At 42.9% G+C, this 144,179-nt stretch overlaps 6 protein-coding genes and 1 pseudogene across 11 annotated transcripts in view; 4 read left to right on the top strand and 3 right to left on the bottom strand.

Annotated features, from left to right (window-relative positions):
• The window catches only part of ppp1r1b (protein phosphatase 1, regulatory (inhibitor) subunit 1B), an 18,336-nt gene extending 2,014 nt beyond the window's left edge, over positions 1-16,322 (bottom strand). Inside the window, exons 1-5 of one of the 4 annotated variants that reach the window (XM_076085647.1) lie at positions 15,883-16,316; positions 4,088-4,177; positions 3,371-3,446; positions 1,962-2,099; positions 1-187 (exon numbers count right to left, since the gene is read on the bottom strand). The exon at positions 1-187 is cut by the window's left edge and continues 2,014 nt beyond it. In XM_076085647.1, the coding sequence (XP_075941762.1) occupies positions 3-187; positions 1,962-2,099; positions 3,371-3,446; positions 4,088-4,177; positions 15,883-15,996 (603 nt within the window). In that variant the 5' untranslated portion in view covers positions 15,997-16,316 and the 3' untranslated portion in view covers positions 1-2. Of the gene's footprint in view, positions 188-1,961; positions 2,100-3,370; positions 3,447-4,087; positions 4,178-15,882 lie in introns of all 4 variants that reach the window. The other 3 variants (XM_076085652.1, XM_076085656.1, XM_076085659.1) reach the window with 3 other exon arrangements.
• Positions 16,323-25,448: 9,126 nt separating this feature from the next.
• On the top strand, positions 25,449-29,086 carry LOC142944419 (neurogenic differentiation factor 2-like). The gene is made up of 2 exons (XM_076085646.1): positions 25,449-25,698; positions 28,009-29,086. Exon 2 carries the CDS (start codon positions 28,016-28,018, stop codon positions 29,084-29,086), a length of 1,071 nt encoding a protein of 356 aa, XP_075941761.1. The 5' UTR covers positions 25,449-25,698; positions 28,009-28,015.
• Positions 29,087-34,112: 5,026 nt separating this feature from the next.
• On the bottom strand, positions 34,113-68,653 carry cdk12 (cyclin dependent kinase 12). 3 transcript variants are annotated; one of them, XR_012952425.1, is made up of 16 exons: positions 66,695-68,652; positions 64,807-65,496; positions 64,172-64,351; positions 63,939-64,078; positions 63,640-63,810; positions 62,796-62,985; positions 61,808-61,864; positions 61,113-61,214; positions 60,078-60,155; positions 59,836-59,952; positions 59,613-59,744; positions 59,177-59,403; positions 58,463-58,855; positions 56,238-56,774; positions 53,107-53,211; positions 34,113-35,339 (listed from the first exon to the last, which is right to left on the bottom strand). XR_012952425.1 is itself a non-coding variant. In XM_076085602.1 (14 exons), exons 1-14 carry the CDS (start codon positions 67,861-67,863, stop codon positions 56,356-56,358), a joined length of 4,053 nt encoding a protein of 1,350 aa, XP_075941717.1. In that variant the 5' UTR covers positions 67,864-68,653; the 3' UTR covers positions 55,022-56,355. The 3 variants fall into 3 exon arrangements, 2 of the variants coding, with proteins under 2 accessions (XP_075941717.1, XP_075941716.1); XM_076085602.1 differs by lacking the exons at positions 34,113-35,339; positions 53,107-53,211 and having other exon boundaries at positions 55,022-56,774; positions 59,189-59,403; positions 66,695-68,653; XM_076085601.1 differs by lacking the exons at positions 34,113-35,339; positions 53,107-53,211 and having other exon boundaries at positions 55,022-56,774.
• A 2,161-nt stretch (positions 68,654-70,814) lies between these two features.
• Positions 70,815-84,087, top strand: fbxl20 (F-box and leucine-rich repeat protein 20). The gene is made up of 15 exons (XM_076085624.1): positions 70,815-71,140; positions 74,526-74,587; positions 75,373-75,427; positions 75,570-75,644; positions 75,808-75,902; positions 76,040-76,108; positions 76,190-76,285; positions 76,463-76,589; positions 77,363-77,437; positions 78,098-78,228; positions 78,673-78,733; positions 78,891-78,935; positions 79,022-79,078; positions 79,200-79,412; positions 80,843-84,087. Exons 1-15 carry the CDS (start codon positions 71,099-71,101, stop codon positions 80,948-80,950), a joined length of 1,311 nt encoding a protein of 436 aa, XP_075941739.1. The 5' UTR covers positions 70,815-71,098; the 3' UTR covers positions 80,951-84,087.
• A 1,549-nt stretch (positions 84,088-85,636) lies between these two features.
• Positions 85,637-108,551, top strand: LOC142944526 (SH3 and cysteine-rich domain-containing protein 2-like; annotated as a pseudogene).
• A 13,036-nt stretch (positions 108,552-121,587) lies between these two features.
• 42sp43 (P43 5S RNA-binding protein) lies at positions 121,588-124,226 on the bottom strand. The gene is made up of 9 exons (XM_076085628.1): positions 124,092-124,226; positions 123,875-123,975; positions 123,706-123,802; positions 123,469-123,557; positions 123,128-123,201; positions 122,828-122,908; positions 122,520-122,749; positions 122,160-122,213; positions 121,588-121,851 (listed from the first exon to the last, which is right to left on the bottom strand). Exons 1-9 carry the CDS (start codon positions 124,224-124,226, stop codon positions 121,588-121,590), a joined length of 1,125 nt encoding a protein of 374 aa, XP_075941743.1.
• Positions 124,227-127,377: 3,151 nt separating this feature from the next.
• Positions 127,378-143,535, top strand: LOC142944228 (disintegrin and metalloproteinase domain-containing protein 11-like). The gene is given in 25 exon segments (XM_076085610.1): positions 127,378-127,438; positions 128,179-128,369; positions 130,759-130,835; positions 131,190-131,256; positions 133,096-133,178; positions 133,329-133,392; positions 133,503-133,563; positions 134,018-134,208; positions 134,531-134,599; positions 134,797-134,963; positions 135,058-135,142; positions 135,684-135,774; positions 136,337-136,388; positions 138,103-138,202; positions 138,306-138,377; positions 138,474-138,566; positions 138,877-138,957; positions 139,047-139,097; positions 139,180-139,243; positions 139,356-139,461; positions 139,747-139,866; positions 139,995-140,163; positions 140,753-140,864; positions 143,307-143,344; positions 143,347-143,535. Coding segments are annotated over 25 exon segments (2,337 nt in total). The 3' UTR covers positions 143,419-143,535.
• The last annotated feature ends 644 nt before the right edge of the window (positions 143,536-144,179 follow it).

Below are 144,179 nucleotides of genomic sequence, written 5' to 3'. Positions count from 1 at the left end.
TCTCAGTTACTGCCCCGACTGTTCTCCACTGTTGATCCTTTGATTCTGGCCCCCTCTTCCTCCTCTTCCTCCTCCTCCTCCTCTTCCTCCTCCTCCTCCTCCTCCGGTGCTGCTTGGATCTGCTTGGCCGTCTCTCTCACGCTGGAAAACTTGACTGACTGCTCAGTGGTCGCCGTCTCTTGGTGGTCTGAGGAGACAAAGACTGATGTTGAAGGAAGCAGTAAAATTGTGACACAAAGTTTTGCCATTAATATCAATGTATCATAATTATGGAGTGTTTCTCTATTGAGTTAACAGAGATAACTGGAGGACAGGAAGACAGTAGTATTGACAGTGAGGCTGGAACAATTAGTTTATTCACTGATTAGTTGCTTGACAAAAAAAAAGGCAACTATATAGATCATTTATTAGTTGTTTAAGTCATTTTTTTACAGCAAAAATGCTTAAATTGTCCTGCTTTTTTAGTCTTCTATGATAAGAAACAGAATATCTTTGAGTTTTGGAATGTGGGTCGGACACTGATGCTATTTTATAGACTCACCGATTCATTGAATAATCGAGAAACTTACTATTAGCAGAGATTTGGTGATGAAAATAATTGTTAATTAGTTGGAGACCTAATCGATAGAAAGATCGAAAGATGAAGGTTCTATAATATATGAAAGACGTTTGTTTCTAACTGCTTATCTTGTGTTATTAAGAAGCATATAGACTGATGCATAATCAATTCAAGAATGGGCTGTAATGTATAGAAATGTGATGTAAATGTAATTCTGCAAATCTACTTCAGCATTTCAGCAGGCGTCCACAAAGGGATTTATTGAGAGAGCGTCTGGGCTGACAGAGCGATAATTCTGTTATGAAATGCCACTGTTCTCATGTGATTTAATGGAGATTTAAAAAACAATAATCATGCAGCATAAAAAAAGTTCCCCCCCAACCTGAGATTTGTTTGCTATTTTTTTCTTTTGATGGAGATGAAACTCCCACCGCTATTCTGCTTCAGCTCATAACTCAATCTCAGTCAAACGGTTTTATGCTCTAAATATAAACTAAGAAAAGAAGAGCGGAGGCGGTAGAATACAGAACAGAATGAGGGAGCACAGCCTGCTCTGTGGGCTTGTTAGTCCTGTCTGGCCTCTGACTGGTCGGTGTTGCGTGCAGGCCTTTAGTCGGCTGCAGTGCGGCCTCTGACAGATTTGGGGCATGAGACAGAGAGCTGTACGACACCGGGGCTGTCTCTCAGCGCACAGAGCTTCATCCGCGCTGCTGCTCGGCCCACAGAGGAGCTCACCTGACCCTGAACACTCCGAAAGACTTTGAGAAGAGCATCTCTGCTCTACTACGAACAAATAGGGTTTTATATTACACTTGTTATGAGCACACTATTTCACAGCATGTTATGCCTTTTACCTCTTTACTTTTATTTTTTCAGTCACCTTGCATGTTCAGTTGTTTATCATTTTTGTAAAATACAAACTTACAACTTTGGAAGATGTTGCTCTCTCACATACTGTCACAAAGACACCAAAAGAATTTGAAAATAAGTGTGCTGGAGATATTCTCACGTGAGAGGCAGAGCGTAATGTAGTGCATCTAACTTACTGAAAACACTCAACTTGGGCTCAGTGAAAAAAATCCCAAAAGACTTTGAATGAGGTTTATGGTGACACGTTATCTATCAAACGTGTTTTTGTCACTGTTTGAGGAAGATTATCTTCGAAGGAAGGAAAATACGTCCTGAGAAAAGAAAATCCCTCACACTGCTCTCGGGACTCAAGGGATACTTTCCAACTAAAGATTATCACTCTCATTTTTAGTAAACCAATTTCCCGTGATCTTTTATATGAGCAGGACATTTGTGGTTAAAACAACAACAACAACAACAACAGTGTTGTCCTTGCTGCTTCTGTGTGCAGTGTTGCTGCTGCAGCCATGTTGACAGAGAGCTTCTCTCTCACCAGCAGCTTTGGTGGGAGACGTGTCCTCTCCCTCCTCTCCCTGCCAGTGGTCCCCATCCTCCTCCCCTTCACAAGGGTCTTCCAAAGGGGGGTAGATACCTAGGTGCTGCATTTGTGCTTCGGCCATCTTCTGCACGGCTACACACAGGTAAAAACAGCACACACACACACGCACACACACACAGGGAGACAGCCACACAAACACATGGACACAGGGATAGAGGGATCTATTGTTTTGGTTTTACCACGCTTCCACACTGTCAGTTTTTATCAAGCCTCATAGTGGTTTTTGAATACATGCCAGGCAGGCAGGAAGCCAATTAAAACACATGCACTGACAGACAGACAGACAGGCAACTGCAAAAACAATATCCCACACTGATGTTTTTGAGCCTCCGTTGTTTTCTATCCCTCCTCTCACCCTGTTCTCCCATCTGTTTGTTTGCACCCTCGTCTTTCCTCGACTGCCATGCCCTCCTCAGCGCTCTCGCTTGGCAGTGCTGACTCACACTCTTCTCTCTCTCTCTCTTTACACTCTCCTCTCTTTTGTGACAGTACCTCAACTCCCCCTCTCACTTCCGCTGGGTCACCTTGACTTCTCTCCCCTCTCTCTCTCTCTCTCGCACACTCAGATACACAGTGCGGCACTGAGGCAGGTCACTTATTCTAGCATAGGTTATGTAATTAGAAATTATTCTGAGGTATAGCTCGCTCTCTCTCTTCTTCTCTCTGCGCAGGAGCTAATGAAGAACAGATTTGTGATGCAGGAACGAGGCCTCCTGGCTCATTATATCATCACTCCACATGCATCACATACCCATAAAACCCCATTAAAGGAATCTCTGCTGACAAGCTCCGTAATGCAGATGTTTGCTCCTTTAGCGGCCACATGCAACAAGCAGGAAGCCACCGGCATAAAGTCACAAAAGAAAGTACATGTTTGTGTTCATGTATTTCTATCCTGCCTATACGTGCGTGTTCATGTCTGCCTGTGTGTGTGTGTGTGTGTCACAGCTGTATACACAACTGACGGTAATCCAGGATGATCCAGACTTTCCTAGACTCACACTCAGTGTCTCACAGCTGTCACACTCTAATCTCCCTCTTTCTCCCGTTCTCTGTCAGACACAAATATACAGATCCTGTTGTGGAGTGTACAGTAAGAGCAGAAACCCACGGAAACATGCCTATGCATATCACACATGCACAGGGAATCAAATAGAGGCTTTTAGTGCATATCAACCCATCTGTCACATGCAGGTTTTTCCCCTTTGTCCGCTATCATGAAGCATGGAAAGCGAGGAGGAGATTGACTGCAGCGAAGCACGGGAAAACACAAAGGACTTAAACACAAGGATGAGTCACAACACACAACCAGCACCATGTTGTACCGATGCTGCTCACTATACCTTTGAGTGATGGAGGCTGATACACGTTTGGATTGACACGTTTTGGTTTGAGCACTCCGTTCTCTCCTACGACCCACTGTGAACAAAAAGAGAGAAACATTAAATGATTCATGCATCAAAAACAATAATTAAAAAGTGAAATGGAATAAGTCGTTTTTTTTAACCAGGCAATATCGTTTAGTTTATTTTGGATGTTGTTTTAATTTAGTTTCAAAAAAACACATTTCACTGCTTATTTTCATTTTATTATTATTTTACTATAATAACCCTGAATCACACATGTGTAAGTTGCATAATGGACCATGATTGGATGACCGTGAAAACGGCCTCTTTCAGCCACATCTTGTGGCCTTCCTCAGTAGATAACAATAGTTTTCCAGCTATTTCTAAGGTGAATAATAAACCTTTCAAGCTCAGGGAATTTAAAATGTTTAAAAGTTTGAATTAAGATCTCTTGGGTTTGAACATGGTTGACCACACAGCATGAATTTGTGATGATTAATTAACACATCAGAGGATCCAGAAGTGTTAAAAAAAGTGACATTAGAAACCAAACGCTAATTGGCAGCTGATATAATAGAGAAACACAGCATTATGTTGTTAAACAATGAAATGATGAACTCCAAAATGAGGGTGGGTGACTCTTTAGTTGTCGGGATAGAGTGGGAGGAGGACAGATGAGAATGCACTTATTATAGAAAAGTGTTCCGACTTCACCTTTACCTGATGGGTGGACTGATCATCGTCAGGAGATGATTGGTCGGCTACTCTAAACAGTGTGGCAGGGGTTGGCCTCCTGCGTCGGATCTATAAACAAACACACACACACACACACACACACACACACACACACACACACACACACTGTATTATTAATAATGCCCAGCACAAAGCCTTATCAATCAAGTGGAAATCCTTGAGAGTTCACGCTGGTGAAGCGCATGCTGGGGCCTCGCTGACTTCACTACTGATCAGGTCAGAGCACATGCCCCGGTCAGTAGAGCAGAGGAAGACTCATTATGTAACTTTGATTTCAGAGACAGATGCAGTTAAAAGGCATGTTGTGTAGAACAGAAGCTCTATTCATGCTTGTTGCTCAAGTTTCAAGTTACTCAGCATTTTAGAAGCGTTAAAGCTTTTGATACAGGGGGTTTATTTGAAGTGAATGACCTCTTCACACAACACACAAGTGTGTGTGAGTGAGCTCAGTTTACCATCATGTATAAACCCCCTAAACACAGGGACCACGCAAAAGAGGAATTTAGACTCAATGAGCCCCAGCAACCAGCCCAGACACTCCCTTCCCCTCCGCTGTCCAGTCTCCCTCTCAAACACATACAAGTTCCCTGGAGGCTGAAGCCAGATCGCTGTCGGTCTGAGAGCAGACAGACAGACGGACTGCAGGTCCGCACTTCACCTCTAGAAGAAGTCACTGTGCACAGCACCTCTCTGTCCTCATAGGAACAAACACCCGGCTGTGCCCCTCCAGCTCACCAATATCGTGCCCATTAGACTGCACTCTTATAGTTTGGCGTTTCTCTTGACAACACTTTTGATACTTAAATCCGTTTCAGTCATACCAAAACTCTTTTGAGTATTAAACACTCACCCTCTGTAGAGTTGAAAGCAATTAAAAAAGGTTTATAGCACCGACATGCTTAACAGGGTTGTGCATGAGGACTGGGATTAAAGTTGTGTAGTCAGCTGTATTTTGGAGAAAAAAAATATAAGCGTCCTGAAAGTTAGTCAACAACTATTTTGATTATTTAAGTCATTACTTTGATAGACGTCATTGTAAATGTAAAATGCATTTTGGTTTTGACTCCTTGGAACTTGTTTTGGGAAGTCTGAATTTATGTTAAGAGTGTTTTCTGACATTTTATAGACTAAATGATGCACCAATTAATCAGACGTATAGTGTACAAAAAGAAGATAATTGTTAGTTGCCACCCTATACAGGTTTGCAGCTGTGGTTTGAGCCATTTCTCTGGATGTGGTGCTATATTTCTCTATAGTGAGAACAGCTTCACCACAAAGAAGCAAACTGAAACCGTTTTACTAACCATCTGTCACGCAAACAGGAAGTGACTGTTTGATACTCAAAATTTTGGGGTGTCATACCACTTTCATCACAAGACTGAACACTCCTGAGCAGAATGTGTGAGGCCTTTGCTTCACAAAGAAAGATTTACATGCAGAAAGTTTCACCCAAATTACCACAATTCTAAAGGATTAATAGCTGACATCTATAAAAAAATACCTTTTGGAAAATGTTAGGATAAAACTAAGTGTGCTGAGAGTGAAAGCAGTGCAGCTAAGTGGACTTGGCAGGTCAGACAAGCACGGTATTGAGAAGTGTCCTCTGTGGAGGAAGCCAACCTTGGCCATGGCATGAACCCCTGCTGCTGTTTACGGCACAGAGTAAAGTAGCCTGGCTCTATTTTGCGTTAAACTGCTCCACACAGAGAGACGTGTTTGTGTTCGGTTTCCCTCCGTTTAGTTAAGCGAGGTGTGCGTCATTGCAGTGAGGCACATGTTGCCAAAGCAGAGGCTTGCTGGGCTGCGTGGCTTTCAAACGCGACAACACAGAATAATCGTGCGTGGATTTCGTCCTTATTTATGGCACCAGACACACATTTTAATCTCGTCACGCAACTTCCAGCTGTCCTGTCTCCCCTGGATCTCTCACACTATCTGTCTTTCTCCCATTCACCTCTCATTTCCATCTCACTTGATCATCTGCTTCCTCTATCCTGTTTACTTCCATATCCATCCTTTATTCCTTGACGGGGACATTTCCAAGACTTCTCTCCCCCTCTCCTTCCATCACCAGAATGCATCGCAACTGAAATCATGTTATTATCACTTTGTTTGTTTACTCGTCTGTCCTTTTCAAACCCCAACTGATCTCATCCACAGGGCTCCCCACCTCTCCCCCTGGCAAGGTGTGGCGGCCTGGGGCTCCATGCTGATGTGAACCCTGCTGCCTCGGCCTGCCTGACACCTGCTACCAGCCTTGCAGGGCAGCCTGAGGTGTCTCACACAGAGACACACAAGAGAAAGCAGACACCAGATGTTGCCATGACCAAGCCTATGCCCAAGTCCTGTAGCATTACAGACATTAAACTGGGAAACCCATGGACTGGGCCTTTATAAGCCCCCCCCCCCCCCCCCCATGCAGAGAAATGATTTGTAAGGTGTATTTATAAAAGGTTACGGTGAGGAAGGTATAAGAGACAGGCCAACAGACTCTTACAGGTCTACAGTCATTTTAATCTGTTATTTTTCAAGCAAAATGCCCCCAAAAATTCAAGTCATAGCTTCTTTATTGGGGATGTTTGCTGCTTTTTTCAGTTTCTAAATTAAATTTCAGTTTTGGACTATTGTTCAGAACAAAAAAGATCTTTGGCTGGAACTGTCAAACTATTTTCTGACATTTCATAGATTTAACAATAATATATTACTCGGGACAATAATAATCAGATACATTGATCTTGAAAATTATTTTTAGCTGCAGCCCCAATTGATTTGTTCATACAAATCTACATATAGCTTAAAAAGCGTCACTTCCCCATTTTACATTTGACTTTACCACAAATGTCTAGTTTATAGCTGCCAGACCCCTTCAGTTTTACTTCTGTTTTTGGAGGTACTATGTTGTGTGTTATGTTACATTATTCTGGTTAAAGTGATGGTAATGTTTAGGCCATTGCTCCATTTCATGGAAAATACAGCCCTGGATAAATTCACGGGGCTTGCTCCTTTTAATAGATATCTAAAGAGAAACAGTTCTCAGCTACACATTAAGTACACATTTCCAGAGCTGGGTAGATAATGTCTTAGACAACATACCTGTAAACCACTGCTTGCTGTCTCTGTCGTGAAAACTATGAAGCAAAAGCAAAAATTCCCATTTCTCATTCTGCCTGAAGTCCATTTCATGAACCCTGACAATTAAATCTATTAAGGTGTCATTGAAAGAGAATGCAGAATGAAAGCAGGAAAAGATTCAAAACTAGATTCCAATTTATTTATTCAAATAGAGATTAAAAAAAAATAGAGACGTGAGATAAATGGAAGTTAAAATGATTGTGTGGGATAATTGAGGTCACTGAGAAGCATAATCTGTCAACCAGATGATCTATTTACCTTAATGTGTGTGCTCACCTCCAGTGTGTGTGTGTGTGTGTGTGTGTGAGAGAGAGGATGCGTCTTCCTAATGTCATCATGTAATCATCCTGGTCTTGTGAAATGCCAAGTCATGACCTCCTAAACCAGGAAAAAGAATACAGTTCACCTCCATGGTACATTGTAAAACAGGGTGTATTGTAGATGAAATAACAATAAAACCCTAAAGTCAATATACATAGATGCATTTGCAGCAAGCAAATAGAGGTGTCCCTTTCTTTTATGCACACACACAACGTGCTGGTGACAGTGGTGGTGGCGGCGACGTGCTACTGTATGACTTTGGCAATGCCAGAGATGACATTAACACACATAGTGACTAGTAATTTTCCAGCCTTAAAACCAAGCCCACTCTCTCCGAGTTACATAATATGTATGTGACTTCCTCATTTACGCCAACACAGCGTGTGAGATTACTCCCGCTACGCATTATCTCTCAGCCCCTCCCTCCCTCCACTTCTCTAAGCCCCCTGCCCCCAATCCCCCAAACCCCCCTCCTCTGCTGCCAGCCATTGTTTTTGTACCAAGATCAGTCGTGCTGCTGTGGACTTGCACTGAGGGGCTCTAAGCAGGCGGCTGCCGTGGCCTTTCAGCGGTTCCACAGGTGAACGCCTGCAGGCATCCCCGAGAGGCAGCAGCACCTTGCTAGGCTTCACACAGAGATTTGGTCTCAATAAAAACATTGGCTGATGGATCATACAATAGAAAGGAAATGCATCAGTTTATCTTAAGCAGATGAGTGAATTTGAATAATGCGCAAACTGTGCATTGTCTGACAGATGGAGGCGGTAGAAAGAAACCTCTAGATTCATTGTGGCGTGGTAGACTGTTTGGCTACTCTAAATTTGTTAACTCTATGTATTTTTAATTGAATCCCCTCTTATAAAGTTATTATTAAACATCGTGCTTTTATATTCCTACTTTCATTGATTTGTTGATGATTTCTTTAAACCGGCATTAGGAGGTATGTTTTGAAACATCCCATAGTAATACAAATCTCATTATCTGAGAGTTGTATTTTTAGAAGTCTGCCAAGTGTAAATGGGCGCAAGTAGCCAGGAGGGACTCTAATACGGGACTCACCTCACCTCACTCTGTGCGGTGTGGGGTACATGAGTCATTCGCAAATGTTGACTTTGCACATGTGTGTATGTGTGCACAGGTATGTGTGTGTTGGCTCAGAATAGTCTTGCGTAGCAGCCTCGGTGCAGATCTGCTGATATGGGTCTGCTCCCCAGAGGCCGTCCTCTAAGCTGGTGCTCTCGTGGCCGGGCCTATAAAAAGCAGCAGCATTAGGACAGCATCAACTAGATCGGAGGGGTCCCTGGTGGGAGACAGAAAGGCTTTAAAACTCTGCCCCGCACTAGCGCTAACACTCGAGCATCTCGAGGGGAGCCAGCTGTGCAGACGGCCTCGACGCAAAGACAACACAGAGAGAAAAACACCTCAGATCTCCTTCCCCGTCAGCTTAAATCTCTCGTGTCCAACAGCATGGCATTAGATCGGGCCATGCTATTGAGCAGTGCGTGTCAACTCTCGCTGATAAGACAGGGAGCATCACTCAGATCCATTTGAAGCTTTTCTGAGTCTCTCCCTCCAAGCTGTAACCCAGGTCCGGATGGATAGATATAGATTTGTACAAGATTGATTTGTAGTTATGGCATCTGCCCACAGGCGCATGGCACTACATCACTCGGAAATAAGCACTTGTGTATGTGCATGGAATACAGTACAAAGGGAGGCATGTGGAATAAGTTTGTGCAAAGGAATCTAGGTCTTGTGTTGAAGTCTGTTTTGAGTGGTGTAGCTCTGATGTTCTTCCCAGTGAAGATGGATGAATTTTTGGTGGCAATGAGCTCAATAATACAATAAGGAGAAAAATGATCCCTCTCAGTATGAGCTGAGTGTTTTTTTTTCTGTTTGTACATTTTAATACAGATAAATATTTGACAAATAAAACACATGTTGTGTAGACATGCTTGTTTTGTAAGCTCAATTACAAATGGTGGAAAACAATTGCACCAAGTTCGAAAGTTGAACTATTCAAAGAATGTCAAATCTCTAAAAACATGAATGTATTTTTGGTAATAATGCAAGAGGGGTGCAATAAGTGGTAGTTAATTGGAAAATCAAACACAAATACAAAGTATCTTATCTGCCTAATGGGACTACTAGCATATTTATTTAGATTTTGTTGGTGGGAGGCTAAAAGATAACACCAAGCTCCAAGATGCAACATATCAGCATGGCTAATTGACATTATCTGCCTGTTGTTTTCCTCGTGAGCATATCCACAATGATATTTTAGGTATTCGATTTTTTTTTAGGTTCTGTGTTTTGCTCAAGGATTTGGACACACTGTTGACTTTTGTCAGGATTGAACTCAATACCAGCCCACCATGCCCCTTCCTGACAAAACTGGCAGACTAAATGTTTCCATAAGCATAACAAATACACCACCAAAGGCCCGTGATCAGATATATCATAATGACAAACAGCTCTGTCAGACACATTCAGACTATACTCAGTTATCACTACCAGACAGTGTTGCCAGTTAGCTTTAACAAGGCGTCACGGAGTAACGCACGCTTGTCGAGTTTCAAGCTGTTCAAAAGAGGGTCAAGGACTTGGAAATGCAAATTATAACCCCGACTGCAGCTCAATGAGGTCTGATGTTTGTCAGATAAGCACGGTGTGCTCGTTCCTATTTAAATGGACAGCATCTTTGAATTCCCGTAAGTGCTCCTGCACGTTGCTTCTCAATAATTCTCGTAACACTCTAGCGGTGACCTTTGGCCCCACCACCCCCATCTAACTGAATAAACAGATGGACTGGAAATAGCATCTGGAGGGGCTCTCCAATGACCTCAAAATATGAAATGTAATTACGCTGAACCCACTGGCAGAATATCACACTCAGACAACCACCTCCCTTTCTCTCATTCTCCTCAGTCTCGCTGTACCCTCCAGCATTTACGTAATTAGCTGCTGGTAGCCGTTTAGTCTGTTGTTCCAGTGACTGTTGGAAGAAACATTTACCATCACAGCACAATGGAGATAATGTGCCAATGTCTGATGAGTGACAGGAAGCCACCTGCCAGGTCGCAGTGCACACTGGAGCAACACACGGCGACCCGACACCAGGGGAGATGTCAATCAATGATTTCACAGGCATGACGGCACCTCTAACAGCCTGCAAACACTGCAGGATAATTGCGCTTTCATTGTTCATACACTCAAATTTAGCGTTGTCACATTTTACAGCTGACGAAAACCAGTTCCAGGGTTCAACGGGCAGGGACAAACTAAGGACAGAGTAGCTATAGTTACTCATCTGCAACATCACATTTACCCACAGGTGATAAATGAAAAAAAAGATTACTGTTGATGGTTGCTATGCAGCTTACAGATCCTTGCTTGGATGCAAAAAGCATGTAACTCACCTAAGTGTATATTTGTTACGTGCGTCAGGACAACACACCATGTGTGACGGGACTATTTGTGCGTGACATCATTTCTGATTTAGGCCATTCCCCCATAAACACATGGTATGACCCTGTGTAAGCTCATTAAGTTGCAGGCAGATAAACGCGGAAAAAAAAATGTCTCAACCTCTGTGACGAAAATCAGAGATTACGACAGACACAGCAGCAATAACATAATGCCATGTCTTCTCTGTGTTGATGAAACAGTGGTCGAGACCAATCCCATTTGTTTTGAGTCATGCCTCAATGCTCCCCTCAGTATGTCTAAATCAGTCTGACCATCCTGTGGCTCTTTGGTGAGAGAGAGAAGGACTCCGGGTTCTGACATTGAAAGTAACATCTTGAGGGAGGATGGCAGCTCAAAGTTGCAGTTCAGGGTCCAGATCCTGACATAGTTGCAATGAACTACTGTCTGATAACAGTTGGTGACAAGTCAGCTCCTGATCCCGTCCAGCTCTTATCTCCCACCCCCATTCCTCTCCCCGCTGTGTCACTGTTGCCTTTCTAATCCTCATCACAGATATGATCGCTGCTGTTGTTGCTAAAGCCAGGGTTAAAAAATAAAGAGAATAGAGGGGGGAAAAAAGCATGTTGATGTGCAGTTAGAGATGAATGAATGCACATTAAGCAGCTGTATCCCTTCATATCCTGACTACAGCCTGACTTTGGTTTGATTTACGATGAACCCTGAAGCGACAAGCGAGTGATTAAGTGGGATAACGACACCAACTGACAACAGAAGATTTGTTGACTATAAAGACTAAGGGGGCCGTGTTGCAGCATCGTATAGGCCTCCATCAGGTTGTGGACAGTGCCTGTGCATGCCTGTGGTGCAGCGGGCATTACGGTGCATTTTCAACTCACTGTGTACAGTGTCAGCAGGCGGCAGATCACTCCCCCCATGCTCAATATTTATGCTTTATTACCCGTTTACACATTACACACATCCATGCACAAATGAGCCCACAGAAGATGATAGATTGTTCAGTTAATATAACCATTGGGACAACATGACATTGAGAATAGAAGGTAAATGACTACATGAAATAAACAGGCCTCTGTGCACATGAGCTACAATGCGAAAACTGAGTGGAAAAGGAACTCGAAAGGAGACTTTGTGCTAAACTGCTGTAGACAGATACACAACAAGAAAATGTTTCTGTCGAGTCATTAACTAATCAAAACGCCTGGACTGTCACAAACAGGGAGCAACAAACACGTTCGCAGCCTGCAGAAGACAGAGGTCCATTCATTGTGTCCAAACTGTAATTACGATCTGTGGTTTCAAGTGATGCAGTTCATCTTATTTCAATAATTTCTTTCCTTTAGTTTTTGCCACTACAAACATCAACAAACTGCTTTGGGCATGCAACTTTGAAAGAAACAGAAATAAATGTAATAAATTTGACAAATCACGTCATTGGGCAAACTGAGTCACACCTCTACAGTGATATTTCCTGTCCTCATGCAAGGGAAAGATCACTGCACCCTCTTGCCCAGTCCTACTATGATTTGTGCCATTCAACAAGATGTTCTTCCGGGCAGTGTATGTTGACAGTCCCTCAGACTGCTAATGTTTACCCACAAACAGATGCTGCGTCAAAGGTCGTAGTTTGACGTTTAACCCGGAGCCTGAACTGGGGAGGGTTGGAGAGGGGGGTGGTGGGGAGGATGAGGGATAGGGTGCGGAGAGTGGGTGGATAAATCATGCCCTCCGTAACCCCTTTAGGTTTAATATAGATTAATATAGAGATGCCATTGAAAGGCTTTGGACTGATGCCCTTTCCTGCCCTTTGATAGTCCCTTTGATATTCTTTGTTTCCTGTCAATTCAAAGGATCAATACAAGCTAACCAGATCAGGTTGAGTCAAGAGAGGAGAAACCTAGAGAGACATCTGCTTGTTGAGTCCACTCGGAGGCAGACTTGATGGGAATCAGGGATGCAGCGACTGCACCATGACCCTAATCCCTGTCCATGGAGCATATTACCCTACATCACCTATTAAGCAAGTAGGACCAGAGACGGTATGTGATGGAGGGCAGGGATGGTAAATATACCCATGTGCTCTCTACGCAGACAATCTCACCATAGCTGTTGAAGATTACTATAAAGGAATACTTTTCAAATATTGTAAGGTATAGGAGGACATAACTACAGATATATTCAGAGATGCCAATGTAGTTGGGAAAATTTCTGAACAATGTGCTAAAGGGCTTGTTAGAAGATCTTTGATTGGGGTGCTTTCTTATATCGCGTGGAAGTGATGTGTCAGTGAAGTGAGAACATTTAATTGAGAAATAAAATTGAATTCAAGTGACATTCAGGTTGTCTTGGACAAGTCAGCTTTCAGAGGTTGGTAGAAATGTGCTCACAGTGAAGTCAGTGGATTGTCCCGAGTAACCTGGACATTGTTAATTATCCATTCCCCAACAATATGGCCTATTGCAGAAGATGCAAGTAACATATGTCTCAAAACTTGACTAAATACAACCAGGACAATCTGCATGGCCAAATACCAATAGAGTGTTTATGGTAGAATATATTCCTTCCGAGTAAACATGTGAGAAATGCTCAATAAGAATATCTTACACCTTTGAGGCATGTACAAAATAGCTGCTGCTTTCTCCCACAATGTGCAATATTTCACTGAGTGGGAGGTATGGAAACATCTCTCACATCAACACACACACATACACACAAACATGTAACAGCATCGTCATAAACAACCTATCAGACAGACAGGGCTGTCCATTAAAGTTGACCTTTTAGATGCAAACTGAGGGGGAGCTTTGGGGCGACATAGTTGTGCAGCCTGTCTCCATAGTAACAAGGCCCCGGCAGTTCATTCAATAGTGGTTTTGAGGGTTTGAATACCATCGGAAAGAACAGGAAGCAGTTACCGGTTGCGTAACAAGTTCGGAAGAATGGTATAGTCATTGCAACTCATTAGCAAAGACTGACTGATGGGCGACAGTAATTGCTGTGGGAGGGGAAGGGAATTAAATGAGTGTCGTTAACCGTACTCCTGCCCACCCACTCGTCCCTGGAGACTCCCATCAGCTCTGGGTAGATGCGATCTGCTTTGAGGCACACATAAACACACCCTACAGTTTCCCACACTCCCCTTTGGCGCATTTGTTGTTTTGTTTTAACAATCAGCATTCATCCACCTACACACACAAACAAACTCAAAATAGAGTATCATCATCCACTATCCTCAGGTTTGGTATTTTTCATACTCTCGATACATCTAGGGTGAATAAACTGGTGTCTCGAACAAAAGCACTAAGCTGACACAGTAGTACACACACACACACACAACTTGAGGGTAAAGGCCAGGGCCGGCCTGCTGGAGGAGAGCCAGCCAACGAGCCTATGTATAGCCAATCGCTGTTTGACCATAAGGTGATTGAGCAATAAGGTCCTCCCCAAAACAGACGGGAGTGAGATACATTTTTTTGAAGTATATGAAGCTCACATATGGTACATTGATATCCTGTGGTTTCTTGGAAGCAGTGATAAGGATCAGATCGTGATGGCAGGGTGAGAGATAGAGAAAATAAGAGGGGGAGGAGGAGAGCAAGTGTATAAATGTTAGTAGACGTCTTGTGAAGTGTTGCAAAACATTTCCCTTTAGCAAGTCATTTAGTCTATAATTCATTATTAGTGTCGTAAACGAGAATGTGACATGATAACTTGTTTTGTAAATAACTTTCATAAAAGCTGGTGGTGTAAAGCAAGAAAGTCACACTTGATTCAAGAAAAGCATGAAAAAAAGATTTGCTTTGGAAAAGTGCAATTACCATACTCTCTTGCAAACAAAATTCGAATACATGATAATCAGTCAGGTGAATGGTGGCAGGCCACTCGAGTTCATCAAAAGCCTCTTTATTCAATACAAGCTGTGAAACAAGGACAGTTACTGAGGGAGCTGACGCCAGAGACAGGTGAACCCAGAGATTAGGTTGTGTGTCTTTCTCTCTCTGCTTTACTTCATACAGCCTAGCACATCTGGCACATCTCTCTCTCGCTTTCCTGCCCCATCTCTCCTCGAGCTCTCGGGAGGAATGAGCCGTTGGCCTCGATCTACCTCGGCACCAAACAGTTCCTACTTTGGCCCACTTTCTCCCTGCTCTGAAATAAGCGCCACCAGCATTGGAGTCCTGTCACAAATGAACATAAACAATTTCACAAAATGATGCAGGCCATGCTGAATCAGTCATAAGACATTTCGGTGGCAAAGCGAGATAGAAGCATTCATTGTTCCAACAAAAGCTCAGATGACAGAGGTCACTAACATGCAGAGAGAGGGACAGCAGCCAAAGACAAAATAAAGTAATTATTAACACTGACAGCTGCGCCATCAACTAAATGTCAAGGGTTTGATGTTGCTGCTCTGTTTCAAAAGAGCTTCATATGCAAGATAATGACTTTTGTGTCAATGTCACATTTTAAACAGGTCAAGATGAGACAGCAAGGCACTAATCTCATGAGGAAACAGAGAGAGAGGGAAATGTCATCATAGTTTCTCAAACGTGTGGCAGACAGCAAACCTATGAGCAACTTCAGAAATGACACGGAGCAGCCAGAAAGGTTGATGCAGAGTGAAGATATCTTAAAGTGGAGACATTTGGCCAGTATGGTACAGCCCTTCGTAGTTGCACTAAGCAATGTGGAAGGCAGAGGGGAAATTAGTCAATAGGACCTTCAGCTGTTAAACCTTTAAAATGTAAATCAAACACAAAAACAAGTCAGAGCTAAAGCTAAAACAGAATCCTCAGAAACCTAAAATAGATTTTTCCCTGGGTTAAACACCAATCTGTCCACCGCCTGCTCACCATCTCCACTTGCCGAGGGTCCAGATTGGTGGGCACAGTGGTCGGCATAGCAAAATGGATCTTCTTCCTCTCCTTGGGCTCCTCCTCAACTTCGGTCGACACAGAGGGATCCATGGCTCTGGATCCTGGGTATCTAACTCCCAGTGGAGGAGAGGTCTTGCTGAAGATCACTATAACCTCCCTGGAGGAACCTCCCACTGCTGGGTAGCCCCACTCCTGAAGACTTGTCTCCTCTCTCCTGCCTCACTCCTTCACACCCTGACGCCCTCCTTCTCTTAGAAAAACACTAAACTGAACACAATCTCTCTTTATCACCTCCTGTCCTCTTTCCCTCACCAGCAGTTGAAAGTATTCTCCTCTACCTCTCCTGTTCTCTCTCTTTCTCCCCTTCCTTTACAAGCTGTGCAGCTGAAGTGAATGAAGCACGTCCTCAGACGTGGCTTTGGGGGAGAGAAGTGGGTGGGGAGGGGGTGGAGGGGAGGGGAGGGGCCAAGTTCCACAGAAGGAGGAGATATCATGAGAGAGGGGAGGGGCCAGAGCAAATAGGGGAGGAGAGGAAAGAGGATCTAACAGGAGGGTGGAGGGGCAGCGGCTGTGTTTTTTCTAGCTATCTAAGCTGAGGTTGATTTGTAATCAGAAAAAAAATAATCTCATCACATCAGCTGAGCCTCTTTTGGCCTCTATTTGTGAATGAGAGATTTATGGTGAGCGAGGGAGTGAGCAGGGAGTGCAAGGAGGGATAAACAAGAAGAGAGATGTGTGGAGTATGCAGGGGGGAATGTACGAGGGAACAGCTATAAACGCTAGATTTATTAGACTGGTTGCTGTTATACATTATACGCTATTACAAGTTATTGTCAATCAATGTCTCATCAGAGTAACAGTGAAATGCTTGGGCTGTCTTCCATCCTGTAATGAAGCAACAGAAACTGAGACAACTTGAAAACAGCTGTATTAAGCTAATGAGACACTTAATAATAATTAAACAACAGAGGAAATAGGACATTTAGACCTTTTGAAGGGAAAAATACAGACAGAAAATGATGTAGAGAGGGAAGGAAAGAGAGGGCAGATTGTTGATGGCAACGTAAAGGGAATAGAGAGAGAAGGGCATGTTCCAGTGCTATTATCAGGGCCTTGCTGTTATTTGACTCACATGGCAGAGGGATTTGGACAGTGAAGAGCGGTGGATTTGACCTCAGGGCAGAGTTGAGCTTTGGCATGGGCTGGAATGAAGGAGATAGCTGGAGCGGTGGAGGAGGAGGAGTGAGGTGGCTGGAGGGGCTTAGTGGGCAGAACAGAGAAGAAGGTCAAGGTGGATATTGTGCCCTGGGAGTGTAACAGGTGTTTACGGAGTGCAGAAACTGATTCAGACTCGGATTCAGAGTGTTTATCCTGCCGGTTTGAGCAAGCTGAACATGCCAGCATGTTATTTATTCACCGTTTAATTGTGGGGAAGGATGTGCAGGGGATGTGGGGTTTTGATTTTTAAAGTGTTTGTCTGGGTGTTTTCCTGCTTCAAATCCACTCCTGTTTAAAAACAAAGCACCACCTCTGCATGCCCGCAGGTGGCAACTCATTATATTTTCTCTGGAAGGTTGTGGCTTATGACAAGCTAGACAAAATACAGACTGTGTAAGTGGCTGCTAAATGTGTCTGAAGAAATTAAACCTTTTATTAGTCACCTGCTGACACTAGATTTTGTTTTTGCCAGAGTAGTTGCATAACTTCAGCAAGAATTGCGCACAACAAAACATGAGGAATGTGTAAAAGGCTTTGTTTAAGAAACCGGCTCACTACAAGTCCAGAATTCAATGAAACCAGTGATAAAGTAATTTTCAAATAATTACCTAATAAACTGAGAAATATACTTGTACTGTCATTGCAGCAAGGTGATAAGTTAAACATGATATACAGGTGTTAACTTTAAAGTAATCCTTTGTGTCATCTCTTTTACTGCAGAATTCCTTTTTCCAAATATTAAAAAAATATTTTATTGGTAACGCTGAACTGTGTATGGCTTCTGTGTAATGTCTGCTTTAGGCACATAGAAAACATTTCTGCATACTTCTCTATTCTGTATTGAAGAAGTTTGCTGTACAACCCCAATGAGTAAACCATGGGAGAAGAAGCCAAGACAAAACTGGAAAGAACAAGAAAATAGTCAAACACAGACTAAACAAGCAAGTGCAAGTCTGGCACAGGAGGAGCGGCTTTGATCTGAGGCTCCAATATAAAATGAGGCATTTAATCTCCGAAAATAATTACAATTCTCTGGCAAAATAAAATGTGTCTCTCAGCCTTGGTTTGCGGATTTAGTGAAGAAAGCAACTGCAAATAAATAGAAAGATGTTTACATAGAGAAAAATGGTAAATCAATTAATAACATGATTACAAAAAAGAAAATGTGGATAAAATCACAAGACGTAATCACAATTGGTCAGAAAAGAGCATGCTACTATAAACATGACGTTAACACTGTTGTTTGCAGATAAGAAAATACTTAAACCAAGTTTGATGCACATAAAATGATAGCTCATGTGAAGACATCATAATACTGTCTGGATTAGAGCACCAGGAAGCCGTTTTTGTCTTATTCTAACGACATTCTGTTCTTGGACAAATCCAACAACATGTACTCTTGGTGGCTCTCTGCTCTCAGCTCATCATCTAGAGCTCCACACGAGCGGTTGAGGTTAGGTTGGATTAACATGTGAAGCTGTTTGGCTTTGTGTTGTGTGTTTTATCAAAGCAATATGAAAACAAGTGTTGCACCACAAACAGGAGCAGCCTCCCCCTCTGCTGTATGGATTACAAGAGAGACAAATTGTCAGGTAAGCTTGTAAATCTATGAATACAAGAGCGTCAGAGCAGCCAGGCGTTGTAAATTCCTCAGGCCGTCTGTCATATTAACAAAATTACTCCACATTGCTGACACACTGACAAGTTGAGCAAATTGCTCTAATTGGAAACCAAATGGATATTCCTCACAAACTCATGTGTGCCTAAATGGATTAACACAGAAAATCACCTCAAAGAAACAACTTTTATGTTCTGTGTTACCTCAGCTGATCTTCATATTTCCAATGTCCTGAAGCTGCCACTTTATATTCATTTGTTAATGTTTAATCTGGTATTTGTTTGTTGTTATGTAACCACCGCTAGCCTCTCTACAATGTTTGTGACGTTGAATACCCCTGGGAGAGTCTGTATTTGTTTGTACCTCTAATTATGCCTGATATGTCACTTACTATATTTACAGACATTGGTTAAACCCATCTATATATGTACAGGCCCACATGTGTCTGCTTCTATTTTTATTACACTTCCTCGTGTTTATACATCTTGTGTCAGGCATGCCATTAAATCACTGTGCTGGCAGAACCAGAGGAAAAACCTCCGAAAGATGGATCACACTTGCAGCCGGAGAACTCCAAGCGTGATAATAACTCCCGCAGCAAGCAGGGACATGCTGTACAAAATGTGTGCCATGTGCACTGCACACACATACACACACACACACACACACACACACACACACACACACACTACACTGGAGACACTCCAATTCAGCTCCAAAGACAGATTAGGAAAAAGTGTGTAATTCTATCTACTCATAAACGCGGCATCTTGTGCCATGTGACAGTCGGTGGAGCAAGAGCTAACAAAAACCTCCCTGTTATGAAAGTGATTCACAGGCCTTTTAGGCGCCCTGTGATACCTGACCTGCTATAAAGACCAAATGCATTCTGGGTATGCATTCTGAATGTATTATAGCAAAAAATAAAATAAAATGAAAAAGGAAACAAGCAGCAGAAATAACAAAGGAAGATAATAATATAACAAACATTATTACTCGGGTCCACTCCCGATCCCCTCTCTTTCATGCTACCTGCCAGGTGCTCCAGCAGTAATAAGCTGATACAATCACAGGGGATTTGAGGGACAAACATCCCTGTAAAAGGTGAAATATTCCATTAATCAGGATCACAGAGAGGCTTTGTACCATCATAGCAGGTGTCCTGGTAATTCTGGTAAGGGGCAAAGAGAGGCACAGCCTGTCATTCAACACTTGACCTTGACTCCCCCCCCCCCCCCCCCCCCCTCAATCCAGTTATATAACATACCATCTCACAATGAACAGGTACTGCTCGCATGAACAGTCATGGTCATATACATCTGCACTGCCGGGCAGTTTCAATATCAGCTTTAGCTGTGTAGCAATGTGTCGGTGATGAAGGATGCATGTACACCATCTGCTGTCCGGTTAGTGTAATTACAATTTACAATACCACGTTAAGGATCACGATATTATATTATATTTTGTTCTCTGCGTTCCCATCCAGAGGTCAGACACAGCTACAGACATTTTGTTACTTCTTAAAACTCACATTTTATTGATCCTCCTGTTGTTGTGGGTTTTTATTTAACATTTTTGATTGATAATGAAGGAGGGTCTCTTCAACCACTATAGTCCCTTCTGTGGAAGTCCTGGCCCGAAATGTTAGAGAGAGAATCACAGGAAACAAAGACATAACAAAATAAATAAGAGAAACAAGAAGACTAGTTTGTAGAATCAATGTGGAACGTTAAACAGAAAGTCAAATTGTGGTTCCCAAACTAGGGTCTAAAGACCACCGGAAGACATTGTGTGGATCTAATAGGCCTTTGCAGCGGCCATTTTGACATGTCTTAGCAGGGTAAAAACAGGTGTAATTTGTAATTTAGTGTGTCACGGCGGCATCTTGTGCCATGTCACAGTCAGTAGAGCGAGAGCTATAAAACCTATCTCCACAGAGTTTCTGCCTTTCTTTGTTAGAGTACAAGAAAAATAAGAATGCATTACTTTTCAACATTTTACTTAAATTTCTGTATTTTATTTGGTACTTTTTATTTTAGCCAGTTTAATCTTAAACAGAGTTCTGGCAATTCAAAATTAAGTGACATTTTTCATTAAGTGTAAGTACTGCCAATACACTGAACTTATACCTGGTGACTGGTTGTATGGAAATAATAAAAGGGGATAATTATGAATACAGTCCAGTAGGTGGCAGCCTTTTGTTACATTTGGCTCTTAAAGAGGCTCATCCCATGTTGACTGCAGGGAAGGAGCTTTCCTAATGGGGTTTGAAATTGAAACTGAGATGCTCATTTAGGATGGAAGCAAATTTAAAACATGTCACTACTGAGGGGCATTGAATAGATGTACCAATCACTATCAAGAGGATGTGGCAGCATGCAAATCAAGACACTATGGAGATAGAGAGAAAAGCTTCTGGTACCCAAGAAGATGAAGGAAACACTTATTAGGCGTGCGATTAGTGGAAAGGTAAGGATCTTTATTTACAAACTTTTAGTTGGAGATTTTAGTGAGGCAAACCTAGGTTAAAAAAATAAAAAATAAAACACCAGACAGAAAAACAAAATGAAGAATGACAACAGAGGTATCAGTGTTTGAGTGACAATATATGTGTGGGTGGGTGTGAGCAGTAAAGTAGGGTGGGATGTTGTAGATGTAGCAGGTGGAAGACATGGTGGAGGCAGAGACAGAGGAGGACGTGGCAGTGGGGCAGTGATTTAATTAGCACCCTCTACCCCCTCCAGCCCTTCACTCATACCATCAATAATGCATGGCCCCTTGTTTCCACTGCCATAATTAATCCTCTCTTACTATAATTAAAAGCCAAAAATCCCACAAGATGGTTCAGCTTGGCCAGGCATGGGTTGGGTTGGCACGGGAACTGATGAAAAACTCCAGAGCTTCACACACACCCTGGACCGACAGATCGACAGACAGACACGTTGACAAAGAGATCAATAGTCGACCCAACTCTAACACAAGCAGAGTGAATGAGGCATGAAGGCAAGCTGGAAATACATGGAAAATGCGACATGCAGGCAAATTAGATGAATGAATTTGACAGACTAACGACATGAACCGCTCCTTGGAAATGTGCTTTGGTGTGTTTGTGAATGAGTGAGAAAGTGTGGGAAGAGCGAGGCACGCACAAATCTACCAACCCCGGTTCCACTCCCTAGAAAGAATGATGTAGTAGGAGGATGTGTACACGCACACACACATACTTACACAGGCATCTTGCTCCCAGATGAGGTTTGTCTCCACAGCAGCCAAGACAGACGAGAGGGAGAGGTGGAGCTTTCTGATGCTGCAATTAGGACCACACTGTCTGGGCGAGCAAACAAGAATGAATATTTTAGTCCGGAGATCTCCATGGGTACCTATGGTGGGGGCCTGGCACACCTACAGGCACACACACACACAGACACCCACTCACACACATACAGATACACAACTTACCACGGCTGCCAGAATTATTCACCTCCCAATCAGAGATGCCACAATTATCACATCAGTATCACTGCGTAAATGATGCCAACTGTTATGCTCAATGAACTACAAGATTTACAATATCAGTATAAATATGCATCAGTAGGAGCAGTCATATATGTAGCTGATGGTTTCTCCCCGGTGAAAATAGGTGCAACGAGCATCCAAGCTTGGCCACGTGCCAAGAAACAACACAGTTGGTAGAGCAGAGGTCATATATCTTATAAGCAACCTAAATGTATTCTCCTCTCTCTTCCTTTCTTGCTTCCCCTCTCAGACAGAGAGTACTCACCTCGCTCAGTCACCTCTTCGGGCTCTTAAGCATTTTTAAACGGCGCTTCACTTCAGATGCTCCAGGGTGCAGTCACCCTTTTCACAGCACGTCACACACAGGACTTGTACAATAGGAGCACTCCCTCTGGTGTGGGATCATTGTCGATGCTCCGTGCAGCCCTCCTCCTGCCCCGCCGTCCTCGGCCCCATCTCCACTTGATTTATCGCTCTAAAATACCACTGCACTAATTAGTCAAGTAATTAATTAATAGGCATTTGCATTTGTGCATATGCAATTAGGGGGCTGGAGAGAGGAGAGTGCAGATGGGGTCCGGGAGTCTGGTGGGGGTGGGAGGGTCTGTTGTGTGTGTGTGTGTGTGTGTGTGTGTGTGTGTGTGTGTGTGTGTGTGTGTGTGTGTGTGTGTGTGTGTGTGTGTGCTGTATTTCATATTGTGCCAGCAGAAGTTTGCACTTCTTGCAGAAAGACAAGTGAAGTGCAGGTCATCACCTCACATGTCTGAGAGTGAGAAAAGGAGGAAGGGAAAAGATGCCAAAGGTACGGAGGTGTGGCTTGATGACTTTGAAAGGCTATTGGGTGCCATTAAGGATCGAGGAAAAAGAGTGACGGATGTTTTGATATCTTAAAGGGAAAGGGCTTCAATTTAGCATTTTGATTGCAGGCATTTAGCCTATGAAAAAGCACAGCAGGTGGCCCCTACTTAAGACTAATCCAAAAACCAACAGGATGCAAAGTCATTCTAAAATATCATAATTCCAAACAAGCTCTCCTCTCATTGAAATATCAGATCAAAGCCTCCCTGATTGGATTCGCCCCAGCCCGATGCTGGCTAAAGTCACACTGTTGACATTTAGCATTTATTTTGGCAAGGTGACCTGAAGGTTGTGTTGGACTTGTTGAGAAGCATCAGCCCACCCCCTCTCCATGGCCGCAGCCCTTCCATTCCCCTCCCTCAGTGCAGCTGAGGTAGGATAGGGCACCGATTTGGCTGGGTGGTGGAGCTAGATGCCCCCTGCACCCCCTTCACACACACACACACACACACACACACACTGACACAATCACCTCACCATGGTTTGGGGTAGTGCCAGGTTACCATCCCCTCATCCCATAAGGGATGAGACGCATTAGTGAATGTGTGGCATCACGGCTCCCTAGCCACAGCTGCCACACTACTGGTGACCCCATGGATGACCCTGCAACCCCCCGAACGCTCCCTCAGTTGTGACTGCGGAGGAGATGTAGGGGTGATCTAGACCCAAGGACATGATGAGCTTCTATCAGCTATTTCTCAGCCTCCAGGTCCCTTCTCCCTAAGTCCGGTGGGTGTCTTTGTGCCAAGTTGGACTTGGTGGTCATCAAGCTCATTTCTCCCACATTAACTCCACTAATGTCTGCTAAATAGAGAAATCTCGGAGCTGGGACAGACACAATGCAGCTGAAGGGACCAGGATGCTGGTGGCGAGGAATTCTTGCATCTACACCATGTGCCAACATGCCTCCTCCTAAATCTTGGGCACCACGGCCAGCTCCTGCCAGCACCAATCCCCTGTCATCTCCAGCTAAACCCCCACCCTCCCTTCCCCGCTCCTCATTTTTCATACATCCCCAGTGGCCCTGTACACCTGGGTCTCACTCTCTCTCACCTCTCACTCTGCCTCTTTCCCTCTGTCTATGATGCTCGCCCCTGCAGGCGCCCCTCATTCAGCATTGCATGCTGGAAACACCAGCAGCTCTGGCAAACCTCGCACATTCATACACAGCTACCAGTGAACATTTGATCTTCCCACTTAACCTCATGAGCGCCAATCTACACGCACCATGCATGCAGCAGAATGTAGTATACCTTCTAATCTGATTCATTTGCAGCTTTGACAAGTGGGTCATCTGCATCCGGTGTTGTGCCCACAAGAGTCAGAACAAATCACAATGGGTTTTGGTTGTTGTTCCTCTGAATACATTGAAGCAAAATTTGATCCAATTAAGTAAATAAATAAACAATATGCCGTCTGTTCCATGGCCTTAATGCACTTACAATGCCTCCCCATCCCCCTACACCCATCCTGCTTCTGAACCAGAGATGCGATGGAGGGTAAACCCTGCAACTACACATTTTTACCCACCTTTCATTTGCCGAGGAGTTGATCGATGTATTTTTATAATAGGCTCCATGCAGAATAATTGTATTGTCTTAATATTGTCTTAACCTTTTCATGAGAAAAGAGTATTTGAAGGAGTATTTTAATTGCTTGTATAAAGCACAACTTGTTTGGCTTCGGGCTTAGCTGTATTGGCACTTAATGTACTCTTAGACACTTCATGGACGACCCTGAGTCAACTTATATGTTGACCTTATCAAAATTGATCTTGTATTTGCCTCCTTTAATACCACTTTAATCGGTGACGGCTATGAATATCTGCGCAGCTCTTCTCTAAAGTGGATTAAACACTGACGAGCGAGTTTGGCAGGTGAATGAGAAAATTCACAGGTTTGATTAAAAAATTGTCTACATCCCTTGAAGCAGCAACACAGGTCAACATTGATGATTTTTGTTGTTCCACCATTTTATTTTCTCCCTCTCTTCTGTTTTTCCCATTTTTATCTGGCTGTGTGAGCTCTAGCGCGGTGACAGATGGCGAAGCCCTCCTCCTCCTCCTCCTCCACCTCCTACCTCCTCCTCCTTCTCTCTCTCTCTTTCCTCTCTCCCTATCTCTCTCTATGTCTCTCTTCCCCCGCGGGCAAATCTCTCCGAATGCGGGCGCATGTCAATCACCGGGCTCTCATGTGATGGCTCTTGCCGGTGACGTGCCAGCCATATGGGCGCTGGCATCACAGCCTTAGCTGGTATGTAACCCCGTCCCCGGTAGCTCACGGTTGCCACACGCGCACTCACACACACACATGCGCATGCTCACTTACTCACTCACACATATACAAACACAGACACGCCAAGACGCACGTTCAATCGCAAGCTCCGGTTATTGGAGTGCGCGCGCTGGGAGAGAAGCACACTTAAACAACCCATCAGCGCCAGTGAAAGAAAGCCGCGCGCTGCCTGCACCCATACACTGATAGGGAGCGTTGGTTCGCTCGCTCGTGCGGTCCCTGAAGATGGTCTGAAACTCAAGCGCGTGTTTTTTTCCCTCCCATCCACTGTGAAGAGCTCGAGCCGAGGTAAGTTGGAACATAAACAACAACAATAGCAAAAGATAAATAAATAAATTGGAAATATAAAAATAACTCTTGGATGCTGAAATGCCCGTCCAAAATGGAGGAGAAAATGAATCTAATACACAGATGAACAGATTAATGCAAGCTGTCGTCAACGTTTTACAGATCTAATTTAAATAGCCAGTTTTGGTCTTTATCTTTATCTTTTACAGTTTGTAAGACAAAAAGCTAACGAATCCGATGGACATCTGATGTATTTAGTCGCCTTCCATGTCTATGACTTTGCTCTGGTATGTAGCCTATATCGATTAATTGTATGCCTGTTTAAATCGGGTGATGGCACACTTTTGAAATCCATTAAAAATATCAACAATTGATATACAAGGCATCACCATGTTTGTCGTTTTATTAGATTTATGAGCGCGCTTTGCTCAAATACCTCCTCACTCCCCCGCTCTACCTCGACGTGCCCTTCAACTTTTGACATCCAAATCTACCTGGTTTATAAAAGCTAAAATCAAATACCACGCTCGAGTCAAAAGGCAAGCGTCTCCGGGATCATTTACAAGGAGCAGTCCCGAGGCATGTAGCCCCTTTCAGCAGCGCACAGGCTGCAAATAGATCATATCGGACACTAATTTGATTTAGAGATCCCTGCGTCTGGACCCTGAAACCGAGGAACAAAAGACAATAAGTATGCAAGATAAGAATTCCTCTGGAAGATGTTGACATCAGTCCGGTTGCCTCAGAGGACGTCCTCAAGCTTAATGGGAGATTTATTGATGATTTTGTCGATCATTTGCACGTTCAATCTCGGAGCAAATGAAAGGGTGGGACAACGCCATTGACTGTGACAGGCAGTGTGCAGCATGATTTATCTCTGTTTGTCTAGTTTTATCTTCAACAATCTATCTCCACATTACGTTGTTTAAACCACAGTCGTTGCTGTAACTGTGGAGCTATTGCAATTTCTTTTTGCTAGATTGGATAGCCTAATTGTTTATCGCGAGTTGTGTTTTTTATATTTAACGAGGGCTAAAAGGATACAAGCGAATTCCATCTGTAAAAGGTTATCGCTGACTAAAAAGTGCTTTGAAATCGTGCACTCGTGCATACTGAATTATGTGTGAAATCTATTTCGTGTAAGCTGTATGGTCTGTTAATTAAACGTTGTTGTGTTTTTTCTTCTTCTAATTGAGCAAACCTCCTGAGCCTGAGATTTTAAAACTAGATTTTGCCCCTGGCACACCCCCCGAGATAATTAACCAACCATCACAGCCTGCCTTACTATGGGCTGCAAGTCTATCTGCTGCTGCACTATAATAAGATGGGAAGTGAAACATGTCAGGGAGGAAGCCGATGGAGGCTTATTGAATCTCTCAAAGATCACCTCGTCTCTCTGTCGCCCGTTTTTTTCTGGGAAGGGATTAAATTTACTAATCAAGTGGTAGGCTGATCAATTTATTTTTTACTTTAGATGTAGGCTATTAATTCGCATGTTTGCTTGATCGTTAATTGCTAATAGTTCATTGGTTGATATTAGTTAGACTATGTGGTTCGTTTTAACCGAGTACAATGATTTTGATGTTGTTTTTTTAGAAATATCTTTGCCGTTTTCTTCACCTGGATAATACATTATTATTATTATTATTATTATTATTATTATTACAGCTGCAATAAAACAAAGTTTGATATTTTTCAAGGTCTAAACCATAATTGTAGGCTACCTTTCATTTTGGTTATTGCTTGAATTAAGATATGTCTTCAAGCCTTGGTTTAATAATCAAAGCGTGACTTTAAACGGAGCTACAGCCTATCAATTAAATAAAATCCCCTTTGCATGCTCTGAGCAGAGGTGTGGATGAATAGTGCTGGAATGCAGCCAGGATTGTATATGGGCGTCAGGAGGAGTGAAAGTGGGGGGCCCCATGGGACCTGTAATGTGGCCCCTGCCGCTGGGACCCGCTGCGAGAGGACGCGACAGGGCACACGGATGACAGCAGGGAATTAAATAGGAATCCGTCTGGCTGTAACTCAGCGCAGATTTCTCTCTCTTTTTTTTATTTTCCACAAATGTATACTATTTGTCCTCCAGGCCAAATTAAAGACTCTGGTATATTTTATAACAAAAAGTCATTGATAATGAGTTTTAGTGAATTTACACTTTGAAATATATAGTCTATATAGCTCCAATATTTGGATTGAGCGTTTTTTTAAGAGCGTATCGTTTTTTATTGTACATTCACAATAGACACTGTGCTTGTCCCGGAATTGTGAGGCCTCATTTTCGATTTCCTTTTCTCTCTTCTCCAGAGCTACAATGTTGACGAGGCTTTTTAGTGACCCCTCGCTGCTGCCTGATGTGCAGAAATACTCGGGCTGGGCGGACAGCGAGGACGAGGATTCCAAAATCAAAGATGAGGATCACGATACCCAGGACGACACGGCGGATTCTGAGCTGAGAGAAGACAGCCGGACTCAGTCCGAGCATAACGAGGACGACGAGGACGACGAGCTGGATGAAGAGGATGACGGAGAGGATACAGAAGGCGACAGGCCCAAGAAAAGAGGCCCCAAGAAGCGCAAAATGACCCCGGCCCGTGTCGAGCGCTCTAAGGTGCGGCGGGTGAAGGCCAACACACGGGAGCGAACCCGCATGCACGACCTGAACTCTGCGCTTGACAATCTGCGTAAAGTAGTGCCCTGCTATTCCAAAACGCAAAAACTTTCCAAAATCGAGACGCTGCGGTTGGCCAAAAACTATATCTGGGCCCTGTCGGAGATATTGCGCTCTGGAAAAAGGCCCGACCTTGTGGCATACGTTCAGACGCTGTGCAAGGGACTCTCCCAGCCAACGACCAACCTGGTGGCGGGATGCCTGCAGTTGAACTCCCGTAATTTCCTAACCGAGCAGCAGTGTCAGGACGGGGGGAGGTACGGGTCCGGCTCCTTCCCAATGCATTCCTACCCATACCAGTGTGCGCGTCTCACAAGCCCCCACTGCCAGCCGGGCTCCGGCTCAAACTCGCATCCGCTGAGGACGCACGGCTACAGCTCGACTTACGACTCTATGTACGGTGGGAGCGGATCCCCGGAGTATAACAGCCCCGAGTATGAGGGGCCCATCAGCCCGCCCCTGTGCGTCAATGGCAACTTTTCCCTAAAGCACCAAGGCTCTGCGTCCCCCGAAAACGAGAAGGGGTACCACTACTCTATGCAATACTCCGGCCTTCCTGGCCCCAGACCCACCGGGCCCCCCAACCTGGTGTTTGGCTCCTCGGGGGCCCGGAGCGGCATTCACTCTGAAAACGTCCTGCCTTACCAAGACATGCACTTACACCACGAACGGGCCCCCGTGTATGATGAACTGAACGCGTTTTTTCACAATTAAAATGAGAAGCCCGACGTGCTTCGCCTGCAATCAACAATCTAACCACGGCACACTTTTTAAAGAGCGTACCCGCCAGGATTTAGGCATTCTGGAGAGATGTTTCACTCGTTGTCATTAGTGTTTTCCGTTACTTTATTCAGTCTTAACTTTTTATTTTGCGATAGTCAGAGATGTAGTGGAGGGTAATCCACCCAAACCACAATCCTATCCAGTTTTCCAAGATGAAATAAAAGAGATTTGATGAACAACTCATATCAAGGCCTGTGATGACAATATAAATGCTATTTTAAAGTGTGATTTGTGTTTGTATCGGTGGTTGTTTGCATTTTGATGACTGGAAGTTGTTTATTTACCACAACATCACTGGCTACAGCTGCACCTTGACATTGGCGTGATTTTCTAATCTTGTGAGATTAGAAATAAATCAATGAACAAGCTAATGCAAATCACATTTACTTGCCTGTATACGTGCAAGATTTGGGAGGTTGTGGTTTTTGGAAATTATGAAATATAAGGAAATGCAAAGAAAAATACTGAACCGATGAAAAAAAAAGTGCTAGTTGGGTTGTTTTAGACGAGTCTGTTCTCCAGCAAATCAATCGTTTCGCATCTATGCAAAACCCAACGAGACCAGAGAGAGGGGCAACAAGGCCCAGAAAGACACTGTATGTTTCATCAGCACTGTTACCAAACACAAACACACAAACACACACACACACACACACACACACACACACACACTTTGGAATGAACACAACGAATCTGACAATAGGGCTGGCCAACAACAACAACAAAAAGGAATAATCCAAATAAAATGAAATCAGACATTTTCTTCATTTTCATTTTTTATTCTTATTTATTCATAGCCTTATTCCTCTAATTGAGCCATTGTACTGTTTATACATTTTGGTTCAACATTGTCGTTTTAATTTTTAATGCTGTGTTGAATAGGTTATTATTATGATTACTACTTTTATCATTCTTCTTATTGCACGTATTTATTGTGTTGTTTTTTGTAATTAACGTTAATAGTCAATGGAAATGAAGGGATCCCATGTGTTGCTCGGCATTTCTTTCATGAAATTCAAGTCTTTCAACTTTGTATTCAACCAACTGTGTGGTAAAATAAAATGACAATAAATGAGACTGTGCAACTTGATTTTTTTTGTCACCTATCGAAGAGCCTTGGTATCTTACTAAACATACAACAATACATAACTTTCCAATAAGCATTTACTCTTTACACTCAATGAAATATTAATCATTCGTTTTTACATTGAATTTTAATCGGACATTTGTATTGGAAGGATATCAGGGTTAAAGAAAACATAAACCTGTAGCAGGCTTTTCAGTTATTGGGAAATATGAGGCTGAATATGCCTGGTGCCACAACCTGCAGGAGTTCCTCGCAGAGCCTCGGGGCCTCTATCTTATAAACTGGGACAGGAGGAAGAGGGCAGTGTTGTCATTCCTCTCAATTGAGTAAACTCGTGCCAATACGTTATATTTGTCCGGCAGACAGGTCAAATTTACAAAACAATCTTTAAAACGTATAATTTCAATTGCAGAACGAAAGGAGATTTGGTGTAAACGTGAATCAGTGACTGTAGAATACAGACTGATTAGAGTCTGTACATATATATAAACAGTGCAGGTTAGCGATGCCATTCAAAGTCATCAGGGTTATAATGGAGGTCTCTCTTCGCCATTAAAAAACATAAGGAAGAACTCCGTTTCAGCACCGCGGAGAGTTCCTGCAGCTGCCGTTTGATTTTAGACAATTTGAGCTTCAAATTTGTTAAAAAATACAAATATTCTATACATATAGATATAATATTGCAACATATAATGAGATTGTGATTGAGACCACAATGCTTTTGAATCCGGTGAATACAATTTAGAAGTTAGTTTGAGATTTTCCATCTGCAGAACACACAGGTTCTGCAGGTCTGTTGGTTTCACCAGGTTTCGTCAATGCGCAAGAAATCACTAGTTGACCAAAAGGAAAGGCAAACCAATGTCACATCAAGACATAACGAACACAATAAAAAGACACCCTGAGTGTTTTATTATGTTTCCCTATGCCTCATATATTCTGATGTCAGTGTTGATTTAACATAAGCCAACTTGTTGATAACAGCCTTTATTTCATTATCTTTTTATTTCTGTGGATAAATGAAATTAATTTGCGTTATTGACATGAAAGAAGGCCTTACAGCTTAGACGCCACGGACAAAATGAAAATATTCGTTATTTTATCTTTGATTTCCATCTTTCGATTATGCATTAAACATCAGATATGAATTATGAAGTCGACCCTCTTATATAGCATCAACTATTCTAACTTTAAACACACATCTCATATTTATGTCACACATTTATTTGGATGGTATATTATAAATATGAATTCATTTATCCGGGGCTCTTTAAATCAATTAAATCTGTTTATCGAATCTGTGTAAACATAACACTCAGACAACATATTAACTTACCAAAGGGAACGTTAACTATTCAACATTTATATTAAATATTACATTAGTTTCTTTCTCACATTTTTTAAAATCGTGACGACACAGATACACACACGAGAGCAGTGCAAAGGGCAGCCGTTGCCACCCCGCGAGTTTGGAGCGCTGCCCCGGGACCCATATGTTCACCAAAATGTCCTGGGTGCTGTCAGCTGTAGGGACACACGCTTAGGCAAGTGATGGTGACTAATATACATACAAATATCGATATCAATACCCGCAATATCTTAACTCTATTATTTTCCATTTTATTCAAAATAAAACAGCGTGGGCATCAGCTGTGGGTTTCGGCCCTGGAAGCCAATTGTGTAGTTTTGATTATTACAAAATGTATAAATAGCCTAAGTGTAAAGTGAAAAATACAAGACAGTAAATTTCTGGAGCAACTGACCAAACACATTGCCAATCTCTTTCCTTTTCCACAGGAATGTTAACTCCATAAGTTGGATGGTAAAAGAAGGACATTGACACAGCAAAAAGTCACTTCTTGTGACATACATTGATAGAAAATAATTAGAATTCAAAAAATGGTCAACACTACAGTGCAAGATAAAGTACATAATATAATAATTTGAACCAACAGATAAACACTTGAAATATTTAATTCAATACAAAATATGGTCTGTGGTATGTTATTTTACCACCTGCTAATCCCCCTCAACAACTTGTAAACGATTGAAAGATGAGTAAACTTGTTTTTCGAGGACATTTTACTTTTCCATAAAAAAAAATCTAATTTGAAAAGGTTGAGTCTACAACACTATATGCACCTAAACTCTGTTATGTGCTTTACAAAAAAAGAAAAATATTATCAAAGATATTTATACATCTACAACATCATCATGGCAGGAGGTTTGATAATAGTGCATGGAATTATTCTTTAAAAAAATCTAAATCAGGGCGTTGTTTTTTACTTTCATAAATCTCTGTCCATAAGGTTCAATATAAAACCACTACCTTAAATTACAACATGTTTCATTTGGCAGGCGCTTCTACCTGTGAGTGAATTCATTTAGTGGGAGAGTCCCGGGTGGGAATCAAAACCGCAGTTCTGCAGTTCAGGCTGTTTTCAAACCGACCAACCAAAGGCTCGTGGTATACTTTTGCGTTAGTTTAAGGCCTCCACATTCTTTTTGGCCTCATCAGCAAAAAAAATAAATAAAAAAAGAGTTGCTTGCATTTCTGAAGGAGCCAGCCCAAAAGAGAGGCCAGCGAGCAATGGGAGAGGGCATCTATCAAAATACTCCCCCCCCCCCCACACCTCCTCCTCGTCTTCCTCCACAGTCTGGCGAGAGTGAGAGAGAGGCAGGCTGGCAGGCTTGCGGAGGAGAGCCGTGCCAAGTCCCTTAATGTTCCCCAGCAGCAGCACCAGGAGCTCCGGAGAGGACAACCCAGTGTGTGCGCCAGTGTGCCAGTTCACCGGGCCAAAGTGGCACTGCTGGGAGGAGTCGATGTTTCTTTCCTAATTTTTGCAGCATCTGTTCATTATCCAGGACGTTTAAAAACGAGAGCGCTCATCCTGAGTAACTCTTCGCCACACGCACGCACTCACATGTACACTCAGACACACACAGCAGCGAGGCCTTTTTGTGAAGAGTTGGCCTATGCATATACTTGCCTCTAATGCTATGTTATACATGAGCTCATGGATTGAAAGAAGGTTGTGTTGCATCTTAAGAAACTGTGGTTGTTCACATGTCCTCACATGTGGTAACCTTGCAACAGAGATACTAATGGTGCGCACACACGCCACATTTTAAGAAAAATGCCATGCTTTTGATTACGTTTCTTTCAAATTGTGTTGATATTAAAGCAGCTTGCGGAATGTTTTGCAGTGTGTGTGAGGAAAAGGTTGTGACATGTCATCGCAGCATAAAAGAGTGTGTCACATTATCAAATGAACTAAAATGTTAATTACAAAGATATGCAACACATTTATTCAATGTAGAGATCATATTGTTTATTGATAATAACAAACATGAAATAATTCACAGGTGTTTTGTAATTTACAGGCAAATCACACGATTTTACACATTTCCACAAATGTATTGTTTCCCTATAGGCGAAATTATTCATCTAATACTTTACTTGCCATAATTGTGGAAATAAAAGTCTGATAGTAACTTGCATTTGCAGTCAGTCTTAAGAAGAAAAAAAAAACTTCCAATGACACTCTGTGCTGCACTCAGGATGAAAAGTGAATGAATCTCGCTGTTTAAATTATCATGTTCATGCCCACTCTTTTTCTCACTCAACTTGGTAAAGAAAAAAAAATCAAGAGTGTTTGTCCGACATAACAGTCAATAGTGCGATTATCAAAATGTCACAAGTATTATGGTGTGAATTCCAATTAACGTCTAGCTAAAATAATAACCGAGTGTTTTTCAAAATGCAGATATTAAATCATAATATGGATGTGAAATATGTGGTGAATAAAGGCCTTTAGGATTTCCATCAGAGGGGGGGGGGGGGGGGGGCAGAGGGCTAATCTGGTTAAGAGATTGTGAGTATTTGCAATCTGAAGGTGATTAAAAAACAAACCATGAAGTAATGCAGTTGAAATGGACACAGATTAGATTAAAAAAATAATAATAATACAAAACACACACACACACACACACACACACACACACACACACACACACACACACACACACACAATTTGCACATTGTTGACTTATCTGGCACCTGCACACACACACATGCACCGAAAACTAAAATGATGCACATGTGTACAGAGGAAACAATCGTGCATGCTTCGGCCAACCTCTCTGCCAGACTGTATGCCAGTGCCCCCACATTGCCAGACAAGGGAGCGGGCCTGTCACTGGCAGTCCATTCAGAGGAAATTCCACAACATCTGTTTGTTATCACACAATGGTGCACGGTGCAGCACAGGCAGTGGGGCAGAAGACGAGGCAGAAGCTAAACTGAGAGAGCGGTGATGCTGGAGGTCCTGCCAAGGGAGAAACAAGGTTTGCAGGAGGAGGAGGAAGTGAGGAGGGGAGGTAGGAGGTTGGTGGGGGGTAAAGGGGGACGACCCGGGAAGAGTGGGGAGGATGAAAAGACGGAGGTGGAGATCCGGGTGAGCGCCAGGTAGGTTTCAGGCCTTTGGCAGGTGGCCAGATTTTCCTGCGTTTGGTTGGGGCCAGATGTTGACGTGTACGTGTTTGTTCAGAGAGTTTGACTCATGAGAAAGTCTTCTTGACCTGACCGACAGCTCTCCGTCATCTTCACGGATGCCCAGTTCCAGTATGTTCTGGTCGGAGGGTCCGGCGGTGGGGCGTGGCTGGCCCCTGTTTAGGAGGTTAAGTAGGAGCGTGCACGGGGACGCAACTGGATCCAAGGGGGGGTCGTTGCTGGTCTGCACAGATGGCATGTGTGAGTGCGTGTGGGCGTGCGCGTGTGTTATGATAGGGTTGGATGATGCCCTGGTCACATGGGCAGCAGTAATTGGCCTCCATATTGACCAGTTTGCAGCGCTGGGGGGCGGGCAGTCTCCCAGCTGGACCTGTCAGATGGCATTGCATCCACCTCACTGATCACCCCCCGGACGACCTCCGCACCTCTCCCCTTTTCCTTTCATCTCTCCCTTCTCCTTCATCCCTCTCCGTCACCTTTAATCTTCTGTTGCCCGCCTCTTCTGCCATCACAGGGATGACCTGCTCTGTCCATTACCGCCGCTGTCTACTTCCCACAGCTCCTCCAAACTTAAAACAACGACTCTGGAGAAGTAACAAGAACAAACTCATAAACTCTTTTTCTTCCTGAAAAGATATGTGTTTTGGCTATCAGTGTTGGTTGATGGGGTTACTGTAAAGGAATCAATTCATTAAGCCTTGACCTGAACCAAGACTTTGTTTCTCCATGTCTTCAAGAATGTTTCAGAAACTATTTCTTCTGATACACCTGCAGTAATCTGATATATGTATATATATATATATATATATTTATATGGATTAATGTACTCTTTTTGGACTTCATTTTGAAGTCACACCGACCTTGTTGAAATAAGGGCAGATCATTCACCAAAATGTAATTTAATTCCAGGAAAATTATACAAACAAGAATTGTATAGGAAAACAAACATTTTAAGTCTAACACAACGAGTTCTTGACCCACTAAAGAGAGATCTTTTTTGCAGCGTTCGTTTAAAGCAAACCTTTGTGTATCTGACTGACTTTTAGCGTGGTATCACCCTCCCACCCGGAGCAGTAATGGTGTGTGTTTTGCTTTGAGATGCCCGACTGTGAGGAGTTAGCGAGGATTTCATCCCAGACTTGGCAGGGGAGGGTCTCTTGGTACGTAGAGAACAATCGTCTCTCCTTCGGTCCTGTCAGCCAGCAAACACAGAGAGCTGGCACACGCTCAGTGGGAAAAGATCGGGAGTGACAAGGGGGATAGACACACACACACACACACACTCGTGCCTATCCCTTCCTCACAGTACCAAAATGAGTTCTGATGGTGCCACTGGGGATTGAGGGATGACAGGCGGATTCTGCGAAGTGGATGGGAGGACCTCATGAAAATAGTCTGTAAAATGACCACAGTGTTAGCCTGCTGGTGGACTATCTGACAGACAGAAAGGGAGGGAGAGGAGGAGGGGAAAAGGAAACTAGAGGCGGATAAAGAGACTAAAAGACTGGCAGAGCAACAAAATGCTTGCCATGCTCCTCTGTCAAGGGAACGCTAAAGTGGGAATACATGTATACGTGTTTCTGTGAATGCTCAATATACAATATACACTCATATGGACCAGGGTTTTGATCCTGCAGCTCCTTATCTGTGTTTCTGAAAACATGTTGATGCATGAGTGTAATTCTGCGCTGTGTGCATGCATGCATGTGCGCCTTTACGCGTGAGCAAGAATGAGGAGGAGGTGGGAGAGGAGGGTGAAGTGTGTTTGTGTGTGTGGAGGAGGAGGAGGAGGAGGAGGAGGAGGAGGTGTGCACGTTTAAATTCTGTGACATCTGTTCATTACAACTAGAGTGTGTTTATTTTTATACAGCCAGCCACAAGCAGAGAGCTCGACTGGCACCGCTGGTTAATGTACCAGCCCTCTACAACGGCAAAGCAAATGAAATATTAACCGGCAGAAAGAATGAGGAGAGGAGCGGGGACAAAGGGAGAGAAAGAGGAAAAAATGATAAGATAATATGTGACAAAAATGCACACACACAGTGTCTCAACTCACGCACACAAAGACCCCATTCTGATATAATCACAGGAGAGGCCTAGAAAACTGCAATCAATGTGTTGCTGCAAGACAGAAAAGGGAAACATGAAAAATGTCCAAAACGGGTGATGCTTTATGGAAACAGGTTGCCATACATGAAGATTCTTCTGTGCAAATGTGCAACATCTAGTGCAAATTGAAAACAATGAAATATGTCTTCAAGAGAGAACAGAGGAAACTGCAAAGCAAGCAATATAACATAGACTAGGAAAGAACCAGATGGAGTTCAAACCACACTTAAGTATGAAGGTCACTTCCCGTTTGGGGTATTTAGCAGCCTAAACGTGTTGAGTGACTAGTTTAGGATGCCCAGATGGTCAACAGAACATTGTAGAAGGTCCTTTGTGTCCACAGCTTATGGATGCACGAGCATGTAAGATTTTCTTGTTTGATCTTGTTTTGTTTGCATTTTATCGGTCTAGCTTCAAGTGTAATGTGGATCGAGTTGTACCGATATTGGTTTGTCCTTTAACTTGACTCCTGAACATAATGTCCTCCTGGAATGTGTTTTAATGCGTTTGTGTTTTAGTATGTCTTTCACATGTGGTCCATTATGACCTGTGTGAATTGTTTTTGTATGTTTTTTTTTTCTTGGGTGACAAACTAGTTCCCTCTTAAGGGATCTATTCATTGGGACAGGATGTGTCTGGAAGTGTAAATGAGATGCTCAGAGAGACAACTGCTGACGCCACAGTGTTTGAGTTTGGTTAAGGTCACTTTGTCCGGCTTCAAAGCCACAACTCTTGACCAAGAGACCAACAGTAGCAGACTAACCCGACCCTAACATCCCTCCAATTATCCTAAGCAACCAGACCTTTGCATCAACAAGCTCCCCTCACCACCCCCACCCCCCCTCCAAACGCCCCCAGACCCACCACTGCCTGGCCCCACTCTCATGCTCCCCTGGGACGGCCTGCTCTGGAATGCCGCTCATGGGGAAGAATCTCGCTGCAGGCGCTCAATATGTCACATGTGTTTCGGAGAAAGAGAGAGAGACCGAGCGAAGTGGCAGGTATGGTACTTTTACAAGGCAATGACAGGTCGTCTGTGTCTATGTTTGTATGTGTGTGTCTGTGATTGTGTGTGACGGATTCCCAGATTAAAGGTTTAAAGGGTTCAGATTAACAGGCTCAGGACACAGTGGCCCGCTCTGAGCAAAAGGGAATTAGGATGGCATTAATGTCTCCTCTGCACCAGCACATTAGCCATTCATTACTGTGTGTTTGCACAATCAGTACCAGGCAGCCCCTCGTTCCCCTCTGTGTTATTGCATTCCCGACAATGTTACCATGTCAGGATGTTTTGTTATTCATAGACCATTAGCAGGACTATAATTCAACTATCACTTATCATCAGGCGATTGTCACCTGTGCTTAAGTAAAATTGCATGCACTTCCACGATCATCACTGTGTTTTTTATTTACACCATGCAATGGCATCAGTACCAAACTCCATAAACAAATCTAAGGTTTTCTGTGACGCATGGGAGATTTTCACATTAGTTGATCATTATCATATCAAATGTGCTGAGAACAAACACAGGCAAAGCCCAAAAGATTGTGAGCCACAGCTGGTCTCTCTACACTGCATTGAACTTGGTGTTGTGCTCTGTGGCACCAAACACGTATGCAGGTATCCCAACACACCTTGGTTAGGGGTTGGATCTCCTTTTTTTTTTTTTAAATGAGGTAGAACATTAGAGCACACCATTAAAAATAAAACGGTGTATGTGCAAATATTTGTGAGTATATACATGAACACTGGAATAGAAGAAGTCACCATTGCCAATCAAAAATACAGTGAGCCAAAGAAAAACTAAAGAGAGGATCTGTGAGAAATTCAATGGTTTTTGTTTTTTAGTATTTCAATATTGCAGAGATGTCCGTTTTCACTGTGCCCTAGATGTATTCTTCCCTCTACAATGGATGACATGTTTGTGTGTCGTCCTTGTTGACTTTTCTCCACTTCTACTAAACCAAACTAAACTAAAAATCATCTCTTTAAATATATCCTTTCCAGTGAAGCTGAAGCAAAAAACATAAATGAAAGTGTCTGTAATCTATATATTCTTACAATAACACTGCATCCAACAACAATGTCAAAAAAGGATGTGCTAATGTAAAAGCGGTTCTGTTTCCTAACAAGTTCGCCATGTATGTTTAAGAAGCGACATCCTGCCCCAGGAAGCCACAGGGTGTATTGGAAATGTGGTCTTGAATGTAACAAATGTTCAGTGCCATGGTGTGAAATACAGGCTACAATCCTTCTCAACCAATGCTGCGTTTTACAAATACACTTAGGTATCACAATGAATTTGGCATTAATAAATTGATGTATAAAAATTGCAACACCATGTTAAAGAAGATGAAAATCCTCACACAGAATAACACGGCAAATTCATTAAAGCACGTCACAACTCTCAACTGCAAACTTTTCCATATTTCCTGTGTGCCTCACTGTGCCAAGAGAGACGTGAAGACATGGATTGACACGCCATCCAATCTCCAAAGCCTTCCTCCTCATCCTAGCCAGATTAAGGGTTTACCAGGCAAGGCGAGTGCTAAAGCTGGCTAATTCTCACCCAAGCACAGAGAGCTAAGGCTACCCAGAGCCCTGTGGAGCCGCTCTCTCCTCAGAGCAGCTGTGTGGTGGAGGGAGGGACGGAGCGTCTTTACTCTGAGGAACCGGAGCGAAAGAGTAAAAAATCAAAGCATCACTCATACGGTTTCCTCCCGATGACATTGATGGCTTTTTGTCAGTTAGTGCCGACGACTAACAGTTCACACAACCAAACTATAATACACCTCTGTGTACATCATAAGCTGTCAAATATCAACCTTTATCTCCATTCCTCTTTCTGTGAATTTCATATTTAATGATTTTATTAATGTATTATTTTTAAATTGTTTTTTACTTCATAATCTGTGTGTTATTACGTTATTTATTTCTGCAACTGTTAATGCAGTTACTTATGCAATAATTTTTTTCATTGCTGAAATATTTTTCTGTTCATAATACATTTTTGTTTTCTCAATGTCATTTTTCTTCTATTATTACTTCCTGCTACAATGGAGCACATTTCAAATATCAAATAATCATAAAAGCTTCATTGAGATAAAACGAATCAACTTAAATTAAGGCAATAGAAGGGAAAGCAGTACAATTCCTACACTAAATTGAAATCCTAAGTGATAATGTGATTATCTCTTGCAGTCGCAGTGATCAGGGTCCACCTAATAACACCAATGACATGTTCAAACATGATTTGTCCAGTGATGTAGAGAGGATAAATTAATCCCACCTCCAACGGCTTTGGTATAGATTTAACCTAATGACATACAATAAGACATACTGTATAGTTGTTACAAATGGAAGTAACGTACAGTTGGAAATGAAAGAAAACATACATTCATGTTTTGTTCATGTTGCTCATGACTGATCTTGCATTTTGACTAAATGTTCCTCTACCTCACTGTTGACAGTGTTCAAGCAAAGCAAATCTGCGTCTGTCATGTCTTGGTGTCGAGCAGTGTCTGTCAAACCTTCCACGTTGTTTTTACAGGATCTTTGCTGCTGTGAGAGGCCTTTAGTATAATCAACAGGGAAATAAACAAGAAAATTAAAGACCCAACCAACCGATCAATCATTGGGGCACAGAATATATGTAATTTCTGTCATTTATTTGACAGAGATCCAAGCTATTGACCATTTACGGCAGTGCTTTACAACAATATTTACTACTTCAGTTGGACGAAGGATGGAAATTTGGCAGAACACAAAGGCAGACAATGAGGAACAGGATTTCCCAATAGTGTTCCATCACAAACACACACCCATTCAAGTTTTGGTGCACTATGGAGACCAAAAGCAAGCAAACGACATCCATCTCAGTTCCTGTATGGTAAACAAGAGGAAAGGCGACGAAAGATAGAGATAAAGACAGAGGAAGAGAGGGGCCATGGCTTTGGCGCGTGCTCTCCAGCGGGCAGAGGACAATGCGGAGCTGGCAGAGTCGGTGCCTCGTGCCAGAGGGAATAGAGTGCCACATGGTGCCCCTTATGAGCAGGGCCAGCCTGGAGGGGGATGTCGGCCACAATGCGTGTACGCATGTGTGTTTTGTGTCTGCTTTTGTGCATGCACGTGTAGGTACATGTGTTTGCATGACCATCCATACGTACCGTACCTAAAAGTATAGAGACAAGAAAGATGCAGCTTCAAGTTTTGGGTGTAATGTATGTAGATTCATGAGCGTGTTAGAGTGAAAAGATGTGAGTGCATGTGTATATGTGAATGGGGGGGGAGTTCAGAGAGGTGGGGCACAGGGTGTGTGTGTGTGTGTGTGTGTGTGTGTCTGTTTGGGGGGTGGGGGGAGTCCCAGTTCCCTTTTGCATCTTAAATTCCTCAACATCTGTTCAACCCTTCTCTGCAGCAGCGGGTTGTGATGTCTGTGTGTATGTGTGTGTGTGTGTGTGGCCACAGTGCATATGTGTGTGTTGAGTGTTTGTGTCTGTCTGCATATGTGCATGCTCTGCTGAAGGTGCTGGTTGTTACCCGCACCTTAATTAGGAGGAGACAGAGACTCATTTTCAACAATACTTGCAGGTAATGTGAAGCGCTCGCAGTGAATACAAAAAGAGAGCCATTCACCTACAAAAGCTACGTCGTCCTCTCTCCTCTCCGGACTGTGACCCAAATTACATCTCATGTTCAAAGCCTTTGATCAAAACCCTTTTACATGTTGCAGGTCACCGTGCAAGAGCTGTAATAACACTGAAGTGTTCCCCTCATCAAACACAGAGGAAAGAATAAAATCTGTGGCTGAAGCAGGGCAACATATGAACCAAGTAGGTCAACCTAAACGGCTCAGTAGTGAGTCCTAGATGGTGTTAGTACGCCTGACTGCATTTAGCGCAGTCCTGTAGCACATATTTGAAGAAGTCAACGAGAGATATGGGTTAGCATTAGCATGCCATGTGCAGATATGAATGTGGAATGAAGATTTTTGAAATGAAATATTTAAGTCCTGTGCCAACTCCTGAGCGAGAGCGACAGCAGCACAAACATATACAGCTCTGGGGCTCATCAGTGGTGAAAGCTACTGTGTGTTTTCTAAAGTATTCTACACATTTGAGTTGCTAAAAACACACAGTATTTCCATTTTATGCTTCTTTTAAACACTACTTATTATTTAATTACATTCATTTGACACGACAGCTAAAGTTGATAATTACTTAGATTAAGATTTTACATATAAAACATAACATCATTGTTATAGATTAAATGACCAGACTATATATAAATTAGGTAACATTAGTTCTATAACATTAACAAATCAGTCATAGTACCTTCTCCTGAAAAGACTTTCAAACTGTCAAACTTTAAATGCAGGAGTAGTGTTGTGACTTCTAATGAAACTAGCAATCTGGATGATTTTCATTTAAATACATAATATGTGTTAAGTTACTATTGTTGAAGGAGGTAACACAATGGTGATTGAGCCTCATGAAAGTATTGCAATATTTATATATATATGCGGTATTATGTCTGTGGCGACATTCATGGAAAAAAATGTAACATTACAGTTTTTCTCAATTGCATACACACACAAAATGCACACATTTCTGAAAACCCAAAGTTTGTGTTTCAGTGGAGCTCAACTCTGAGCACAATTCCATTCTTCTCCCTCCAATAAATTCTTAAATCAACCCAGACTGAAATCTCAAGGATTGCCACAATGCAAGTTTATTAAGTTTTGTTGAAAGTGGCAGTACCTATTTCAGAACAATGGAATTGCATTTGGAGTTTGGCAGTCTGGAGTTTTGTTGTTGATACATGAGCATTATGTTTTTTAGACATTGCGCATAGTTCCATGTTTGTGTGTTTACAGTGGAGAAAAACTGTAATGCAGCATTTTTGCTGGGAATGTCGCCACAAAACCCTGTCTGTAATACTGCAAATATATAAATATTGCCAGACTTTCATCAGTGGTCCATAGGCTCAATCACCATGGTGTTACCTCCTTCAGCGAGATAGACTCTTTACATACATCAATTTAAATTAAAATCTTCAAGTGAAGGATATAAACGCTATGTCTGTATCCGTATAGATACATGAAGCACAGAAACTGCACACTGCGACCTCTTAGACAGACACTATTCATGCTGCACCCAGTAACCCGGTGCCAGTCTTATGCCACCTTGATGGCAAGCCTGCCAAACTCATGTCACATCAGAGCAGACCCTGTGTCAACTCCTCACAGCACATATGCCAACCCGATGCCCTTCACATGCCAACCTCATGCTACATCGGTGGCAATCCTAAAACAACAATATGCCAACGGTGGACCTCCGCTTGGCCCAGAGTGCAAATCCCTTGGCGGCGGGCACTGGGAGACACTGTAAATAAGTGGAAAAGGTCAAAAGTCACTAGTGAATTAGGGTTCAAAGACAAATCTGTCATTCTGGTTTTTCTTCAGTGGATGCAATTAGCAGCAAAATCCTGCTCAGTTTAAAGCTCTAATCTCAGAGTCTGTAGGTTCCTCAGACTGCCTGTCTGCCTCTCTCTCTCTCTCTCTCTCTCTCTCTCTCTCTCTCTCTCTCTCTCTCTCTCTCTCTCTCTCTCTCTCTCTCTCTCTCTCTCTCTCTCTCTCTCTCTCTCTCTCTCTCTCTCTCTCTCTCTCTCTCTCTCTCTCTCTCTCTCTCTCTGCCTGCTGGCACTTTGGGAGCAGTGCCCCTCCAATCCCTGTACCCCCCTCCTCCCATCCTCCCATCCACCCCTACCTCCCTCCTCCTCCTCCTCTGGATGCCAGCCGACGGCCCTCACAGTGTGGCACGCCATCTGCTGCTGCCGCCCGCCCCGGCAACCCATCCACCCCTCCCCTCCTTGCTAACTCTGCCCCCCCACCCCTGCAGACAGCAGCTACCCACAATCCCCCTCTGCCTCAGCCGCGCGGTGCATAGAACAGGAGGCTTTCGCACAGATCACTTCACCCCCCGATGCCCCCGCCAGAAGTGTGTGTGTGTGGTGGAAGTGTCGGGGGCCTTGCAGACAAAGTAGTCAAGCTTTAAGTTCAGTGTGTAAATAAAAAACAACACATACTGTACATGCATGCACACATGCACACTATTAAACACAGCGTACTACTACTTAATATTTGGTTTCTTGCTGAACATGCTTTTACGTTCAGAAGTTATCTGTTTAAACACACACAACCAAGTGTTTTTTGCCAATCACTATTTTTTGGAAGAATATATATTACAGAAAAAGTGCAAAATAAGTGTTTCTTTAAGAATGAGAATTGAAAATATTGATCTGTTTCACTGCAGTTTTCCTGTTAAAAAGAAATGTCTCAATTATTTTTGTGTGTCACAGGTATGTTTAAATAGTGTTCTCTCTGTCATACACACACACATACATGCTGAACACAACTCGAGACGCCTTGCCACAGGGATAGCTGACGTGACGGTGACCCATACACGTGCTGCTGCTGTTTGGGATCTGATGGTGGCTTTGTGGCAGAGCTTTCTGATCACCACTTTGCTTTGAAAAGAGAGAGAAATAAGATGAGAGAAATCAAACTATAGCAGGAACGAGAGAGAGAGAGAGAGAGAGAGAGAGAGAGAGAGAGAGAGAGAGAGAGCACAGTCCTACATCCATCTTGTGTGGGTATGGAGCCTCATGGCTGGCACTCTATCCATCAATGAGCGCAACATTAACTCTCTGGATCAGAACCAACATCCCCAGATCTCTTTCCATCTCTCTTCCCCTCCCCACACTCTGCTAAATACACACACCAACACACAGACACACATACACCATTAGTATTCCACTGCCATCCATGACAAAACCTCAACATGCACCTCTCTCTACCTTCCCCTCGCACACACCAACATCCTGTTGTTTTCTGTATTCATCCCAAACTCTACTCCTATTGGCAATCAAATAGATATTTTTATATTTGACACGAGTTTCTCTCTCCTCTCTCTCCATCTTTAAACACCTTCATCACCTAAACAGCTAACCTCCTCAGCCCCTCTGATGTCTAGCCTGTCTCGATTCACCTCCTCTTTTCTCCTCTCCAGATCTCCTCTCCACTGAGCTGTCTGATCCGCTCCTCTCTTTGTCTCTCTCCCAGTTGGTGTTAATAATTTAACTACTGAGCTGCTGCAGAGCTGGCTCCCTTCCAGGCCTCAGATTGGCACTATCTGTCTATTTATGACACTGTGTGGCAGCACACATGTGTGGGATGTGTAAGAGTGAGAAGAGGACTGTGTTTGTGTGTGTAAGAGAGACTTTGTGTGTGTGTGTGTGTGTGTGTGTGTGTGTGTGTATTTTCCTATTAGACTTCAGCCAATAGCAAATTAGCCTCCAAAGCCACAAGACTGTCACCTAAATTGAAGTTAGAGAGAGAAATGTGTGTCACAAACCCTGATTCTTCCTCCAGATTCTTCACCGTAAAACTGGACTATCTCACTATTACTCTTACTATTCACACAACATTGTTTTTGATAGCCAATCACAATAATGTTACGGTGTTATTAGCTGAATGTCTCAGGTTATGTTTAGTGTGCGCTGTGGAGATTGGTCTGGCTATGCAAGACTATGTTTAGTGTGATGTAATAGTAGTGGGTGGGATATTTATAGTCAGACTTCCTGGTAAGCATGCTGAAAATGATTTACTCATCCTACCAACATATTTAACATACAAGGACTATCAAAGAATATACTACTGTAAGCAGCAACCACCATAGCAACATGTTAACTAATGAAAATAAATTATTTGCAATGAAAATAACCAAAGCACATGAAGAAATATGTGTGTGTGTATGATTCTTTAAATTAGGACCAATAGAAAACAGTTATATCTATTCTATTGTATCTATTAAAACAGCACAGACTGTAATTGGGTGCTTTGGACTGAAAATCATTGGTATGTTTAAAAAGCACTAATTTAAAAGGAAACAGAGAAAAATTATATGAAGTTTTTAGGAACAAACTTATTGAGAAAGTGACAGAATGAAGTACCTGTGAGATTTGACAAAAGCATACCTCTGGGGTATGCGGGGACCCAAGTTGGTAGGATGAATATTAAAACTATAAGGCTGACAAACTGTTAATTATGGTTTTACGATCTATGAGTTTCTCTTAAATACTGTGTTAAAATATGATGTAAATAATATTCTTATATGTACTCTCCCCCTCCACCAGACAGATAAAGTGGAAGGGATGGATATAAAAATGAAAAGGAACATTCCTGGTTGTACAAGAGATTTACAAAAAGCAGCAAAAATACATTAACAATAAGGTGCCTTTATATTGTAACAAACAAGATTAACAAAGATGAAGCGGCAGCTAAAATCTTTATATTCAAAACGCAGCAATCACAGATTGAGGACAAGGATAGAAAGTGAGAAGAGAGAAGGTTCAAATCTACAAGGGAAGGAAGAAACGACGGGGCATGGAATATCCAAAAATCCAAGAAGTGGAGAGAGGTTTTCATCATACCTCACAAAAAAACTTCCCTGATTTAAGGAGTAGAAGAGCAGAGGAGGTAGTGACCTCCAAGAACAAATAAGTTGTCTTATGTATATACAAATATGCAAAATCAAGTGTGCAATATGCAAACAAACAGTAGTGGCATATGTTTTTTAGAGGAAAAGGATGAATGCAATTAGAATATTTTGTGGTTGACTGCCAAAAATAAATATTTTAAATCATTTTCATCATATTCAGAGGAGTATTTCAAAACCAGCCCCCCTTCACTAAAAGATGTTTGGAAATTGCGTAGAGATGAAACTTCTTTCTAATTTTACCACAGAAATAATAGGCATCATATTTCAATAAAAAATGCATCACTTCATTCTATCAAGACTCCCCGTGATGATCTACACACAGTTCTCCGAAATCCGTTCCTGCACATTACCTGATAACACTCAACACACCACGGACTCAGTTGATCTGAAAAAAAGAGGCGACATTTCCGAAGCAAGTACGTGACACGGTGTGAATCTCGATGCCACCTCCCACACCTCTCACCCTCCTACAATCCTGCCCACAAGAGATCTCCGCTGGGTAAAATCAGTGCAAGCAGCTCACGACATTCATTTATTCATCCCTGGTATCATCAATCATCCTTCAAACCAGCAGTCCTCCTTTTGTTCCATCAGTTATGTTACCGAAGCATGAACGTAATTTGTGACAGTTTCCTCAGGGATTTTTTTTAACTTAAGCTGTAAGGATGTAAACCCAAAAAATTAGAATTGTAGAGTTTTGGATGGAATAGTCTTTGACCTTGCCTTATTGATTTTTCACATTGCTTTATATTTTTACACTTAGGATTGTTTCCATTTGGGTTTTTTTTCCACCAAATCATCTGTCAAAGTCTCAAAAATATCTGTTCTCTTGCAAAGCTGGTGTTGTGAATCAATAGGTTGATGTGCGTTAAAGCCTTCGCGTTGATAGTAAACAGACATATGCAAGGCCGCCCACCGCTCCACCTTATCAAAATTTGATATCTCATAAGGGCCTTTCACACTTGCCGGAAAACATAAACACACCTCGAATGGCTGCATGCACACAAAACCTGCACTGTCATTAATTTCAGAGATGGAGGGAGGTCAGCGTACCAGACGGTGTTTGTGGGTCTGTGTGCAAGCATGTGTGCAGGCTCGCATGGCAGTAGGTGTGTGCTCACATGTATGTGAGTGTGCACGTCAATGGGGGAGGGAAACATGCATGTTTTGCGCACGCACACACACACACATGCACACACCGGTGTTGACAGGTGGCTGTGGTAAAGAGGTGGTCCCTGAGCTGGGGTCTGACTGTCTCTGGCTGAGAGAGAGAGGAATAAAAAGCTCCCAGCAGCTGTCGCCCTAATTCCTCTAACACGGTGCTTGTGCTCTGATTAGAAAACAGATCTGGCCTCTAATTTACTCCTGACACCAACTAATGCTCTATATCTCAATTGCTCCGTCCCCGCTCGCCACTGGCCTGCCTGGCTGGACACACACACCTGCGACTCTGAGGGCTGAGAATTGTGCAGGTTTAAATGCACACACAACACTGCAACTGAGCATGACAGAGAGACATGTAGTCCTCATCTGGTATCACCTCGACATATCACACTCAGACACACTGCTATTCAGATAACAGACTCCATTGTTCTTCTCCTCAGTCTGCAAAACAACTAACCAGGCCTGAAGAGTTAAGTGTGTCGGCCTGAGCTGTCAGATTCCTGTATGTAAAACCATGGCCACAAAAAGTATCAAAACTGTTAAAGCAGTATTTCCCCATTTATTTGGTTGGAACACCTTAAAACAAAGTCTACTTTGGCTCCTTAATCAAAGCTGTGGAAGTCTAGACTAGAGTGACTTTTTACCTTTTATGGAATCCATCCAGAATTAGATATTCTTTAGAGGCCTGAGGAGAACAAATTAAATTACCACGTAATTGACAAAAAAAAAAAAAATAATTTGTTTTGCTTTCTGGCATAATCAGCTTGATCTTTGTTTGGAATGATGATAATTAAAAGCTATGACACCAAAGCTGAAACACAGACACCAGAAAGTGTATGTCAAGGTAGTCAAACTTATATAGCATGTGTGGAAATCCCAAAGATTTTAACTCTGTAAGTCTTGTGTTAGGAAAAGCACTCTGAGATGCTGTTGTGGCTGGAGGTGACACAACACCGACTGCCTTTTTTTTTTGGAGGGTTTTTAAAAACACATTCAGAGAAATAACTGTGATAATACAGCATTATTCCCAGACATCCTTACCAGCCGCGACAACATGTGGCTGGTATTGAGCATGCGTGTATGTGTGTGTGCGTCATCATGACAAATTAGGCCTTGGATACACCCACTGTAGTGGGGACTAACATCGAGGCGGTTTTGAGTACTTTGTCAGGGGTTAATATGTCTTATTGGCCTATCTTGTGAGTAGGGGTCGCAAGGAGATATTGTTTTGTTACAATGAGTTACAAGCCAAAGAGGTGGGGGATTGACAATCTAGATTTCAACTGACAACATGTAGATTGATCTATCTGGTCTTCTTTTATCAACAGCAGATTATTTCAACCCCAGAGTGTGATCCTCTTCTAATAAATTCCATCAATATTGCAGAGTAGAATACAGAGCAACATATAGTTGCATATAGAAAAGTTGAAGTGAAAGAATGGAAAGTGATGTTCAGTGCTGCCAGTTTTAATGACAGCGGAGGAGGAGACGCTGGCTGAGTGTCTGGGTGCCGTGATGGGGTTGGCCCAGCAGGGGGCAGAGGTGTGATGCCGGGAGTGGGAGGTGGCAGCTCAGTGTCACACTGCACACAGGGTGTCACCTCACCAGACAGAGAGAGAGAGAGAGAGAGAGAGACAGGGAGAGGGACAGGGAGAGCGAGAGAGAGACAGAGACAGAGACAGAGAGAGAGAGACAGGGAGTCAGGGAAAAAGGGGAGCGATCTATCTCGATCTGTGTGTTCTTGTGCTTCTACCTTTGTGAGGACTTGAGTTTTAGACCTTGAGGTTGTTGGTTTTTTTAATCTAAAGTCCAAATTAAATTTAAATTAAGTTAGGCTTAGGGGATGCATTATGTGATGTTGCGGTGAAGCTATACCTGATGATGTAACTGATAAGAAAAGAGACATTAAACCACATAAAAGACTAGCTTAATGGCGGTGAGTGTCTTTCTCTCTGGGGTTTGTAAGAGCCTACTAGTAGGCTAGGTTTCTTTGTGTAAGTGACTGCATGTGTGTGTGTGTGTGTGTGTGTGTGCGTGAAATCCTTTTTTATTTCCTCTTTCTTCTCCCTCTGTCCCATGTATCTGTCTCCTGGGACTCACTTGGCATCTCTCCCTACTTTTAATTCTCGCTCCACAAACTGCTGCTGTCTGAACACAAGCTGGCAGCACATACATGCAGACGCGCGCACGCACACACACACACACACACACACACACACACACACACACACACACACACACACACACACACACACACACACACACACACACACACACACACACACACACACACACACACATTCTGAGTTTCACGAATGCACCAGTGGACCCCTCCTTTCCTCAAATAGGCAATGAAAGACACCCCACACAGTCGCCCCACGTCCGGTTTAAATGCAACACACACGTTTCTCTTCCACATCACTGTCATCTGAAATATTGGAGAGGAACTCACAAACACATACAAGGGACATCAATGATACAGTACAAGTCGAATTCAAAGAGATAAACACAAATACACACTGGGTGATGAAAGAGAGATATTTACAGCCTCCCAGGAAATAGACACTCACTACCAGACACACACACACACACACACACACACACACACACACACACACACACATTTCATCACTGACATTAGCTGAGAGACACAGAGAGAGAGCATCTCTGCTTCTCAGAATACAAACCCAGTGTGAAATAAAACACACAAACACACAAACAGACACGATGAGCCCTTAAAACATAAACAGAAATCAAGGAAGTAAAAGGACATGAACATTCCACATTTATTTGTTTATTTAGATCCCTTCTAGCTGCTCCTTTAGTTTAGGTGTAATAACACAACTGTCAGCGGTGCTCACACAGAGAGTTGCACGCATTCAAGTTCTCCAGCAAAACATACATACACTGACAGGCAGACGAGCCCAACTTCAAAAGCTAGAAATAAATAAATTAAAGGCGAGTCTGATAGGGATGAATAAATAACAAGAGGAGAGAGAGAGATGAAAACAGGAAGGAGAGACGGAGGGTGCAGCAGTAAGAGAGGAAGCAGAGAGGGAGATGCAGTGATTTCTGGAAGGAGGCTGGAGGTTCAGGCAGGGAGAGAGAGTGAGATTGTCACACACACACTTCTAATCTTGTTCAAGTTAAACTGGCATGCAGAGATGCAAACACACTCCAGAGATAGATATCTGTGTGCAGTAGTGCGTGCAGGTGGAGAGTGCCTGCAAAACATAGCGTGAGGCCAAGCGACTTTCTTGCCTTTTGAGCTTCCTACACTCTGTGTCTTTTTTTTAATTATTTGGAGAAGGGTGTGAGTGTGAATGCAAATATGCAAATGAAACGGTTATTATTGCATTGCTCATCAAGCAGCGCGAAGCAGACATTAATAGGCTGATGAATATGCATGTGAATTTGTTAATTAAGTTAATTATTCTGCTGAAAATGCATTCGTCTTCCAAGGACATCTTCCCCAGGATTCCAACCTGCTCCGCTCATTAGTCATGCGATATTTTACACTGGGCACTGGGACAAGAGGTAGGAATGGGAGGGGCAGGAGGGGCCACCAGGGTTGATATGTCTACAATATAAGGGCATCATGGGTTTCAAGTCCACTTAAGACCAGCAGTAAGAGTCTAAGAAAGAGATAAAATGGCATTATAATGGCGCCTAATCATTCATCAGCTCTTCAAAACTGAAGGGTCAGTGAAGAGACAAAGCGCTTAACCCTGCTACAGTAGAACGTACACACTTATAGTGGCCAGACATTCGCTCCATCTCTGCTTTTCTCTTTCCTCTCCAGTAATTCCCCCTCTTCGCTGCTTTTCCTCTAATTGCTTATTAAAACCCTCTTAAATGAACTTTTTGTGCCAACTTTCCAACACATTAATTAATTGTTGTAGCCAATTAAGTGTCGCTGCGCAAATGAGCTTCAGCACAAATGGTCCTGCAGGGCCCGTCCACCCCCCCCCCCCCCTCCTCCCCTCCCTTGCACCATCACCACCCGCTCCTCCTCCTTTTCCACCACCCTCGCTGACTGCTTTCCCAGCAGCCCCTCTGCCCTTAAAGCGGCAGCATCCACACAGACAGAGAGAGAGACACAATGATCTTGCCTTGCTCATGAGGCTCTTTGAATTAAATCGGTAATGAGATGCTTAGACCTTGGAAAAGTACTTTGGTTTGCAGAAGTGCAGCATCATGCAGAGAGGGTGAAGTGTCTTTGGCTTGAGTGGAGATTTTAAAAAGGTCAGAGAAGGATTTAAAAACAAAGCTAGTGTATTTTTCCTTTTCAGCTTTTTCCCCCATTATTGATTATTGATGGAGCAAATAAAAGCAAACACTTCAGTATGGATAGAATTTATACCAAAGGAGTGAATGTGATTCAGGATTATTTTGAGTTTTATGACCTGGCACCAGTGACTTTACATAAAATCAACACACATCTGTATCATTTGGCCCATCCAAAAGCCTCCTAAAAACTCTTTGGTTGGTCTCACTGCTGTTGAGTGATAAAGAAATAACGAGTGTGTGTGACAGCAGTTTCTCACAAAACTATAAACTGAGTAGAAATGGAGATGGTGTTATGGCATCTATAAAGCATGCTGTTGCAACACTAAAGCATATATCACTGCTGGGATAAAGTCAATCAATTTTCCAAATATCACATAAATAAAGATGTAGCCATAAACGAAATGACTGACATTAAATTTGGTTTGATTGAAGACAAAGAAGGGATCTGATGAAGACAGCACAATTTGCTCAATTCCCAAGTTGCATTCATGATTAAATGTTTTTTTTCTGTTGCCCAACTCTTAAGGGTGTAAATGTCCATTCAAAAATGTGGGTTTTTATCGGTTTATTTTTTACATGTTCAGTTTACTAATTATGCTTTACATTAGCTCTTCTTTGCTGACTATACGCTGCGTGTGTGTGTGTGTGTGTGTGTGTTAGATCTGGGACTGCGGGAGTCCCTTCCTCCCCTCACTGAGTTTACACATAGTCACTGATCAAACAGCCTCAGTCATCAAACTCAACATCAAACTGTAGCATGGCTCAGAGAGACAACAGCGGCCCAGATTTACACTGCACAAAGGCGCCACACACACACACACAATACCTGGGCGTTTGGAGCGAGATAAATTAACTTGTTTTAAAGAGTCAGTAAAGAGATTTGTACTAGTGCAGATCCGATTTCTTCACTTTCAATTCAAATCTAGATTTTTATTACAGTTCCGAAGAAAAGTGATAAAAATGAGTGATTGAATTTATGGAGTGGCTCAGCTGCAGAATTCATAGCAATGTTTTGTCTGGAGAAGCCTGCATCAGTCATATCTCAAACTGAAACTGCACTTTTGAATGCTAACATGGACTCGAGTTAATAAATCTCAATCTAAATCTGAAAAGTTGAGTGTCAATCCAGCCAGAAGGCTTATATAAATATTGTTAAATGGGTAAAATATTCAATGTTTGATTTACTCAAATGTTTCCTTACACTGAATATTGAAATGGATGACTTACTTTTCCCCTCCAGAGCCAGTCAGTGTTTGCCCTCATTCGTTGTCCATCAGTCTCACCTTCTCCATCCCAAATTCACTTCTTTTTCTTGCATCCCGAGTGAGCTTTCTGCCAAATTAAAATGTAGCACCAGTTCAGACAGACAGTCGTTTTAGATAGGTTGTTAAATTGTTTGTTGTGGCAATCTGAAAAAAATGATCAAGAACCAGCCAGTGTGGCTGGTAGAGTTTACAGATTTATTTTTGCCCAAAAATTCATCAGCAGTGGCTGGTGTACAATTAAGCAGACGGATACATGTTCCTAAGTGTTCTTTACTCAGTCAGGGTCCAGGCAGATGTGTGATGTGAGAGCTGGGTCCTAACATTTGACATACATTTAAAAGGAGCTGCTATCTGTTCATGGTTGACAGACTTCACATAGTGGACAAAGGGTACGCAACAGCTGTGATTAGAGTAAAACATGTTGTCGATTTTAAATTTTTGCTCCAACAATCAGTTTGCACAGGGACAGAGGAAATTGAAGAAGTGATGCAAAAAATACAAGCGCTGCAATTTGGAATGACTATATTAAAATAGACTGTCAGTCAATTCACTATTTGTCTGGAAGCCCTCCAAAATCACTGTGGCTGAGAGTGAAGCGATGGCATCCAAAATGGAGGCTTCGCTTTGAATGCCGCCGTCGCTGCTGTGGCGGGTACGTGCTGCAGACTGGCAGCGTGGCACATTTATGGGCATTCCCCATAAGGTGCCTTTCTGATTGATGGCACAGCCTCGTGCGCCTCCCTCTCTTCACTCCTCAGTCCTGATTTATTCGTCTAGTCTCTGTGACTTGGCACTGGCATTGCCCACTATGCTCTCCTGTGGAAAATCCCTGCGGGCACATTCACTATTATTTGGAGTCCCGATGGGCGAAAGCATCAGACAGAAACATACACACCAACACACACACCCGGCACTGTCTCATCTCACTCACACTGGGCCTGTGCTAGAGGGCAGGTGAGCCTCCCACTGCCTCCACTCTGAAAGGATCTATCACCCAGAGGGCTCAGCTGCTTGGTGGGCCAGAGGGGTAAGCGGCTCTGTAAGCCTGCCAAGTGAGGAACTGGTCTGGGTATGCATGAAGCCAATCCTCACTCACACACACTCTCACTCTCACTCACTCTCACTCTCACACACACACACACACACACACACACACAGCCAGTCTTGCATGAACCTTGCAGGCCTCTCTCTTTGCCAATCTGCAGTTTATGATCCTTGTCTGCCTGTCAGGGTCTTCATGAAGAGATCAACCCAAGTGGTAACGGAAACAGCACATAAATCAGATTGATGAGAAGGGAACTGTGTGACTGGAACAATCTCATACTTCACATATTAAGCAGTGTCTGTGAAACAAGTAAAAAAAGACGACCAATTGCATATTACCAACAATGACCAAATGTTACGGCCATGTTCATGAATTTAAGTCTTAAATAGCGAAAAAACACTTACAAAACAAAATACCTAACAAAACAAACACCTGAAAAAAACTTATTGAATATTCTGTTCAAGATTTAGTTATACATATTCTTTTAGTTTAGTTTTTTAATTCAGATTATGACCTGTGTATTTTGAATTGCGTTTTAGTCTTTTTTTTACTCGTGTTACTAGTATGATCAATGACTTCCCTTCCTTGATGTGTTCCTCATAAAGAATAGCTTGTAGAATGAAAGACAAACTAAAATGAGTTTCCAGATCTAAAGAGCAGTAAGAAACATCAGAAATGTGGTTAGCTTAGCCCAACGCTGCAGCCATCAACTGTGATCAGGCTTTGCCAAGGCCCGACCGAGAGGAGTCCCAGTGGTTTGAGCTGTACGAGGGAGGGCCTACCATCTAGTGGCCACTTTAGAGAAACAATCAAGAGACGCCAGGAGAGACTATTCAACTGGTCGCATTACTTCTTTTAATAAACTAAACCAAGAAAACACATATTACAAAATATTTTTTTTTCTTTTTTACAGACACACCAAACCATTTTCTCCTCCCTTTCCTTTTCCAAAGCAAAAAAACAAACAAACAAACAAACAAAGGAAACAGAAACATGGACCATTACTTTTTTTTTTTTTTTTTTTTTAAGCGTGAAACATTTTCTTTCTGTAGAAAATAACTGCTCCAAAAAAAGAAAAAGCTTTTGTTGCACAAGTTGGCAGGGAGGCGATGACATATTAGAAGAGGCTTTCACAGCCCGCCAGGAAAAGCCGAAAAAGGTCTGTTTCTGTATACGTGTTTCTATAGCTTTATATTTCAACTAGCAGAATAGCTTGAGTATTATGGAGCAGTCCGTTGTAATGTAGTGGTCAAATCCGTATTTGAGACAGGAAAGTAGTATGCGGGCTTAGGCTTGTTAGGAGACAGAGGTTTTATGTCAAAGGAAGGATAATCTTCACGTGGACCGAGAACACATCGCAATTCAGCCGAGTTGATAACAGACATAATATGGAGTTGCCTTTGGGCAAAACAAAAAACAGTCCTGCAGATGTACACTGTTGTAGGTACCATCCAAAGCAGAAACTCAACCCACACTCCCCCGATAGGCCAAGATCCTTTTGGGGTCGCTGGGGTCCCAAAGGAGGCACGAGGCTGAAAACAGGGGAGCTAGCCGGCATGTAAGGTTCAATGGGAAACTCATGTTGCTCCAGTGTTCCGTCTCAAATACAGCCATTCACAGTATTTTAGCTTCAGCGAATCTTCCATCACACATTCACCGAACACCACCCCATCAGAGCGGACGACCGGGACTTCATCCTCCAAACACATTGACAACTTTGTTAGAAGTGGGCACTGCAGTGGGCATGACAATCATTTGTTTGGAGAAAAGAAATAATAAATCACAGCTGCTTTCTAAGTTGAGTGTCAGCTGCATGACACTCAATTTGGAAGCTAAACTTCATTCAAGTCAGGATCTTCAGTGGACAGGGGTTGCAGGTGGTGACAGTCACTTAATGGATTGTTAGAAGTCGGATCGACCTCAGGTCCAAACACTCCCTCCAACACAGCAGCTTGTTCAGGGGGCAGTGATGATCAGGACCTCAAAAGGCCCTTCATCTCTTTCTTTAAGACATTCATTTTCATAATCTTTGATTCAACTTTAGCTACCTGCTCATGGTCCAGTGAGTCATAATCTTCTGGTGTCCCCTCTGCCTTTCCCTTCATGCCAGGATTACTGCAGCCGTCTCAAGATACCTAGGCCTGTCTCACCGGGGGGGACCGAGGGTCAGCGGGCAGCTCCATGAGAAAAGCGGAGGTCCTGGTCCTTGGGGAACTGTGCTGCAGTGGTAGGAGCAGCAGTCCCCAGTCCTGCTGGGGTATCGGCTGCAGCCGTAGCTTTCGGGGGAGAGTCTGGAACCCAGGGTGGAGGGGGCTGTCCCCGGGCCAGGGCCTCCACAGCAGGAGATGGGTCCTTGCTGCGCTGAGGGTCCCCAGCTTCCGAGTCCTGCTGAGAGATGAGCTGGAGCAAGGCAGCTGCCATGGCAGGGCTGATGTCCTGGCTGGGTTGGGTCTCAGACCCAGCCTGCTGGGCATTTCCAAGGAGGAGAGCTGATGGAGGTGGCCCAGGTGGAGAAGGTGGACGCTGCTCACCAGATGGAGGCACCTGGTTGACCCCAAGCTGTTTCCTCTTTGATGTTGCACCATCTGATGGGGCCAAACAGGAAGAGAACAAAACGTTAGGCAACAAGGCATAAAATGTTTCATTTCAATGTGCTCTATTCATACAATAGCCCTAAATCTTATTTGTCCTCTTGTTTAATCTGCACTTATGCAAAGTAAAAATGTATTTGTTACAACGGCCTGACAGTTACACAATGTTGACATTCCTACCTTCACCACAAGAGGGAGAGCAGAGCACTCTAAATGTATTAACATAAAGTACATTTCAGAACCATTAGGAGGGAAAACGTATCTGCCGGTATTGTTGCAGTAAAGTTAGCTTTGTTATGGACACGGTGTAGATACGGTGCAGTAGATACCAAATCTATTCTGACCTGAATACAAAGTTGGCCTCCAAAACAAATCTACAGGCACGCACCTATTCAGATATGTTAAATCTCAACATTGAAAATAAGCTTCATTTTAACATGAATCACCGTTAAATGTGTATTAAACACAGTTTAACATTGACTGTATTCACTATATGGGTTTAAAAAATAATTGCATTAATGTATGCAAAACAGATGCAGCTGGTCTTGTTTTTCCTCCAACAACCTTCAGAAAAAAAAAAGGGGGGGAAAATGTGGTAACTAGATGAGAAAACATTAGGAAGGGCATGTACAGCTGGATGAACAGAAAGGGTGACTTATGTAGAGGAATTCTAAGTATTATAAAGGTCAGGACAAGATTACTAAACCAGGTTAGTCTCATTCTTTTCCAATCTACAGCAGTGCAAGGCAAACCAAGGCGGCAAGGGCTTCAGACGCCTCGGCAGGAGAAATAACCAGAAGAAAACAGGACTGTTACCATTCCACTGTCAGCAGCATAGTCAATAGTTTTATTCAACTTGCTAATCACATTTTTAATTAATATCTGAGTCAGAGTGAACAGTTTGAAACAAAACAAAAAAAGTGTGACAAACCAAAAGTTAAAAGAAACACATGCAGGTGAGGCCTAAAGACTCAAAACATTTATTTTCACTTGATAATTTATTAGACGTTCTTCATAAAAAGGCGGACATTACAGACTGTTTAAAGCAAATCGCCTCATGTGAAGAATCCATGACACCTGCTATATAATGAAAATGAAGTGAGAGCATGAGTGGAGATGGGAAAGATACAGAAACAAAGACTATGAAAAAGAAACAAGGAAGTGGGAGAAATGTGGAAGGAACAATACAGTGTGAACCTTTCTTTTCACTCAAATTAATAAAACTAAACTTTCTCCCGGTTTATTGAGTACACCGGTGAGCGATGACCATGTGCACCAAACCTTCGCCTGGTTACAAACGCTTGAGTGACATTTGGCGAGGTACTGCATTTTTCAATATGCGAGGTGGGGGGGAGGAAGGGGACAGTGGCGAGCGTGTGAGGAATGTCAGGGATCAAAGAAGGGGTTGGGGGATGCATGACACGACTAATGACCCAATTCATTTGGTTAATTGATCACTTTGTTGACTTCATCAGGTAGTCTAAAGTGAAATGAATTTGATAAAGAGTATACAGGAATTTTGAATAACGAAACTCAGTTCGCTTCTATTTGTTCTCTGCCCTGCTCTCCTCATTCTTGCTGTCCCCGGTGATTTTCAACTGACCTTGGTTCCCCCTTTCTTTCCACCCTCTAGAGACTAAACCCGGACTTGCCCTTGCGATCAGTAGTAGAGGCAGACGAACCGCGCATTAGTGCCTCCTCTGATTGGACGCCATTGCTCTCGTCGCCTTGCTCCTCGGTTTGTGGCTTAATGATGTGGCCCAAAATGAGAGCCAGCAGGTTGGCCTGGTCTTCCTGGCTGAGTGGCGGCTCTCCGGATGGCGGAGAGAGTTCCTGGGGTTCGGGAGGCGGCTCTGGGGGCTGGGACCTGGCTGCGGACTGGGCCTGGTCCTCTGGAGCCCCCTGGTGGTCAGAGGCTTCACTGAGGGCAGACAACGACTGGCTGAGTGTCTCTGGTTTGGAGAGGTTGAGAAGCTGAGCCACCTGGGGCAGGCTGAGGTCCGTCTGTCCCTGGAGGAGGTTAAGCAGCACCGCCAGCTCTGTCTGGTTCAACTGCTCTGCAGCAACTCCCAGGCCTGAACACATCCACGCAGCAACAATTCAAACTATGACAATGCAATACCAATAAACAAAAAGATGCATAAACATTTCTTCTGAATAATTCCAAATTACTTTTTTAATTTCCAAGCAGTGCAACAGTATGCCAGCCTACTACATTAATAAATAACTACAGTAATAATAGGACAATCATAAAACAAGGACATGTATGGGCGCTCCCTAAGTTGGGTTAACATTCCATCAATGTTACCAAAATCTGCAAATTTTCCCAGTTTGCATTTTTGCACATCTTATGTCCACGTGTGTTTCTGCTAATAGTTTTGAGAGGCAGTCGTTACCTGACAACTCACTCTCTAAGTTGGCCGAGGAGGGAGGCTTTCCTGGTGGAGGCGGTGGGACTCCAGCCGGGCTTTGGGCTTGGGGCCGGCTGTTCCCTCCGCTGGAGGTCCCTGTCGCATCCTTGCGGGGCACTTTGGGCACAGGCACATCCTCGGGCACCCCGCTCTGACGTGCACGTCGTCGCTTCTTACTCCACAGCTCGTGGCAGTCCTGGTGGTGAGGAAGACTGGAGTCGCAGTCGAGAGACAGACGCGCGAAGAAAAAAGGAAATTATTAGAGAAGAAGAACTGAATAAGATGTTTAAACAACGAAAAGTATTACGTGCGCCCTTCAAATACTTTTTCACTAGCTCTTACAATTAAGAAAACAAAACATTATTATATATCTGGTACTATACAGATGAAAAGTGGAATCGGAGGATATGGGGCTACTGACTCTGGCGGCGGCATCTTGCTGGGCTCAACGTTACTCAGAAAGTCACTGTTGAGAGCGTGCTCCGATGAGCAGCGCCGCGCAGGGTCGAGGGTCAGCATTCGGTCCAGCAAGTCCAAGGCAGCAGAAGGTAAACTGTGCAGAAGGGGAAAGATTTTTTTCAACTGTAGAAACAGACGCAGGGTTGATCTCAGCTACTTTGGGGAAGGTCAGCATGGCTACGTACAAGGCAAACTCCTCCCGCAGCCGCCGTCTGTACTGCTTCTTGGGTTTCATGGTGTTGAAGAGGGGAAGTTTAATGACGTCAGGCCAGGCTGCAGGACAGGGGCTCCCGCACAGACGGCTGAGGGAAAGGACAAGAGAAAGGCAAAGATGGGCTCAGAGATGAAGAAACGGAGACATTGGGGTGTAGAGGTTGCAGCAGAAGTTATAACTGATGGTGCTCTGCTCAGGAAAGGGCAGCCCTACCTGATGAGCTCCAGCTGTAGAAGCTCCTGGTTAGCCTGGAAGATGGGCTTCTTGGTAAAGAGCTCTCCCAGAATACACCTGAGTCATGACAGAATGGAAGTAGTACAAAATGAAGTAGTACAAAATGATACACTACCACTCACCAAGCTGAAACTAAGTTTAATAAACTGTTTTAATGTGTGAATACCAAACAGAATCTGTCAGACTGTGATTGTGTAAATACATTTTATTTGTACATTTCCAATCCTGCACATCTTATAGAAGAAAGTCTTTCCCTCAAAGACAAAGCAGTGCATAGAAATACAAACAGAGTGTAGAAGTTGTATGGAAATATATTGCTGGTGCAAAGGTTCAGAGTTAATGTTTTTATTTTTACATACTGTTTAAATTACAAACAATTTGCATAAAATAGTCTTCTGCTTTAATTCAAGTTTGACAGCAGAGCACACAGGGGACAAATAAATAAAGTGAAAACTAATGAGTGAGCCTCTCAGTGACCAAGGTGCTTCAGGATTAAAAAGTTACTCAGTGTGCTGCAAACCTCTAGTCTAGTTTACATGGCAGAAAAAATACATCCGTCCGTCAATATCTTCTGTGAAGTTTTCAACAAATCCATAAAAACTCAAATATATAAACTACAGTATCAGTGTACCATGGTGAGTGGGAGGCTTTCACCTACCAGGAGGATACTGAGTAGGAAGACGTGCACACTGGCAAAAGATCATTTGAGAATAACCTTTCCAAAAACACACACAATGTAGCTTTTTTCCGTCATGTATTGTTTTTAGAATGATTTAGTGATAGAGAGATGAAAAAATGTCATGATTTAGTGCTTATTTTCCAAAAACGGTGAAGGGTTAAAGCAACTAGACCAATATTAACGAGAGGTTGCATCACCCAACAAAACATAATCCCAAATGTACACGGGTTCATGAAGCCTACACTACATTATATAATGGAGGAGTGAGTGTATGACAGAGGAAGTTAAGAGAGTGTGAATGAGTGATGTGCTATCATGACAAAGGTCGTACTCACCCACAGCTCCATACATCAATGGCTGGAGAGTATCTCTCCTCTCCCAGCAGGAGTTCAGGGGGGCGATACCATAGTGTGATTACTTTATTAGTGTACGGCCGACTGGGGGGGGGGGGGGGGGGGGGGGAGGAAAGAGAGGGGACAATGAGACCCGGTGCACTTTCATAGAGCAAACACAAACATTTCAGCTTTCACTAACGGGGATCCATCTGAAGGACAACTGTGACAGAGAGTCATTGTAAATTAAGAGGTAACTCCATGCTCACAGTGAGGTTTTATTACTGCTTCAATCACCCATTGACACATTTAATCGTGTACTTAAATTACACAAGCAAGCAGATGAGGTCCCCATATAGATGACAAACACTCGTGTCTGAAAACTCACCTCTTCAAGAAGGCCTACCCTTAGCCTTCCACTTAGCACTTACTTAGCATCTATTGTATTCATACTAGCTTATTGCACTTATTGTTTTCATATTAGTTTGTGGCACTTATTGCATTCGTTTGTTTCTGCACTGTACGTTGGCTCTGGTTTATGCTCTTAGATGCTTGTTTGAAGAAAGGAGACGCACTTATGACTTCTGGTGACTAGTTGTTCTCTCGAAAACCGATGTTGAATACACTTATTGTAAGTCGCTTTTGATAAAAGCGTCTGCTAAATGACTGTAATGTAATGATGTAATGTAATGTCTTACCTTTCCTCTGAACTGTAAAGCCGAGCCAAACCAAAGTCAGCCAGTTTGATCTGACCTCTGTGCAAAGAAACGTAAAGAGATCAGCAGCAACACCACCAAGCATGAGAACAGACGCCCGGACAACTATAAATGACTGACAGTAACTCGGCTCATCTGACTGAGCCAGGCAGGACGTTTTTGAATAACTAGTTTGCATTCAAACAAAACAAAATTATGAAACTTGTGATTGCTGGAAATATCCAAATCCTTTGTTCCCCTCTTTTGTGTGATTCAGGTTAAATACTGATACAAGAATTAGTTCACCAACATTGTAACTGATGGAAAAACATACGCTGCACTTTGAGAAGGTAGAGTGAGTGTTCAAACTCAACAAATGTCCAGACTAAACGGATCTATTTTCAGTCAGTTGTATAGCAGCAGTGTGTCTCTTAAGTGCTCCATTTCACAGCACAACCCACAATTCAGCTACTTTTTATTAGCATCTTAGCTATTGCAGCTTGTTTAGCTTCCCCTTGCATCCCGAAATGTTTGCAGTTCTGTACTGAGCAAGCATATGTTAGACGTTGCTGTACTCCTTTCATTGCTGTAATTTGCAGCGCCAGTTAGTGGCAAAGTAATTAGCTTTGCTGCTGACACACTTTGAAATTCTTGCATTCCGACCATTAAAGTTAGCGTTTGACTGCTTTTGGTCTTTTGAGTTCACAGTATTTACAGAGTACAGCTGCATTTAAATCATCAGCAGGAATGTTTTCCAAGTTGCTGATGTGCTGCATTATAGCTGATATTGTTAAAGTCAGTTTACAAAAGGGGATCAGGTTAGTGAAACAAACAAAGTAGACTGTAGGCCATACTGAGGCATGAAAATTCCCCTGAAACCGCTTTTACTGCTAATCAACTGAATCCTAGCTGCAACTGCAAATTAACCAAAAACCAACAGTCTACATAAAGGACACTTCAATATTTCACTCCTTCTTCTACTGTTCTTTACCTGTTGTTGAGCAGTATGTTGGAGCATTTGATGTCTCTGTGCAGGAAGTTGTTCTTGTGGCAGTAGTCCAGACCCTCCATCAGCTGGCGCATGAAGCTGCGGACGTGCTCATGGGAGAACTGGACCAGGCCCGACTCCAGCAGGCCCATCAGGTCGTGGTCCATGTACTCAAACACCAGGTAAAAAGCACCTAAATACAGAGGGACGGTCTATTTAGAAACCAGAAACACAACATACACTCACGAACCCCAAGTCTCAAGGTTAGAGATGTGTATTGTATGCCAGTTAAATAAGAAAAAAAAACTATTTCCCATGCATATTTATAACTTCGTCATACTACTATACTAGATAATTAAATATTTAAGGTCTACAGCCTGATACACTGCGATTTAAAGTTGATCTGATTCCCAATCTATTAAGCTTAGATCGTCTATGATTTGATACTTTTAAATGCAGATGAATTTAAGAGTTTGAGTTTCAACTTACAGCATCTAATATATGTAGTAATTTGTCTTTTGGACACTGTCGTGGTTTTGCATCAAACAAGTATGTGGTTTTTAAAACGCATGGTATTCTCACAGTTCTGTATTTTACATAGTTTTCATCGTTATCATTTATCCTGCGATTATCACTGCAGCCCTGAGCAATGTGCACAACAGCGGTGGGAGAAAATCCACACCGTGACGGCCCTTCTTTCGGACATGCTACAGCTCACAGCTGAGGGTTTCAATAGTGACACAGATTACAGCAACACGTGGGAAAGTTCCCGTCAGTCACAGCAGTCGAGTAGCACTGTCGTTTTTTCATTTACCCAGTCCTGGCAGATAATATCTAACCCACTTACCTCTGTCCTTTTTAAAGTCAAGTGCATCCTGCTTGTCAGTGACTATCTCCTTCATGTTGACAACACTGCGGTGCTTGAGCTGCCGCAAGATCTTGATCTCTCTAATGGCTGTGATGGGGAAACCCTCCTTTTCATTGTCCAATCGCACTTTCTTCAAAGCCACCAGCTCACCTGTCATGTTCAAAAAAAAAAAAAAAAAGTATTTAGAAAAATCTGTCAATGTGAATTCTGCCTCTGCTTGTTTGAACATAAAACACATGAGTACTACAGTGACTTAAGTGCAGATAATATTCCCTTACCAGTGTCTTTGTCCTTGGCCTTGTACACTTGCCCGTAGGTGCCTTCCCCTATGATGCCAATTATATCAAACTTATCTACGCAGCGTTTGCCCCAGTCGCTCTGGGTATGTTTGCGCTCACCATAGCGCGGGCAGCAAATCCTGCAAAGCAACAAAAACAAAAAATGAGATTTTACTCAATGTGGGATTTAGGAGAAGAAGATTGGAAGTGGGTGAGTAATAGCAGAAACTGACTTTGGTCTCTTCTTGAGGACTGCCTGGGGTAGCGGTGGGGCCTGGTGGATGGGGAACTGTGGGGGTGACGAGTCACCTCCGGGTAGGGTGGGCGGTAAAGGAAGGTCAGTGAGTGATGGCCGGCTGCGGACTTCCTTCTCCTTCCTGGATGGCCTCTGAGGAGGGGTGGACTTCTTTGGACTGATGGTGCAAAACACAAAGACATTTAGAGAAACGTATAATTGATTAAAGAGACAGGAGAAGCAAATATTCAATATGTACTAAATTGTTTGTAGTATGAGACTTATAATAAACTAACACCTAACACAGGAGGCAGAAATAATACCGATGAGTGATAATGATGGAATAAAAACAAAAGAGAAAAGTGGGGACTTCAGCGGTGTATTATGATGCATGTTGTGTGGGCTATATTTTAAGAGCACAGATGAAAGTTGTACAAAATGTGACCTCCGTATAAGAGATGCGGACGCATTAACACCAGTGCTGGAAATTTACTTCTTATGTCCTGCCACTGTGGCTGGTGGATTTCAAAACCTCCAGAATCCTTTTGGCTGGTGGCTGGTGCTAATTTCCAACCCTGTTAGTGTCCAGTGTGACTGTTTCTGTCGGTCTGTATCCCTGTTGGGGGTACTCACCTGTCCTGAGCGTTTCCCAGCAGTGCGGGTGGTAAAGGCAGGAGAGGAAGAGTCGACGTCTTGTGGAGCGGGATCTGGCGGACAGGGCTGCGTGTAGGAACCGGAGCTGGCGATGGGGCCTGGGATGTGGTTGAGGGTGTAGGAGGCTGGATAGTTGCTTCTGCCTGAGGTGGCAGGGGTGGAATCTGGGTGGCTGGAGCGGGTGGCACAGGAGGAGAGGGCTGAGGAGGTGCAGGAGAGGAGGCGGAAGAGGAAGGTAGAGGTGCAGTAACCGGATCTTCACCACCAGGAGTATCCTGGGGTAACGGCACAGGTGGTGGGGGCAGAGGTTCTGCTGCTGCCGAGTCTCTTTCTGGCTGGGGAGCCGCGGCTTTAGTAGGCCGCAAGGAGGAGGAGCCTGCAGATTTACGTGGCGGTGCCGGCGGAGGAGGAGTAGAAGCACCACCACAACTAGCACGGGCAGCCGCCTCAGCAGCCTGCCGTTCCTTCTTCCTGCGGCTCAGCTCTGCTCCCAGGCTGGAGTTAAGTGGCAGGCGGGAGGAGGGAGGGGAGCGGCTGGTTGGTCGGCTGCTGTGGGAGCTGGCCCCCGCTGCAACAGAGGAAGCATGCCTCTTGCTACGGGAACGGGAGGCGGAGCGACGAGAAGACGAGTAGTGCAGAGGGGAACGACTCCTGGAGCGGCCAGAGCGGCTATATTAAAGAAATACATTTTTTATATTTTATCTTCCTGTAGTCAGAGATTATCATACAACATGTTGCATTCTTTTGAAAACTTTTTTAAAAAGGAACAGAGTGGGAAGTAAACTCACTACCCACCAGACTACATAAAATGGCTGTTGATCAAACATAATGAAAATGAAACCATGAGACCTTTTAATATGGGATGTAACAAAGTTTATATAGGCCAAAAAAGGCCAAAACAACTGTTTGTCAAAACCGAAGTAAAGGTTGAATCCTACATTTTGATAAAGTCTGAAGCAATACAGCTTGTTCCCTGTGTAATGTGCTAGTTAACGTTTGCTTTGACTCCATTCCAGTCACAGATAGACGCCACTGTTACCCACAAAATAAATACAAGGAAATGTTTGAATAACCAGACAAAGTAGTTAAGAAACTATGAATTTTTAAAAACATTCCCACACTAAATAGGGCTCCATTATTCTGCTAGTACAAATTATAATCTGTCCAATGTGCATTTAAATTCTAGCTCACACGGTGCAGCTATACTTCAACCAAACGTGGAAATGATGACTGGCTTTCTATGATGTGGAAAAAGTATGACCATGGTATTATACACTAATCATAAATGATTCTTATTATGCGTTTACAATGTGGAAAAATGTGTTCTCACCACCAGGTGCCAGTTTTTTTTAATTGCCTTTACTTTGAAAGAGAACAGTGGCTTAAATCTAAATGTAATCATAAATGCAAAAGTCTCTGATGATTACAGTAAAGGCACAGACCATGGTTGCTGTGCCCCAACCTTCTCCTAGTTGCCATAGCTCTTGCATTTTGTTGTTAAACTGTTTTAACACCTGCCTGTCTTGACACGACCTCCATCCTTTCATTTTCTCCCCATCGGGGTTTTGTCAATGTCATTAAGGGTCTACAAGCAGCAAATATGTTGCTGGCCTGAGAAGGCCTCTGCAAGTTCAACCAGTCTGCCTGATTTTACACTTACAATGCAGGTTGCTTTGATAATAAAATGTCAAGACATGTCATACTATGTAAAAATACTACTAAATATGTCTCAATGGGTAGATTGGCCTTTTGTACCATGACACACAGTTAATGGCCTCTGATATTCTACTCTTACTCTATCAACATGCGTGTCTCAGTGTAAACTATAGAAATATTCCCCACTATTATAAAGCTGTCATATACTCACCGTGACATGGGGCTGGTGCTGGAGGACCGGCGGGCGCCGTAGGGGCTGTTGGAGCGTCTCCTCGAGTAGGGGCTGCTGTCCCTCTCATAGCTTGAAGACCTGTGTCTGCTGCCGTACGGGCTGTCTGATCTCTGCCTACTGCGGCGGGACATATCCCCGTAAGGATTGGGGCTCTGCTGGGCCACCCTCCGTCTGGAGTAGCTGTCATCCCCCTGCTGCCCATACCCACTGCCCTGTGGACTCTCGCTGCCAGCCCCTCTTCTGGGACTGGGCGAGAGAGCAGAGCTGGTGCCCTTCCTGCGAGGGCTTCCCCTAACCGCAGCCTTGCCCTTGGGGCTCGCCTTGTGGCTCTTGGAGGACTTGCGGTGGCTTCTGTCTGCTCGGTTCCTCTGGGAGGTGCTGCGGCTGCCCTCCCCTCCGCCCTCTCTCCGTTGTTGCTTTTCTTTGCGAGACTTCCCTGAGCGGCTGCTCTCCTTGCTGCGAGATGAGGACGTGGAGGAGGTAGTGCTACCTACACTGGCTACAGGCTGTACCTGGGTGGAGAGCATCAGCTCCCCACGTTTAGAGTCACCCTCTGGCTGGACCTGGCGTTTGGATGAGGGCCCTGAGGACGCAGCCTTCTCCTTGCTCTTTCCAGCACTCCCCTTCTCGCGGTCTTTGCTATTCTTTTTCTTGTACCCACGTTCTCCATTCCCAGCGTCTTTAACTTTATTCGGGTCCTTGGACTTTTTTCGGCAGTGTCTGTGGCCCCTGTTCTCTCTACCGTCAGCCTCTAAGCCGACGTCGTCCTCTTCGTAGTCTGGTGAGGGCTCCAGTCGGTCCCCGCCCCCCCTCTCAGAGGGCCTTGAGGACGGTGGGTCTGAAAAAGTGTCTGAGTCGGAGCTGATATCATCGTACTCCACCAGAGGCTTCACCGTGTGGACACCAGGTGGCGCCGTATCGCAGAGGGTATCATTTTCGGGTCTCGGTGCCGCCGACAATTCCCGATTATGTTTGGTTGATTTATGCCGTTTGCGTTTGGAAGAGGACATTGAAGATTTTAACTGCACCTTGCCGTCCTTGCTCGTCTTTTCTCCCGCAGAGGTATGGGTCGAGGCCTGGGTCTGGTGTAGCACATTGCTAGATTCCGGCTTCCTCTTGGTCCCATGGTGTCGGTCCGACCCAGGCATCCCTCACGCCGGCGTCGGTACCTCAGCTGCGACTGGGCCTCGGTGGTCCAGGCAATTCATTCACAGGGGAACAGTAGAGCTCCTCCAAATCCCCAACAAAAGTGTTAAATTACTAAGCAGAAACAGCAAGAAAATAAACAAAATCAACACACCAGGCCGCTCACGTCCAGTCCTCCTCAACGCCGATTCATTCCATTGAGATCGCCAACATAGTTCGACAAAGCAGAAAAACGCCAGGGTGGTTGTCCAGTACTGTAGAGTATGTACTGTGAATTAGTCAGTCACTGAAAAAGATTCCAACCGAACATCGGAGCATTGTGGTGTCGTCTCCGTCTCAATTTAGCTAGCACCGCTAGCTAATGCTCGGCTGTTAGCGAGCTGACTCGTAAAAAAGAAAAAGTCCCTTTGTGAAAGGTGTCCTTGTCCAGTGCCAAGTTAAGTAAAGGTGCTTTTATTCCACAGAATTACGATCTTAGCATTCAGAAACAAGCAAATGCCTTCATTAGAAGACGCTCGTTTCTCGAACAAAATGAAAACTTGACCCGGTTGGTGCTGTTTACATGTTCCCTTTAATGTAAGTTTTATCCCCTATAAAGTCAATATTGTTTAGAAATGATAGTATTTTCGTGTGCAGTAGATGTTCCAGTTTATTATCAATGGCTCTGGGAATCAACCAGGCCTATATTTAGGGCGATGCTAGTGGATTTAATATCATCCACAGCCCTATCTGAAGGAGACTACAAACGCCATTGTGGCTCCTGTGACTAGCAACTTCGCACAGCAGAATGAACCGGAAACCGGAACACTGTCAATCTTGGTCGTATCATAGCAACGACCTATCACAACACATAGCCCGCCTCCTGTACTCGTGGTCCCGCGCCAGCAACGGCAAAATGTAAAAAATAAAATAAAATCCAGAACAACATTGAAGTATTACCGGATTTTCATTTGAAATGAGATAACACACGGCGTTAGACCCACAGAGATGGAAGTATCGGGATCATGGTGGGTTTTACATTTTAAACATGGAAAAGCTGGATTACCAACAGGCAAAATGGGCAACTGTCCTGGGGCCCTGACAGCTCCAAGCTGTGTCATCTGGTCTTTGCTTATTGATCATTTGTTTAGGAATGTTGTTGGAGGAAAATTGTTGTGCAGGAGTTACAGTACAAAGTGGTAATGTGCAATAGAGTGTAAATAAACACTATAATCAATAAAGATTATCAATAAGGTGTAAAAAACAGAAATGCACAGAATGCCACAAATGTAAACACAGTACATTTACAGTAGCCCAAGCATCATAAATACAAACAGGTTGATATGTGCAAATCCAAGCAGCTGAAAAGGCAGTTGGAGCCACGTCAGCACCATATGTCTCTGCCGTCCGTCACTCTGCTCGAGGTAGACAAATTGTAGAGTGTTATAGAGTGGAAAATGTGTGGCATTGTATGAGGCAATTTTTTGGTATTGTACCTATTCAACAAAGGATTGTGTACTATGTGACAAAAGCATCTGTTTATGTTGGTCTCCAGTCACAAGGAGTTCAAGTTGTTTTTGTAAAAATAATATGTTAAGATTAGTTGAACAAGGAATATACAATATAAAGCAAGCTAATTAGTGTTTTCTGAGTACTTCATAAAGTGAGCTTTATAAAGTAAGTCAAGTTGATAAGAATCATAACTGGAGTCAAACTTCCCACACCTGTTCTTCCGGTTCTGGATTTGTGCTGTTTTAGCTGGGCCTTATATTCAAGGGGCAAAAACCAAGCATGGCATCTCACTGTATGCTTTGAACTTACCAAGTAGCTGCAGGCTAGTGGGAAACTCATCTTAATGACTCTAAATGCAAATAAATACATACATAGGGTGACAACATTTAAATGCTGTAGGATAGATTACAATAACAAGAGTGTTCTGTCAGCTCAGCACCATAAATGGAAATAAAATCAGTGTGTGATGAAACATATATTGCATACTATTTATTTTAATCAAACTTGTATTTATACATACTAGTTTAGCCTGGAGCAACAATTATAGCCTACAATTACTGTAGTTGGTGTTTCCATCAAAAAGCATTAAAAATAGATTTAAACTTTTTCAAAGATAGGGAAAGACGCTAGCAATACCATTTTAAAAAGTCCCCTCAGATACATTTTATTGTGGCACTCCAGACGACATTGCACTGTTTTCAAGCGTGTGTTCCACAGTGTGATGACGCAGTATGACGAGCAACCGCCCTGGATGTTGATTGGATCCCCTGTCAAACTGGGGCGTGGTTCACGAACCAGGAAGTCGCGTTTCCCACAGCAAAGAAAAAAGTTACAGTTGTTTTACAACAATTAATGCAATGCAATCGAGTTAATACGCATTTCAATGGTTGACGTGTCATAAGGGGACAAGCCCTCCGCTTCTGTGTACGTTATAGTACACGAATCCTGTTGTGACCAAGATGATGAACGCATGACCCACACTTAAATCATAGGGCCTTCAAGTGGACATTACTCATATTAGACATTCATATCCTTAAATAGATTATTTGTTAATTCAAGTAGGCTATATGAGGGAAGGGATCGACTATGTAGGCTATATCACATATCCTAACTGGCCTCTTTGTTTGGGTGGTGTCAAAATCTGCCAAAACCTGGGATAAGACTTTTTTAAATGAATTGTAAATCCTATCTAGCCCTGAAACCTGTGGCCTCTTACCAGATATTCGTGTTACGCTGTCAAAATCTTGGGACCCCACTTTGATATTTATCTTTACACCCGAGTTAAGCCAATTAAGTACCTTAAGGCCATGACTTCGTTTTTTTTTTTTTTTTTGTTTGGCCAATACACACATCAGCGCAATTTCATTATATTATTTTATTTTTTAAGTGATGTAGACGTAGAACCAGCTCCATTTTAGGCTGCCAGGTCCTATTCCTGTCGGGCTATTGTGTGGATGGATGGAAAGCTGTAGCCTATAGGGGGAGGAGGAGGAGGTGAGGGTGCAGCGAGCAGATAAGAGAAGTGGCTTATTGGATGTCTGCTGCCTGGAGCTCTTATTTTATCTGAAAGGAGACGTCTCGCCGTTTGTTTTTACAGTCCGAAAAAACAACGACATCGCCCCTCGGGAAGCTACCCGACAGGACGGTAGCATGATAGTCGTGGAGGGGACTCGGAAGAAAGAGGGCCCGTATCTGCATTTTACTTCGCCTACACCGAATTCATTGAGTCGGTAACCAGCGTCCGACATGGGGAAGGAGGTAAATGGAGTCTCGCGGAGCCGGTTTGAGGTGAGCTGACCATCAATATAACCTGACAGCCATTGACACACATTCAACGTAGCAGTTAAACACGTTAGGATACGGGCCTACACGGTGACTGTCGCTGTATTTATTGTTAAACTGCGCTTATGGTGAGGCTGTGGATGCAGCTTCCGCAGTCAATGTTTGGGATTAGGTCAAACGCTGTTTTTGTTAGAACAGCGTAGTTTAAGCACGGCCTATTTCATTTAAGACACACGTGGGTGTTTACCACTGAACCCATCGCGTTGTTGTTGATTTTAAATGGAGCGTTTTTAAAGGTCCCGAAAAAATGTTTTCCTCGTTTCACATTGCGCCGTCAAAACAAAGACGCTGAGGCTACATAGAGCACGCCGAGGACAGCTCCTGCTCACGTTTACATATTTAAGAAAGGGAATTGGTTGACTTCACTTTTCTAATAAGCGGTTTAATAGATGTCCTCATATCTACCGGGGTGTGATTATAATACGACTTTTTTTTTTTTTTTTTTTGAGGGAGTTGTCTGACGAGTCGGATTGTTGTGCATATCCACGGCCGCTGCGGTTGTTGGGGGGGGGGGGGGGGGCCTCGGGTCACGACCGTGTTAGCACATAAACGATCAACAAATGGGCCCAGGCTGCCACCGTGTAGCATCCACCATAACCTGTAGTGATAGCAAGAGGGCTACATGTCCACACGCACAGGCTACGGGGGTGTTGCTTTGTAGTATTTACCATTGTGTGTAAAGTTTGTGTCGCATCCGCAAGCGTAGCTGAATATTTTGGTGAACACTAGCACCCAAACGCATCCGGTCGGTGACATTGGGCTGTGTAGCCTATAATCACTTGGTGCTGTTTAATCCCCTGCTAGTGTGGGATTTGTGTGTGTGGTTTTATTTATTTTTAACGGTGCAACAGCTGACGACTCAGAAGATTCAGGCCGTTACCTTCTGGCCCGACAGCTGCGGTAGAGCTGCTGTGTCAAGCTAAGCGGATTTAGGCCAGGGGGGAACCGGAAGTGGCGACCTTGACTTCAAAATAAAAATCATGTATTTTTTTTGTTTTACATTTTTTTTATCTTTGAAATATTGAAGTTGCATGTACTATACTGATTTTGTCATCGTGGAGAATAAGATGTAGGCCTAATATACGGTGTTTGAAATGTAAACATGTAGTTTTCCTTTCTTAGTTTATTTGTCAGGGACAGTGCTAATTATCACTTTGTTGATTTTTTTATTGATGGAAAATATATACAATCTACTCATGCACTTAAAAAGGATATAGGATAAAAACACAATACATCATACTGGCTTGTTTCAGTAGACCAGAGTTAGTCCAGAAAGCTATTGTAAGAGGCCTGAGATTAACAATATATTTCCAAAAATGTCCTGTTGTATACCAGCCTTAAACAAAAAGACTACAGCCCTCTGATGTGTAAATAATAACCATATTGTGACTGACATTACAACTACGTTGTGTATAGTTGGGCGTTTGACGTAAGACTTGTTGAAGCAGTTTAACCTGTAGGCAGAAAAACAATCTTTTAATTGCTTTTAATTATCTCTTAGTTATTTAATTTATTAGTTGTCCTTAACTACATCTGTGGATGTACGGAAGGATAAATGAAATACCTAAACCAAATTTAGGCACTGATTCAATCATAACTCATCATGGAAATCACAGTTACAAGTATCAAACTGATATATAGATTTAATATGAGGAATTGGGTCTTTTCAGAAGAAAAACAAATTTCAATTTTCAAAAAATATGAGCACTTTTTGTTTTGCTTTACAATAATCTCAAGCTGGAGGTTATAGCTCACCCATCTTTTTACCTCCTGCCTGGCCCGCTTCACTGACTATAGCTGACCAGTGGAGAAAACATAATGCTCACATTCATGCAGTGTCGGGTTCATTTTATGTTGGATTACAAAAGGGAACAGTGTATGCCCGGTGACCATGCTCATCTGGTTCTTTAGAAATGGCCCTGGATTATTTGGCCAGAAAGTAGCGCTGTGGAGGCCGAGCTGTCAGTCAGTTTGCCCCAAATCCAAATGTGAAATGTCTGTCCCTTCTCCCTAAAAATGTTACACGTCTGCGCTGGCAGGCAGCCCCTGCATAGACAGCTGTGTGTGTGTGTGTGTGTGTGTGTGTGTGTGTGTGTGTGTGTGTGTGTGTGTGTGTGTGTGTGTGTGTGTGTGTGTGTGTGTGTGTGTGTGTGTGTGTGTGTGTGTGTGTGTGTGTGTGTGTGTGTGTGTGTGTGTGTGTGTGTGTGTGTGTGTGTGTGTGTGTGTGTGTGTGTGTGTGTGTGTTTAACAGAGAGACATAGAGAGGCTTTTGACCCAGAACTGACTGAGTTTCTAAACAGGCAGAACTGTCAGTTTGTTTTTATGTGCTGATGAATAGGTTTGTTTAAGTGTGTAAGTCAAAATCTGAAGCTATTGTGCATGTGGTTTTAGGATGAACGCCCACAATTAAAATGGCCTCACTGTAAACTCTTTTAGCACCCGTGATTTATTTATTTAGTTTAAAAACAAGATTTTGGAATCATGAATGCTTCATATTTGTAGCAAAGTGCAAATAAGGACATGCAAATTCCTTGTTGATTTTGTCGCAGATGTTTGTCTCTTGTAAATAGCACGTGCACTTTTTATTTACACACTAAAGCCCCCACCCCTCAATTACCCCGTCTCTGGTTTGGATTTATCTTTCTAAATCTATGGAGGAAAACGGATTTGGCCAGATGTTGCTTCATTTGCCTTTGCACCCGAATGTCATCGTCTTAACGTCTTACATTTTACAGCAGAGCATTATTTCCCACAAATTATGGGAACCATGGAGTCCTCATTAAGTGTGTGTGTGTGTGTGTGTGCGTGTGCGTGTGTATCTAAGTAGCTTGGTCTTAATAAATGCTAATGTATCGTCTCTTTGTGTACTGTGGCGTTTTCTGTGGATTATAGCCGAGTATTTGCACTCACACGACGTGCAGTTGTTCATGTTGAAATCAATTAGCCGTTTGCAGAATCTGGAGCGATTTGTCTCAGAGTCACGAGAATGCATTCTAACTAACTCCAGTGTACATTCTCAGTACATGCTGATGTGGTGTCAACTCAACAGTGTAAACAACCGAGGAGGTATGGGGAGCATAAGCAGGCGGAGAAGATAACATGAAAGCAGAGCTCTGTAGTCGACAGTACAAAGTCTCTTCCCGCTGATTCTTGCTTAGAAGACACAATTTCCAGTTGCCTGTGCTGCTTTATCTTCTGTTCCCCCATGTTTTCCAAGACATGACATTGAATCTATCTCCGCTGATAAGATTAAGATCATTTATCCTTGTTTATATGCTGCTATGTTTAAGGCGGACTGCCAGGACTGATGTTATCTTCTGCACCCTTTCAGATGTTCACAAATAGCGACGAGGCGGTCATCAATAAGAAGCTGCCTAAGGAGCTGTTGCTACGGTGAGTGACATTTCAAAACGCTTCAATCAGAATCCCTGTTTTTTTTATTGAAAGCAAATATGGCATGTTGCATTCTCCACACTCACCTCCCTGCCTTTGCTCCCAATCAGCACATCCAATCATACGCAAAGGCACAATTGGCATTCCATCCTCCTCCTCCCACACACACACACACACACACACACACACACACACACACACACACACACACAAACATTGTCCTTCTCTCGATTATGACACTCGCCCTTTTGCAAATATTTCAACTAAACTAACCACCAGGATGCGAGTTTCCTCTCACCACCCTACTCCCCCCCCATATGCTAAAACTATAATTAAAAACAGATGCTTGCATTCAAATTGAATTCAGGCAAAAAGAACAGAGAGCCCCTGAGCAAACAGATAATGAAGGCCATAACTCAAGCCTCGGCCTTGCCCGCCAAGCTGCCTGTTCAGGGCCCTGCTCTGTGAGGCTGTGCTGGGACTCACTGTATCCCCGCTTCAACCCGTATGCAGTTTTTGCTGCATTGAGGGATCCTGTAGTAAGTTTCCACCTCTGTTCCTAAGAAGCAGTTTGCGTGTCTTCCTCGCCTGGACCCCACTTTGAGTAAACACATCTATCTTGCAAACATCTCTCCTTGCCTACAGTCAAAGACAATATTAGCTGATTCACTCACTACCCCTGTGCTGCGAGTGGAAGCCGAAGCAGAGTTGGGCAGTTTAGTGTAAAGAGGAAGCTTCTGGCAGCGGGGATCAGGGTCTCTAAACCGTCCCTGTCTGTCTTCCAGAATCTTCTCCTTTCTGGATGTGGTGACACTCTGTCGCTGTGCCCAGGTCTCACGGGTGAGTCTGTGTTCACAAGGTGTGTGTGTATGCATGTGTGCGTGACTGTATGTGTTTTGTGTCTGTGTGTTTTAGTGTGTGTATGTGCTAAGTTTGAGAACAAACTTGGCCCTAAACGTTGCTTCTCCCTCCCTTCTCACAGTCCTGGAATGTTCTGGCCTTGGATGGCAGCAACTGGCAACGAATCGACCTCTTTGACTTCCAGAGGGACATTGAGGTGAGTAAATCTGATCTCCGACTACTTTACTCTTACCTGTAGAGGTGAGAGTAAAGTCTTTGCTTTGTACATTTCCCTTCACCCTTCACTTGTGATCTGTCATTGCTTTAAATAGATGTTCGGAAGCACATACTGCAGGCTGAGTGGATTGTTTTGGTTCCAGGGCCGGGTGGTGGAGAACATCTCAAAGCGATGTGGGGGGTTCCTTAGGAAGCTGAGCCTGCGGGGTTGCTTGGGTGTGGGTGACAGCGCCCTGAGGTGAGTAAGGCGAGGACTTGTCCTCACAGAAGTTCTTGTTGTACTTCAGACCCTGGAGAGAGAGAGAGAGAGAGAGAAAGAGACAGAGAGAGAGAGACAGAGAGACCGGCAAGTTCTGTTTGTTTTTCTCCCTGTAGGACTTTCTCTCAGAACTGCAGGAACATCGAGCTGCTTAGTCTGAACGGCTGCACCAAGATCACTGACAGGTACGTGCATTATTCTGGGATGCTAGTGTATCATCATGCCTCTTCTCCTTGAAAAGGGCTCATTGTCTTTCTCTTCTGCAGCACATGTAATAGCCTCAGTAAGTTCTGTCCAAAGCTGAAGCACCTGGACCTCGCCTCCTGTACCTCAATCACCAACCTGTCACTCAAAGCTCTCAGGTGTGTAGCGGCGACGTTGCGATATATACTTCACCTGAGTTTACAACATTCCCCCCCCTTAGATCCGTTTCCCTCATTAATTCCATCTGTTGAATCTACAGCACAAGGTACTTTAACTCCTCATTGACTTGTTCTTCTTTTGCCATCTTTTTCTTTCTGAATTTTCCGTCCTGTCAGTGAGGGTTGTCCCCTGCTGGAGCAGCTCAACATCTCCTGGTGTGATCAGGTCACCAAGGATGGCATCCAGGCCCTGGTGCGTTGCTGTCCAGGACTCAAAGGCCTTTTCCTCAAGGGATGCACACAGGTATGCTGAAGGGCTTAGTATGAGCTGGAGATGCTGACCAGGGCTAACGGTGTAGGTGCTTTGTGCATATTGAGTATAAAATTCTATCTGATACATTTTAAAGCAGCTTGATTTGTTGAACTTAATTGTTTTAGTCCATTGGTGACTTCCTGGGCACACTGTTCCTATTGCTTAACGCTGCACTACACACACACACACCGTTTGTTTTGTACGTTCCGTCATAGTGGCCATTCACTTAGCGGGTCGTCCCTCAATCAGAAGAACGGCGGTTCGATCCCCGGCTCTTCTAGTCCACGTCGATGTCACACTTAACCCTAAATTGCTCCAGAAGCCATCGGTGTGTGGATGCTCAGATAATTCCTGACTGATGCACGTTGCGTGGTAGCTCCTGCCATCAGTGTGTGAATGGGTGAATAACATGTAGTGTAAAAGCGCTATGAGTGGTTGGAAGACTAGAAAAGAGCTATACAAGTACAACTACATTCATCATACTAACTACCAAGTTCCTCTTATTTTCTTTACCAATTAAACACAGCTGCTGCTATCGCAAACATAAAAGGCATCACTTCCTGTGCAATAGAGGATGCTTCTGAGAAACGGCGTGCCGGACACTGTTTACAGCAATTGTGAACGTTTATAGCATCATGTTGTTATCAACAGTCAACACTACAGTATTCATATCAGTGACAGTATAGGGGCTTGTTGGGGTAACCTTAGTATGCTTTATTATACATTTTATAACTGTATTTTTCCTCTGTCAATCTCTCCCACAGCTAGAGGACGAGGCTCTGAAACATATCGGGGCTTACTGTCCAGAGCTGGTCACACTCAACTTGCAGACGTGCTCAGTAAGTACAGGCAACACGGCTAGAAGATGTATCTAATCAGTCTGGAAAAACACAACTGTTTTGCAATTTCAATGACAAATTTCATATTGTTAAAAATGAAATCTCTCTTTGTAAACGTTGTTATAAAACCCTTGCCTCCGCACCTTTTGGCATAAAAGTACACGAACACTGTTGGTTACTTTCCAGGGTGTACGCTGATGTGCACTCGGTACACGTTGTGCTCTACAACTCATTGTGAATGCCAATAGTCTGTGAAGCCTGCTCATTTTCTCTGGTTTTACCCGTCTCCAAAATCCCCCTCCTTCATCACCACCTGAATTCTTCTCTAATCCTCCTCCTTTTCCTTTATCTGTCCATCCTCCTCCTCGGTTGTCCCAGTTCCTCTTCTTCCTCTTCTCTTGCCTAGCTATTTCTCACCTGTTCCTCCTCTGCCTGATCTCCACAGAGTATTCTTGAGCAGTACTTAAAACAGAAAAGGCATGAGAAAAGAAAGCTGGGTATTAAAGTACATGAATATATATATATATATATATATACTGTGTCAAAGTTGTACTTTGCTTTTAAAAGTTTGTATGTTTTCACATCTCTCATTTGATGTGGATGTAAGTGACCTCCCACACACACACACACACACACAAACTGAACTTTCTCTGTGAGCAGCAGATCACAGATGAGGGCCTCATCACAATTTGCCGGGGTTGTCACCGCCTGCAGTCTCTTTGTGTGTCGGGTTGTGCCAACATCACAGACGCCATCCTGCACGCCCTGGGACAGAACTGCCCTCGCCTCAGGTGAATTTACACGCCTCCACACAAATCCTCATTTAAAGATAGACTTAGACACATTTTTGTTATATCGGTGGAAATTGTCTTTTTACCCCCCCAGCAACAATCAATAAAACAAATGCTCTGACAAAATAAAAAAATCGGGTAGCTGTCACAGGACTGTAAAAAGCCTGTCCAGTCATTTCATTTGGGCCGCATGCTGAAGTGCTAGCTTGACAGCTGTGAGTGCTAACAATAGCCATGTTAGTAATGATCATTTTGGGGGGAGGGACTTCGGAGGGAGGCCTGAATTGATGGGCTGTTAGTGTTGCCGACTTGGTGACTTTCTCGCTACATTTAGAGATTTATTTATTTATTTTTATTTTTTTGGAGCTGCTGCTTCAGTTAAAGTCCCAAAAAGTGACAGACTCTAAGTGATTGTGTAACTCTCTCCTCCTCTCCTTCTTTCAGAATATTAGAAGTGGCTCGCTGCTCTCAGCTTACAGATGTGGGCTTCACTACATTAGCCAGGGTGAGTGTGGCATCTACTTATTGGTTGTATACAAACCCAAAGACTTCATGCTTACAGATTTTAAATATTTAAATTTCACGTCACATTGTTTTTTTCCGTCCCAAAACATCTTGAAAACAAAGCGCCTCTCAGTTTATTGTCTCTTTCTCTGTTGTAGAACTGTCATGAGCTTGAAAAGATGGATTTAGAAGAATGTGTGCAGGTAATAAACAATCCAAGCAACAAAATACATTTTCCACTGTTGTATGCAGTTATGACATTTGTTTGTCTTTTTCTTTTTTCCATCAGATCACAGATGGAACACTCATCCAGCTGTCGATCTACTGCCCTCGTTTGCAAGTCCTGGTGAGTGTGTGTGTGTGTGTGTGTGTGTGGCTGCCACTCCTGTGATATTTACAAGCACCGCATCACAGCTTGTTCTAGCAGACAGTTGAGTAATGGAGCTCCTGTGTGGGTACTCCCGTAGAGTCTGTCTCACTGTGAGCTGATCACCGATGACGGCATCAGACACCTCGGCAGCGGCCCCTGTGCACACGACCGTCTGGAGGTGATCGAGCTGGACAACTGCCCCCTGATCACAGACGCCTCGCTGGAGCACCTGAAGAGCTGCCATAGTCTGGATCGCATTGAGCTCTATGACTGCCAGCAGATCACCCGCGCTGGCATCAAGAGACTAAGGGTGAGTTGTGTGGGCTGATAACCGTGAGTAAGCGGTGATTCTTATGTACACTGATCAAAAATACACTTGTTTTTTGCTCCCAATTTCCAGGAGCTAAAATACAAGATCTGAGACTTTTCCTATGCACACAAAAGACTTATTCCTCTCAAATGTCGGTCCCAAATGTGTTAAAATCAGTGTTAGTGAGTACTTTTCTTTTTCCAAGATAATCTATCCACCTGACAGGTGTGGCATATCAAGATGCCGATTTAACAGCACAATTATTACAAAGGTGTGCCTTGGGCTGGTCACAGTAAAAAAGGCCTCTTAAAAGTGCAGTTTCATGAAACGGATGTCACAAGTTTTGAGGGAGTGTTCTATGGGCATGCTGTCTGCTGCAATGCCATACGCTTTCTCATATGTTGTTTTTCTGAGAATTGGGCAGTACATCAATCAGCCTCATAACCGCAAACCAGCCCAGATCCTCCACAACTTCTTTACCTTCAAAGAGTGTACAAATGCACACCTCCGATTGTGTTTGGCACTGTGGAGAAGTGTTCTCTTCACGGATGAATCCTGTGTGACCAAAAAATGCATATCTGTAGCCCTAATTATGTAAAATCCACAGGTGGTCCTGTGTAATAATCTTGATAGGACACACCTGTCAGCTGAATTAATGATCTTGGAAAGCGAAAGGTGCTCACCAACACGTAGAGCAAAGGTAGAGAGGAAGACTGCAAGCAAGTGAACATAAAAACAAAGCAGATTTCAAATAATCTGCTTTGGAAAGAAATTCTCCTCAAGGACGCACACAATGTTTTGGTGAACATAAAAACTTTTTTTTTATTATTTTTTTTTTAGTTCATGAAACTCCCAAAGCTAATTTTAGTTCCTTAATGAAGGTTTGTTGGAAATACAAATTCCTTAACGACATTTGAAGAGGTTGACGTTTGATGTGTAAAGTAACAAACTATCTGCCTGAAGAGTCCGGTTGATATCAATTGAACCCAACATAGAATTAACGATGACACAGCAGCATGGCTTTCAGGGCTGCCACTGATGGCTAAAGGATGTCTTACAACAATGATGATGTACGAGCATTGAGCATAGCTGCTGGGCAGCACTACAGTCTCCAAATGAGGCAGGCAGAGTTTAAGTGGAGCACAACACGCAGGGATCAGGGCAGCCTTTATTCTATGAAAATGTACATGATCAGGCTGATTTAAGAAGCAACAGAGGAGAACATTACAAACGGATGTCATCGATTTATACATTTTTGTCCAAATAAAACTGATGTTTGAGTCACCGCTTCACCCACAAGAGGTGATAAATCCAAACTGAGGCGTGAAATACAAACAGTGAGGGAGCACGCTGTCCAAAGAGAGCGGATCTTATGCCGTCTCTTTAAACCATTAACATATTTCCATCTATTTGTCCTTTCCTCTCCACAGACCCATCTGCCTAACATCAAAGTGCATGCATACTTCGCTCCCGTCACTCCACCACCCTCCGTCGGGGGCAGTCGTCAGAGGTTTTGCCGCTGCTGTGTCCTGCTATGATGTAAAGACAACAACCCCCCTTTCCACTCCCCGTGTCCCTCGTACATGCTCCCCGCAGCCCGCCACTTGAACCCGGACCTGCTGTCCCCCTCTTGGCGCCCTGTCATAGAGTATATGCTGGTGTGTCCCCCCTGTTTGGAGCTGCAGAGAGAGGGAGAGAGCCAGAACACGCTACATGGTCTTGGGTAACTTTCCCAAAAAACATTCCCGAATCTCTCCAGGACACACACACACACGCACACACACACACACACCAGGCTTTCTGATATGCAGACACACCTGCATACACAGATAAACTCTTAGAAGAATGTCAGAACATTCCTGGTCTGTGTTTAGTGGCCAAACCAGTATTACAAAGAGCGTTATGTAAAAATCAAGTGTGGGCACCTCTGTCTTCATCAAATGAAGTACAAAAATAATGTTCTCATCAAAAATACTTTTGTTATTGAGGGGAGAGACACATGCTTCTATTTAGCACTTTGAGACCGGTAACAGTTACAGTTTCTTAACAAAATATTGAAAAATCCCTCTTAACCTCTCACACATGCTTCCCTCGGTGTCGAAGGTCACTTACCAGCTACCTCTAGACGGGAACGCCACTTGAGTAAAAGACCCCAGTTAGCTTTTTCCTGCAGGCTGTTTATTTCAAAAAGATGGGCAGCAATAGAGCCAGTAAACTGCCGACACCTTCAACAAACTCATAGACCGCAGCAGAAGTCCTGTTTTGTGATAATATATATAAAAAAAGAAAAGAAAAACATACTTGCAGCTATTTGCACCTATTGCAGTAAAGCAATGATAAGACACTTTACCAAACGGCCATCTCAGAATTTAAGACTAGCATTTTACTAACACACACGAATACAAATCCTCATGCAGACACTGAGCTTGCTACACCTGTACCCTCACCTCTCTCTCTGTTACAATCAGAAGCTTCAATATGCTGAAAAAAAAAGAAAAAAAAAACTTAAATATTTTTCTAAAAATGGACACCAATTAAGACTCGCGAGTGGGGACTCGAGAAGATGCCAAATGTTGCATGTAACACCTCTAGTTTTTTAAAATCGAATTGTAAATAGAGTCCGTGAATCGACGCCAGCGAAAACGACAGATGATGATATGAGATGGGGCAGAGATTTCTGTCTTTGGGTCTTCCTGGGGGAACTGTGGCGAAGCTCACACATGCTTGTTTCAGTGTTGCAGTATGTGCTGGAGCTTCGGACTGTCCGCATGAGCCAGAACTTAACCAGGAGTTTGACAGAATAACTGCTGCTTGCCTGTGAAAAGCTCATGTAGACGACAGGAAAGAAACTAAAAGTCTGACATGACTACATGATTTCATGTCGGACCAGAACAATGGAAAGAAAAAGCCAACTGAAAACAATCAGTCTTTTTTTCAGTTAGTTTGGTTTCATTTAGTTGCTCTTGTTTTTTTGCGTCGGTGACGGTTCTGATGACCAGGAACTGGTGAACCACGCGCAGCGGCGAGAGGATGCGCCTGATGTCGGCATCCGGCAACTCTTCAACTCCTATGAGGCCTTGCAGGGGATGGAGTTACAGCGTGGGACACCCTGCACCCTGGGATCTCCTCCGTCTGCCTGAGACCAGTGACGCTGCCGAAGGTAGAGACCAGATCAGGCCGGCGGAGGCTCTACAAGAGGAAGTCATCTGAATTATGGCTTGCTGACAGATATGATGGAAAGATTTCTGTCACAACGGAGGGCTGTAATGGATTGCCCCCCCCCCCCCCCCCCCCCCCCCCCCTGCCCTATGAAGTATTGAAGCCTTTTCTTATTGATTATCCTCTCCTGCACTCGCACCTGCTTTATTCTGCGTCTCTTTTTCGTCCCGTTTCCTTTTATAAATGTGTCTTTTACTGCTTTTTCTTTCTGATTTCCTCTGGATCTCTACCTTTTCTCTTCTTTTGCATTTCTGTTTTGGTGTGGTTTGGATTGCGCCTGCTCTGTGTTTTTGAAGTCATGAGTTCAGTGTCTCCAAGATGAGTTTGAGTCCTCTTCCAATCCTCTGTTTTGATCTGATGCCGTTTGTGTTTTCATTAAGAGTTTATTGTTACTTAATGTCCGGAGTGTAGCCTTTGTCCAGGGGGGGGAAGTGTTGGCGCCAGTGCAATTGAACTAAATGTTGAAATTTGAGTTGGATTTTTTTACTGTGAGTTGAGGAGGAGTTCATGATGTCATGTATGTATGTATGATGTAGGTTCCACTTATTGAATGTTTCCATCAAGGAGAAGTCTCGGGATGGCTGTTCAGGCATTGTGTGCCACTTTAGCAGAATCAGATTTTTCTCCTATATGCGTGCTTTGTATGCCTTGCTTTTCCCTCCCATAATGCACCACTGTCCAAATACATCAAACGACATAAATTGGCAATGACGGCTACGGCAGGCAGGATAAACTGAGATGAATCCAGATTAATCCAGTCGGATCTGTTTGTTTGACTGGGGGTTTACGGGGGATTAGGGAACAACTAAGAGTCAAAATGGCGGAGATATCTAATGTACTCTGTCTCTGTGCCCCGGGGTTAAGACGGTTAACTGGAAGAAAGAGGAAATGTGGTAGGATTTAGACTGTGAGCCAGGGTTGTAAAACCTGCTTGCCCTCGTCAGGCACTGTACGTGACACAGGCTGAGTCATCAGAGCAGCTGGCGTGCTTTCAAGCCAAACACTTTGAAAGGGTCACAGGTAGTAACACCTGCTCCTGATGGCTTTATATGTACAAAAAGAAACATCCTGCTATTTATATCTTTTCATGGTACAAAATACACTACAGGCTCTACAAAAGCAAAACTCCAGACTCATTATTCCTCCCAGTATCAAACACCTCTGTCCTTCTGTCAGACCTTCCACCAGTTTACACGTCAGTCGAGCTACTACGCACCTGTTTCATGTTCCAAACACTGGAGTAAGGTTGAGGATTAGGACAGAGAGCAAGAGGTGAATCTACAGTGTGTGTGTTCATGGTAGAGTGACACCTGTGAAATTTCAAAAAAAACGTTTTGACAATGACTGTAGTTCACATAATTACTGTAAATGTTTTCCTTTTTTTCTTCTTTTTTTTTACAATTAACCGATATAAATGAATATGTACGTATGAATAAATATATACCTATATTATTAAGACTTGTCTGGTTTTCACTCTGGTGTTGAGCTTGTTCTCTGTTTTATGGCCAGCGGTTGTTTTTTAGCGTTATCGGAGCAGCAGATGGCAGCCATGAGCCAGTCGTAGTGATTCCTCCATCACTGCTGGTCTGATCTCAGCTCTCAGCTTGGTGACTCAGGATCTCTCAGCTTTTCAATGAGACAAATGGATTTGCTTTACTCAGGAGTAAAGTGGAGTAAACCACCAGTTCCTAGACTAGGATACTTTGTTTACTTGAAGGACATCATGAAAATTATTCTGTCAGTTTTTACATTATTTTTATGGTCAGTCCTACTATGTTTTATAATGTCTGTCTGATTGTAGCTGTTCTTCAAAACACCACTTTGCGATGTTTGTAAAAATGCTTGAATTAGATGTTACAATTTATTTTTATTTGTGTTGTGCCAATATGAATATGCTTGGGATGGGTTGAATGCAGAAGTTCAATTTCATATGTACCTAATGTATTTAATGACGACTATAATCATTTTTTTATTTGTCTAATTTTTTGGATTTGCATCATAAGGAATGTAAACGGCAGCAACACAAACAATTCTCTGGGCAGATAAGATAGCTGACATCTTCACATTAGAAATTCAACGTGAGGAAAACATTGTCCGTCAACTTTGAGTGCGTTTGAGCACCAAGCATCATGACGTAAACGCAGACTCCACCTCCTCTCGTCCCACCGGAGTCCTGCAATGTCAATGTAAGTAGTGTAATAATAGTGTACAAAATACATCGTCTCTGTGCAAAATCATGTTCTAAAGTTCATCTGAAGATAATACGATCAAGGGCACTAAAAACACTGTGACAGACTTGCAAAATTGTGAACAGTTTATTCCTGAGATACTTCGCACAAGTGTCTCTTTGATCATGGTAGGAACAGCATCAATTCTAAGAGCACAGTCTTTATCAGATGGGTGTCTGTGGTTTAAAATGTGACTATTTGGGTGTTTCTGACACTGCATGCAGAGTCAAGTCTCTATGTTTGTGTGTTCCAACATACCCATGTCTGAGGCGAGAGCACAGATGAACAATCTGTATCAATTTATACCAGTGGAATGAGCAGCAGCTCTGGTCCTGTGCTGCACCATGACGACCGCTGTCACGGCTGGGATCTGTCTTCCGCCGCATGGGGCTCATTTTCTTTCTCTCATCCTCCTATTGTATCCCCCGTCTCTCAATCACTGAGAGATCAGTGTGTTTCCACTCCTGTTTTAATGCTCATCTTTAGCAGCCGTGTTCCGGCACCTGGAGTATCACATTGGAGGATGAAAGGGTGTCTCAGAGGGAGGTGTGTGTGTGTGTGTGTGTGTGTGTGTGTGTGTGTGTGTGTGTGTGTGTGTGTGTGTGTGTGTGTGTGTGTGTGTGTGTGTGTGTGTGTGTGAGAGAGAGAGATTCTCCTTCAGCAATTCTCTCAACTGTTCTGTGTTTTCTGCGTTTGAACACAGACGGATCAGATCACAGCTCACTGCACACTGCCCCACCAAGACATTGTGTTTTGGTTTATTTTTGGCAGCAAAGCCACAGCTACACAGACAACTTTTTGACTTGACTTTTGCTTATTTATTTATTTATTTTCCTTTCAGCAGTCACTCTGCTATCTGCTGTGCCCTGGCTCTGAGTGAAGCAATAATTAATGTGATAACTGAGGCTCTCTCCCTTTGTCTTCATTCTGTCTCCTTTCTACAAGCCACCCACGCACAATGACTTTCTTACAGCTTAGAGCAAACTTTGATGTCAGGCTTAGGTGAAATAATGCAGTGCAGATAGACTACACTACTTCCATCACATTTAAGTGTTTCCTCCCCGTCTCACAATGGTGCAGTATTGGCTTTGAAATACCACTTATTATGTTAAATCTACCGGTCTTTTTTTTTTTTTTTTTACCTTAATCAGGTTAATGCAAAAATCAGTAGCTGTGACCACAACCGTATTGCTTCATTCTCATTTGAGTTGTTCTAAAGAGGGCAATCAATAGAAACTCACCCCAGAAGACTGGTGAAACCAGGTAGGAAATGAGATTGCATTTGAAATCAGAGGTGCCGATCCTCTGGCCTTATTGCAGCTGCAAATCATGCCATCCCTGGTGTAGCTTTAACTCTGCAGGAGAGCACCTAGCTTCAGCCTCTGTGTTTAGAGGGCAGGTGGGAAATGACATGAAATTAATGATAACAGAGTTAAGAGTGGCTAAAAACTATCTCCCCCCCCCCCAAAAAAAATAAAAGTAGTGCAACTCATCCCATATGGGTCATTTTCTGCTATAGGAGAAGATGACTGTGATGAATTGACTCACAATTTAATAGGCTGCAGAAAGTTCTGCAACAGCATCCTACACCCACTTCTGTCACGATAACAACCCTCTGACATTGATTCATAATAATGACTTTAGATTGTTTTTTACTGCATGTTGTGTATGTGGTGGCTGTACAGCGATATGAAACTCCTTGGCCATATACATTATCCTACATGGGCTAGATGGTGTCATTAATTAACCTGTTGGAACTATTTGCAATGATGTAGTCACAGTTCATTTTAATTAGTATGTTTTTGTTTGTACCAAGGACGGCACAAAGTAAAAGTAAAGAGGTGCACTTTACCGCTTTGACATGAAGAGCGCTCATTCTACTTTTGTTGCAAACATTTATCCTCTCAAAGAGAAAAATCATCTTTCTGTTTACGGATTGTGAGGTAGTCTATATTTGGGCTTGAAATAAGCCCCCGCCCACGGCCGTGGTCACCGATTCTGTCTAAATGAATCCTGGCAGAGTTGTAAAAATGGACCCAATCATGCGCCTCAGACGCACGGGAAGGCGTGCCTCAGATTGCGCTTAAATTTAAGTGTGTGCAGTGGTGAAAGGCACAGCTCGCTTTGGATTTACACCCACCCGGCGCCTTCCAGAGCACACGCTTTGTTTGGATCTAATCATACTAAGCATCGATGTTTTGCTGTTTTGAACCCTTTCTTAAAACTGTCGGACGGAATTGTTCCACATTGGAGTTTTCAGATGCGCTTCAAGGGACGATACAATTACTCTTCCCATACGCGAGCCTCCATCCCGAATTCTTGTCATTGCATGGCATGAGCGAAATATAAACAGCTGGTGTGTGTATGTTTAGAAACTCTTTCATCAACCTGCAGTCGGTGCGTGGAGGGCAAATGACCATAAGGCGTCCACCTCACAGCGCGCACACATTCCTGTGATGTGGGTCTGTCACACTTTGCCGAGCTTTTGTATGGCCGAAGCCGGGCATTTCCTACCGACTGGAGACAGTTTGAGGAGTTAAAAGATTTTCTTTATTTTTTGTGTCTTTAACGACTCTGTCCACTACGGTGTCAATGATGACTGAGAACAATGAGATGGAGAGCGACTCTCAGCTCCAGCGCTCTCCAAGCACCATGTCCATCCAACCGATGTCATCCAAGGCAAGTACCCACAGCTTTGAGCTTTGTTCCGTTAAGACAATACTCTCTTATGTCCTACAGATATATGTCCTATAATCTCTGTAACGAGGAGAAATCGAATCTCAACTTCGCAGAACAGTTTCCTCCATAGAAAATGTAAGCTCAATAATTTTTGCTGAATAATAGGAGAGGTTATTTTACCTGTTATTCCTCCTTATTAATTCCGCCGGTTTGTGTAACATTCATTTTTCACAATTGCAACTGTATTCATCATGACTGCGTCACTAGGTGTAACCACACACGTAAGGTGTGATGTCACTCTGTCTCTGTCTGCCTCTTTTTGTCTGCCTCTTCAAATTCACTTCCTGCACGCAGACACACACACACACACACACACACACAAAGGGGATTTATGCTTCGCATTAATTCATACTTTGTATTTTAATGAGTATAATTTACGTGGTAGGATGGTTACAATTAATGCTTTTCATAGTTATTATTGGGTGATCTGCTTTTTGGTTTTACTGACAAGTCATATCTTACTTTTCTGTTTACATTACTGCACAGACACACACACACGCACGCACACACACACACTCAAATAACTTTATATTCTATGCTGCAAGAAAGTTTATATTGCAATAAGCATACATGGCCACATTTATATGTGCATTTTGTGCCTAATATAGAACGAGATCCCTTTCACCGCACAATGTGAGCCTCAAGTGTCCTTACAAAGTGTCCTTATATTCCATTCAATTTGTTGACTTCACTGTATAAACAAAGATTTTAAGGGCTGGCTTCCAAGTGCAGGGGCTGTGAAAGCCTTCTCAATGCCTACTTTTTAATGGAAGGCTTTAAGGACACTTGATTCATTAGGCCCAAACACTTCATACAACTCTCTCAGCTGAGTCTCCGTCTCCACCTCTTGCCCCCCCCGCCTCCCACGCACAAACACAGTAAAGTGACACTCAGATGCATTGTGAGAACCATGAAAGTCGGCATTGTATTGAGCTTTCTCCAGTGTGCACCGCTCCATTTCCCCATTCCTCACCAGCTACTATAAAGGAAATTGGGCGACCTCCTGTGCCAAGCAGGCCTGATTATTATTCGCATGATTCATCGGCTAAATTCACCACATCACAACCATTTATACCACAAACTAATCGGGCTGGCCATTCAATCAGCAGCTCTGTTCCTATCCAATAGATTGATGCTGCTTTTGATGAACTCTAGGGCTCTGTGAAGAATAAAAGTGAATAGATTTCACTTGAACTTTCAGCTCCTGGCATAGCTCATATATGTTTGATGTGCAGGTGAAATGTTAATTGTAACATCTTTTGAACTTCCTTTAAATGCTCAGGATTCAATAGCTCCCCGCCACTGGAGGGTCATTGAGAATGTGCAGCTATAGAGGAGTCTATTAAGGAATCTTGTAGGAGAATATTGAAGTTGATGTCAGCTTGGCTCTGATATGCACAGGTGTGGTCCCAGGAGGATTGAAAAAATCTCTCACATCAATCGTCCACCCATATCTATTTTAAACACTTAATCAAGACCATTGCTAAGATTTAAAAAAAACACACCACCACAGGGTTTGATTTTTGAAGGAATCTAATCAGACACATAGGGCACACACATTAATTAGATAAGGATGACAGGGAGCTTGCTCTAATAACACATGCTCTCGCAAATCCACCAGCAGCACTTCCCCACAAAGATGGATATCAGAAATGAGGAACAGAGGGATATAGTGCCAGAGGATTAAGAGGAATGGAAGCATGGACTTTCTCCCTGGTTCTCAACAATGTACTGGTCCATTGCCAAGACTCGCAGACATGTGATTGGTGGAGCAGATGAGATGCCTGAGCAGCAATCAACAGCCTATATAGTGGTGCTCTTTGTGGAGAGCTGTTGGATTGCTCAGAGATGGTGACGCTTTGGGAGCATTTTCCTGTGATGGAAGTGCACAGGTAAACCTCTTCTTTTAGGATGAGTGCACAGGACCATCTCCGGGGCGCAGATATACTTAAAATAATACCCTCCAACATGTTTTTTTTTAGAGACGGGTCCATTTGGCAGCTTGCCAACTGTGTGGCAATAACATCACAATTCCTCCATGTGCCTCCTTTGGATTCTTCTTCCTCACTCGATGTGAGCACTTAAACACACACACAGCCGGCTGAGTGTTAAAAGGTCTGGAATTGCCTGCAGTGTGAAGATGAGAACTTGTCACTGCTCCAAAGCTAAATGACAAGTAGCTTAATAGTAACCCATACAGTTTGCGGCCAAGTTCTGTTAAGTAGATATTTCACACTGGTGCTATCATGCTAACACTTGAGCACACAGAATGTTGAGTGATGGCAGCTTGATCCAAAGTAAAACCGCTGTAGCAATTTTTAAAGAAATGTGTTGATGATCTTCTACTCTGGAGATAGAGAGGGGTTTGCCAAAGTTGATGGAATTCATCATCTGGGGACCATGAACACATGTGAAATAGTTCATAGCAATTTTTTCAGATATTTCAGTCTGGACCAAAGTGGTAGACCGACAGACGGACGATGAGGTCTAAAGAAAGCGTGCGGGAAAAGCTGACAGGGGCATCAAAAATGGCGACAGGGCGTCTTGTCAGCACTGTGGAAAAGAAGGTGAATTAGGTCATTGATATTAAAAGTCTGGATCTGGTCTGGATTTATCATGTTCACATTTTTACCCAGGACAGTTTCAATTGTAGTTGCATACGGTCACTTAGCATAGTGAATGCTGAGGTGTTGCCAATAATCTGCAAGGATGATTTCTAGCGTCTTCGTTGTCATTTCACAAGTTAGTCTCCCAACATCTCTTTGAAACCACCCACATACATTTTGAGTTCACTTCACTTTTCATTAACTATCACGACACTGATCCTGAGTGACACGAGCAGGGGAGTATGTAGCAGAGGGAGGCCGAAGTGGGCCACGGTCTTCATTGATTAATGTAACGCCTTTACTGCTGTGATGTTTATTGATGTGACACTGCAGGGGAAGGTGTGAGCTGTTGAAATACTGGACTCTTTACAAGCAGCTACAAAGATAACTGGCTGTATATTTATTTGTTTATCGCCGACACGCAGAAGAAAAGTATCTGTGAGGGAGATTTATCTGTTGCCGTCGATGCTCACTCAGAAATAACAATCCCCCCCCCAACCCCCCCCTCGTCAGACACTGACAGCCGTTGTGTGTGTGAACTGAAAAATGGGTGGATGATGAGTTACCAGGGCAAAGCTTCATGGCGGGGTTAGCATAATGTGGGGGCGAAGAATTGCACTGCAGTGAGGGAAGTGGTTACGATCCTCGCTACTATTTCACACACAGTTTATCCTCCATTAAACAATCATAGAGAGACGGGAAGAGAAGTCTGTGTGTGTGTGTGTGTGTGTACATGTACATGCATGAGTGATAGGGACAGAACGATGGAAGCAGCCTGTGATTATGCATTTCTTATCTCGTATTCAGAGCGGGAATCTGCCGGGCTGCCGCGCATAATGACAAACTTCAGCCAAGAAGGGAAACATTAGGACATGAATCTGGTTCACATTTTGATGTTAAAGTGTAGTAATAAAGGCCCAAGCTCAAAGATTTTACGATCTGTGTGATTCTTTAGTCTCTCCCTGTGATTTCTACTATTGTGCTAAATCTTTCAGATTGTCATTTTAGCTCTGTTCAGTCACAGTTCTTTCCTGTCTCCTTATTTAAGGTGTACATCGCCTGCCCAAAACAGTGTCGCACTGTGAGGGTGTAAAAACCTCCTGTACCAAGTTGAGGGTGGTCATTTCCTCTGAAAGCACATATCCTGCTGATGATTTAGAACTGAATTGAGCCAGGAAACTGTGTCTTTCATAGCTCTGTTATCCTTCACGAGACTAAAATATCACTGAAACAAGGTCGGACACAGTGACGTCCACCACAGAGAGAAAAAAAACCTAATTGCGCACATTTTGTGTGTGTGACGAGCCCTACAGGGGGCACAAAGCTGGGAAGAATTTTAAAGTGGAAATTACTAGCTACAGAAAGTAAAATACATGCACTTTGTTGAATAGCTTTGATACTGTGATTTAGAGCGCGGTGGAGGTGTATCTGTGCTGCAGTGGGTGTTCTTTTCCCCCTATTACTGCTGCACTTCTTTTCTTCTGCTGCTGACGACACAGAGGTCTTTGGCACGGTTCAGGAGTGAACACGGAGAGTGGTAGAATAAGAGAAAATTGGAGGAAAAAATTGGTGCAAATCTGTCAATTTAACACCCACGTACACCTGGCCACTCTAGTGATGTGACTGTTTGGCCGTTGGTTTCAAAGAGATACAAACAATGGGAGAGGCAGACCCTACAACCAAGACCTTTAAACCAGATTCCAGACTGAGAGAGTGTATTTTGACCTTTACGACCTCTAAACAAAGACACAGCTGGAAAACTGGAAAAGCCTTTCCTTTTGAAACGGTCTTGGCTGAATTATTGATAACAGTCCACACTAAAGCACATCAATGCCACAGGTTTATGGTGACATTCCCAGTGGGACTGAGCCTTTGTTGCTCAGTTCTGACTTCTGGACAGGCTGGAGCATCCAATATATATATCTCAGCCTGGGCCCCAATGATGGAGGGGGGCCACATATTTGGATGAAATAAAAGCTTTATTATTGAATTATGTCTGCTCAAACCCTGCTGTCCCTCTATGGAGCATTGATTTTGGACGTTTATGTTGGCTCCACGTGAGAACAACTGGGGTTTGGTATATGGATCGAAGATGTGAGAATTATGGTCTTTTACACGTTCGCTCAGGCACCTCGTCAAAATCTGCTCTACAGAGTATTGACTGTGTTGGCGATGCTTTGTTTTTGGAGATGAAAGAAGATTGAGGCTGTTTTCATGACAGACATTGTCATGAAATTGCTGGGGATCAATAATACATATGGGACTAGATCATACATCACAACCAGGGTATCATCTGTGGCGTAGTTCGGTTGGGCTCATCGCCACCGGCCTCTCAGCTGTCTCAGAAATTCATGTGACCCGAATCAAATGTGGTATCACACTGGCTTTAACCATGGTGCTCTCAGCTAATGTTCAAATGGAAGCTAGCGGAAATGCTTTTTAGGCTCGCACGCACACTAACAGATGATTAGATTAGCTGTAATTGAGACATGTGCTCTACCCGGAGCTGTTATGCCAGCACTCATCTGCTCTGATTGAGAGAGCTCAGCACAAGACTGTGATGCTGCACAGAAAGCGTGGAGACGTGTGTCAGAGCACTGCACCGTTAACAAACATGGTTTTTAAAGAATACATACCCCCTTTGTTTAAGGCATTCTTCTTAGAGTTAGATCTGTGATTGTTTTGAAAATCAGTAAGAACAACATTTGGTTTGCCAGGTTGTGAATAAAGCTTTTGGCTGATGTACGTATATCTTCCTCCAGCCCAACTTGCTCTCGCTCCTTACTAGAGACTGAGAAGTCTCTGACTCTTCTTTAATGACTTACTAAAACAGCAGAATGGCTTTTTAGAAAGCGAGTAAGTCATAATGAGTCATGAGATCATTGGAGGATTATAACTACTCATGTTTACAATACAATCTCATTTCTGGAGCTGTCCACAATCTTCATCAGCAGATGGAGTTTGCCCAGTTGTCATAAAGTTGTACATGTTCAGATTTCCATTTTTCTGAGCACCTTAAAAGGAAAGGAAAGGTGATTTTACACATCAAAGTCTGTTTACAGGACTTGTAAAACAAGTGTATAAAGCATTTTGCTGCTCCAGAGGGAGCTGTGTGAATTTGATAACCCCCCCCCCCCAAGTGATGTCCCTTAAGTCATCATTAGTTGGGTCTTAGCAGGTAACACTATTTATGTTAACTCTAGTAGGTTTAAATAAATGCTAAATATATATATAAATCAATTTTTTTCTTCAAATTAGGAGTTGTGGATCTTCTACCAGAGGGTAAAAACTGCCTCTGTTTGTATCAATAATAAAGATAATTTACAGGAAGCATGTGCACTCAGTTACATGTACTTTTGTTTCTCCTGCTCTACTTTCATGTGTGCCTCACAAACACAAACTCTAATAGACAAACTGTTTTTGTATCTTATTCCCAGACGCGTGCAGCTGTAAACTGCATGTCCCTGTCAAGTGATTACATTTGGCGCTAAACAGAGAGGAAGCGCAGACAGGCAGAGCGTGTGCACCCAGAGCGTATGTGGCCTACTGATTATCTGTCTGCCTGTCTGTCTGTGTCGATCCATTCATTCCCTGCGACACGGCCACACCCTCCCGCTGCTCTCCCGCTGCCACTGCATGTCAGGGTAACAAATGGCTGCCCACCCCTCAGGAAACTAGCATCATCGTCTGTGCACAGAGCCAGAGGGAAACGTCAGGAAACATGCATTTATCTCCAGCCAATCAATGCTGGACGGCTGCAGAGAGCAGAGCTTACAGACTGTTGCTGATGTTTTGTCATCTGATTGCTCGGCTTTTTGAAATGCAGCGACCGTCAATTATTGAAAACGGTTTGGTCAATGCCACTTACAAGATACAAGCACGGTTGGTCATGTCAATAGAGAGAGCGTACATGCAGTTTGACGTTGTTGGATGTTGTGGGCATGTGAGTTTGGCCCTGTGAGGAGGGATCCATTGGCCCTGTATGCTTAGAGTGAGCCTGTGGCTCGATCAATCGGTCCAACGAGCAGACTCCATCAGATTAAGAGCCCTGAAGATGGGCTGTTGACAGATGATAAGGCTGTGTAAACTGTCCTGTTTCATTTCACCACAATAGACCTCCTGCCACCACCTCCATGTATGGCCGTGAGTGTTGTCGATGAGAAAAGGCTTATCTTGTTTAACCATGGGCCAAACGCACAAGCTGCCCTATTAAATGTGACTGTGCAAAGGATATGCTTGGTCTTATACTAAAGGAATCATAAAGGTATCTTAGCTATTAATGTGTTGTTTCCATATGAGGTGATATTGCAGATCAGAGCAGAGTGTTGTGTTTATGGATGCTGGGATATTGCTTGTTCTGCCCTGAGGCCGTATTGGACATTTGTTATTGCTCCCAAATGTGCCACCGCATTCTTGTTTATCTTGTGTTTATTATAGTGTACCCTCTTTCTCTCTCTCTGTGTCAATGTGTGTGTGTGTGTCTGCAGCTCCAGAGACTAAAGCGCTCGCTGTCCTTCAAGACCATCATGCGCAGCAAAAGCGTGGAGAACTTCTTCCAAAGGTCCTACAGCGACGCTCGCCTGCCCCCAGATTTCATCACTGACCCACCGCCTCCTTCTCCCCCACTGCTGCCTGGCTCTCCTCTCGTCGGCGAGCGCTCACCGTCCATTTCACCATCTCTAAGCCCCAACCCCTCCATCTGCTCCCACTCCCCCTCTCTCAGCCTTTCCCCATCACTGCCCATCAAGCCTCCCCGGCCTCAGATTACCCACTGTTTCCAGGACCATGTCTTTCGCAAGCCCACCAACTGCCAGCACTGCAAGCACATGATAGTGGGTAAGGTCCTCAATCTACTCCCTGGACTCTCTTTGCTTTTTACAAGCCAGTCGCTTAGCATTTCTGGCCTCCCTCTTTGTTAACCTGGCATTCTATTTATAATGCGCATACACTTTGTTGATTTGCATACTACTATTATTACGAGTTCTACTCCTACTATTATAAAAACTTTCTGGCAGAAAGACTTTCGGCAAGCTAACTATTGTTACTATTATATACTTAAGTAGCATTTTCAACTTGGCTTGTTGTAAATAGCTGCCATGTGACTATTCTCACTCGGGTGCAAATAGACTAAAATTAGATTCAGGATTTGACTGTATGTCTTCATTGCAGCTCTCTCAGTGTTTACATATGTGAAAAAAGCATTGGATTATTAACAGGGATATAGTGCTGCAGATGCGTGAGCGCTCTCATCCCTAATTAGCCGCTGACAGTATTTCTGCTAAATCTACTTCCTATGATTGATTACAGACTGCAACCTGCTCCTTCGCGCCTGTGGTGTTTTTTTTTTTTGCATGTATTGTGGGTTTATTTATGTGATGCATCACTTTACTCTAGCTGTACTCCTCTGCAGTCCCCAAACGCAGTCCAGCCTCTATCTCCTTGTTACGCTGATTAGGCAGAATCCATGTTTGCTCTTACAAAGTAAAAGCAAATGTTGTTATCGAGCAATCAATTTAGTTTGTTTGTTGTTTCTGCTCCCTAAAAGACCTGTCGATGTCATCCCCATCTGCAACAAATCCAGAAATCTATTTATCTTTGATTTGTAGGATGAAAGAGACTCAACCTCAATCGTTAAAGACATGCAAGAAACAACATTGCCTAACAAATGAAGGGGAAACATCTCAATCCTCAGAGGCTTTTATCACTGAAGTGCTTGAAAGATGACGACTCGATGCCAAATCGATTATGATTGAAATATCTCCAGCTGGTGTCCAATCTCTCCAGGTTGTTTTGGAAGAGGAGCTGTTGATTATGAAGCTGTTAGTGTCAGTGCCAGCTTGATAATACGACAACACTTTATTACGTTCTCTACCTGAGCAGAAGGAAACCTGCTCATACGATCTGAAGGCCACTCTGGTTTGTTAGGATTTTCTCCCTATTGCAGATCTGCAGCCTGCTATGTAGCCTTGTTTCATTTCCGTGGCTGCCTCCATGTCTGCCTTTCATCTGCTCTCATTCTCTCATCTTTGTCCCTCTCTGCAGGAAACTCCAAACAGGCTCTGCGGTGTAAAACATGCAAGATGGCTGCTCACCTGTGGTGCACCTCAGAACTATCGCAGCAGCCATGCTACGGGAAGGTGCGGAGATACTCACAGAACTTTGATGATTTGATTTGATGTCCTCATATATAACATTGGTAGTTTTTTCTCAACATGATCACTGTATGTCTTGGTTTGCTCAATGTTCTGTCTGTGAATCAACTTTGTTTTGTTATTTTGCACCATTTTTGGCGTCAAGTAATCACTCCTGCGGTGTTCTTACAATGTAGGCCTACTTCACTTCAGACAGTGTGGGAGATTTTTCTTAGATTTCCTGTTTGTGACGTTCGTGTATGTGGTAATCTTGTCGTTGTCTGTTCAGCCATGGTGACTATAACTACCCAGTTCCTCCGTTGTTGATTCCAAACAATCTGGAAATGTAAGAAACAAAAAACATGATAAATGTCAGTCTGTTTGCGGGATATGCTCTCTGTTAGCATGTTTATCAACCCAAGTTTCGCCACCTCAGTCCAGTCTTGCCCCCAATTTATCTGCGTTTCCCCAGACATCACGCAGAATTTAACCTGCGTTTTGATAACAATTTCATGTGTTTTGTGGAACAGTCTTAAGTACAGTGTTCAAATACGAACAACATTCTGAGAAAAGTTTCAACCCACAGACGCAAACACTGGAGCTCTCGACCTGAGGAGTGTAGTGCACTTGGTAGCAAATTGGGAGTGATTTTAGACCGAGCCTTTGTGTTTATCTTCTAGTACAGGGCAGAGGACATTAGCATGCGTCAAGAGGCGAGACCTTCTGAGAGCCACTCGGACAATTTGAAGAGCGCTGTGTTCCAAACGGCTCCGTGTGGTTTGACAGAAGAGCACAAAGAAGGAGAGACGGGGAGATAGGGGAATCACGAGGGCAGCGAAAGGCAAAAAAATATCACCAGAACAGAACCTGGGTATCTTCACCGGAACGAAGGTGTCACACGGTTTTGTTTTCTCATCAACATAATACGACAAACTGAGTGGCTCATTTGCAAGCCAAGGGAAAGACAAACTGATATCTCAGCTGAAACACTTACTCTGCTTAATTCAGTGTGAAATTGCACCCGTGCAGACACATAAGCATAATTACATGCCCATGTGTGTAAGCCATGTGTATACTGGTAAGCGGCTAAGTGAATTTCTTGTTCATAATTAGCAGCAAAGAGAGCTACATGTTGCCCCAGTTTGTGACTTGATGGCAGAAATTATCACTTTTTCTGCAGCATGTGTCTTGACGTGCTTCTGATTCAGTAATTCAGAAATAAGTATGAATAAAGTCTTAAAGGTACGACATGAGCCACTTTCACTTCAGCTCAGCCTATAAAAAAAGAAGTAAACTGTAAAATCCTTCTTTCTGTTCTCCTCCATTAGTCTGGAGCATTCAAGCGAAACTTCAGCTCGCCAATGCTCGTCAATGACCAGTTGTCTGTCGTCAAGGAAGTTCTGCCGAGCCAAGGTGAGCATACCCGAGTGTCTGTGTGCGTGGGCTTTATGAGTGAGTGCAAATGTGCATTATGTATGCGTCCCATGTGCTTTTGTTTTGTGATGTTGCTCTTGTAGTCTCGTTTATTTGTAGATTTTTGTGTGCTTGTGCATGCACTGTAATAAAACCAGAACTGTCTCCATCTCACCGGATGACCGAGGAGCATGAAGTGGGAAAATGTAAAGAGGAAGATCAAATTCAGCTTCTCTTGGAGGCTGACGGACGGTCTGCATCCTGAAAGTATGTGAATAGATATTTATAAGTTCTAATGTTTATGTTTTTATATTTCTGTTAATGCTTTGTACTGTATAGCCTTTGACCGATAAAGGATTTCATTTTATTGTCTGGCACTTCAATTTGCATGTTTAAGCGACATCAACATTGAAGTGTTGCCTATTTTTTGATCGGTCTATACGTCCTAACTAGCTCTCTGCATCATAACATCCCTTCTGTTTTAACAAAAAATGTAATTTTGAATACAAATCACATTTTTACTTTGTGGTGCACAATTATGGAAGTAAACAAATCTGACATTTCCTTGTTGTCTCTTTGTGAAGTACAAACACATTGCTACAAGCACAGACTGTTGTGTCTTAAAAGTACCTGAATTTGTTCTTCCAATCACCATCTTCTCTGATTGGGAGCTTGTTATTCTTCGAAATACCTTTTGGACGAACATCTGTGTAGGTGATACAGTCCCTTCATCTCATATACGGTGTGCCTCGCTGAATCAGGGTTAGCACCTCGTACTGTCACTTCCTTGCTCTATCTATGAATCAGGGCACAATTGACCTACAGCCCTGTCATCACCCATGAGCTGAGCACCATGACGCCTGGGACTCTGTCAGCGCCAGCTGAGACTGCAACCTGCCAAACTCACAATCACACGTTGCAAAGTGTCCTCGTAATCAAGCAAACTAAAGGCTTGGTAAAATACTGAGCTCATGTTTACACATATTAATATTAGATGCCATTTTTAGGAAAGGATACTTATAGACCCTGTAATTTCCCATCAACTTTTGTCAGAGCAGTTTATTCTGTCATATTAAACCTCATTTATAAGGGTGAGAGTCTAATGGCTTCAGGAGTGAAGTACTTAACAGTTAACGCTCTAGTGCAGTTAACGCTCTAGGTTGCAATCTTTTAATGACAGTTCAAATCTGATTAGCTACCAATGGAAATTTGTTTCTCTTTTTACAGAAGAATAACAGCTGTGTTAGGTTAAAGGGAAAGTCAAAGAGGAAACAAACTGCCAAACTGTGGTTGTTATTGAATTGAACGTTCAAGATAATAATTTGTCAAAGTAAGCTGAAGTCACAAGAGCCAGCGGGGATGACGGTACATATGAAGACAGATATTAAGCCATATCATATATAGAATCTTCATGTCTGCACTGCAGAGAGAGCTGAAGGTCAGAGACTCGGTAAGAGTAAATATTTGGAGTATAGAGTCTCTGAGCACAAATTTCTACTGTTTACTCTCTTCCTCTGCAATTAATTTCCTCTTTGTAGAAAGGCCTGCATCAGTGAAAATGCGGCAGTCAATTTAAAGCACACTAGAGCTTTATGACCTCGGAATACTCACACGTATCTCGTCTCACTAGACATTCTTGCTGCAGAATTTCTATTTAATTTATCACGAGAGCATGGACGAGAGCAAATTTAATTCCTATCTTCAGAAATACTCTGATAGCACTACCATCTACATGAAATGTAGCAATGAAGCCTTGCTGAGGGTTTCCATATTTAAATCTCATCTCTACTCAACTACAGCTCCAGATATATTCCAGCTATTAAAACTAAGACATATCTCCTGCCAATAAGTGAATGTATAAAGAAATCAAATCGTGTAGAATTATTGGAATGTCTTGGTGTCTCATTAACTTTTGGCTGATGTCCTCTGTCAGATCTAATGTGGGTCCAGGACTGACTGTGTTACTACAGTTATATTTAGACCCTGTGGTTCCTCCAGATTGGCATAGTAATAATGATGCAGTGTTATCTCCGTGGGTAGGCCAAATTGTGTGCGAAACTGTGTCTTTGCGTGAATAATTTACAGTTGTGTTTGTAAATAAAGTGAACATAAGCGTGTGCGTGCATTAGTTTTATGACTGTGTATGTGGTTTCAGAGGCTGTGCGGATGCGTGTAGATCCCGTGTATGCCGCCTTGCGCTACGGGACGTCCTTGGCACAGATGAGCCGCTCCAGTTTTGGCAGTTTGTCAGAGTCGCCAACACGCAGCCTGGTATGACATCGTCGCCCTGTGGTTGAGGGTAGAGGACAGTTGAATCGGTGTGATTAAGACATAAAGTTTTTACGACATTGGTCCATTGGTCAACTCACTGGTGAAATGTTGAGACCATAGAAACAGACGTGCAGTGATTTGTAGCGCCACACTCCCTAGTTTATAGTTCTGCCATATTTTGTAAAAACGCTACAAATCGGCTACAAATAATTGCGAGGATTGGCTGGATGATGTTAAAGGTTAAGGATTGCGCTCTAAAGGTATAGTTAAAAATTTGGGGTCAGAATTAAATGAGCAGATTGATTTCATGTCTGCACAGTAGAGCGGCATCAATCTTCTCTTCTCATCTATTGAATTGAATGAGAGAGTAAATGAGGCAAAAACAATTCCTTGAAAATTAATTAAGGCTTTTCAAAAGTTTCCTCTCTTTCGAGGGCATTTTAGTCCCCTACTTACTGTCAATCCAACTTGGCATATGGTGAAGTGTTGTAATTGAGCGCCAGGCTATCATCTATCTATGAAGAGTACTGTATAATGAATGACACTGTGGTCTCTGTGTTCCTCTCATTGAACATGTAGTTGAACCAGTGTGCAAATTGTCCTAAACCCCCACTTGTTTCATACATGACCTATATATATGGCATGTATGCAGATCATTCTACAACACTGTGAACTACTGATCTGTGTGTGGTGCATTCAGAGCAGAGAAAAGTGTTACTCCCACTATGAAATGCATTTCTTTGACATAATGCTACTAACATTCCTCTCTATTTCCTTATTTGATAAGGGGGAGGGAGGTGAGGAGATGCAGCAGAGACAGTACAGCATGGAGGAAGAGATAACTCAGGAGACAGGGGGTAAACACTGCTGTGTGTCTGTGGATAGGTATATGTGCTGTATGACCATGCCTATGTGTGCCTATGCATATGTTGTGTTTACCTGTGCATGTCTGTCTGTGTGTGTGTGTGTGAGAGAGAGATTTACTTGTTAAAACATGACACGCCTGTTAGCATATGTGTGGTTGTGTGCATGCCTGGCACCTTCTAAGACAATTTCTCGCCACCCTCAGACATCCCTTACCCCGACGTCGAGATCGAGAAGGAGGAGGATGAGAGCTGCAGTCAAGCTCAGACTCCCGCAGAATCCCAGACCCCTGCAGAATCCCAGACGCCTGCAGAATCCCAGACGCCTGCAGAAGCTCAGACTCCTTCCGAAGCTCAGACTCCTGCGGAGGAGAGCAGTGGGATGGTACCGCTCTCTTTAAATCCCCCTTGCGCAGACTCTGGCCCCTTGATGTTTTCCTCCCCAAGTGTGTATTTCTGTCTCACTACCTTCCCGTCCCTGTGTCTCTCTGTGTCCAGGTGCCCAAGCGCATTGAAGTTCACTCCATCCACACCTATGTAGCGCTCTACAAGTTTCTGCCTCAGGAACAGAATGACCTGGAACTTCAGTGAGTTAAAGCCAAACAGACTGCCTATGGCAAGCATTTTCATGTCTGTGGACATGCAGGAGTGCTTGTGTGGTATTGTGTTTTTGCTATTGTCTGTGTGAGTGCATTTGCTTTGTCTGTATTTTTGCCCCGGCTGTTGTTCCTGCAGGATGAAAATGTCCCCACCATCTGCAGAGGACAGTGTCAGGGCGCCCTTAAGGATGACTAATTATAAACTCGAAGCCCATCACTGTCCCCTTACAGAGCTAGCGACTGAGCTGTGTTCCCAGCAGGGGGGAGGATAAAGGCACTGAACAACTGAGAGATGAAAGGGCGGGCACACATACAGGGAGATGGCATGAAGCTAAAGATTATTACAGGCAGAGAGAGAGGGAGGATGGGAGAGGGGCGGAGAAAGTTAAGTGCAAATATAGAAATAAAAGCTATATAAGATGAAGAAGAACGAGGAAAGAGAAGATTGTATTTTATATATATATATATATACATACACACTTTTGTTTGGGATATATTTATACTTATATTGTATATAGCTGTTAAATGTCCTTGTTTTTCTTATATTTCTCTTGTTTATTGTATATATTTCATATGTGTGTATGTACGATGAGAGTAATGTGTAACCGGAGTCAAATTCCATGTATGCGCACGCATACATGGCCAATAAAGCCGATTCTGATTCTGATTCTGATTCTGAGAGGAAGGACAGAGCAGTAAAATGAGGGCAGGGTGGGTGGATGGTTAGGAGACAACAGAGGTAGATTCAAGGAACTGTTAATAGCCATCTGTGCTGAGACTCTGTGTGTGTGTGTGTGTGTGTGTGTGACTGCACAATATACGATAACTAATGAAAGCATAATGTGTCTCTGGGTCACCAGATCCCTATTGCCGTGTCCAAGATCACTCGGTATTTGTTCTACATTGCACTTCATTTACCTTCTGCCATTATATTTCTAGGTTAGTCTAATCTAGAAATAGAAATAGTGATAGATTATGTCTAATCTATTAAATAAGGGAGTCACCTGGTATAAGTGGTGTGGGGAAACAATAGACCTCTCTCACAGTAGACAGTTTGGCCAACCAGAGCAGGAAGATAACAGATGTACTTTAAAACATTAAAAAGTACTGCACTGGGTAGTTCCAGGGTCCTATTGTAGTGTGCATGATGGCCCATTCAACCTTACTGGGACACGGGATGAAACTAAGCCATTAGCAAAATTTGTTTCACCTGCTCTTTTCCTGCTATGACAAGTCAAAATATGTGCTGTGAATTGTTAGGGCACATTAGGGGAACGTGGGACATTGCTTATGTTAAAGCTTTCAGTTTGAAGGTTTATTTAGTTTTAGCTTTATTCATAGTTTTTGATCGGATCAAGTAGCAGCTCCTCGCAACAGTAAGGAGGCTGAAGGTTTGATACGTTGTACTCTTTTGACTATAGTTACCAGTTTCAATTTCATTTCATTTTCACACAAAATCCTGTCATCAGTCATCTGGAGCAACTGTTTCTGCCTCCCTGACTGTGGGTGCACAGTAACAGGAAATACTGATGCAACATTCGATATATTATGTCCACATTTTAAGATTGTGACATTAAATTGATGTAATCAAACATGTTAAATTAGACCCTCCATCCGTTATTGGAGGACTGTTAAAAGGGCCTTTTTCTGACATTGAGCGAAGCTGCTGTTCCCACAGACATCAGTTAAACGAGGCTAATCCCACTGTTCAACGTATACCTTCAAACTGCATGGAGATCTGCGAGTTTGTCTAACTCTGGCTAAGGTTTAGAATCTTTTCTTTGATGTATCCAAAAACTAAAGTCTGCATTTAGGTTCGAGCTGTGCTTCTGGGAGAAACCTCAGTGAACGGAACGCTTGTTTCATAGTATCAGTTGAGATGTATCGGGCTCAGCCTAGTTGGTAAGTTTAGGTAACTGTGTACAAACTAGTGTGTGTGTCTGTGAGCGATGATCATATAGGGCAGTGGTGAGAGCAGACACCCAGGAGACGCAACGTACAGAGCATTTGGAACAGCAATTTGTATCTAGGACAGTGTGTGTGAGTAAGCTGTGTGTGTGTGTGTGTGTGTGGAAAAGTCATCAAAAACTGGTAACATTATTAGCATTCAGGCCAGGTTGGCTGCAGATTAGATCCAGCCTTTCAGCACTGCATTAGACGCTACAGAGTCGTATTTCATGTAGACCTCATGACTTTAGTGTCTGCTGCTCTGTAACCTCTGCAGAGGAACACAAAGACTCATTTTAACCTCCACAGCTGTGTAACTGTGGGTACTGCTGCTAGTTTTATAATGTAATCTTTTGTCCTCGCGCTCAACTCTTTTTTTTTTTCTTTCTTTTCTTGCTTGCCGCTCTCACTCTCTCACCACCCTTCATCTCCCCATCACGTATCCCACACTCGTCTCCCCTTTTCCTCTCCGCCTAAATCACCTCCCTTCTTGCCTCCCTTTTTTTTTTCTCCCATCTCCTCTCGTGTCTTATCTCCTCTAGGCCCGGTGATCGTGTGCAGGTCACTGACGACTCTAACGAAGAGTGGTGGAAGGTGGGTAATAAATCACTTGCAAACATCTGTGTGTGTTTGCGTGTGCCTGTTGGTGCTTACCTATGTTTGCGTGTGCATAATGTGTATTTGAGGGCACAGAGTTATGTGTGTGTACGTGCATTTATTATGTGCATGTGTTAATTCAGGTCTTTAAAACAAGAATTTAATGAATAACACCTTTTCTAATTTTCCCTGTCATAAACATGCAGGCAGCCACAGACGGAAATAGAACATCATTTTCTCAGAAAATGACCAAGAGTTTAACATAATGAACTTGACTAGTGTTGTAACCTCAAAGAGCTCTTTATTGAGTCTGTAATGAACGTCACTCGCTCCTGATGAAAACAAATGTACTTGTGTCAGGGTAAGAAAAAGGAAGATGCGCGCAGACTTAACTCAAGTGCAGAGTCTGTATCTTCCATCAGCGGACCAGTATTTACCAGCACTTACTCTGTAGTCATTTAACACCTTTAATCAACACTTTCACTCCAATGAACCTTTTAAATGATGTATGATTTGTGAATCATCTGTTCATCACTAATGTATGGCTTGTGAATCACTTCATAACACATCAACAGCTGAGGCAGAGGGGGATAAACTGTGAAATATTGCTGCTGATAGAGGTTCACCCATACATCATCTGTCTTCACCAGCAAGCAAAGCGTAGCACCTTAATCTGCTGTTTAAATACATGGAGAGTCAATCTGACATTAAGGGGAACAATTTCTTGTCTGCATTTAAAAACAATCAATACCTTTTTTTTTTTGTGTTCTGTCTTCTTAAATTGTTTCTACACTTGTCTCTGCAGCCACAATAATTCGTCAGTGCACAATCAGAAATGTGTTGTTGTTTCATTTTGTTTATAATTTCCGATTCAGAATGGAGATACTGAGATACTGGTCTCTTGTGTTTTCCAGGGCAAGAGTGGCGACAAAGTCGGCTTCTTCCCGGCCAACTTTGTGCAGAGGGTCCGGCCAGGAGAGAGAGTCTGGCGGGTCGTCCAAGGCACTCCCGGCAACCGAGAGAGAGGACACATGGCCGTGAGGGAATCCCAGGTACACAAACCAACTTATCTTTCCTTCCTGTCATTCATTTTGATACAACTTAAAGAACTACACTGACAATTTAGCTTATGAATCGTTTGTCATCTTACTTAGTCTGTGATCTATTTGTGGTGTCTGACATTATCCCGTGCAGAGTTGCAGGGGGCTGGAGCCTATCCCAGCACACACTGGGAGAGAGGCAGGGTACATCCTGGGTGTGATCAAAGGATTGGCACCCAAATTATCTCTGTGTCTGTATGGCGACTATAGGGCTCATTTTTTCCATTATTGTTCTTCCAGACTTTCAGCAAGAAAATGCACTAATAAGTTTTTATAAAAGATCACTTTCAACCTATTCTCACTCCCGATTTATTTCCCCACACAACTAAAACCTGTTCCTGCTGCTAAAGACTGCATTGAGTGCATTGTCACCATTGTTTCAATAAAAGGGACAGTTAACTCCAAAATCAAAAAGAGATGTTTGAGAGAAGGCAGACATCTCTAAATGACAATTTAAATGAAAGAAATGAACATGTAAGAAGACAAATATGTATTTTAGATTTTTTTGGGGTGAACTGTCCCTTTTAAGAGTTTCTCTGAAGCAAAGCTCAGAAAATCTTCTTGTCATCATGAAATAAATTATGGAGCATAACAAATGATGCTCCAATTTCTAAATGATAAGGTATAGTATTTTTTAAATTTCTATTCTTTACTCATGTTTCGTGTTGCGTTTTAATTTTTGTAATTTTCACAATTTTGCATTCAAAATTATTCCTGACAAATAAAGATGTATTAAGCATAAATTATGTTGGATAATTGCAGGCAACTGGCAATAATATCCAGCTTGTTCATTCATTATTTTGGCACTGTTAATTCACTAAGAAAACGAAAACTAAGTCCCTTCATTTTCTGCCAAAATGGATATGCGTTTTTGCAATACCCCCAATACCCACCTATGTTCTCGCAGATCAAATTCCCTACATTTAGAAATAGTTAAGTATCTGTTACTTTACAGAAAAATAGAGCAACTCAGTTTCTGTCGATTCCTTTTAGATCTGCGTTGGAAAGCGGGAAGACGGCGAGGTGTTTCTGAAGCTGAGCAGCGGAAAGAAGAGAGGGTTGGTCCCAGCTGACTCCATAGAGGAGATCTGAGCTTCTGTGCTCGCATCACCATCCTTCCACTTCTACTTTACCCTGGGAGCCACTCAAATTCAGACGATCACCCACCCCCCCTTAATAAACCAAACACAGAAAAACTGGACGAAGAACACAAAGAGCTGGAACCTGATGAACACATGGTTTCCAGTTGAATTGATTTACTGTCTTAAAAAGAGTGTACAGTTACGCAGAAGTCCTGCTTTTAGAAAGGCACTGTTCCTCAACAGTCTAGTTTTGTCTTTCTGATTCAAAAGATCTATGAAAAAATGCTTTATATATGCTTGCTAGATGACTGTTCACATTTAGTTTCTTCCCATCAAAGAGATGTGGGAGGAGGCTGAGTCCTGTCTTGGGAACATGATGCCTCTGTAAGTGTCCTTTTCTTGTTTCTGCCCACTCCATATATTTCAACCCTTTCTGCTCATGTCAGGGTCTCTGGCCTGGGGACTGATATCACCTTTATGATACCAACATGAGGCACCCGGCCAAGGACAACTACTGCCAGTCAGAGAAAGCTGCCCCCGTCCAGACAGAGAGGAGGAGGAGGAGGAGAAGAAGATGAAAGCAGGAGACCCGATCTGAAAATCCTCAGCAGTGTCATGCTGAGTTATAACTGCACTTGCCAACTTGAGAGTTCAGAAATGAGAAGATTTTCAAAAGAAAATGGAAGTCTCTGGGGATCTTTTGACAGGAAACTTAAACATTTTTCCCCTCTGACTTTTTCAGTATAATATAACAACGAAAATATGGTACAAAAAATATGTGACCGCATATTTTTTTATTTCTGGTAAGAGAGCATGAATCAGCCGACAGTAGGTCAAATTTTGCAAAACAAACATTTACTTTTCAACCAATCTGTCTTCGAACTTAACTATGAGGAATTTCTTGAAAGTGTTTCCTTGCCTTTTCTGTTTGACTAATGGCATATCCATATAGGAATACATTTTGGTGTAAAGTATCTTGTTGATATCTCAGAAACCGCAGTGATTATCGAGGGTCTAAATCTGTTGTCTTGAAGCTAAGATGATGCAGGAGAAATCAAAAAGAAGGGAGATGAAACTTGAGAGCCTCTCTCGCGGAAAACGGGGAGGGTTGCCGTACTGCGTTTGGCTGGTTGTTGAGAGCATTAAGCAAGACCCTCTAAGCGTAGCAATGGCAGTTGCAGTTGCTGTTCCCCTGTTCTCACTTAAAGGAGCTTGAGAGGCATAAAAACGAAGAGCTGCAGTGGGTGTTGCAAATGTTGCTCGGATGTTATTACATGACTTCACTAAAGCTGGAACAGTGGGAAATAAACTGCGGCCAGTCTGCCAGAAAAACAACAAAGTGGGAATCTTCTGACCATGACGAGGAGTCTGAGTTTCACTGACAGCTCGGAGGAGGACACAGGAGAACAGGGGGAGGAGGAGGTGCAGTGAGAGGAATGACATCAATGTCGAACCATTATGAGTCAGTGTGTGCATGCAGGTAGTGTACTCATGAGTGCACCAGTCATCATTGATAAAATGTCAGCCGGTCATCCTCATCTTCTGCTCTCTGTTTGACCTCTCTCGTCCTCTCTTTATTGAGGCCGCTGTTCAGTTATGACATAAAAACGCGAAGGCATTTTTTTTTCTTGTAGTGTCCAGAGGTGCACTGCTGATAGTTTTGGCCATCGATTCATTCACCCATTACTTATTTAACAAATTTGATGCATTCTTTAAAAAGGACTTTGTGTTCCAGGGACAGAATACACGTACTGGGTCATGAACATGTGTCACGGAAATGCTGGGTTTAAAGCACAGAATGCAGCCGTAGAATGATGGCACGGCAAATGATGAAATAATTTAACTCGTATGTCTCCTTTCGGAGCAGAGAGATCGAGCTAACATGATCCTTCTTATGTCTACATTTCAATATATGTGAAAAGTATAACGAGAAAAAAGCACTTTATTTTGTGTCATAAGTTATTTTTGTTTAGGTGTCTCCTTCATAGTGATCGCTGTTCAATAATACCTGCAACTTCACGTCACCCTGAAGCTCTTTGGTCAAAGGGCTGATGGCTTGTTGTGTGTCAGATGTTTCTAAAGTCATAAAATATCAGAGATAGAAAAAAACTGAGAATTACACAGCAGCATAAACATTACGACCATCCTGGAGAAAAATGGCGTCAGAACAGAACTGGATTTATGACTTTTACCCATGTAAAATTGTTATTTTGCATTGTGCCTAGTTTTATGTAGCATCACATGTTCACACCTTTTGAGAATTCAAAATGTTAAGTATGTGTTTGGATGTATCCTGAGCCAGTCATTGGTTGGCCACACACCTCATTAAAAGATCTTTACAAAACAGTCTCTGCCCTTTCCATGTACACAGATGACACGGTTTGCACACGGACACGTTGAAGATACTCCTGCATGTGTGAATGCTGTTGATCACATCTGCATAACAGTTGGTGTTTTTCTGCATCTGTAATCATATTAAAGGCCGTAAAGATAGCAGGGAGCTCCTAAATAAGGCGGCTTTAAAGGGAAGTTTTAGTGCCGTCCATGCACATTGCTGTGCACAGAGGAATGCCAAAAATGATTCTGAAAAAAACATGGCAGCATAAATATCACGTAATTGCACTGTTGGAGGGAGAGTGATTCAGACCTTTTTATTTAATCACCACTCGCTACATAAACTGGAGGAGAAGTGATGACATGTTTAGCAAACAAAAAACAGTCAAATCAAGGAAACCAACACTGATTGGTGTTACTGATTACGTTTCATTTGAAAATGTGGTCAATTCATTCACTTACTCAACGGTGAGGATTCTCAAAAGTGCATGTTATTGTGTAGCAGTAGCCAATCGCCCTGAAACAAAACCCTTGAGTCAAAAAAAAAGAAAATCCTATTTACACCAGAATTTACAATAAGCTGTTGTTGAAACATGTACCTGTTCACTCTCTAGTTGATGTGGATGATGACGCAACATGTTTTAAAGTCCAAGCTTCTGTGAAGAGGTGTACGTCACACAAACTAAAAGAACTCTACAAGCGTCTGAAGATTCATTTTACCCTTTTTGTCTTTTTTTCTTCTGTATCCTGTATCCTGTACAACAGACGCTTGGCTGCATTTGTGTTCATTGGTTTACTTTTTTAAACAGTTTAAAGTTGTGTTCCTCAAAGGTGGTTTGCATTATAAGTCACAGTTAAAGCAGAGCTGTCGCTGTTTTGCGTCATGTACCGTAAACTATGGTGCACAGTTTCTTTTTTGGTTCGGTTTGTTTTGCACATTAGGAAGAAGAAAAACGTGACCATTCCAATGTGTTCAAACTGCAAAATACATACATAGATAGATTAGTTGATTGATTGATGGTGTCTGGTACCTCATCAAATAATTAGCAGGCCTGTGTTAGTAGTGCAACGGTTCAACAAGCCCACGGTTTACCTTGTATGTCACCAATCAGTTTGTTTTTTCACAGTTTGGTTTTGCATTTCTAAAGCTTGAGAATATATACACATAGAGAACTGTTACCATGTACAGTAGTGTTTGTTTGAGACAATTCAGATTCGGCTGGGCCTTTTTTGGAGTTCTGAAGAATTAGTGTACATTCTGACATGGAACTAGTGTTTTGACATTACAGAGAATAAACTATGGCTGATCTTTTTTACTTGTAACTTGTAAGCCAACTCTGCTGATGAATAATGATTTTTGGCTATAAATTTGGCTTTGTTTGACACCAGCTAAACAATAGCCGGTGTCATGACAGAAGGGCTGGAAGGGATCTTCAGTTGGTTGATGAAGCAGCTGAGTTTCGGCCACCAACACAGTGGCTGCTATACCTCTATTAACACTCGAGAGTGCTTCCCATCTGCTGTGACTCAAAGCACCGTGACTCTTCTGAAGCTGATGAAACTTTGCCAGTGTGGAGGAGTGTTGTTGAACAGTTCCATCTTTCTCTCTCCCTCTTGTAATCCTCTCATTTCATTTTTCTGGCTCCATCTGCCTCACTCAATCCCTCACTGTCTGCTTTCTTACTCTCACCTTGACGCAGACCCTTAGACTATCCTCTGTCTTACTGTAATCTTCTGGCTCTGTCTCTCTTTCTGTCCCTGTCCTATCAGTTTCTGTCAGTGCGTTCATGCCAATGTTTCTCTTTAATGTCAATCAGTCTGGCTCTGAGCTACTCTCTCTTGATTCACAGGAGAGAGAGAGAGAGAGAGAGGTGCAAACTAAGGAATGACTATCCTTTCCTCGTTTTTTCCAGCTCTTGTTTTGACATTACTTATTATTACAGGTATTGTAAGAAGGCTCTATCTGGACTCGCTTCACCTCACCTGATTTGATTATGAAGAAATATCAGAGGAGGTGGGGATAATAATAAGGTCTCATTTCTGCTGGCTGCTCCAGCTCAGCTTGGCCATGACGTCAACTTTCAGAGGTAGTAAAGCAACAGGAGGGGCACAATTAGGGCCTGGTGTAAATGTGGTTATTTCTGAAATCTGTCCCAGTGTCATATCTGGCTAACCCTGCAAAAACCCTGCAGGGATTGCTTGTGCTCCTGTATAATACATGTCCACTATCATTATTCAGAATGTCCCCTGCTGTTATTGTTGGGTCTCATGACCTTTCGCTGTGCCTCCAAGCAAGTGTCAGGACTAACAGCCTCTGCGCCTTCTGTCCCGGTCCAGGTGACCAGAGAGCCATAACATCAATAGAGACGGACAGAAAGAGAGAGAGAGAGAGAGAGAGAGAGAGAGAGAGAGAGAGAGAGAGAGAGAGAGAGAGAGAGAGAGAGAAACGGAGAGAGCATCAGCTGCTGCTCTGAACATTGTATTCCTCGTTTTTCATCTCTCATCCGCGTGTTTCGTAGTTCACATCGAAAGTTCCAGTGTGGTTTGGGTGTGGACCAGAAATATGAGTAACAAGAGAAAACAAAACCTCGTTTTTCTTGACAGCTGTGCATTAGTTAGTAGCTCACATCTTCACCTCCAGAATCCGCAAATGTTTATATTCTCCCTTCCAATACCTTTTTATATAAAAAAAAAATCACTTTTTGTTTTGTTTCGTCAAACATCTGAACCAGGTTTTGATTGGAACCGTAATTATATTCTGTATCAGATACAGAATTGACAAACCCTAAATGAAAACCCAAACATAATCCCTCCTTTGCACAAATGACCATGCCATGTAAACTCCAATAAAAAAAATGAAAATTACAATGAGCGGTGTCTCATGTGAGAAAAGTCACACATATGTTTACCATATTCTCCTCCACATTTTGAGCAAAACAGATTTCAATCTACCCACTCCTCCAACACACACACACACACACACACACACACACACACACACACACACACACACACACACACACACACACACACACACACACACACACACACACACACGTACACACAAACACACAGACTTTCCCCTTCTTGGTGTTTCTTTTTATCATGCAATTTTCACACTTTTTGTTTCTACAGAGAGCCAGCGATTATTGAAGCAAAGCAAATCACGACAAAAGCCGCTGTCAGGGGAATCCAATCGCAAAAATAGGGGTGATTAAATGAATAGTCTCTCTAAAAATAGAGGTAATCACAGGTTGCTAAAATACACAAGTATACACACCCACACAAACGTACAGACCTGTCACTGATACCGGCGTACAGAAACATAAAGAATAATTTCTTCAGCTGCGTTTACAACATACCATTACCCTTTCTACTTCCCCCACACAGAAACAAATGCGATGCAATAATATGTCTATTGTCTATCAAGCCACCACACAATCATAAATAAATGTAGAGTATGGGTGGACAAAAAGCAATTCATGATGCTGTCACATACTCTATATGTGGTTTACAGATGGCAAAGGGGCAGGGTTGAAGTTCCTGTTTCCTCTCCCTGTATTACACATAACAGAAGAGAAGAGAAAAAAAAGGGAGACTAAAGGGAGTCTTGTTGAATAAGACAAATAAAAGACACACAAAACAAAACGCTCAAGGTGGTAAGAAAGAAAATCCAGGCTGCGTGAACAAGTTTCGTTATGAAGTGGTGAGCGAGATAAAAAGACGACCCGGGGACCTCTTTTTATCTCGCTCACCACTTCAAAACAAAACTTGTAGGAGACATGATTCTTCTGTCTTTCCTGCAGCGTGGGCGTGTAAATCAGGGATTAAAGGGTGCTGTGTGACAAAGCAGCAGAGAGCCATCAGAAGGATAAACTAGGTTTTGGGGAAGATTGAATATAAACATCATCATTCATTGTGTTGCTTTGGTGCTCTCAATGCTTACAGTTGAGCATACATCACATTTAGCGACTGTTGGTAAGTATCTTACAAATAACCAATTTAGCAGCTCTGAAGCTAAAGAATAATTATTAATAATAATTCCAGGTGTGTTATTGAATTATCTAAAGACATTTCAGACAAGATGCTTGCAAACTGAATTGGAGTGCAGTATTGGACATTTCATTATTTGTTTCCTGACTTCTCAGGAACATGCGCAAATCAGCAAGATTGAAGATTTATATGAGTTTAGTTCAATGTTACGTTCAGTTACATCAACATCTGTCGGTTCACATTATGCTGCTGTTTAAACATTTAGACATTGTAGCCGCTGTAATGTATTTTAAATAAAATCCCAGTTTGCACGATTTGCACGATTTTTCCCAAAACGTGATTTATTCTTTTAATAAGACTCAAGTTGTTACTGGCATCCCTGAAGAGGCTGGCTGTGAATATTTCTTAGCAGCAGAGCAAAGGCTGCACAACAATAAATCCTGCTGGTAGAGACACAGGTTGGAAAGGCACTCAGGCAGACAGACAGACAGACAGGTAGCCGTGGAGGTCAGTCCCTCCATGACCAGACAGGAGTCAGAGGTTATTACACATGTGATGATTGGAAGTGACTGACAGGCGAGGAGGCAGATAGGCAGGGCAGCTTCACCGTCCCTCTGTGGAAAACAATACGAGGAGACGTTGGTCTGACTGTGATTCAGCACTCAGTCAGTAACGATGACTGATCCTTCAAACAGGCTACTGACTCATCAGTCTTCTTCACTGTCTCATCCCACCCGGTGTGTTCTGCCTCTGATCAGCGCTGATTAGAGGTAGACTAACATGGACGCCACGCTCCTGTGAATCAGTGATTGCCCTACATTTGTTTAACAGATTCTCCCTCTCTAATTACAGTCAACTGTGACCCTGCCTCCCCTCATGCACCGCCCATCCAATCCCCCCCCCCCACCCCCACCCCTTCCTATACGCATATTAATGGTATTATATGCCCTATTAATGAAACATAAGCTTCCTCTGCCCCCTGAGCCCTTCTCTTTCACTTTCTTGTTACATTTCTCTCTCTCTCCCCCCAAGAGATTGCAGCCACAGGTAGCTAGTGGTACACACGCACACACACACACACACAGATGATGTGTTATAGCGAACAACTCACGTCATCCTTCTCTCTACCCAGCTGACCTTTACTTAAGACGACAGATAGATGAAATAAAGCTGTGAGTGCCTGTCGAGGAAGACGAAGAAGAAGGACACTTCTGTTTCTCAGAGCCTGAATCTCAGTCTTAACACTATTTTCTTTCTCACACAAAGACACAATTAGATGTTTATATGTATTTAATTGTGTGTATATGTATACATATATGTATCATTTACATTACTGCCATCAGGACATCTATTAACTCAATTGCATTTCCATACTGATTATCAAAAGGACAGTTTCTTAACCTTGGGTCAGGACGATATATACCTGAACTACAACAATACTAAATGAATAGTTTGACATCTAACTCTCGGCAAGAAAGCAAATGATTTCACCAATTGTCAAACTGTACCTTTGAATTGTTTAAAAGTTTATTCTCAACATTGGTGTTGTTTTGTTAGATATTTATTTGGTTTGAAATATATCACCATCTCGATATAATATTCCCGTCTGTGCGCCTTTATTTCACAAAGAAAGGAATTAATCCATACTCATATTAACATAACATGGAGATTATATTTGCTGCGTAAGAGCTTTGGGAAATTAGATTTATAAATCCTAAAAATACAATCTGAGATTATTTTTTTTTTACTCTCTTCTATTTCGTGTTGTCCTAGTTGTCCTATTTTTCCACTTAACTTTCACGTCATTTGATCCCTGCTGAATAACTTCCGCTACTATGATGACTCAGTTCCCCCAAAGGGATCAAAAAAAGTTTCTTTCATGCAAACCTGCATCAAATATATAAAGCAGACTTCTCTCAGACAGCTGGTCCATGTTTTCCTCCTCTCGTGCATGCTGTTGAGCTCATGTGAACTAATCATTCAGGATTACATGACTGGTCATTGAACACTGGCCCACCCGCTGCTCTGTGTGCATTTAACTTTACATGATTAAACAGCAGTTTAAAATCAATCAGCAACTCTTTGCACATCTCACACAGTCAGACACATAGACACTCAAACGTAAGCCAATGACATATGAATACAACCAGGAGAGAGAAATGTTGTGCATCAAGGTCGATTTAATCAGCTTCTCTCTATTTGGCAGCTTTGATAAATTATTATAATGGCCAGAAGTTTCGGCCGGTCATTTCAAGATGTTGTAAAACAAAGTAGCTGTCACATTTCATGATTGCTCCCTTCCAGCACTTTTAATTACTGGTGAGGCTTGACTGGAGCACAAGGTATTTATCGGAAGCCATGGCTTTGATCGATGAAGCCGTAAAGGTGAATATGAGGAAATGAGGAGATGTTGGATGTTGTGATTTCAAGAAAAAGGAAGTGCAACCCTAAATTGTCATCTCTTGTAATCATGTCTCATCTCAGGCAACACAGATCACCTCTAATCTGATCGATATGACTCTGATATAGTCTGCCACGATAAATCTTGTCAGCGTCTAATTTTCAGAGAATCTTTTTGCGCGCATGACTGTATTACGCAAATTGTCACAGGGAAGGAAAGATTCAGGTTTTCTTAACCCGCACCGTCAATCGGTTGTCAGCCTGTGGGCATGTGACTCACTGCAATTCAGTTTTATTTAAATCTGGTGCTGCAGAGCTACCTTCTATCCCACTGTGCAAACTGCACCATTGCGGGACACAAGGCTATTTGTTATGCAAAAAAAAAAAGATAAATAATCATTGTCACTGTCTCTGCCTGAGATGGAGAAGTACGCTCACCTTATTATGCTCTCCACTGCAAGGATTACAATTTGCAGATGCAAACAAAGGCACCACTGGACTAATTGTAAGTGAATATGAAAAGTACCCCAACAAGAGACAGAGAGAGACCACGGAGACAAACATCAGCAAAGGAAAGGAGAACTTCGATGTGCCAGGATTTAATGAACAAGAAAAGATGATAAACAGCCTACTGCTGATGGTAGGTCACTGAGGGGCGTTTACAATAAGAGATGAGAGGAAAAACAAGATCTCCTCTGTCACGCTGATAGACAAAATGTACCCGACAAAGTAGTCAATTACCAAGTGGTCCAGCCGAGGGACATGATTTCTCCCTGAATTCACAGCTCCTGACACAAAGCCAAAGGCATCTTAAAACAGAAACTATCAATCGACGCTTCTGTGGATGACTTTCAGCATCCTGGCCACTGCTGCGCCTGCTCCAGTTTCCAAGGAACTGGGACCTCCTGCTTGGATAGTCAGTCTTGCGAACCAAATTAATTTCTCTCGGCAAATTTTTGCCAGCATAGATAAAGATACACCATCCATTTGTATGTGTGTCATGAATTTACAGCATCAGTAACTTTGACTGAAGGCAAGCAAGCTACAAAACGGGAGAATGTTTGAACAGTACAGACTGTTCAAACATTCAGGAAGGAATATACGATCATCCAGAGGAAAAGCTTAGAGAGGTAAGAGGCACTGGCGTGATTGCTTGACCACACAGATGCAATACGTTTGCCCAAAGTTCAGTGATGAGGACTGAGGCAAGTATGGGCTTAATTTGAAGGCCTCTAAGGTCATGTTGGTCTCTTGGCAGGCAGGAGCGGATGTCCTTATAGAATAATGCAACAGGTAATATGTATCTGATGTTGAGATTAATTTTACTGTTCAAATGCAAGCTTAAATAAAGCTTTGGAGGTTAAAAGCTTAATGTTTATCCCTAAAGTCCAAATCTATTTTTCAGCCAGCTGGATCGGTCGGTCGAGGGTCGGTCGGTCGGTTCACCACTTTGGTCCAGACTGAATTATCTCAACAAACTAACGGATGAATTGCCATGAAATTAGCTGATCCTCTGACGTTTATCAGGGACAAATTCCAATTTGTCCAATACCTTGCTTTATGAGCAAATGCCTTTGAAACTAATGATATTTCCATCAGCCTCATAAGCAAATGTTACCATATTAACAAGATGGTGAGACATTATACCTGCTTATTGGCATGTTAGCACTGTCATTGAGAGCATGCAGACATTAGCATGTAGCTAAAAGCGCTGCTGTCCCTATACAACCTCACAGAGCTGCTCGCTGTGGACCAATATTTCATGATTTCATGATTTTTAAATCTCCCTTTATCTATATCTTAAACCCATCTCATCAGTCCTGTCACCAACCTTCTGTCAGCTTAGTTCAGGTGAATGAAGGCTCCATGATTTGTTTTCCGGTGTCCTTGCTATCATCCAGACTCATTAAAGTTTTCAAGGCAGACGTCTGAAACCATTAACACTTTTAAAAGAAATCTATAATCCTTATTTGTATTATCTTTTTTAAAGTAACTGTCATATTTCAGTTCTGACTTTGTCATTTGATGTATTTTTGGCTCAACAGTTTTTTTAACCCTATTGTGTTAATCCTGTCAGTTTAGCAGGCATAGTCGTGTTACAGCTATACGGAAAGCTCTCCTCAAAAAGAGCCATGGGAACAGGGAGAAATGGGAGGGTAGAAGAGGTTTTGGGTCATCTATTCTGGAGGAAGCAGGCTAAATCAGGGCATGACGACTGTATGGTTAACCTACTTCGATTTATCTCCTTGTTTCCATATTTTTCTCAAGCAACGTTTCTCTCCTTTTTGTTCTGTGTAGGAAACTGGAGGCGACAAATGTAGGTTACTACACAAATTACAAAATCGCCATCCGTGTGGAATAAGGGATAAGACTTTATTAATAAAAGGCAAAAAAAAAAAGAAGAGGAACACCACAAACTAGTTGTAGTAGCAACTAAAAGCTTCAGAGATGTAGTATTTATTAGTGCCTCTATAATAAAAACACGTGCTCTCAGTTGTTTGTTTGGGAGAAATGCACTTGTGATTTTCGTGACTTATTGTTTCTATGGAGGCTGATGTAATTACTTTACGCACCTGCTAAATCAGTGCAATGCAATATTTTGTTAATTTATAGTTGGGTCACAACAAAGAACCAGCCATCTTTATTGTCCCCTGTGTAAAAGTATCACAGCGATGGAGCTGTTGCATTACTGGTAAAAGCAAAAAGTGCTGTTATTGGCTGTGGTGAAGACATCAGCTGAATCATTCTGTTGCTTCTCGAGACACTAAGCGAGCAATTTGTATCGAGAAGCTGTCCTCACTGGGATACAAATGATTCACAACATGCAGAATCAAGGTGGTGCAAGTGTTATAATGGTGCATCTTTGCAGTCAGCTGGGAAAAACAACCCGGGGATGTATCTCTGCATAGCTGCAAAGACAAATAGACTCAACTCTTTTGAGTCCAAAGTGTGGATGGTCACTTCTCTTTTACTGCTTTTTGGAGCCACCAGCAGATTAAGACAAAGTGTGACCCTTTGCATAAAGTCTGTGCAGCCTGATTATTGAGGCTTTTCCTTTATTTTAGAAATCCATTGCTGTAAATAAACTGCAAACATCAGCAGTCAAAAGCCATTGCAGCTTTGGCGTCATAGATGGTGACGTGTCCACGGTTGATTTGCCAGGTAGCTTGAGATTTGCATTGAACTTTTCCATCTTGTCAAACTTAAGCTACAATAGCCATCATGAAAGACTGGGTCGCAGGAGATTTTAATATGGTTGGCAGAAATATTTGCAGAATTTCTTCTATTTCATGTTACAGTTACTTAAGAGCCTGAATGTTTGTATTGCTCTGATAATTGTTTACTTATATCATTGAATCTAACGTGAAAGGCTAGCATAGATTATATTCGTTTTACTGATGTGACGGAAAAAAAATCAGACTGATATGTTCTCAATAACACATGCAAAAAATAAAAGTTGTGAATTATCAAACGTCTGTCTCTTTGAAGTGGCTGCATGGTTTACCAGTTCAAGATGATATACGGTCACGCAGAAGGAATGGTCAGGGACATTCATTCACACACAACTTTGCTCTTCTAACAATTTATAGATAAGGCCTATTTGATTTGGAACGAAAGGGTTTTTCATTTTTTTTAAAGTGGGTTGACAGAAAAAAACAGAATTAGAAACATGAAAAAAAAAATTCCCACATATACGAGCCTCTTATAAGTTGGGATCAAGGTATAGTGCATTATGATAAATACTCATAAAATATGATTAAAAATATATATAAACAATGAACAAATGTGGAAAGAATGTCCCAGTCACCCATGCTGTGAGGGTATTGTGACTTTTCCTTTGTGCTGCTCTGTGATGCACATGTTCAAGCTTGGCATGTTACACCAAAGGTCATGCTCACTGTGTGGATAATTGGCATGGCCTTTTGGAGAGTCAGAGGCTGATAGGGAGTGCTTGTGGTTAACTATATGTGATTCAGATATCATGGTGCTGTGGTACGAGTCCGGTGCTTGGCTCCTATGACACAAATTAGCGCCATCGCTCTCATGGGGACGTCATGGCACCAGTGGAAAACAACTCTGCAGTCAACAAGGAACAGCTAATCACTTAAGTACTTTCCACACCTGCTGAACACCTGCCGAGACAAGCGACTGAACAGACTTACGAAGATTGAAGAAAACCTTGTTTACTGTGTTGCATCGCCATTGAAACAAGATCATGCTTTTAAATTCCTGCTCAGCTGCATGTTGACTTTGAAAGACACGCTACAATGCAACATAAACAGAGAGCACTGGGTGCGTGATTGATGCTTTTATATGCGCTTTTGACTTTTACAAAGGAATGAGATGTACAATAACTACATCCAAGATAATTATGGACGCAACAGACAGCTGTTGAAGCATGCGTTTCTGTCGTTCTGCTCAGACCCTCCAGTTTGAGAGAAGTCAGCTGTTGCAGGATTGAGGATAATGTATGGTTCCTGAAGAGGCAGAGAAGTGGCTATGTGCAGGGAGGAAGATAGATCGCCTCAGGCTGCAAAGCCAGGAGAATGACCTTCAGAAGAGCAAAGAAGAACAGAGCAGTGAAGACACTGCCTGAACACAAACTGACAAGCTGTTACAGAACTTAGCTGGAGCTTTGAAATGGACTCTGCCTTGCTCCACTGGACCAGAAAGAAAGAATTGTTTAACAGAAAGGGAGCCATTTAAGAAAACGATTGAAACCCTTTACTTTCTCCTTTACATTCTGCATCCATTAATAAGGCCTAATTTTTCATCCTTAATCTAAACGGCGGCAAAATGTGACACATCGAGTCTTACTCTTACAAGCTTGTTTAATGTTTTTCCTGGCTGCGAACTAAACCTGCAAGGATTAGTTGATTAATCAATTAGTCTATCCACAGAAAACGAATTGGAAACTATTTGTATAATTGATTTATCAAAATTATTTTTTACAGCAAAAACTAAAAAAATATGTTTCTAGTTCATCCAATGGGATGATTTGCTGCTTCTGTTTTATATCTTTGTAAACGGATACTTTACCGGCATTTTTTATGTAGCTGGGTCATATATACTGCAATCTTGTTCAAATAATCTCAGTCAGAATATAGTTACTGGGCCCACCTGAAAGGCTCGACCTCCATGTCTTCTTCTATGGTGCCTCTGGATGCCTTCACCTCTTGGTGCGCGTCAGTAAATCCAAAGATGAAGAGGTGGGTGTGGCTTTTAACTACTATCAAAATACATGCTAGTATACTAGGCTAGTTATTCATTATACTTAGTGGATGTTGTCTTGTCCTACAAAAGTCTAATGTTACTTCGTACTTCTACGTCACTAACATATTTCACAGGGAAATATTTTACTTTTTTCGCCACTACATTTGATAGCTTTAGTTGCTTTACACATTTAGATTTAAAAAACAAAACAAATTTGCATACACAACAATACGATGCAGTATAATAGAGTAACAAAATCTCCCAATAGTGTATGAAAGCTAAAATCAGCTCCACGTCCGTCAGCCACAAAATGTATATGCATCTGACGTAGTAAAACAATGGATCAAATGTTAAGAGCTCCGGTCAAGACGTTTTGCCTGCATTGTTTTCTACTTATGTAAATGTAGCTGATAATAGCTAAATGTGCTTTTATGAGAGAACAGTTTTGAATGCAGGACTTTTACACGTTTCATTTTATAGAGTGATATTGGCACTTCTAAGGTAAAGGGTCTGCACACCTGAGAGAGTAGTTTTCTCCACTGCCAAATAACAAAACAGAAATGCAACACTATAGATCAAACAATTGAGGAAATAGGAAACTAAGGAAATTGGCACAGCTCTGCTGCAAACCTCGGCAAGTTTAATGAGCTTTCTAAGTAGTTACATTTACTCAATTACACACACACACACACCACTATTCCCTTTACTTTGCATATTCATGAGGAAAGAATCTAAAGTGCTTCGCCTCACATTTGAAAGATTAGACAGCCGATAGTTCATTTCGTGTTCAAAAGTCTCATCCACCCCCAAAAGTGACATGCTTTCTGTGACTCAGCACTTACTCATGTGCAAGTCCTTTTGTCCATACGTAATGAGCTCCAACATGTTCTGCAAATGTCAACCAAGATGTGAAGCCAAAGCTAGCTCAAAAGATAGATGCTGGAGGAGAACAGCTGTTTGAGTACCAATAATTAGATGATCTTGAAATTGCAATGACACAAGACTGAGCAAACAAATGTGGAGTCCTTGAGACGAGCACTCTCCAGCAGCTGCTACTGATGGGCAGACCTCCAGTACTCAACACAAGGTGAAAAAGATTTAAATGCCACTTTGATCAAAATGCAACTCATTTTATTGGGTCAACAGAATTCATGTTACAAAATAAGCATTTCAATTCAGACCTGATTTCTTCAAGAACTACAATTGAATCTTTGAAATTCTCAAAAGCTTGACATCCTAATCAAGGTGTCAAGTGACATTCAAATAATGACTTTGAAATTCAAATAGTTTAATGTATGTCAGCTACATTAGAAAAACTCAACCAAAGAGACCCAATTCTAGAAAATTTAAGAAAAAAAGTCAAAATTAAAGCCTTCACCAATTTCAGGAAGTTCAAACTTAACAGTGAAGAAGCGCTGCTAGTCTGGATAGATTTGTATTCAACCTTTTAGTGGTAGGACCTCAGGCTTCTCGTCCAAAGCGCGGGGCGGTTTGATACCAAACAGATTGCGCAGGTTGACTTCTGGGTCAACATAGTGCGGGATCTTGCGTTCATTGAAGAGGCCTGCGAGGTTGGTTTCCACCTTGGCGCGTCGGGAGATCCGCATGCGCAGGGCGAAGAGGGTACGCAAGTTTTCCTCCACAAGGGGCAGATGGTGTCCATCCAAACGCTTCTGCCAGGACTTCTTTGGCCGCTGACGTTTCTGTTGGGATAAGAATTTAGGAGAGAAGTTTTGGAACAATGTCCGTTTTTGCAGTTGGATACAACATATCAATTGAAAACCCAAATAGTAGAAATTGTATATGCTTTGACGGAAAAACCATGTAAACCTCCAACTCGCTCAAACTTCAGTTGGCCAGAAGCACAGGAGAGTCAGATTTCAACAGGTTTAGAGAAAAATCCAAAATCAATAGTCCCCTGGCCTTGAGCTTAAGAGCTCACTGGTGTGTGGTGCTTTAGTCCACATCTGCAGTCCACATCTGTACCGTTGGATAATGGCATCAGACTTACCTTCAGGGTGACGGCGCTTGGGTCATGGCGGAGCAGGTGTCTGGTCAAACTCTCCTGCGTCATAGAACAAAGCCATAATGTAATACACATATTGAAACTACATTCAACACAAAATTACAAATTCAACACTCAATTACAATTAAGATTGATTTGGCATGTTCTTCACAACCATTGTCAGAAGTTGTACAATGTTCTTGACTCAGCCAGGTCAGAATTGGAATATTAATTTTGTTCATTAAAATGGCAGGTCTGCATGATGCAAATTACTCGAGGGAATTTAAGTTCCACGTCTTTGAATGCAAAGAAGAAACAATTCTGATACATCCATCAAGGACCAGTAATGGAAGACGCGTTACTTACCCGCATAGCAAACTTGCGTGGGCAGTCGGGGAAGGAGCATCCGTATTTGAAGAGCTCGAGGTGCACCTTACGGATGTGGTGCTGCAGGTTAAAGGTTGTGGAGAAGTAGGCCTGGCAGTCGTCCCTGGGACAAACCAGCACGGGCTTATGGGAAGCGTGGATCCGTCTGTGCTTCCGCAGAGCATCCCTTTTCTTAAACACCTTCTTACATGCTTGGCATGTGAACGTGGCTACGACAGATTTTAAAAATGTGAAAAACAAAAAGCAAAACACTCAGGACTTCTGTACTATGACCGCAACATATTTACCTGGATGTTTGGCCATGTGCTTCCTAAGTTTACCCCAGGTGTGTTCAAACACCTGGCAGTCAACATGAGGGCAGCGGTAACCTGCAGGGAAACAAACAACAAGGCCAGTGAGTATCAGGAAATCAAAAGGATCGTCACCAGTTGGCCCCCTTCTGGGGCCCTTGGAGGAACCAATAATATGTGTAATTTGTCCTTAAAGATGCACAAAAAGGTTACACACAAATGCAACCACAACCCCCTTTTAATTAAAGAATTTTACAGGGGTGAAAGATGAAAGGACCTTTAAGATCGTAGACCAACCTGCATGCTTCTTCTCGTGGGCTTTGCGGGCGATATGGGAGTCGAACATGGCAGCGCATCCGTCCTTCGAACACCTGAGTACCCCCATCAGGGACAGGCAAGAGGTAAAAATAAATTTAACTAAGCCAACTGGGACCACACCCACTCAGCCTGTAACCACTCATGTATCTCTGCTAGAGCCTGCACTCCAGGCATCAAAGATCTGATTAATTAAAATGCCAAGTGCATAATCTTTAACAGCTCATGGTCTCAGGCATTTCAATAACCCACAGCTACGTGTCCGGTTTTACACTACAGCTACGCCCTTATTTCTGAGATGTTGTGATGTACGACAGACATACTTTGACTTAGCAGGCACATTATGCTCCTGCAAGTGCAGTTTAAACGCTCTGCGTTTTTTGAAGGTCAATGAGCAGTTGGACTGGTTACACTGTGGAGGAGAAAAAACAATCAAATGGTTAAAATGACACAAGACTTGAAAACTGGCCATTGACATCAAGAGCCGTGACTTTCAGCGGACGCTGTTATATGTTGGCCTTTTGGCGCCATCTCGTGGAAACACGTGTATTTAGACAAACCTTGAAATACTTGTTTTTGTCTCCGTGGATGTAGCGCACGTGTCTTTTCAGATTGCCAGCGTGGAAAAAATTCTCCGTGCAGCTCTCAAATTCGCATCTGCACAAAGCAACATTTAAAATGAGGTGGAAGGCTTTAGTCGTTAGCAGCAACGGCACGAATTTGACTTACTGGAATTGCTTCACCCCTCTGTGCGTAAGCATGTGGCGCATCAGGTGAGATTTTCGCGTGAAACGACGATCGCAGCCAGCGATTGTACAGAGACACGGGCGCTGTGGACATTTGTGAACGGTTAGCCTACAACTTCAAGAAGGCCTATGCCAAGTATATGCACGTATGATATAGTTAACATAATGGTTTATGCAGCAGCCGCCGGTATTTCCCTCACCGCTCCGGTGTGCACCGTCTCGTGCTCTTTCAGTTTCCACTGTCTGGTGAAAGTCGCTCCACAGTCCGCGTGGGCGCAGTTCAACAGCTGCAGCGGCGGACCGCCGTCAGGTTTCCCGCTGGGCATACTGTTCATGTTTCTCTTTATCTGAATACGTCTCCAAAGACGATATGTCACGGAAAGCCCGCCGCTTTTGTCAGCCGGTCTTATAGCCTCGTGAAAGAACTTAATTGCTTCATTGGCAACGTCACCAGCAGCGTTCATTGATTCAACACTTGTGCAACCCCCAAGAAGTAGCCCACAGCTGAAACAAATTAACCTAATTGCTCCGAACTCATTAGTGTAAGACAGGGCTAAGTGAACAAATGTGCCAACTACTCAAAGCCAGACAGTTTTTGCCTGTCAGTGTTACATGGTAGCAATTTTTAGTGCTAGGTACACTGTAAAGTAGGTACAGGAGAGAAAAATTGAGCACTTAAGCATTAAAATACAGATTGATAATAGCGATACATGATAAGTCAACATAGGCAGGACTTCCAGCTCAAATGTAATACTCTTTTATTAAAGAAGGACTGGTCCTTTCTAACACATCACACTGGAAACACTTTAAATAACTTCATGGAAGCCATATTCTGAGTCTTAATAAAATTACATTAGACCTGAAGAATATACAATTAAAAATCTATTCCCAAAAGTAATCAGACTTCAGATTAGTCCAGCTGGCTTTATGCAGTTGCAAATAACACATCTTCCTGGTGTGTTTTATGATGCAGCTATTCACGCAGTAGAGGGCAGTGTGCCTTTATCTCACAAGGCTCTGGCATTTAGGTTGACTGTAATCACAATTGTTTCATAACTCTGCAGCAAATATAGGCTGTAACATAGTGGCTCTACGTAACTTTAAATGTAGGATTTAGTAGAGAAATATTTGAAGCTTCCCTCATGACATGTGAAGTCAAAGACTGATGTCAAATCTCTGTTATATCAAAGTTTTTTTCTGAGGAACAGACATCTGAGAATACTGTGTGGCAGCTGTTGATTAAAGTAGACATTGTAATACATCCCTCATTGTTTGGATTCCTTAGACCCTACAGGAACTATCACACTAATATATATATAATATGACATACAGGTGAAGCACAGTCAGCATACTCTGAGTCCTCGCAGTTCTCTTTGCAGTTTTTCTTACTCAGTGGCCCGATTGCTGAATACTTAATTGAGTGCATCAGCATTGTGTGATATGGAAACCATGAAGGCACAGTGGTGATGTTGATGGTGATTCTTGAGTTCAGATTAACAGTAGAAAGGCCAGTCTGAACTGAAATGAGGTCTGTTTTGAGTTTGAGAACTATACGTTTTCTCAGCAGAGAAGGGACAGGACCAGCACCTATTTGGCCCTTGATGCTGCACTTCTCCTGCTGCTCTTCCCTCCATCTTTTCCCTACTATCTCTTGATCCCCGTTTCTCTCAAAAGGGGGTATGATGAAATATTCAGAGGGGGCTCTCAGTGCACAATATGCCTCCATGTGTTGCAGGATGGCTGCTGGAAGACTTGAACTGCATCAGGAAACAAACCCTGCAGGTCACATGGACTGAGACAGCAACACATATTGATACATAGACGGCAGGTCTCCAGTTCTAATTGATTGATCTGTGTTTATGGTTCCTAATAAAAAGCCAATTGATACGCTGGTTAAATTCATGCATCAGACAGTATGTCATGTTTACCTAAATCACTGCTGTATTACTAAATGTGTTGCCAGCACAGTAATATGTTTGTATTGATGCATGTTTTTGAGTATTGTTTGAGTATTTACCATTTTTTAAACATTATATTATACTAATGTTTTTCATTTAATTTAAGTAGACATGTCAGGTTTTCTGCATCTATATCCTTAAAGGTTCCAGATAAGCTAAAAGGCATTGTGTCACACCGTTGCCATAACTGAAAAACCAAAATCACCATCTACTATTCTTCAATCGTTGCATTTTTTTTAGAAATGCAAATATGATTTAATATTAATGTATTTCAGAATCAAAGAGCAAATTCAGAGGCAGTAATTGTGTTTCCAAAATCCTTTAATCAAGTCGGAAAAAACCAAGCAGGGGTCACAAAACCAGGCAGCCAAAACCGAGGGGGATATAAATCCTTCAAATCAGGCAGGCAAAATGAAAAAGGCAGAAAACTGCGGGATAGCTCTTATCTGACACCGGGGGAATCTGGGCTGATAAGAATAAGTGGCTGATGAGCATAATGAGATCCAGGTGCACCTGGATCTGTGGACATGGGCGGGGAAGCTCAGCTGAGGGGATTGCAAGGGCAGCTGGAGGTGGCATGTGTTTGTGAACAAAATATGAACTATTAAGGTTAAATTGTGACACCTAGTCTACAGCATCCCCAGCTTTTATATCATCCCAGTAAATGTAGGTATATAACTTGTTCGTATTTCACAGCAGAGAATGACAGGGACTTGTCTACAAGTGTAACGGCACAATAACAGTCAACATGGAACAGGAGACTATGACGTTAGGGCCTCTGATGTATAGTACGTTTTTACGTTACTGCTGTGATGTCTCTCCTCGTTCGGGACGCACATTGATCCTGCATCTCTTCTTAATGCATTCCGAAATATCGTGCCATTCATACCCGTCGCCTACATTTAGAAAATTAATGAATTGTCGTTCCCTCCCTTTATGGCTTCTGTTCCGCCGCGCGCAGAGCCGAGCCGGGCTGTCACATCCTCTCCCTGGCAACGAGAGGAGGAGGCTGCTCGGGATGAGGGAGGGTACCACGGTCCCACGTGTCCTCCCCGCAGACCCAATGCATTTCTCTTCGCTTTCCCATCACTTCGTTTCCGCATACTGCAGATTCACATATAGGCTATAGCCTGCACGTATAACCACAACCATTCACATAAACGCACCCGCGCAGCCTTACGGAGCTATGCATCCGAGATGCGCGCGCTCCTCACTATTCCCCCACTGATCGATCTATTAGCCTGCATTGATCATCTCCGTAGCGGGCCTGGGTTGTGATTCATTTTTCATAATTTTCAACAGCGGCGTTTGCCGGAGCTGAGAGAGAGAGAGAAGGGAGAGAGAAGAGGGGAGAGAGAGAGAGAGAGAGAGAGAGAACGCGCATCATCAGATGTTTAGCAGATCCACTTTCGCTCCTCGCCATCGTCTCTGCTGTGCGATTTTTCGGTCTTTTTCTTTCCCTCGGTCGGCCGGGTTTGTGACATTATGCGGCTCTCGATGTTGTAATCCGGGAGAATATGTGAAGATCATGCTGGCGGTGTGGTGCTTCATGGTCTGTGCTGCAGTGGGGGAGAGGCTTGCGGTCTCAGGTAAGAGAGAGAGAGAGAGAGAGGGGTTTGGATAAAGAGCGGGAGCACCCTTTTCGTTTCCTTTGCATCCACATTTTTTCCCCTTGCACCAGCACTTTTCTGTCCCCGGTGTAGGCTGTGATTTAATTGTAGCGGGAGCTCGGTGCCAACCAGTCCGCTGACCTGAAAGCACCGTAGATCTGCTGCATCAACACATTTGCATCGCGGTCCCCCATCGCCTATATGACACGTGCCCATAACTATTTTGTTTAATCCAATACACATCGAAAAGCACAATAATATAACGTGTCAATCACAAAGGAAACGCGTTTTACATGATGATTGCTGAGATTTGAAGCTACATGGCCTTGTGTAGCTGCCTGTATATAAATATGGGCGTCAGGCTTCTATAGAGCTTATAAACTATGACAAATTACTTCAGCAATTATTTTTCATTAAAACCTTTTGTCCACCAAATTTATTCTGCTAGATTCAGTGACTGATTAAACGTTGTTAACTGCTCAGCGTGATAAATTAGGTCAACAAACTATTAGCGTACAGAAAAACAAAGACTGATCTGAATGGTCACACATTGGGACTTATTAAAAATATAACACTTTTAAATCAACTCATACCATTTGATTTGTTTACTACACAACTACCAGGTCCAATTTGGACAGGCTCAGGTGTGTCCCTATACCTTGCCAAGCCCTCTGCACACTCACCAGCCGGTGGTGAGAGTGTCTCTGTTGTACCTGCAGGTGTGGACAGTAGCCCGGCACCGGATGGAGGCATCTGGGACTGGTTTACCCCGACAGGGCAGCCGGACAGCGGGGACACTGCCCCCAAGGTCACCTATCCTAAGCGGCTGGTGCAGCAGATTGAGTCGGAGGAAGAAATGGCTCATGACCACTTGGATACCAGCGTGAAGAACAGCACCGGGAACACCTTGGTAAGTTGTAACTAATTGTAACTCCCCCATTGCCAATTCCTCTCTCATATTCCCAATGCTGTTTATTTCACAATGAATCACTCGATTCTCTGTGATTCTTAATTTGATCGCCAAGTACACCCAGGAGTCCTTAAATAGCTTTCATGAATCTCCGGGCAAACTGAGGAATAGATCAATTTAATTAAAAAGAAAGTATCCCAGTTGGGCAATGTATGACAATATTTATTCATTGTTACCTCACATACACAGGTAGAACATTTTTTTCTGGCGTAAAATATGCGAAAAGGTTGCTTGCAGCTTAACATGCAGATCAGTTAGTGCTCAGAATGCATCCTTATGAAGATATTCACTATTGGTGGCATTGTAACAAGTCTGTGTGGAGATGTGACAGTAACACAGGCTGTTGTGTGCTGCTGATGGAAACCTGATTTTTTTCCAGTGTCTGTAACAGTGCAGCATTCATGTCTCTGTTGCTCAGGCATCCTCTGCTACACAGGGTATAGAGTAAAGAGTGTCTTGCAGCAGTCTCCGCTCCTTGTTATTTTGACCCAGTTAGTTACTGAAAAAATCCTTTCCAATGTCCACTGAGAATTAATGTCCAAGACAGATAAGTTGCTGTTTTGCAGCCATTTTTCCTGCCTAAAATCAGGCCGTATAGCATGTGGGGCAAGTTCTGAAAGTGAAACCTGCTGACCTGCTCTGTGTACTGTGCAAGCATTGTAGTGAATGCACAGTTTATCGAAGAGCTGTTTAAATGTTTGCCTGCATGTTTGTTTTGTAACGGCCCTCATCTCCACATAACAGAGCTTAGCCTGTCCTGAAATATTCAGTCATAATGTCCGACCATCCGGCCCCCCCCCCGACTTCTTCATTATTCAGCGGTGTGTTGAAGGATGTCCCGATTTAATTATGAAGCAGGCCTGTGTGAGAAGTGCTGCATGGTCCAAGTGGCTTGAGCACCCCCCCCCCCCCCCCCCCCGTATCTCTCTCTCTGTCATGCTGATATGATGTAGTTCATATACGTAACTGTTATGAGAGAGTACATTAGGCTCCTTACACACACACACACACACACACACACACAGAGAGTCACATGTTTGAAGACCAGTTAAGATGAATAGTGTTGCCCCTTGAGGAGAAACTGTCTTAACCAAGACAGATACTACACATTATTGTGTGGTAGGTGGTTCTGAAATAGATTTTTACTGGTTAATGGCCTCTATTGTTCATGTAATAGTGATGTTAAGGTTAATTTAACAGCACTTTCTGTGAGACCAATTCCCACGTAAATGTAGCAGTTTGTTGTTAAACACAAAAGAAGTCAGCCAGATCTTTTGGCATTATGTTAAAGTGAATATTGATTTGATATAAAATAATGAGTCATCTGCATTTTAGTATCCATCATAGTTGAAAAAGGCCTGTAGGATGATGGATGGATGATGTGGTGTGATCAAAAGCTCCAGAGCAGCTGCTAATACAACCTGGTCGTGAGATTGTTTTGTCAAGAATTCAATTTCAATCTCACCTTTTGAACCAATGTGGACAAAAATTTAACTTTGAGCAATTTCATTGCAACTGTGCAAACTACTTCCGCTGAGGAAGACATTGCGATACAATCGAATGATCCAGAGTGGCTGCTAAAAATGGAACTTCTGGCGAAAACAGTTTGTCAACCACCAAGAGCAGTATCACACAATGATCAAAACACGAATGCGGCCAATGTAAACCGTGGAACGACAACACAGAGACCAGAGCCCTGATGACACCATGCTGCTTCAGCCTCTCCAAGACAGTAGTAAGAAATCTGTTGTCCATACTCACGGGAGAGAATAATTCCCGGGTAGTGATGCACTGTATTGTAAAAGCCCTGTGATTCACTGCAGCCTGGTTCCTCCAGACTGAGATCAAAGCCATGCTGGCACATGGCTGCTGAAGAGACGCACTGTTTAGACTGCAATAAATCTCTCTCTCACTTCATGGCCCTGCTGTCTCCTCACCTCCTCAGCATTGGCAGCTGTCCATTGGGGCCATTGGCACAGCATGGCTGAATATAGACCATACCAGCAAAGTTTTCTCTTCTGCCTCCTCCCTCTCCATCCATCTCAATCACCAAATTCCAGCTTAGCTCGTGAACAGCCATAGCTCTCTGCAGTCATGCCTGCCTGAATTCTGGCATTCACTGTCGATCAATGGAGACTTTATCAATCATAATATTTCAGCTGCCGAGTTGCTTTTAGAGCGTACACACTATTGATTCTGTTGAATTATTCATAGAACCTTTTCACAATCACTCTTTGGCTTTTACAGAGTGACGCTATTAACCACAAATGTTTTGTTACACTTTGATTTATCAACAATGAAATATGTCTCTGTGTTGTTTATTTTCTAGGCCGTCCACTTGGCCCAGAGCTGTTTCCAAGTGGAAGCCTTTGGACACACCTTCACTCTGGACCTGGAGCTAAACCAGTTAGTATTACTGTCCCCAAATCATCAGATCTGCCTTTTTGTACACACTTCAATACAGTATCAGTAGGTGCTCTTAATTCACTGCAGCTGTTCTCATTAGCATTTGGCAGCACTTAAGCAAACACACTTGGCGCCTCTATTATGTTACATGACAAGATGGGGAATACCAATGTGGAAAACCCACAGACACACACTGCTGTATGTTTGTGAGGTTCCACTGATTTTTATCCACACCGCATGTTAATAAAATGTTGAGTTTAGGTGAGAACAACAGGTGGAAAATAACCTTGATGACACCAATACATGGAGATAATGCTGTTAGAGATGTTCATGGCATCTCTCTTCTCTTTGCAGTCACCTCCTGTCTTCAGAATATGTGGAGCGGCACTTTAACCACAATGGCAGACCCTCACAGTCTGTGGTAAGACAGTTTGCGTGGGGTGGGGATGTGAAGGGACAGGATTTTAGTGAGTGAACTTGTCTTTTGGCACAAAGAAGGCAGCATAATAATGAGATGACCAGAGCGGCAGTGCAGCGTTCAGTTCTTTGGCTGCGGAAACTGAGACTTTTACACTGGTGCTGTTGCCAGTAAATCTTAGAATACATTTAAAAGTTTTGTTTGTCAGATGCAATGCCCCTCTAGAGCTCTTTATATAACAAAGTCGCTATGTCTCATTTATATTTTAAGGTCATCTAACACAGAGCCTTTTCATTTAAGCCTCATTTTAGAAACAAAATACATTCATTTGTTTGTTTTTACCTTCTAAGGCTGATCTTTTTATGTGATGTTTACAGTTTGATCTCATCCTCCCGTTTTTCTCTATTTATAGAAAGTGCATTGTGTGATCTCTGCTTCAGAAGTAGGCTGCCATTTAACTGTCTGTTACTGTGCTCTACATACTTGGGTTCTTCCTATCGGCGGCGGCGTGCATGCATGCCTCTCAGCTGTGGCCTTTCCCAGACAGTCGAGAAGAAAGTCAGCGGATGCCTGTGATGTAAAGCCACAAGCTCAAAGAATAGAGACGGAGAACAGGAAAATGGATGAAAGCCTTGACATCTAATGTGATGTGTTCTTGTCAGGGCAAACCGGAGGAATGTCATTGCATTTTGCAAGCCAGGAGGGATGGCTAATGCTTCTTTTTTTCTGTCTAAATGTGCCACTCGCTACTTAGCCCCCCCCCCCCCAGCAGTCACCCACCCACCAAACCAAGCACTCCGTGTCCCCACCCACAATCATCCCAAACTCTCCCTCAGTCCTCCTGACCAATCACAAGCCTGTTTCTATAGCAACCGGTTTGCTCAGCAGTGTCATTAACTTCTTGGCAGCGCAGAGAATGAAAGAAGAGCGAGAGGGAGGAAAGAACGAGGAGGAGGAGGGAAAATGAGGAGTAAAATGTCAGTTGATACAAAGGCGAGACGAGCTTTGGAGTAGGGAGGAGTTATTTTGGGGGGTGTATGTGTGATTATCGACAATCTGGGTTTGTTCCCAGAGCGGCGGGAGGGAGAGGTGGCTTGCAGGGTCGGGGATGGAGACCTGTAGTCAGACCAGATTGTCACTCAGCTGGACGGAGGCCTCACGTAATGCCTCTGATGCTGCTCCTGGACATTGCAGGTGTGATGCGTTCAGGGCAGCACGTCACCAGACTCATCTCTGTCGTCAGAATGTGGGGTTTTTTTTCTCCATTTTAAGCACCAAGGTGTTGTGGCAAGGTTGAGACACCCTGCTGAACTCAATTTGATCCAGGTGAGACAGTGTCTCTCACTTTTCTCACCGTTCCTGGTGGTTCATCTTCGCAGCTGTGACCTTCTCGTGAAGCAGAGCGCCCTCTTTTGAGGGAGTGTTAGCTGGACACAAGAGCTAGGGCTCTGTCGTGGTGGTCAAAACTGTTACGAGGACAGGAAAGAGCAGATGATGCAGATGCAGCCTTCCTACTGCACAGTCATTTCATGTTACATTCTCAGATCTGTGTGGGCAACAAGGGTTTTAATTTATTGAAGAGATGCTTGTCATGGATTTACCTTCACCTCCATTGTCAGTGAAGCAGAATAGAGTGGAGTAGAGCGCAGGACACAAGTAGGTCACAAACTGTGCCATAAATGCGATCGTGGGGAAAGAGGGAGAGGGGAGTCGCATATGCAGAGGTTGTGAGAGGTTTCCCCTGAGAGCGGACCTATTCTGATATGAAGGATAAAAAGACAGCATGCAAAGCCTGAAATGTGTGAGATTGTTTCATGAAACAGGGGTGCATTGTGTCCACAGGGAGGGGAGCACTGCTACTACCAGGGACGGTTAAGAGGTTTACCAGAGTCCTGGGCAGCTCTCTCCACCTGCCACGGCCTGTGGTGAGCCTGACAGTAAACCTTTACTTATAAATGCACATTTGTTGTCCTGCTATATTTTTCTGCTCACATAATTACGTTGTTTTGATTTTTAAGTTTTCTGTCTCTTTCTGCTCTGCATCTCAGTGTCTTTCTCTTGTTGTTGGTCCATAGCGGCATGTTCTCTGACGGCTTCTTCTCTTACGGGATTGAGCCTGTTCACAATGGCAGCAAACAGGTAAACAGTCAGAGGATAGTAGTTGATAGTAGACAATTCCCAAATTATTGTGAGTCTGAATGCTGATTTCCTTATTTGTCTAATGACATCTGGGTGTATTCTGTTTATAGGATGGTGGCGCTCACTTAATCCGCAGGATGCCTGATATCAGACTTTCCCCCCACTGCCCAGGTACACGATTGCATTTAAAGCATAAACTACTGGCACTCATATCACATCGGAATAGTACAACCTTTAAGTCTTTTCTTATCTTTATGATATTTCAATATATTCATATAATTGCCTTTCCTTCAATTAGATAAATTAGATACAACCCACTGTCCACTGTTGCAATAATGTCAAAATAGATTTGACTATAAATTCCGTATTTACTGCTTATGTTACTGTCCAATAAACCTCCAACACAATTATTGTAGTATGTTCAAAAACCAATTTTTTTTTTTGTCGTCACAGCATTTTTTATTAATTCAGACGGGGTGATGATTACAGTTACAGCTGTTTGTAAAGGGAACTGTAACGTTTTCACTGAAATTGAGATAGGAATGTTTACAGTGCACCTTTTATATCACAAGGAAATGGTAACACTGCTCTCAGTGCCCGCAGCTCTGCTTCTCTGTGTGTCCAGACTGTACAGAGGACGATGAGTGGGATAGCAGAGGAGGCGATGGTGATGACGACAGACCGGACCAAATGAGGGAGCAGCAGCAGCAGCAGGAGTCTGGGGGGCTGAGGCGATCCAAGAGATATGTTCGCAAACCCTCTGTCCAGACTGAGACCAAATATATTGAGTTGATGGTGGTCAACGACAATGAAATGGTGAGTTAAAAGTACTCTTCACTGATATTTATGTGGACGCCCGATCTTCGCTGATGGCCTTTGTTGTACAGAGAAATTGAGTTTTTCGGGTCATAGAAGCTGTCCAGCGGTGCCTTGATCTAACAGCCGGGTTTGGGATGTGTGTATTTAATCTGGTTGTTATCATTTTTGCTTTTCTAACAAATGTCAACGCAAGAAAAAAGGTATGCCGTATGTCAGGATCCTTTATAGGTATCTCAATACAAACGTGTGTGTATTTATGTGTGAGAGAGTGAATGTGATCCATCTCTTACACCGTCTGTGTATCTCTGTGTCTCCACAGTTTGTGCTGCGTCGCTCCAACAGCCAAACCAAGAACTTTGCCAAAGCAGTGGTCAACATGGCAGACGCGGTAAGAGCTTTGTTTGAAGGATTGTAATCCTCCTATTCCTTAACTCTGCATACACAGACTGCCACCTGTCAAGAAGTAGTGTGTGTGCTTATTTCTACATTTGAAAATGATTTATCCCAGACTGCACACAGCGTTCACAGCACAACGTGTGTCATGCCAACAAAGTGGTCGACTGATGGTCGTTTTTCGGTCCCCAGATCTACAAGGAACAGTTGAACACGAGGATCGTGCTGGTTGCTCTGGAGACCTGGACCTCTAAAAATATGATGCCAGTAGTAGAAGACCCATTGATAACGCTGCAGAACTTCATGAAGTACAGGAAGGACAACATCAAAGATCAGAGCGACGTTGTCCATCTTTTCTCGTGAGAGGAATCTAATATCTTGATAATTGAGGATAATATTTGATGCTCGGTTGCTTGTTTTTTAAAATTACGGTATCTTTCCTTTGCACCTCAGAGGGCGTACATTTCACAGCAGCCGCAGTGGGACGGCCTACACAGGAGGAGTGTGCTCTCTCACGAGGGGAGGAGGCATCAACGAGGTGAGGAAAATCTAAAAAGCTTGTCTCTATAATGAAGCGCCTCAACTTAAAACTTAAATTTGAGAATAGAAGTAAAATTGTTGTTTAAAAATCTGGAGCAACATGGACAGTTCTAATTTAGGTTGTGAAAGGACTAAACCAAGATAAGAAAAACATTTTTTAAACATTTAAAATTAGTTAAATAATATTAAGGTTTCAAGTAGTGTTGCAACAGAATTATTAGATAAACGACGAATTATAGAAATAGTTTGACATTTTGGGGAAAATGCTTTTTTAATTTCTTTTTTTTTCATCTGTATCTCTCTCGTGATTGTATAATAAATAACTAGCTTGAGCCAGCAGACACTTAGTTCAGCATAAAGACTGGAAACAGTAACAGTTAGCCTGGCTCCCTCCAAAGGTAAACAAAACCTGCCTACCAACACCTTACTGGTCCGAGCCTAGAAATAGTCCAGCACATTATCTCCCCGGTAAAACATTGATTTGTCCCCATCTCACAATAAAAACCCTCCTCTGTCAATTCTATGTGAATTTGTTGCAGTATGGGAATGTAGGAGCAATGGCCATCACTTTGTGCCAGAGTCTGGGCCAGAATATCGGCATGAGGTGGAACAACGTCCGCAACTCTGCAGGTAACAGATGACAGGAAAGCCAGATAATGCAGGAGGGAAGATTAGAACCTGCAAACCTGGGGTTGAACTGAATAAATGATCAAAGCAAGAGAGCGAGATCAGTGTGGGAAGGATTGAGGCAGGGAGGGGCGGTGTTGAGAGGGGGTGTTAGAGAGAGAGCGTTGGGTTTTGGTATCCCTGTCCAGTTCTCTTCTGTAATTAGACTTCTCCATTAGGTGATTAGTCACCTGAGTCCAAGAAGGAGGGGTTGGTGGTTGGAGCATTGCCGCCACTGAACAATGGGCTCTGTGATTAATGTTGAGGAGCCATCAGGTCCATTATTCAATGCCAGGACAAGAGCTCAGTGCACACACTATAGGTCTTCCTTACCTCTGTCACTAGGTATCAGTTCTAGGCAAAACGATTTATGGTCAACAAAGAAGAATAGTCTTCTTTGTTGACCATAAATCTTTTTTTTTTGTTGGTTGTAGGTTGTAAATGATGATAATCACATTGTTTTCTTTCACGATATTTATTTAAGTTAAGTTTTAAGTGCTCTTCTTCCTCCTGGTCTTCTTCACAGGAGACTGCAGGTGTCCAGACGCCTGGCTAGGCTGCATCATGGAAGACACGGGGTAAAGACAAACAAAAAACACAACGCACCTGTAAAATGAATCTTTTCTCTGTTTGTTGACACGTTTTGTTGCACTCCCTCTGCTATTTTCTTCTGTTCATTTCTGTCAGTTACACAATTTAACAGCTGTAACAGAGGGACGCTTTGCCTTTTACTCAGTCTTCAATGAGCCAAGCTTGTGATAATCACAGCGTGTATCTGATGGGTTAAAAAGAAATGTTGAAACATCAGACATAAATGTGCCAATTACCTTGTAAGAATTACAAACTTTATTTAAACTAGTTACTCTACACCACACGTGTCAAACTCAAGGCCCGCGGGCCGAATCCGGCCCGCCACGTCATTTTATGTGGCCCGCGAATCCACCAGCAAAAAAAAAAAAAAGAATTATTTTTTATTTTGGAAAAAAAATAGTTAGACTTGAAAATAAAAGTATCCCCATGGTCGAAATTATGAGATAGAAAGTTGAAATTATGAGATAGCATGTTGTCTGTGTACCGACATTAAAACTATCACAACAGGTGGACAGGAGAGGGAACAGCCCGTAAAGAGGTTTTCCAACAAGTGACTGAGTTGAAAAAGATCGACAAATAATCCCAAAATGTCCACGAAGAGAAAAATTGATGCAGAAGGAAGAAAATGTAATGAAAGATGAGAAAGCGAACGTCTGTGCTTCAGGGAGAAAAACGGGTCTGTCTTCTGTGTTATGATGCGTGTCGGTGATGAAGGATACTATTCACGTTGGCATTTTGACACCAAACACGGAGCTAAATTTAGCCTCCAAGAAAAACATAAAATTGTCCAAGAATTAAAAGGCAGAGTGCAATCACAGCAGAATATATTTACAGAAGCTACAGCCCAGTGCTGCTAAAGGTATGTGAGCAGGTGAGCTCCGACCAGATACAGACTTTTACAAATGTCAGTTTGTGAAGAAACACCATCGCAGACCGAGTTCAGGAACTAGCAGCAATCTAACAACACAGCTAGCTAAGAGACGAGCAGGTACTCGTCTTCTTCATTAGCTGTTGATGAAAGCACAGACAACACGGACACAGCGCATCTATCAGTGTTTATAAGACCTGATCTCAGTGAGGAGCTCTTGGATGTAGCTGCCATGCACGGGACGACGGCGGGGACATTAGTGATGCAGAGAGGTGACAAAAATAGCTTTGAACAAAGTTAACGTAATAACTTGTGTTTGATGATATTTGTATTTGTTATTTTCTTTAAAAGTTTGATCTTTGATAGAGTAATGTGGGTTTCTTAACCCTAAATTAAAATTATTTATTATTTATTTATAATAACAGAAATGTGCTTAAATATCATTTTACATTTATATAACTGCATGTACAATATTTTTACACTTGAATAAACAATAATCAAATGCAGAGAGTTAGTTAACAATATGTTAGGAGTAGTTACATTTATACAGTCTTAGAGTTACAACCGGCCCTTTGAGGGAAACCATGATGCTGATGTGGCCCGGAGTGAAAATGAGTTTGACACCCCTGCTCTACACTATGCACGATTTGGATTTGGCTCTCCTTACCAAATAGAACAATACCAATTAAAATTACTCATTTGACTAATATCCTACTACAGATGGTAACATTTCTGTCTTGATTGCAGAGTGATGGCACAGACACCCACAGTGGATCTGGCATTCCTTACTGGCAGAAAAGCATTGTGCTGTGTGTTTGTGTTTGTGAATACAGATACTATCTGCCCAGAAAGTTTTCTCGCTGCAGTGTTGATGAGTACATCCAGTTCTTGCTCCAAGGGGGCGGGAGCTGCCTCTTCAACAAGCCAAACAAGGTGAGGGCCATGTGGGGGATGTAGGATGTGATTAACATACATACTGTCTGTGCACGGTATATGTATATGTGCTCATATATATGTCCATCTCTGTCTCGCTCAGCTGTTGGACCCTCCAGAGTGTGGGAATGGCTTTGTGGAGCCAGGGGAAGAGTGTGATTGTGGATCCCAAGTGGTGAGTACCCCAGTTGGGACGTCATGCATGAAAGCAGGTACTGAAGCTGTTTTCTGGAGCGGAGCTGAAGGTTTGTTTTTATGTCTATGGCTGCAGGAGTGCGCCCGTAGTGGAGGAGCCTGCTGTAAAAAGTGCACACTTACCCACGATGCCATGTGCAGTAACGGACTCTGCTGCAGTAGCTGCAAGGTGAGTCCACCTAAGAAATAACTTGATATGGTAATAGCTTTTTCTGTATGTGTTTTGCTCATCGGGATAGCAGGAATAATAAATTAGTTCTAGGTATAAGGCGTGGCTTAAGATTCAACCCCTACAACCTTCATATTAGTGTCCAGGGATTCCTGTTGTGTGCCCCATGTATACAGTACTTTTCCCCAAAATGCACAAAAAAAAAAAAGAAAAGCATCTACTAAGTGTTACTTATCTCTACATCTTGTATGATAACTTACTGTATATGACTTCTCCAGCATTTACCTGCCTTTTTTATGCTGTGACCTAGTATGAGCGGAGAGGCGTGGTATGTCGAGAGACTGTGAACGACTGTGATATCCCAGAGAGCTGCACCGGAGACTCCAGCCAGGTAGAGTTGACTGCAATGTAACACTGGGGAAAAAAACAGCAAACTCAAGCAGGGTATCCGGAACATTAAGTACTCTAATTATTTTGCAGTGTCCTCATAACGTGCACAGGCTAGATGGCTACATGTGTGATACTAATCAGGTAAGGGCTCGTTTGTGGCATGTTTTCTGGTCTGCAGGTTCAGGCTTACAGATACTTAATTAGTGTTGCCTCATTTCTTCAGGGTCGCTGTTACGGTGGACGATGCAGGACTCGTGATGGACAGTGTAGGGGACTCTGGGGTTATAGTAAGTATAGAAGACATGCAGCTTGCACCTGGAAAGTGCGTGGTGTATATATGGCTTTGTAGTCTCATTCTGCCTACAACAGTCTGATTAGTATGTTTGTTTGCCCTCCCAGATGCAGCAGACAGGTTTTGTTATGAGAAGCTGAACGCTGAGGGGACAGAGAAAGGCAACTGTGGTCCGGGTCCTGAAGGCCAAGGATGGCTGCAGTGCAACAAGCAGTGAGTCACACCTTCCTTATACCTCTTGCTGATATATATAGAAGAACAGTGTCTTCACTACATTCTGCTTTTTTTGCACATATTGCACTGCTCAAGTTAGAATCTTTACTTAATTAAAAAGATAAGGCTAGCTTTATTTTACGATTTCAACAAATGTCACGAAAAGACAAAAAACACCAATATTTTTTTCTATTATTGTGTGCTGTATGTCTTTTTAGTCAAGAAGTGGAATATTGTGAACACAGCCAGAGTTTGTTCTCTGCCATTCACTGTTTTTCCTGATAGGGATGTCTTATGTGGCTTCCTGTTCTGTGCCAATGTGACCATGAAACCAAAGTTTGGAGACCTGCAGGGTGAGGTGACCAGCTTCACCCTCTACCACCAGAACAAATACCTGGACTGCAGGTAAGTGGGTCACGTCTATCTGATCTGCCACAAATAACAGAGTTTACAATTAGAATACCATGTCCTTAGGTGTCTAATTGTACGCCTCCTTTCCCACCTGTGTGACATGTTTTGGATGCTTCAATCAGAGGCGGCCATGCTCTGCTGGAGGACGGTTCAGACCTGGGCTATGTGGAGGAGGGCACTCCTTGTGGGCCCAACATGATGTGTTTGGAGCGACGCTGCCTCCCTGTGGCGGCGTTCAATCTCAGCACCTGTTCCGGATCTAACTACGGGCGCATTTGTTCTGACCACGGGGTAAAGATTTCCTGAGCTCACAACTTCACGTTTTACAGACGTATAAGTCACGTGCACTCAGTAGCCAATAATCTAAACTAATGCAAACTTTGCTGTAATATCTGTCTTTATGAAGCTCGTAATGTTCTTGGTGACAAAATTAAATGATGCTTTTATTACTGAGGTCATAGTTAAAGGTGGTGTTTCTAATATTTTTTTCTATAATGCAAATATGAACACGTTTATGACAGTGTCAACAAAAAGGGAATAGATATAGATGATAAACAACCATTGTTTTGTTTGAAAGATTTCCTCTGTAAAATCATCATATTCAGATCCAAAATCATCAAAGTTGCAAAAGTTGCTTCAGCCGCATCTAAATGACTATATGTTAAAATACTGTCCCTGAAAGGTTGTTGAAACAATGGCTATATGTCACTAACATTACAATTCAGCCCAGCTTTAACAAGGATTAATTCATTGATGTCTTTTGACGTGTATATCACCAGCTCCATGCTGACTGGCTACATAGTGGTTTTAACATCTTGCTTGTTTTTCTCTTTCTGTTAACAGCTATTGCACTTAATTTTCACCTCTCTCTCTCTCGTAGACGTGCAGTAACGAGGTGAAGTGTATCTGTGACAGGGACTACACGGGGAAGGACTGCAGTGTCTATGATCCCATCCCTGAGCCAACAGTCCCGACTGGCCCAGAGAAGAAAGGTCCACAGCGCCTTTCAACCTGCTCATGTCTCTCTTTCTGTCTGCCTCTCATATTCCCCTCATACTCTCTGCCCATCACCACTGTCTCCATGTACTGACGTGGAGCACAGCATCTTGCCCTCAAACACAAAGAGTAGTTCACCTGGTTTTTGTGAGATATTAAGTACACACAGTGTTTAACTTCCTGCTGAGTCTTGGTTTCAATATTGGAAGAGTGTGGGTGTGTGTTGAGACACGTTTACTCATTAGAGCATGTGTGCAGTATGTTAGTGTATGTGTATGTGTACCTTACACAGTACTGTATATATTGCAGTCACTGCCATCTTCAAGTGTCTTCCTTACTTTCTTGCAGTCTGCCAATGACACAGAGCAATTGAGCTGCTGCACTCATAGGGCCAAAAAAAGCCACCCTGAGCAAGAGGGTGTCCAGCTGAAAGAGCAGGAGAGTGGGAATGAGAACAAAGTAATACAACTCTCTCTCCTTTGTTTTGTTTTTTGTGTTACTGTTGTCTCCCTGACCTTCCTCGCTCACCCGCCCGTTGTCCCACCTCCACCCCACGTGCTGGTAACGTCCTCCTTCGCTTCATCTCTATTTCTCTGTCTGCAGGTATCTTACCATCTGCCCTCTTCTCTCTCTTGTTGTTGTTGTTGATGTACAGTGTCGATGCTGTCCTCTGATGTGTGTTTTATAGTGGTGTTGTTTTGTTTCTGCCCCTCCTCCTCCGCACCCTTCCTCCCTCCTCCTTCCTCTGCGCAGGTCCCAGTGGCACCAATATCATAATAGGGTCCATCGCAGGTGCTATTCTCCTGGCAGCTATAGTCCTAGGGGGAACAGGATGGGGATTTAAGTAAGAGTTCTGGCATGCCTTTGTGTACCTGTCTGCTTCTACCTAAACTTAAGGAACCCCCCGCTCCTCCCACTCTCACCTCTCTGAAATACTAGTTTGCAACTCGTCGTCCAACCGGGGGAAGGGGAAATGGGAAGTCAAGTCTGATCTTGTCAAATGCTTGAACTGCTTTTGGCGTCAAAATCTGTATGAAACATCACGCCGGTTGTTTTCTTCGATTGAATCATTAGTCAAACCTGAGCTCCATCCTGCACCTTTCCGACCCTTTTTATTGTAACGACGGGACTGAGCTGTTGATCTGCCAGGAACCGCTGCAGCACTTTTCTCAAGTCCACTTGAGTTAGTAGCCATTTGTGGAAAAGTGTAATGCTTTTTTAAAGTTTTACCCGTGGTGCTCTTCTAGCCTGCATTATCGTGTTACAGGCAGCGTCCTGACCCCAAATGCCCTCGCTGCTGTGCTTCTTCTGTACTGTTCCACCTGTGCATGCTGGCTATTGTTCACTCCTTATGCTCTGGCCTAAAAGGACTGCGCCTACTTTACCCACAGTTGGATTCATAAGATTATTGTGGCTGATGAAAAGTTGTGAATTGAAAAGCAAAAATTGAGTTCCTTATAGCGTGTAGCATATTAGCATGTAGTCAGTCCTTTTAGGGCCCGAGGTAAGAGTCTGTGCACGAGCTGTAAGAAGTTTTCTCTCCCTGTCCGAATTCAGGCTTAGAGGGTGGGTGTAGACGTTTCTGGTGTAGAGCCTTGTCAGACTCTATGGGGCTCAGTGCTATGACTACTGTAGACCTGCTGCATGTGGTTGAGAACAATTATGGAGATAATTGATGGATGAATAATGGCTTGAATGAGTCATTAGGTGATTTTTTTTCCCTAAAATCTGTTCTGTGGTTAAATTTTAACCGAGTAAAAATATAAGTTCTTATGTCCACATTTCCCATTAAAACCTGTTTACGCCACGTTTTAACGATTCTAACTGTTAGTGAATGATGTTGTTCTTTATCATTTGTTATTGCGTATTCGTTCTTTAAATTTCATGCAAGATGATGAGCTTCATAACGTGCTTCTTAAAATACTTTAGCTTGTCAGTCATTATTTGTCATATTTCCTCATGTCATTAATATTTTGTTGTGGTCTTTTCTCTTCACGTGTGCTCAATGGGATGCAGGAACATTCGGAGAGGAAGGTATAATCTTGCAGGGCCGTGACCATGTGATATTCTGTCACTGGAGCAGCATCCAAAAACATCCCATCCCATTCCAAATCCCCTCAGCATGGCTTTGCAACATGGCTTCCTAATTCTTCATCCTCCATCTAAAGTGCATCCCTTGACTCATCATTCCCACAGCGCACCATGCTCAAAGTGCATCTCACTGCTCCCTTTGCTCAAATTCTTCATCTCATCTTAGTTTCTGCTTAGAAAAAAACCATCAGCTCTCCATCCATCTACTGTCCCCAGTCTTATAATATTCCCTTCAAGCAGAATAGCTTCTTCCATTTCTCAAGCATCTTCATATTCTGTTGCCTATGCCACAGTCAGTATTTTTTCTTTCTTTCTGTTAACTTTGCGCTTTTTCACTTCTCTTTCAGATCTGGTGGTGGATAAGATGTCTGTCTGTCTTTCTGTCTCTCTGTCCTGTCTACTCCTGTATTCCTCCACCGTTTACACATCAGAGAAGAGGGGAACAAAAAAACAAAATAAGTCTTCCACTCCTGTCCCAAAATTTCTCCAAACCTCTTCCGATTATCGTTTCCTCCACGTCCCCGTCTGCTCCTATCGTCTGTCCTCCTGCCTGGCTCAGTCCTCCTCTGGGCTCGTGGAGCTCCTCTCACCATACCGGCCGTATCACACTCGTGTGGCTGCTTCCGGCAGGCAGCTGAGGACTGTGTCCAGGACACGCCCATAGCGAGCATCTGGCTCAACCTGTGGGAGACACCAGGGTCTTCCTCCAGTCCGGTGGCTCTGAGAATGTGATTCGGTGTCTGTGTACCTCCTTTACTGTCATCTTGAACTGTCTGATGAAGAACATATCAACCGTGGACCAATTTAATACGAGACATGTCTTTCCAATGCCTGCCTTCCTGCCTGCATACAAACTAAGCCGGCCACCAACTTAGTCCACGGGTAAATGTTGCACTAGCACACAGCCTGGCCATTTAACAGACTGAAATAACGTAACAGGAGTGGAATAGTTTCTTTTTTTCTTAAAGGAGAAGGACCAAGGCCAGGCTTTGGAAAAGTGGACAATTATCTGTTTTAATCTACAAAGTTTGGCAACATGGACAACTAAAAAGAAACCGTACATTGGACTGTTGTTAGCATGTTTTCCAAAGAGTCTGAGGAAGGACTAGCGATCATATAAACGATGGCTCAAAAACCAGTCAGCCATTAGCCAGAGCCCTGCCTGATAACTGAGTTTATGTTCAATGTTATTTGTCCTTTTAACATGAGGCATCCTACTT

This window comes from Anarhichas minor, unplaced genomic scaffold (genome assembly GCF_050575085.1).
Source record: "Anarhichas minor isolate MPS153535 unplaced genomic scaffold, ASM5057508v1 ptg000007l, whole genome shotgun sequence".
Lineage (NCBI taxonomy): Eukaryota > Metazoa > Chordata > Actinopteri > Perciformes > Anarhichadidae > Anarhichas > Anarhichas minor.
This window is presented reverse-complemented; position numbering and strand designations above follow the sequence as displayed.

Bases quoted from the DNA above. Each gene is read 5' to 3' on its own strand.
- LOC142944419 (XM_076085646.1), top strand. From the start codon at position 28,016: ATGTTGACGAGGCTTTTTAGTGACCCCTCGCTGCTGCCTGATGTGCAG.
- cdk12 (XM_076085601.1), bottom strand. From the start codon at position 67,863: ATGCCTGGGTCGGACCGACACCATGGGACCAAGAGGAAGCCGGAATCT. The intron at 59,745-59,835 runs GTACGTAGCCAT...CCTTCTGCACAG, and splicing joins CTGCGGGAGGAGTTTGCCTT to TTTACCTTCTGCTGCCTTGG. The intron at 59,404-59,612 runs GTCAGTAGCCCC...CTGCGACTCCAG, and splicing joins AGCAAGATGCCGCCGCCAGA to TCTTCCTCACCACCAGGACT.
- fbxl20 (XM_076085624.1), top strand. From the start codon at position 71,099: ATGGGGAAGGAGGTAAATGGAGTCTCGCGGAGCCGGTTTGAG. The intron at 74,588-75,372 runs GTGAGTGACATT...TCTGTCTTCCAG, and splicing joins CCTAAGGAGCTGTTGCTACG to AATCTTCTCCTTTCTGGATG. The intron at 75,428-75,569 runs GTGAGTCTGTGT...CCCTTCTCACAG, and splicing joins GCTGTGCCCAGGTCTCACGG to TCCTGGAATGTTCTGGCCTT.
- 42sp43 (XM_076085628.1), bottom strand. From the start codon at position 124,226: ATGAACAGTATGCCCAGCGGGAAACCTGACGGCGGTCCGCCGCTGCAG. The intron at 123,803-123,874 runs GTAAGTCAAATT...TGCTTTGTGCAG, and splicing joins AGAGGGGTGAAGCAATTCCA to ATGCGAATTTGAGAGCTGCA. The intron at 122,214-122,519 runs GTAAGTAACGCG...TCTATGACGCAG, and splicing joins CACGCAAGTTTGCTATGCGG to GAGAGTTTGACCAGACACCT.